This window comes from Callospermophilus lateralis, unplaced genomic scaffold (genome assembly GCF_048772815.1).
Source record: "Callospermophilus lateralis isolate mCalLat2 unplaced genomic scaffold, mCalLat2.hap1 Scaffold_98, whole genome shotgun sequence".
In the NCBI taxonomy this organism is placed as follows: Eukaryota; Metazoa; Chordata; class Mammalia; order Rodentia; family Sciuridae; genus Callospermophilus; species Callospermophilus lateralis.
Window position 1 is genome coordinate 1008192 of NW_027517992.1, and position 144179 is coordinate 1152370.

Here is a 144179-nt window from a genome sequence, read left to right on the forward strand (position 1 = left end):
TCCAAAACTTCCATACTAATTCACAACCACTAAGATACAAAGGGAATCTGTAACTGTAATCATTATTCATCTGCTTCCAAAGGTCATATGTGTAGGACTCTCATCAACAAGTGATGAAAATATATTTTAATTGTGCTGATAATGTGAACATAGATATAAAAAATGGCATTTTTTCCTGGAACTTGGATATTTCCCTGTTTGAAAGGCATTCCTTATTATGTAGATCACTATTTCTTAACTGTAGGCTACGACATTTCAGGTTACATACTTTTCTTGTTGTGGTCAACTATCCTGTAACATGTGCGATATTTAGCAGAATCCTTTACTTTCATTCACAAAATACCAATAAAAAGTTACTCTCCCATACCCAATCATGACAACCAAAATTTTCTCCAGATATTGTCAAATGAACCCTGGATAATAAATTTGCCCAGAGGACTAGATTGATTCAGAATCAGTTAAAGACTGTTACTGGTAATGAAATGTGGTTTTGACTTTCTTTAAATCTTCCAAATAATTTTGCATATCTTTCTTTTGACAATATTCTAAAATTACTTTTTAAAATACTTCTTTAATAATTGTGTGAATAAACACACAAAATAGAAGCTCACCTGTTTGATCCTAATAATAGTAAACTAGTTTATGGGATGACTAAGTTATATACTAGGGTCTAATTTTATCAAGATAACATGGTGGCAGGGATAATCCCACCCTCCACTTCACAGACATTTCTGCCATCATTTGATACATTCAAAATGCAAGTCCCAGAGTGATCCCCCTCATTCAAAAAGCTAAAGGGATGCTCAAATCCATACAAACCACAGACACAGTCCCTAGGCAGGTAGCTCTTAAGGATATACATTTATGAAATTCATTTGTTTTAACAAAGTTTGAGAAAAACAACACCACCAACATAAAAAAAGCATAGCTATACAAGCATGGAATTTTTTATGCTATTTTAAAAATATCATGTTTAGGGGCTGGGAATGTGGCTCAAGTGGTAGCACGCTTGCCTGGCATGTGTGCGGCCCGGGTTCGATCCTCAGCACCACATACATACAGGGATGTTGTGTCTGCTAATAACTAAAAAATAAATATTAAAAAAACTCTCTCTCTCTCTCTCTCTCTTTCCCTCTCTCTCTTTAAAAATAATATCATGGTTAACTATTTTTATATGGGACATGTAAATGAGAAGATACTATTTATCAACAATTTCTTATATGTATTTTGACATTAAAAACTTTCTTATATATGTTTTGACATCCAGTAAATTGTGCTTTTTTATTACATTAGTTTCTAATCAGAAAAACTAATTAACAGAAATAATTGGGCTACTTATATTGAAAATAGAAGTGACACAAAGAAAAAGTACTTAAATCTACAGACTTGGATTTGTAGACACAGACATCCCATTTTCATTACCAGTTTCTTCTAGTTTTTTTTTTTTTTTTACTTTATGAATTATGTCCTTTTATAAGAGATCTGCAAGGTCACAAAATGAAAAGATAAAAAGTCTACTTCTCTGAAATCAGCTCAGAAATTTCACAAAAAGCCTTAAAGTAATCAATCATGACTCAGAGAATGTCAGAAAGTTGAAGTACTATTCACCTCATTTGAAAGTACATCCTGTTCATTCTGAGAAGTTATAACAGAGCTTTCACTTCTGGCTTGAACTCGACTATTTTTGTCCTCCATTTCCTGGTATAGATGTTATACAGCAGTTTAATTCTGTTCCTCTTCTTTCTACTCTAACAGCAAACTCTTTTAATATTAATCTGCTAAATATTAAAAGCAGTCAATAACTATATTTTAGGGTTAAAAATAGCATGGCCCTATGTTTACAAAAATTTATCCAAAGCAAATAAAACTGATAATTATAGCTTCAATGCCTGAAGAAAAGAGTTCACTACATTTTTGCCATTGTTATATTTTGAATATATAAGCTGATTTTTTTAAAAAAAATATGTCCTTAACAAGCTTTTAAAAGTATATTTGATTGAGTTTAGTTACTTCCAATATATCTTCTTTGTCTTATTTAGCATTTTACATAAAACCTACATTTCAGCCAGGTGTGGTGGTCCATGTTTGTAATCCCAGCAGCTCTAGAAGCTGAGGCAGGAGAATCTCGAATTCAAAGCGAGCTGCTCCCCAACTCAGTGAGACCCTGTCTCTAAGTAAAATACAAAATAGGATGTGACTCAGTGGTGGATTGCTCCTGAGTTCAATCATTAGACTTCCTGCCCCCCACCCAAAAAAAAAAAAAATACCTGCATTTCACCTAGCTATCTATACAATAAAGAAAGTCTGGTTCCAAAGAGGACTCAGTAAATTTAAGTCAATCTTTTGAGACAGGAATGTCTTTGAAGAAAGCATAACATTTTTGCTTCTTGTTCATTTACGACCTAAATGAGGAGCAAGACATTTAAATGCAAAATATATTTAAGGAAGAGTACAAGGGAAAATAAAAATAAAATAAAATTGAACTGGTCTAAGGATGATTTTAACATTTTATCAGGAATAGTAATGTTTTAGTAGTAAGAGACTTGTGTATGGGAGAAGTGGGTGTATATGGGTGGGGGGATAGTGCAGGGGTAGGGAATAAGATGAAATAATGTTTAAAAATAGAGAGGGGAAAATAATTCTAGGATGCCCAACTATTTCAGTCATTGGGAACATTTATTGGCATTTTGTGGATGAATGTGTATACAGAAGAGAATTGCAAAGTTTCAGAACCTATTCATTTTTGCTTTGTGAAAAACACGGTAGGAGAAGCATATTGACATAGAAGATGTTTGGTTGGTTTTTTTTAGATTTTTTTATATCTTGGAATTAGATAGCAGTGAAACATTTGCTCATGAGCTAATGAATGGTTGCAGATAAAGAAGGAAAACAATTCTATAAAAAGTTTGTTATATTCACACAGATATTATAAGGCATAAATGAATCTATTATAGGAAAGAAATACCTCTTAGCCCTGCTTCTCTGTCAACCATAAGAGAAAATTAAATAAATCTTTGTTTCTTTTTTTTTTTTTTTTTAGGAGTGGAAAGAATAGAAATCATAGATGCATGACCAATACCATCTTCTGGCATCTCTTAAGTCATGTTTTAAAGTAGAGGTCTTTGCTTTTAATTTTTTAATATATTATTGAGTATGTTCAAAATCAGACACTTCATCAGTTAGGGAAGTTATTTTAATGAAGCTACAACCTACATATAAATGTGAATTACACGTTGCTCCAAGTTTGAGGTACATACTGTATACTTCTTTTTATTTTATTTCTTCTTTTAAGATATATAGTAGAGTGTATTTTGACATATTGTAAATACAATGAGTAAAATATATGCTAATTAGGTTCACATTCTTGTGGTTGTACATGATATGGAGTTTCACTGGTGGTGTATCACCTATGAAAATAGGAAACTTATGTCTGATTCACTCCATGATTTTTCCTATTCTTATCCCTACTCCCTTCCCTTCATTCCCCTTTGTCAAATTCACTAAACTTCTATCCCCACATCATGTTGTGTGTTAGTATCCAAATATCAGAGCGAACATTCAACCTTTGGGATTTGGGGGATCGGCTGTTTTCATTTAACATGATAGTCTCCAGATTCCATTTTTCTTTATGGCTGAGTAATATCACATTGTGTATAGTACCACATTTTCCTTATTCATTCATCTGTTGAAGGGCACCTAAATTGTTTACATAGTTTTGCTATTGTGAATTGAGCTGCTGTAAACACTGATGTGGCTGATATATGCTGTTTTAAAATACTTTGGGTATATACCAGCAAGTGAGATAACTGAGCCAAATGTTGGTTCCATTCCTAGTTTTCTGAGGAATGTCCACACTGCTTTCCAGCAACGTTGTACCAATTTACAGTCCCACCAGCAATGTATGAGTGTAACTTTTTCACCACATCCTCACCAACATTTATTGTTCCTTGTATTCTTGATAATTGCCATTCTGACTGGAGTGAGATGAAATCTCAGTGTAGATTTAATTTACATTTCTCTAATTGCTAAAGATGTTGAACATTTTTTAATGTATTTATTGACCATGTATATTTCTTCTGTGAAGTGTCTGTTCAGTTTTTTGCCCATTTATTGGTTGGGTTATTTGGTGTGTGTGTGTGTGTGTGTGTGTGTGTGTGTGTGTGTGTGTGTGTTAAGTTTTTGTTATTGTTGTTTTTGAGATTTTGTACATCCTGGAGATTGATGCTTTATCTGAGGTGCATGTGGTAAAGATTTTCTCCCATTCTTCTGTAGGCTCTCTATCCACTTCTTGATATTTTCTTTGCTGTGAAGAAGCTTTTTAGTTTTATATCAAAACATTTATTGATTCTTAATTTTACTTGTTGCACTTTAGGAGTCTTATTGAGGAATTTGTTCCTTAGCTGATATGATATAGATTTAGACCAACCTTTTCCTCTAGTAGGCACAGCGTCTCTGGTCTAATACATAGGTCCTTGATCCACTTTGAACTGAGTTTTGTGCAGGATGAGAGATAGGGATTTAATTTTATTCTGCTACATACAGATTTCCAGAATTCCCAGGACCATTTATTGAAGAGGCTCTCTTTTCACCAATGTGTGTCTGGGGTGCCTTTGTCTAGTATGAGATAGTTGTATTTATGTGGGTTTTTCTCTGTGTCTTCTATTCTGTACCAATGGTCTTCAGTTTGTTTTGGTGCCAATACCATTCCATTTTTGTTTGTATAGATCTGTAGTATAATTTAAAGTCTGGGATTTATTTGCTAAGGATTGTTTTGGCTATTTTAGGTCTCTTATTTTTCCAAATGAATTTCATGACTGCTTTATCTATTTCTATGAAAAACATCATTTGGAATTTTAATAGGAATTTATTAAATCTGTAAAGTGCTTTTGGTAGTATGGCCATTTTGACAATATTACTTTTTCCTATCCAGTAACATGGTAGATTTATCCATCTTCTAAGGCCTTCTTCAATTTCTTTTTGTGTTCTGTAGTTTTCAGTGTAGAAGTCTTTCATATCTTTTGTCAGATTGATACCCACATACTTTTTTTCAAGGCTATTACAAATGAGATAGTTTTCCTAATTTCACTTTCATTTGGTTCATTCATGACATATAGGAATGCAATTAATTTATGAGTGTCATCAGGATATATCCTGATACTTTGCTGAATTCCTTTTTGAGTTCTAGAATTCTTCTGGTGAAGAATCATGTTGTGGGCAAATAGGGATAGTTGGAGTTTTTCTTTTCATATTTTTTCCCTTTAATTTCTTTTTTCTAAGTGCTCCCACTAGAGTTTCAAGGACTATGTTAAATAGAAGTGGTGAAACAGGGCATCTTTGTCTTTTTTCAGTTTTTAGAGGGAATGCTTTCATTTTTTCTTCATTTACAATGATGTTGCTTTAAGTTAAAAATAGGTAGCATTTACAATGTTGAAGTATGTTTCCACTGTCCCTAGTTTTTCTAGTGTTTTGAACATGTATGGGTGCTGTATTTTGTCAAATGCTTCTTCTGCATCTATTGAGACAATAATGACATTCTTGTCCTTAAGTCTATTTTTGTGTTGAATTGTGTTTATTGATTTCTGTATATTGAATCATCCTTGCATCCCTGGAATGAGTCCCACTCATTCATGGTGCACTATCTTTTAAGTATGGTTTTGAATGCAATTTGTGAGAAATTTTGCATCTATATTCATCAGGGATATCCGTCTGCAGTTTTCTTTCCAGGATATGTCTTTGTCTGTTTTTTTTTTTGTTGTTGTTGTTGTTGTTTTGATTTTGGGTACTGGGGATTGAACTCGGGGGCACTCCAACACTGAGCCACAGCCTCAGCCCTATTTTGTATTTTATTTGGAGAGAGGGTCTCTCTGAGTTGCCTAGAACGTCTCTTTTGCTGAGGCTGTCTTTGAATTCACAATCTTCCTGTCTCAGCCTCCCCAGCCACTAGAATTGCAGGCGTGTGCCAAAGTGCCCAGCCATTTGTTTGTTTGGTTTTTTATCTTTTTTTTTATTCGTTGTTCAAAACATTACAAAGCTCTTGACATATCATATTTCATACATTAGATTCAAGTGGGTTATGAACTCCCATTTTTACCCCAAATACAGATTGCAGAATCACATCGGTTACACATCCACATTTTTACATAATGCCCTATTAGTAACTGTTTTATTCTGCTACCTTTCCTATCCTCTACTGTACCCCCTCCCCTCCCCTCCCATCTTCTCCCTCTACCCCATCTACTGTAATTCATTTCACACCTTGTTTATTTTCCCATTCCCCTCACAACCTCTTATATGTAATTTTGTATAACAATGAGGGTCTCCCTCCATTTCCATGCAATTTCCCTTTTCTCTCCCTTTCCCTCCACCTCATGTCTCTGTTTAATATTAATCTTTTCTTCCTGCTCTTCCTCCCTGCTCTGTTCTTAGTTGCTCTCATTATATCAAAGAAGACATTTGGTATTTGTTTTTAGGGATTGGCTAGCTTCACTAAGCATAATCTGCTCTAGTGCCATCCATTTCCCTGCAAATTCCATGATTTTGTCATTTTTAGGGCTGCGTAATACTCCATGGTGTATAAATGCCACATTTTTTTTTTATCCATTCATCTATTGAAGGGCATCTGGGTTGGTTCCACAGTCTAGCTATTGTGAATTGTGCTTCTATGAACATCGTTGTGGCAGTATCCCTGTAGTATGCTCTTTTAAGTTCTTCAGGGAATAGTCTGAGAAGGGCAATAGCTGGGTCGAATGGTGGTTCTATTCCCAGCTTTCCCAGGGATCTCCATACTGCTTTCCAAATTGGCCGCACCAATTTGCAGTCCCACCAGCAATGTACAAGAGTACCCTTTCCCCCACATTCTCACCAGCACTTGTTGTTGTTTGACTTCATAATGGCTGCCAATCTTACTGGAGTGAGATGGTATCTTAGGATGGTTTCGACTTGCATTTCTCTGACTGCTAGAGATGGTGAGCATTTTTTCATGTACTTGTTGATTGATTGTATGTCCTCCTCTGAGAAGTGTCTGTTCAGGTCCTTGGCCCATTTTTTGATTGGGTTATTTGTTATCTTATTGTTTAATTTTTTGAGTTCTTTGTATACTCTGGATATTAGGGCTCTATCTGAAGTGTGAGGAGTAAAAATTTGTTCCCAGGATATAGGTTCCCTATTTACCTCTCTTATTGTTTCTCTTGCTGAGAAAAAACTTTTTAGTTTAAGTAAGTCCCATTTGTTGATTCTTGTTTTTAACGCTTGTGCTATGGGTGTCCTATTAAGGAATTTGGAGCCCAACCCCACAATATGTAGATCGGAGCCGACTTTTTCTTCTATCAGATGCTGAGTCTCTGATTTGATATCAAGCTCCTTGATCCATTTTGAGTTAACTTTTGTGCATGGCGAGAGGAGGGGATTCAGTTTTATTTTATTGCATATGGATTTCCAGTTTTCCCAGAAACATTTGTTGAAGATGCTGTCCTTCCTCCATTGCATGCTTTTAGCCCCTTTATCAAATATAAGATAGTTGTAACTTTGTGGATTAGTCTCTGTGTCTTCTATTCTGTATCATTGGTCCACCTGCCTGTGTTGGTACCAGTACCATGCTGTTTTTGTTACTATTGCTCTGTATTATAGTTTGAAATCTGGTATCGCTATACCACCTGATTCACACTTCCTGCTTAGAATTGTTTTTGCTATTCTGGGTCTTTTAATATCAGGGTGATACTAGCTTCATAAAATGAGTTTGGAACAGGTTTCTTTCTTTCTTATTTTATGAAATAATTTGAGGAGGATTGATTTTAGTTCTTCTTTGAAGGTTTGGTAGAACTCCATCTTGGCTTAAACTTTTCTTTGTTTGTAGGCTTTTGATATATCTTCAATTTTATTGCTTGCCTGAAATTGACCTGCTTAAATTTTCTATGTCTTCCTGATTCAATTTAGGTATGTCATATCTCTAAAAAATTGTTGATGTCTTTAACATTTTCTATTTTATAGGAGCAAAAATTTTCAAAATAGATTCTGATTGTCTTCTTTATTCAGTAGTGTCCATTATGACACTCCTTTTTTAACTTTTTAATATATATTTATTTTAATTGTAAATGGACCTTTATTTTATTTATATATGGTGCTGAGACTCAAACCCAGGGCCTCCCACATGCTAGGCAAGTGCTCTACTACTGAGCCACAACCTCAGCCCTGATATTACCTTTTTCATTATAGATTTTAGTAATTTGACAATATTATCTCTTTCTCTTTTTTTGCTTATCTAAGGTTTATCAATTTTATTTTATTTTTTCTAAAGAACCAACTTTTTGTTCTGTTGAGTTTTTTTGTATTTTTTAAAAATTCATTGATTTCATCTCTGATTTTAATTATTTCCTGGCTCCTACTTTTTTAGTGTTGATTTGTTCTTTTTCTAGGGCCATGAGATGTAAGGTAAGGTTATTTTCTTGGTGACTTTCTATCCTTTTAATGAATTATTTCAATGCAATGAACTTTTCTCTCAGAATGGCTTTCATACCGTCTCAAAGACTTTGATATGTCGGATTGCTATTCTAATTAACATCTAAGTATGTTTTTGTTTCATCCCTAATTTCTTCTTCTATCCATTGGTCAATAGTGCATTATTTAGTATAATACACAATTAAAGTAGCTTCTATTTTTTATTTTATTATTGATTTCTAATTTCATTCCATTATGACCTGATAAGATGCAAGTTATTATCTCTATTTCTTTTTTTTTTTTTGGTATTTGCTATGTTTCTTTGTGGCCTAGAATACGGTCTATTTTAGAGAATAATATGTGTGCTCTTGAGAAAAAGGAATATTCATTCATTGATGGATAAAATATTTTATATATGTCTGTTAAGTCTCAATTATTATTTTTTAATTCTATACCTTCTTTATTTAGTTTTTGATTGCAGTATCTATCCAGTGGTGAGAGAGGTGTGTTAAATTCACCCAGTTTTATTGTGTGTGGTCTATTTGATTCTTGAAATTGAGAAGGGTTTGTTTGATTCACATAGATGTTCATTATTTGTGGCATAAATACTTATGATTGTTATGTCTTGTTAATTTATAATTTCCTTGAGCAGTATGAGATGTTCCTCTTTGTCCCTTCTGATTAACTTTGTCTTGAAATCCACTTTATCTAATATGAAGACAGAAACCCCTGCTTACTTATGAGATCCATGTGAATGATATGATTTTTTCCCATCCTTTCACCTCCAGTCTGTGGCAGTCTTTGACTATGAGGTGAGTCCCTTGAAGGCAGTGTATTGTTGGGTCTTGATTTTTAATCTAATATGCCCATCTGTATCTTTCGATTGATGAGCTAGGCCATTTACTTTCAACATTATTATTGAGAAATGATTTCTATTCAATGAAATTTTGGTTTATTTCTGGCTTTTAATTCAAATCAGTTTCTTTTGTGATTGATTATTCTTCTAGTGCAGTTTCTCCGTTTACTGGTTTTCACTTTTATTTTTTGTTTCTACTTCATAAAATATTTTATTGAATATGTTTTAGTAGTACAGGCTTTCTAGTTATGAATTCTTTTAACTTTTATCATGGAAGGTTTCTATTTCATTGTTAATTCAAAAGATTAATTTTACTGGGTATAGTATTCTTGGCTGTCACTCATGTCTTTCAGAATTTGGTACATATTGTTCCAAGTCTTCCTAGCTTTGACGGTCTGAGTTAAGAAATCAACTGACATCTGGATTGATCTTCCTCTAAAAGTGACCTGCTGGTTTTCCTTGGCAGCCTTTAAAATTGTATCCTTATTTTTTATATTAGGCATTTTCATAATGATGTACCTGGTGTGTAGGTCTGTGTAATTTTTTGTACTTGGGGTCTCATAAGTCTCCTGTATCTGATTTTCCATTTTATTCTTTAGGTTTGAGAAATTTAATAATATTATTTCATTGAAAAGATGGACCATTCCTTTGATTTGTATCTCTGTGCCTTCATCTATTCCAATAAATTATAAATTTGGCCTCTTTAGTGTAACCCATAGTTATTAGAAGTTCTGTTCATGGTCTCTTAACATCTTTTCTCCATGCTCAACTTTATTTCTTTCAGATCATATATTTTGTCTTCATTCCTTAAAATTCTATCTTCCAAGTGCTCTTGTCTGCTGGTGGTGCTTTCCATTAAATTTTTAATTTGGTTTATTGATTCTTTAATTTCAAGAATTTCTGCTTGATTTTTTTTCAAAATCTCTATCTCATTATTGAAGTGATCTTTAACATTCTGTATTTTCTCTCTGATTTTACTCCTTACATTGTCCTTTACCTCACAGTTTAGTTTAACTATGCACATTCTAAACTACTTCTCTGACATTTCTTTCACCGTGGTGTTGATGAATTCTGTTTTTGTTTGTTTGGGGTAATTTTTCTCTTGATTTTTCATGTTTGTGTATCTACCCATATAACAGTATGGATCTGATCCAGTAGAGTTTTTACACTATATACACTATAAACTTATAGTGTCCCTAAGTGTTCCAGTACCTCATCATTTGGGGGAGACAAATAATAACAACAACAATAGTAAAAAATATACAGCATTAAAGCAAATAATTTCTGCTTTATGACATCTACAATATTAATTATCACAATAAAAAGAAATTATATGATCAGTTATTGCCTACAACTAAAATAGTAAATTTGCAAAAGGGTTTACAATTTTGAATGGTGGAAATGAAGAGAATAGAAGTGACATAGCATGTGATGATTGTGAGGAAGGAAGAGAGAAGGTTAAAGTAAAGAATGAAAGGAACAAAAGAGAATTTTTAATAATTAAGAGAAAAAATAAAAGTACAAGAATAGACAAAACTCAAATATGCTAATCAAACACCCTAGTCCTCAAAAACTGATCCATGAAAATAACTCACTTCAAAAATGCTAGAAATGAGAAGAAATTTGAGTGTGTATAAATGTTCATGAACCATCAAGGAAATGATTAAACAGAGAAAATAAAGAAAAAAAGAAAAAAAAAACAATGATATCAGATGTTAAAGAATCATTTTCATTGGAGTTCAAAAGATTTTCAGCTTTATTCTCAGCAGTGTAAGGTGGTTTTTTATTTTTTATTTTTTGGATTTTAATGCTTGCTCCACCTTCAGGGATGGGTTGATGGAGTGAGAGAGTTAATCCCACAAGTGGAGGCAGGGTTTAATCTTACAGTTGGCTCCAGGCTCTTTACTTAATACTGATTGGTCTGCAGATTTTAAATCAGTGCACATCTAGGGCCCCAAAATTGTAGGTCCATACTGTAAGACTGCACCACAGGGATATCCCCTGTGTTTCACTTACAGGGGAGGAGCCAATTCTTAGTTTTTCAGTTTCAAATTTAGTCTCCAAACTCAATCTCTCCCATTCCCACTCTTTTGAATTCCCAGCCCATCCTGCAAGGAGCCAGATTGGAGGACAAGGGGGAAAGCAGGGTGAATTTCCACAACCTGTGGTCACCTGTGTATACCTCTCTCTAAGTTTGATTTTTTCCTGGTCACTCAGGCACACAGTATATTGTGCAGTGTGGGTTTTCCAGGCCTGTATTTTGGGCCAAACACAGGTTTCCATGTATTGGATCTCCTAGCTGCTGGCCCCTGGGCTGTAGCTGAAAATTGATTCCTTCCTCTGTCCTCTTCACACAGCCAGGAGCGATTCTGCTTCTTTCCCAGACAAGGATAATGTGAAGCATGCCTTTCTTTTTACTCAGGCAGTGATTTTGACCTTTAAGCTCTCTATACATAGACACACCTCAGGCCTCCTAAAATGTGAGTTTCTCTAATTCCCTTATCCCTCCACTTTGCTCCCAGAGGGATCGCTCTGGTTTGTGTCTCTACCCATGTCAGCAGCCTATGGCACTGGGGATTTATTCCTTATTTTATTATATCTAACCTCCTGGATCCTCATTCTGCTTTGAGTGTCCCCAATGTTAAATTCCAGTAAACTCTCCCCCTACTTTTTTTGCTCACCCATCATGCTGAGAAGGTGCCAATCTGCTTTCTTTGTTTCATGCCATAAAGGAGCAGCCAGGAAAGTGGCCTTCTCTATTCTGCCATCTTGATAACCTTTGTAAAAATACTTTTTTTTAGAAATATTTTGTTCAAATTCTGTTAAGCATGCCTCAAAGTGTTTCATTAGTTTGTATTATATCCCTAATCCCTTTGCACCAAATGTTATCGCCATTTTCAGTAATTGTGTTTATCAACCTGCTTTCAAAGTCCACGTCTCATTGACGTGGATATTTTACAAATGACAAATCCAGAGAGGGAAAACTGGTAGACAGAGGACTTTTCTCCACTGATAGGTAGCAGGATATTAATGATATGTTATAAGTAGGTTTCTTTTCTTGTGTTGAAAGAGGTGGTTTTATTATAGGTGCACTGCCCCAGTATGCTCTTGTGTATTGAGAATAAATGATAATTTAACTTGTCATTTGTCTAGCTGGGGTTAGACAATAAGAAACTGCAAAAGTATAAAACTAAAAGAGATACACAATCACCTTGACTTTCAGAACACCTCATAAAATGGATGTTTTAGGTTCTATTTCTCCTGAGAGAATTTGAGTGCATTTTGGACAGCAAAAGGGCATTTTCTGTTTTTACAAGAAAAATAATATGTATGGGCTTTGGGCAATTTAAGAAGAGGGCCATACTAAATACATATCTATCTTTAATAGCAAAAATTTTCTATTTATTCCAATAAAATAGCTAGGTTTTACTTTGGGGAGCTTTCTGTTTTCCATGTTTCTGCCACATCATTTGAAATGGTTTGAACTTTAGCAGCCGATAGCCTGGTACAGATAAATTTGGCTAAAGGAATGTATAGTTTAAACCAATTGGACACAATAGAATAAGAGAAAATATATGCTGTGGCATCTGGAATAAAAGAATCACCCTCTATTTGATTATTTTTTAGAACCTAGTAGGAATAACTACTTCATTTGATTTGAACTGCATACATTTGAAGACCGGTCAGGGAGAGGTTTAACAACTGTGGAGAGAAAAATCACATGGATTGTTTAAGAAAACCTCTCAAAGCAGAACATGAAAATGGAAAGAAACTAGGCTTTTGGTACCCTGCAGGATCCCCTAAATCAAGACACATTTTAAATCCAATTTATTTCTGAGATTTAATTATAGGAGAAAACAGGTCTTCATTTATAACAAATTATTTTGAATTTCGTTTTGGTTATTTGAAACTAAAAAAAAAATAGCAATTGATTTAAGCTGCTCTTGGATCCTCCAAGGATAGGAAGAGTAGACATGTGTGGCAGAAGCAGAACTGTCAACATTCTTGGACACACCCTGACTTTCAGTGAGAGTAATGTTCAGGCCACTTGGCTCTTCCCTCCTCCTTTAGCTTGGGCTTAGTCAATAGGTGCTGATGGGTTTAGACTGCTTCCTACTCTCTGTCACCCCTCCCTGTTCCTGATGCAAAGAACCTAACTTGTGTAAAAAAAAAAAAAAGTAATGGTGAGTGTTGTGGGAGGGTGGCTAGTGGACAGTGTCAGTAGAAGTGGCTTAAAACCCCATAACTTCTGATTGGTAAAGCAGTTCTGTTTTTATATCTTCATATGTTACCTCTTCCATTACGTTCAGTTGAAATTCAGTTACTGAAAAAAAAATTTAAAATTAAACATTTTCAATCTGCAACATCCAAATTCCACAACTCGGAAATATTTATTTTTCTGCTAAAGACACAAATCTAAATGTGTGAAAGTTATAAAACCAAAAAATCAAAGATGAACTGAGACAATGATTTCTTTGAACATATAGGGATATGGATGGACCTGCAACATTGCATAAGAGTAAGCTCTGGATCTAGTGATAGAGTATCCACATACTGTTTTCATTGTCTCATTATTTGGAATAGATTTGACTTAACAACTTTCTCTTAAGAAAATTTTTCTCCTGCATGTAAATAATCCCTTGAGATCCAACTTGAGGCCACTTTCTGGGCCACTGCTGCTAATAAAATTTAATAGGGCAGGGCACAGACTGCTCTTCACAATTAGCTTTTCTACAGTTCCTTTCATTTAATCTTTGTCTACTGGAATAAACCCAATAATTGCCAATGAGTTTGATTTCAGTGCCTCCGATTTTATTTGAATGCTTAATAATGAAGTATCCTATTATTAAAAAGGTACTCATCTGATCCAGAGTGCAATTACATGTTTATAAATAAACCATTTCTAGTAAAGAGATGTTTCTCTAATAATTTTAATGGGTACTTTCATTCAGGCAATATTAGAGTAAGGAATTGCTCATTTTATTCTAGAGGGTATGGAAACAAGTAAATTCTACTTATAAATCTAATTCCCTTCTCCTAGGTTTTCTCATTTCTCCTTTGTCATGTTTCACAACATGATGCACTTATCACCACTCTCATTATTTTTTAAACTCATTTAGGCCACATCCTGTAGCCTCTCAACACTGAATTTGTCATTTTTAACTATTCTATGAAAATGGACACAAGTCCCTTACATATTTTTTCTTTGCCATTTGGCACTGAGCTCTGCTGAAGGGTCCATTGAGAAAAAAATTCTGCCTACTGGTTTCAGAATGCTCACTTGGTTGTGGTGCCAAGCTGCCAGAAGCATCCAGAGGCCAGTGGATTTCTCCATCAGGGGAGTCATCTGAAGATTTTTATATTACATTACCTCTGATGAAAGAGATTTTTTATATTAAATTACCTCTGCAGCCCAGAGGGCAGATTTTCAGGAATTCCAAAGTCAACTTCTAACAAATTCCCCCAGCAAGGCATCACAGAAAATTTACCTGTCACCCAGAGAGCCTAAGTGGGGCTTTCTCCATCAGTGTCTGAATTTTCTGCCTAGAGGAAGAAGTATAACTTACTTGAGTGTTCTATCTCATCTCTAAGATTAGTGCATAGTGTTTTGTTATGTTTGCTGTGTTAATGTTATCTTATGTTATGATGCATTGTGATGCACTGCATCATAGTTATGGGCTCAATATTGTCCCTCCAAAATTCAAACATTGAATTAGTAATCCTGGTACCTCTGGATGTGACTGTATTGGAAGAAAGAGTCTTTAAAATAAAGTGATTAAATTGAAAATAGGTCATTAAGGTGGCCCCTAATCCAATCTGACTAGTGTCTTTTAAGAGGAGATTTGGACACACAAAGAGACACAGAGAATAGCCAAACAACAGGAAAGGCCAAGTGAAGATCATACTTAGAAAGTTATATAATCTTGGAAGAGAAAGTAGAGGCAATAGATAAAATAAAATCTGCCACAGTTGATAATTACAAAAGTTAGGTGATAGGACTACGGAGATTTCAAAAATACGTATATTTGAAATTCTCCAGAATAAAAAGCTTATATATAGAAAAGAAAAGAAAATCTACTAGCCAAGGAGAAAGACTTCAAGAGAAACTGAACCTGTCCTGATATTGGACTTCTATTCTCCAGAACTGTAAGGAAATACAAAATTTTGTAAAAGTCACTTTACTATGGTAGCCCTAGCAAACTAGCACCTATATTATCTTCTAGTACATATCTGCTACTGCTATATTCTTCAGTGGTCTTGTTATTTCTTGCTAGCCGATTACTCTTGCCTCCAATATACTGTTATAGTTTTAATAATTCTTTAAACTTTCTTTGCTCTAATTACTGTGTGGTTTCTTTCTCTTAATTAGACCTAGTCAGGTAAAATGTTTTATTAAATATAATTTTCCACTTTCTCTAAATCTCCAATGCTCAACAGAAAAGAATGAAAAGCTTTTCAAAATTCCTAAAATTATTTTCATAATTAGACTGAGACTCTTCAACATGAGTGAAAATTTTTTGTTATCACAATGTATCACAGTTGGTATTTACATAACTCCTATTTTTTTTCAATTTTCACATGTGCTCCTTTATCATAATTTTTCTGTCGTTACAAAAATGTTCATTCTTTGGTCTACAAAAATCTCACTTTCATCTTTTTTTCATCATCTCTCTCCAAATTATTAGAGACATTAAATACTCTGAGGAAAGCAAGACCAATTTTATTAGCAATATTGTTCTTATGAATTTAGGTGTTAGTAACTTATTGATGCCCTTTCTTTCATGATTGATCCTTTATTAAGTTTGTAATATTGCCCTGAGTAGAAATGGGTATAAGTAATGAATAATGTATAGTGTTCTCATTAAAGCTAACATTTAAATAACTTATGATACAAAAAAAATGATGTTCTATCAAGAAAAGAGAATGGTGAGATTAGACCACCTTGTTGTGCTTTGGTAATGGCAGCTTCACAGCAGAGGTGGCATATGCATTAACTCCTAAACTTTAAGTAATAATTTACCTAATTAGTAAATCCTAAGCAAAAGAAAATTTGCAAATGAATAATGTAAAATAATTTGGCAAATTCTATTACTAATGAAGAAGCAAGTATAACTAGAGCAACTTATTTGCATACTAGAAGAGAATGTTTTTGATAATAAAATATAAAAGTACTGGAGAATATAGGCTTTTTGCTTCAATAATATTAAAGTAGAAAAAGGTTTTATCAATCTTTGCTCATATAATATTTAAGCATGTGGTTTTAGCTAAATTACCACATTCTCAAGGTTGTAAGGGGATACAAAATATACATGAAAGAGAAATTTGGGGTATGGACAAAGGGCTCCTGCTTGTCTGGTCAATCAATTTCCAAGGCTCTGCTAGTCCTTTGGATCATCCTTGTTTTGTTTATTTTGTTTTAGGTGATAAAATTTAATAAAGTATCTTGTTCACATGGACTTTAGCTATTGAGATATAAACGTTAATGAGATAAAATGGTTCTATCCTTATGAAGTTTATAATCTAGAAGAAAAAGAAAGGCATTTCACATAAAATTATAAATTACTAGTATTATTAAGAAATATTAAATGTTAAGCAGCATATAGAGTGTTAAAACTTATATTCTTAGTTTCTTTATTTCTTGATGAATAATTTAATCACAATCTCTAAAAGTCATTAAATAAGCATTCAACTTCTGGCCAGCTTGAAGTATAAGAAAATATTCCACTCATTTTCCTGCAGAATTTGCCATATTCTAGATTTTATTCACTACATTTCTGTGATGTGAATACTTTTCTCTTACCTCTGTAATTTATTTCAATGAAAGTTAGATGTAGAAGCTAATAGTTTATTTAATTGTCTATTAATTTGAAGGATATTTTACAAAAGTTATTGAATATTTTTTGTATCATATTCAAAGGCCCATAAGTATTTGTTGTTTTTTTATTTTATATAATGATTAATAAGTGTATTTTAGTGTAAAGTTCCCCATCAGATTTTCATAAAAATTTCTCTCAGCCATTGATGATTGTGTCTAAACACATGGTTTTATTCCACATTATAAAATGGTAGCATTCTAGTCACATGTAGTGGCACATTCCTGTAATCCTAGTGGCTTGGGAGCTGAGGCAGGAGGATGGCAAATTCAAAACCAGCCTTAGCACAAAGCAAGGCACTGGGGCTTGGGTTGTGTCTCAGTTGTAGAACACTTGCCTAGCATTCATGAGGCACTGGGTTTGTTCCCCAGCACCACATTAAAAAAAATACTAAATAAAGGTATTGTGTCCATCTGCAACTAAAAGCAAACAAACAAACAAAAAAAACCAGCAATGCAAGTAACAATTGAATGAGACCCTGTTTCTAAAGAAAATATAAAAAAGGGCTGGGGAATGTGGCTCAGTGATAAAGTGCTCCTGAGTTCAATCCCCAGTACCCTCCCCCCAAAAAGGTGGCATTCTACCATTTTTCTTCATTGATTAGCTGGCATTCTTTTGCTAAATACTTTACAATATCTATAGTTTAAATACACTCAAATACTATTTTATAGTATTACATGGTAAACATTTCATACTTTCCCTCCATTGACTATTTTTCAGTATAATAGTCTATGTCCATATCAATCACCAAGAGCAACCAATAAGGGTTACTTTTAATATCATTTTTTTAGTCTCTCCCATCATATTACCTCCAAAAATGGTTTTGGATTTTATATTCTTGAAGTACTGTGAAATCTCATGCCACTTCTTCTGACTTATAAGCTTTGTGCTGGGAAATGTGCTGAGAGACATCAAAGGCAATCCCAGTATCTTCACAGCCAAAATTTCTTTAAGATCTTCCCCAGAGGAGAGAAGAAGATGATAGAATGGAGGCACCCAGCAGTGGTCTGTTATTTCATGGGATAGAGACAAAGCAGCAGGTATATATCTGATTTAGGAGATGAGTAGCCATGGGTAACCACTGGAAATTGTTAGCAAAGAAAACAAAACCTGGTGAAAGCCAGAGACTAGGGGAAAATAACAAAGCAAGAAACAGAATACTCAGTACCTGTTGCTCAGCACCTCAGTCAGGGGAAAGAGACTCCCTTTTCTGAGGAGTCAAATGCAAAAGACAAGAATAATAGCATGATGCAGAAATCTGTACACTGCACGCAAACCACTTACATAAGTAAGAGACCTAGAGTCTGCATAACAAGTTAGATTTAAAGTTTGATTTCAATGTATCTCTCAGCAAGCTTTCTTTTCTGGGACCATGCATTTCTATGAATCAAAACATCTGCATAATCATATTTCAGGGTCCCCATACGACCCTGCTCATTGACTATGCAGGAAGCAGATATAGGAGACACTCTTGGCTTTTGTGTATCAGTGGTGGGGTGTCTCTGATACAAACCTTCTAAGAATTTTCTGCCAGGGAACGTGAGTAGTGAAAGGGAGAATGGAAAGGTGAGGGTGCTGCCTTCTGAAATCAGTGGTTTTAGGAATTGTCCTGGTCACTGCAAGTGACACCAGTCTCGTGTGGTTCCACACCAGGCTCAGATCTCTGGGCAACAGGCAGCTTGATTATGTCAGCATACCCCTCCAGCACATCACTTGTTCTTTCTGCAGCTCCAGAGGCTTTGGCATTTGCCACGTCACTGTATACAAAAATATAAAATCTGCAGACCCAGTGTAAGATGGATTGTGTAAGATTCATCCATCAAGAAGATCTCACCCATCATGATCCCAGAATTTGTAATTTCCCCAGGTGTGCAGACTAAATACCACTGGAGAAATATACCTCTGATGTGGTTAATATTTTGCCTTAACCTAGTGGATGAAAAGTGCCTACAGAAGTCAGAACTCCTCACCCAACTGGCTTATTGATAACAGAGAGGAATTTAAATAAGCTATAGTTATGACCTACAATCCCTGTCCCACCATACCTGGTAGATCCCAACATTAGAAAACCCGAGGAAAGATTAGATCAGCAGAGACACATCAGCTGCCCTCACTTGTTTTTCCCAGCACCTTGGTTAGGAGAATTTTTAATTTGATTTTTCTTCATCTGTCCTTTTATAATTATTTTTTCTTTGTTAATTTTTTTAGGTTATGATTTTTAATTTTTTACTTTTATTTCTTAAATTTGTTTTATTTTTTATCCTTTCAAATTCTTATTTCCTTTTTTTTCTTTTATCTTTCACTCTCTTGATTCTTTGCTATTTTATTGTTTATTTATTTTTAATTTTCTTTCACTTTTTTTTTTCCTGGTGCCAGGGTTTATTCCCAGGGCCTCAAGCACATTGGGCAGCCTTTGAGCTACATTTCCAGCTCAGCTGAGAGGGATTAAGCTCAATGATACCACCACTCAGATCTGCTCATTCCCTATTGGATAATTCTAGTTAGTGAGAATGGGGAATATCAGCTAGCTGTGGACCTGTCCTGAGGCATGCAAAGCTGTGGGGTGGCTGATTTCCTTTCTGGAGCAGATACCCCCAGAGTATCTACAGAAAGTAAAAACACAATAGTTGTTTACATGGTATCTATGTTAGTAGCCTATTTCAATCATAACTGTACCTGATCTTCTGATCTTATCACTTGGGCTGATAAATCTGAAAGTGAGGGAAATTTCTCAGCCAAAAATCTGAAGGCTAGGAGGACATGGGATAATGTATTTTCAGTCCTAAGGAAATAACTAACAACCAAGATTACTATACCCATCAATGTTATCCTTCAGAATTAAAGAAGAAACAGACTTTCCAAGATAAGCTAAAATTAAGGGGAATTCATGACCACTTGAACATCATTAAAAAATGTTTAAGAGAATCTTATGCAAGAGGAGGAAGAAAAATAAAAAGAATCATGAAGGGATATGAAATAACAAATACCTATAAAAGTAGATATGCAAATGAGAAACATGAAGGAATCAAATGTTACCAATAAAATAAATCATCAAACTTCTAAGAAGAATGAAGAGCAAAAAAATATATGTTTAATAGTCAAAACAAACAAGAAAATCAACAAAACAACTGAGACAAGTAGATAGCTCTCAATACCCTGTCTATTAACTGTCAAATTAAGAGACATAGAATGGATTATAAAGCAAGACCCAATAGTATGCTGTATACAAGAAATTCCTTTAGTCCACAAATGTGGATTTAAAGACAAGTCCACAAATTGACTAAAATTGAAAGGGTGAATATATTTCACATAAATGGAATATGAAAGCAAGTAGAAGTAGCCATACTTATACTAACAAACAGACTTTAAAACAAAATAATTTAAAAGACAAAATAGTTTCGACATATTGATTCCGGGAACAATATATAAAGAAGATAAACAATTATAAATATATGTATCAAATGCTTGAACACCCTGTTTTATAAAACAATGCAAACAATGCTCTTAGACATAAAGGGAGAGATAGGACCCAATACAAAAACAGTGGGCAAGTTTAATACTCCATTCTCATCAATAGATAGACAATTGTCAAAAAAATCAACAAAGAAGCATCAAAGATAAATTAAAACTAAAAATCAAATGAAATTAACAGATATGTACACAACATTTCACTTAATAGCTTCAGAATATGCACGTGGAACTTTCCCCAAATAGACCATGGCCACAATGTAAGTCTTAGTAAAAGTTAAAAAATTAAAATAATTGTTTACATTTTATTTGGTCACAATAGAATGAAACTAGAAATGAAATACCAAGAGTAATGGCTGAGATTATACAAACACTTGGAGACTGCATAATATGATTTAGTGAACAATAAGTGTTGGCAAGGATGTGAGAAATCACATTGTTTGTGTTCTTGATAGCTGTCATTCTGATTGGAGTGAGATGAAATCTTAGAGAAGTTTTGATTTGCATTTCTCTAATTACTAGAGATATTGAACATACTTTTCGTACATTTGGTTATTGAAGAAATCAAACAGAAAACTTAAACATTTATTAAATGGAAATGGAAACATTCCAAAATCTTGAGTGTACCAAGAAGACTACTAAAAAGCAAAATTTACAATAAGTGCATATATATATAAAAAGAGATCTTAAATTAACAACCTAATGATGAATCTCAATGTTTTAGAAAACAAAAATATAACCAATCCAAAATCATCAGAAGGAAAAAATAAAAACAGATAATAGCAGATTAAAATAGAGACTAAACAAACTGTACAAAGGATGAATTAAACTAAGAGAGCATTGAAAAGATAAACAAAAATTCTAAAAATTTATCGATTGAGATAATCATGTGATTCTCTAAGTCTATTCATGTGGTGAATTGCATTTATTGATTTACATACATTGAACTAACCTTGCATCCCACTTGATGAATCCCACTTGATTATTATGCACTATCGTTTTTTGTTGTTTTTACAGTGAGTTTAATTTTATTAAGGAATGGCACAAAAATTCCATCTCATATGTAAACTATTCCATTAGTTTGTAATGAAAACTTGGAATTTTTGGGAAAGATTTTGTGGCCAAATATGTACTCAGAAAGAGAAAGTACCAGCAATGGTTGGTAATGTCTGCCAAGGGTATAGGAAAAGATAGTACAAATGTTAGGTATTTTCCATCCTAAGTTCTATCAAAATATCATTTTTCAATGTGGTTGCCTAGATTAACTTTATTGTCATACAGAGTTTGATAATTACCCATGTGAATCAGAATAAACATAAGAGGACATCTCGGCTAACTGGAGATTGGGCCTAGTTAATTCAAGAAAATTTTCTGGAGAATGTAGGTCATGAGAATTCTTTATTTTGTGCATACAGTTAATGAATTTTATTCTCTCCCTTATTTGTTATTCACAAATGTAAATGGGAATGAACTTCAAAACAACAGCTGACCAATTAAGGATTTTTCCCTACCATAAAAAAAAAAAATCCTGAGACTGAAGTGTTTACATTCCACAAAGGAAGTTAAAATTTTTAAAGTGTTTCTCTTTTTTATTAAATTTTGATTTATTCTAATTTGTTATACATGATAGCAGAATACAATTTATTTCATATTACACATATAGAGCACAATTTCTCAAGTCACTGTTTGTACAGAAAGTATTTTCACACCGTTTGTGTCTTCATAAATGTACATAGAGTAATGATGTCTAACTCATTTCACCATCATTTCTACTCCCTTGCCCCCTCCTTTCCCCTTCCTCCTCTTTGTCCTATCTAACTTTAGTTCCTCCATTCCTCCCATGGTCTGCCTCCATGTCACTATGAGTCAGCATCCTTATATCAAAGAAAACATTTGACCTTTTGTTTTTGGGGATTGGCTTTCTTCACTTAGCATTATATTCTCCAACTTCATCCATTAACCTAAAAATGCCATGTGTGTGTGTGTGTGTGTGTGTGTGTGTGTGTGTGTGTATAAAATTATATATATATATATATATATATATATATATATATATATATATATATATATATATATATATTTCCCTATCCATTCATCTCCTGAAGGACATCTAGGTTGGTTCCACTGTTTAGCCATTGTGAATTGTGCTACTATAAACATTGATGTGGCTGTGAACTTGTAGTATGCTGTTTTTAAGTCCTTTTGGTATAAACTGAGGAGTTGGGATAGATGGGTCATATGGTGGTTTCATTCCAAGTTTCCAAGGAATCCCCATACTGCTTTCCCGATTGGCTGCACCAATTTACAGTCCCACCAGCAATGTATGAGTGTGCCTTTTTTCTCACATCCTTGCCAACACTTATTGTTGTTTGTGTTCTTGATAGCTGTCATTCTTACTGGAGTGAGATGAAATCTTAGAGAAGTTTTGATTTGCATTTCTGTAATTACTAGAGATATTGAACATACTTTTCGTATGTTTGTTGATTGATTGTATATTTTTTTCTGAGAAATGTCTGTTTGTTCCTTGTTCCATTTATTGATTGGGTTATTTGTTTTTTTTTTTTTTTGGTGTTAGGGTTTGATGTGTTTTTCTATGCAGGTTGCCAATATTTTACTAAGAATTTTTGCATCTATTTTCATCAAGTTTATTGGTTTTGGTATCAGGGTGATACTGTCTTTGTAGAATGAATTTTGCATTCCCTCCTTTTCTATTTCATGGATTAATTTGAGGAGAATTGATTTTAGTTCTTCTTTAAATGTTTGGTTGAACTCAGCTGAAAATCCATCCAGTCCCTAGCTTTTCTTTATTTGTAGGCTTTTGATAGCTGCTTCAATCTCATTTACATAAATTGATCTGCTTCAGTTTTCTATGTTCTCCTATTGCAATTTGTGCAGGTCATATGTCTCTAGGAATTTTCTCATATCTTCAAGATTTTCTAGCTTTCTTGGAGTATAAATTTTCAAAGTAGTTCTGATGACCCTTGGATTTCAGTGGTTTCTATAGTGATATTTCCTGTTTCATCACAGATTTTGATAATTTGAGGTTTTCTCTCTTTCTTTTAATTAGTTTGGTTAAGGGTTTATCAGTTTTGTTTATTCTTTAAAAAAACCAACTCTTTGTTGCATTAATCTTTTGAATTTTTTTTAATCTCAATTTCCTTATTTTGGCTCTAATTTTAATTATTTCCTGTCTTTTACTGATTTTTGTGTTGATTTGCTTTTCTTTTTTTAGGGCCTTAAGCTGTTCTGTCAGGTTATTTATTTGGTATCTCTCCATTCTTTTAATGTACAAGCTCAGTGCTACAGACAAACTTCTTAGAACTGCCTTCATACCCAGAGATTTTGTATCCCTTTTCTCATTTACCTGTAAGTGCTTTTCCATTTATCCCCTGATTTTTTCTGCTATCCATTCATTATTCAAGAGTATTAATTCATCTCCAGATGTTAGAGTGGTTTCTATTTTTTTATCTTATTATTGCTTAGGAAAAAAACTGAATTCAGTCATTGATGGATGAAATATTCTAAAAATGTGTTTTAGGTCCAAAGTATTGATTGTAGTGTTTTTGATTCTATTGAATCTTTACTTAGTTTTTATTTACATGATCAATCCAGTGGTGAGAGAGATTTATTAAAGTCACCCAGTATTATTGTATTGTAGTCTATTCAACTATTAATAGAGAAGGGTTTATTTGATGTACATATACTCCATTATTTAGGGCATAAATATCTATGATTATTGTACCTTGTTGATGTATAAAATGTCCTTTTTGGCTTTCATTTTAAATTTTGACATGAAGTCAAAATTATGAGATGAGACTGTAACTATTGCCTTTTATGAGATCCATGTTAGTGGTATTTTTCCCCCCATTTCACCTTCAGACTATGGATGTCTTTGTCTGTGAGGTGGGTATCTGGTATACAGCATTATGTTGGGTCTAGTTTTTTGATCCAGTAAGTCATCCTATGTCTTTTGATTGAAGAGTTTAGACCATGTACATTCAATATTATTATTGGGAGATGATATTTATTTCCTACAATTTTGATTTCTTTCTGATGTTTAGATTTGATTTGATTCCCCCTTGATTGACTATTCTTCTAGTGTTATGCTTCCCTAAAGAAAAATCTTTAGCTAAAGAAAAGTCTTTTAGCTAATCTAACCAAAAGGAATACAGAGAAGACCCAAATAAATAAACTTAGAGATGAAAAAGGAGAAATTACAATAGATATCACTAAAATTCAAAAGATAATAGGGAAATATTTTCTAAAACTATATATCCATGAATTGAAAAAATCTAGAAAAAATGAACATAAATAACCTACCAAAATCTAACCAAGAGTTTATAAAAAATCTAGATGGATATATAATATATAATGAGACTATAGCCATAATAAAATCTCCCAACAATAAAAAGTCAAGAACTGAATGGATTCCCTGCTGAATGTTATCAATATTTTAAAGACAAACTAAAGTCAATGCTCTCTTGAACTTTTCTATAAAATATAGAGGGAAAGACCCCTTCTAAACTTAATCTATTATGCCAGTATTACCATGCTGCTAAAACCTGAAAGAATACATCCATAAACAAGAAAACAAATGAAAAAGCAATAAAAAATAAAAAAATAAAAGAAAAACTACAGATCATTATCACTGAAAACATGTAAGCAAAAATCCTCAACAAAATACTAACAAATTGAATTTAATAATACTTCAAAAAGATAATACACCATGATCAAGTTGCTTCATTTTATGTTAGGAAAGTAAGGATGGTTTAACATATATAAGTCAATAAATGTAATACAGCACACAAATAGAGTCAAGTATAAAAATTACATGATCAACTGAATTGATGCAGAAAAATCCTTTGATAAAACATTCCTTCATGTTAAATACCCTGAGTGAATCAGGAATAGAAAGATCATACCTTAAGACAAAAAAAAGGTTATCTATGACAAACCCATAACTCCCATTATACTGAATGGAAAAGTTGGAATCATTTCTTCTAAGATCAAAAAGCAGTCAAGGGTTTCCTCTGTCATCATTCCTACTCAGTATACAATTAGAAATTCTGACTAGAAAAATCAGGCTACAGAAATAAATAAAAGGTATATGAAAGAGGTAAGGAGAAAATAAAATAATCTGTCTTTGAAGATGATCTTATTTTATATGAAGACAATCCTAAAGACTCTACCAGAAGAATTTTAGAATTGAGAAATAAATTCAGTAGAATAGTAGGCTACAAAACCATCAAACAAATATCAGTAACTTTCATATACACCAATAATGAACTCACTGAGAAATAAATTAGAAAAGAAATTCCATTAACAACAGTTGCCCCCAACACACACACACACACACACACACACACACACACACACAAACACACACACACACACACACACACACACAAATAAGTTACCTAGGAATAACAAAACATTGAAGAAAATAATTGAAGATGACATTGGAAGGTGGAAAGACCTTTTTCATGTTCATAGATTGGCAGAATTTATGTTACTGAAATGGCTGTGCTAATCAAAGAATCTTTGGATACAAAGGATATTTTTCATAGAACTAGTAAAAATTTTTAAATTCATATGGAAACAAAAATGACTCCAAATAGCCAAAGCAATCCTGAGCAAAAACAATGCTGAATACATCATAATACCTGATTACATAATGCAACAGAGCCATAGTAACAAAAACAGCATGTAGTGGCATAAAAGCAAAGACTTAGAACAATGAAACACAATAGAGGACACAGAAATAATTTCAGAAATCTTGAGTCATTTGAAATGTGTCAAGAACATGAACTGCATAAAACACAGCCTGTTCAACAAATGTTTCTGGGAAAATTAAATATTTATGTGTAGAAGACTGAAACACCCTATACAACAATTAAGCCAAAATGAGTCAAATACCTGGATGTAAGATCTGAAGCTTTGAAACTGTTAGAAAAGCATATGGAAAACACTTCCAGATATTGACATACGCAATGATTTCATAAGTAAGGTTTGAATAGTCTAAGGAACAAAAGCATAAATTGTCAAGATACAATCAGATTAATAAATTTTTTACACAGTAAAGGAAACAAGAGTGAAGAGAAAATCTGCAGAATTAGACAAAATCTTGGCAACTCTTCAACTGACAGAGAACTAATCCAAAATACAGAGCCTTAACAACAACAAAAACAGGTAATTCAATAACAAATTGGTATGTTATCAAAATGGACCACTTAAAATGGAAGCACAATGACCAATAAATCCTCTAAAAAATAGTCAATATTTTTAACCATGAGGAAAATGCAAATCCAAACTACATGGGGCCTGGCACAAGGGATCAAACCTGAAATTCCAATATATTTGCTAGAATCACAAATTCAAAGCCAGCCTCAGGAATTTAGTGAAGCCCTAAGCAACTTAGCAAGACCCTGTCCCAAAATAAAAGCTAAAAAGTACTGGGGGTGTGGCTCAGTGATTAAACTTCCTCAGGGTTCCCCAGTACTGAAAAAATGAAAAGAAAAAGAAAACTACATTGAAATTTCTTCCCACCAGAGTTACCAGGGCCATTTTTAAGCAAACAAACAAAAAACAACAAATGCTAGCAATGTTGTATAGGAAAAAAATTTATGCACTATTTGTCAAAATGAGAAATAGTATAGCCACTACAAAAATAAAAACATTAATGGAGGTTCCTCAATTAACTAAAAATAAATCTACCATATTATCCAGCTTGTAACTCCTGGGCATATATCCATATATCCGAAAGAAATGATGTCATCATACAAAAGAGTTGCCTGTGTACACCTTTATTGCAGCACTTTTCAATACAGACAAGATATGGAATCAGCTTATGTGGTGATCAGCAGATGACTGGATAAAGAAAATATTATATATATATATATATATATATATATATATATATATATATATATATATATATATATATAATACACACACACACACACACACACACACACACACACACTGGAATATATATTCAGTCATATAGATTGAATCCTTGTATTTGTGAGAAATTGGCTGGAACTGAAGAACATCATGTCAAGTGAAACAAGCCATACACAGAAAGACAACTATCACATTTCTTTCTCATATGTGGAAACTAAACAAAACAAAGATGACCTGAAAATATAAGAGGGTCTGTTATTAATTGGGAGAGAATATCGTGAGAAGGTGAAATGGTCAGGAGCAGGTAGGAGAAGTGAGGGGTAATATTATCAAAGTTAAAGGTCTGTAGTTTTCTTGATACTGCTACAACGATGTTCATAGCAGCACAATTCACAATAGCTAGACTGTAGAACCAACCTAGATGCCCTTCAATAGATGAATGGAAAAAAAAATGTGGCATTTATACACAATGGAGTACTACTCAGCACTAAAAAAATGACAAAATCATGGCATTTGCAGGAAAATGGATGGCACTAGAGCAGATTATGCTAAGTGAAGCTAGCCAATCCCTAAAAAACAAATGCCAAATGTCATCTTTGATATAAGGAGAGCAACTAAGAACAGAGCAGGGAGGAAGAGCATGAGAAGATCACCATTAAACAGGGACTAGATGGGGGAGGGAAAGGGAGAGAGAAGGGAAATTGCATGGTAAAGTAAGGAGACCCTCATTGTTATACAAAATTGCATATAAGAGGAAGTCAGGGGAAAGTGGAAAAAAACAAGAGAGAGAAATAAATTACAGTAGATGGGGTAGAGAGAGTAGATGGGAGGGGAGGGGAAGGAAGGGGAGGGGAGGGGAGGGGGGATAGTAGAGGATAGGAAAGGCATCAGAATACAACATACACTAGTATGGCAGTATGTAAAAAAGTGGATGTGTAACCGATGTGATTCTGCAATATGTAGACGGGGTAAAAATGGGAGTTCATAATCCGCTTGAATCAAATGTATGAAACATGATATTTCAAGAGCTTTGTAATGTTTTGAACAACTAATAATTAAAAAAATTAAAAAATAAATAAAATAAAATTATAAAAGTTAAAATATAAAAAAGTTAAAGGAAATATTGTATATTTTTTGTTTCTTTTTTTTCTTTCTTTTTCCTTTTTTTATTGGTTGTTCAAAACATTACAAAGCTCTAAACATATCATATTTCATACATTTGATTCAAGTGGGTTATGAACTCCCATTTTTACCCCAAATACAGATTGCAGAATCACATCGGTTACACATCCACATTTTTACATAATGCCATATTAGTAGTGAAAACTATTAACTTGTACAATTAGTATGTTCTAAGTATAATAAAAATATTTTCCAGAGAAAAGAAATACCTTGACACCCTTACACAAAAGCACATCAAACTTATGGTATAAATCTGAACATTTTTGAATGTTTCAATCCATTTCAGTTATTTTTAATTTTATGCTCAACTTTCCAATTTTGGCTACAATCAACCTCATATTTGGTTTCAATCTTTTTTATATAACTCCAAAAATCTTTGATAGTTTCTTTGCTTCTGATGCAAAAAGAAGTTCTACTTTCAGTTTGAACACTTATTATTTTAGATGGATAATAATTTATTTTGGTTAATGATAGTGATTCTTTCAGGAAAAGTTGGTTAGATACCAGAATCTAGAACCAAAGGGCTTGTGATACTGATATGGTAAATGCTCTTACATCTTTACACTGATTTAAAATAGGAAATATTATCCAAAAAATACATTAAGCAATCATATTGATTTTCAATTTAAATTTAGCAGTATAGGGTTTTACATAGGTTTTGATATTATATTTGACATTTATTCTTTTTATGTGTTTTATTTGTTGTTTTTGCTGAAATTTTTGTTCTGAGTTAAATTTACATAAATGTTTATTTTACCTATCACTGTATGATAGTTTCAAAATCAATGTAACAATGGTATTGGTAAAAATATATTTGCTAAAATCAGGTTAAAATTTATTTGCAGTTTTTTTTTTGTCTTGGCATAAATAGAATCATTTCTTACTATGCATAAGAAACACCCATAGAAAAACATTTTTAATGTGTTGGTTAGGATTCCTTTGATTATTGAAATGTACACACACATAAACATGCACACCTTCTTTCTTTGATAACATTTTTATATGCTACACACAGTTGTCATGTTTCTTTTGTATAGTTATATGCCCTGTCTTTCAACTGCTGTTCCTCTATATAATTTTACCATTGCACGCTATAGTTCATACAAGCAAACACATATCAATAGAATCAAGGTGAAGTAATTTTTTTAATAAATAAAATATTATAAACCAGCTATTTTAATATAAAACATCTCTTCTCGCCTTCTGATTGTTTACCATCAACTTATGTTATTTATAAGTAAATTTCTATTTCTTGAGCATGCTCTAGTCTTTTTAAATACCTCTAGATCAAACCCCCTTCTTGTTTTCTATTTCCAAGATGTGCTATATACAAACCATTATATAGGATTCACCATGCTCCACTTTCTGATCTGCACTTTTTGTATGTCTCTGCCAATTGATTATGAGAACTTGGAGTTTAGAAAACTTATCTTTATACCCTCACTGTCAACTTGGGTATCTGGTCAGATTGTTAAAAACAAAGATAACAAGTCAACTTAAAAATGCTAATAAAATACAGTATATCATCTGAAAAAGTTGAGTTCATATAAACATATATTAAATTAGGGAGTTTGGAGAGATGTTGGTAAAAGGACATAAAATTTTAGATAAAGTAATAAGTTCAAAAGGGCTATTGTACATCATGGTGACTATAGTTTTAACAACATATTATATACTTGAAAATTGCTAAGAAAATAGATTTTATGTGTACCTGACACACAAAAATGATAGGTATGTGAGCTAATATACATTAATTAGCTTGATTTAGTATTCCTATGTGTATACATGTATCAAAATATTAAGGTATACAAATATATATATATATATATATATATATATATATATATATGTAATTTTTTTCAATTAAATAAATGAAGTATTTCCTATATCCACTTTAAACTAAGAGGTAGGTTTTTCTTTTATACAGGGTTGATTAGTATTCCATCACATGTGTATATTTTCACAAGAACATGTTCTCAATTTAGCATTACTTGTTTCAAATACACAAATATTTATAAATATATTTGGTATCATTGCAGCACAAATTAAACATTTTCAAGTATAAAGATTAGCATATTTTTTCCCATTGTTAAATGATGTTGCTTATACCTGAGTGATCTCCTACTCTCAACAATGTCTAACCTCTTTCCCAAATATGTGTGTGTTTGTTTTTCAAACTAATATTTTAAAAGCTTATGACAGAAAACCACTTTTACACTTTCAATGGGCACTGTAGAAAGATGCTAAGACATGTTCATGCATTCTTAAAATTCTCAATATTATATTCAGTTGCACCCATGTGAACAGAAATCTCTTTTTGTTAATTAAGATAAAACTACATGTAAAATCTTAGTCAATAGAATGTACTTGGTGAGCTTAAGGTTATATCCTCTTGTTGTTATCAGAGAATGAGTGTCAAATCCTTTGTAGTTATAACTTTAGAAAAAAAAAAGTTTGAAAGTGTGACTTCTAAGCTATGTCATGGTTTCAATTTGAGTCTCTTAGCTTTAAGGTTAACATAATACTTTTTCAACTTCTTTCCCTAATCTTCAAATCTTTCTCTCTTACCTGACATACACATGGTGCTGAGCTGCAATATTTCCCACTTAGAATTAAAAAAAAAAATTCCACTTAGAGTATTTTCTAAAGCTTTTCAAAAATGTCTCAAATGAGTTTCATTTTCCCTTGTCCCTAGTATCTGGCTACATCCATTCTACTCAACTAATTATTTCTGTGAGTGCTATATTTCACTTAGTAAAATGTCCTTTAAGTTTATCCATGTTATTGCACATGGCAGGCTTTTCTTTTATACAAGGTTGATTAGTATTCCATCACGTGTATAATTTCACTAGAACATGTTCTCAATTTAGCATTACTTGTTTCAGATACACAAATATTTATAAATATATTTGGTATCATTATAGCATAAATTAAACATTTTCAAAGTTCCAAAATTAGCATGCATTTTCCCATTGTTAAATGATGTTGCTTGCACCTGAGTGACCTCCTATTCTCAACAATGTCTAAGCTCTTTCCCAAATGTGTGTTTGTTTGTTTGCTTGATAGGAAAGTAACATATTGTTATTATGAAAATATTAGAAACATAATTTTAATTTTAAAAAATCATAGTATTTAATTTGAAGAATCCTAATATTGATTTAAGCAGGATATGCTTTTGTTCTTAGAAAGCAGAGAATAACTGATTTATCTTGAATATACAAAGGAAATTTTGTTGTAACTATTTTAATGAGTGAGTTTGTCTTCTTTTGGAATTCTTGTTTCACCTTTGATCATCAATGGTTTCCAGAAAGTGTTGGGTCCTACAGTTCCAAAACTGAATCAAGTTACCTTAGAGATGCCTCAGAAAATGTTCAGTTTTTGAGGAAAGTACAGATATATTCAATTTGTTAGACACCACATATATTAATAGCCAAAAACAGATCATAGTCTCTTCAATAGATTGTTCTCATTCTTTCCAATGGTGTCAGGTATTTTTGGAGCTGGATTCTAAACAGTTGTTGTGATAAAGAACAATTACTTCCAAATGTGCTTTTTTAAAAGAATTAAATGTCAGGTAAATCACACATTGTGTTGTTTTATTACAAGGAGATAACAAAGTCAGAATCTTTAATGGAAGAATATAAATCATATATATCAAATGAATGGTGTGTAAGTTCTGGTAGAACTGCTTTTAAAATTATTAGCAAATAATGCTTAACTAAGTTATGAAAAATCAACTGTTAGAAGAAAATTTGATTCTTGCCACTAGAAATAATAGGAATACTTATGGATTATTAAAAAATTACTTTTAAAAGGGATGCAAATTTTTAATTTGATAGTCTTAACACACAGAGAAATGCATTAAATACCTTTATATTAGCAATATAACATTCATGAAGGTCCTAGCTGAGTAGACTGTAAGGTATTTAAGACATATTAATATGTACACTTCACATTGAGTTCGTTCAGCAGGCCACTTATACTAAGGGAGGAGTTTAATACTAATAATACATTGATTAAAATAAACATTTGCTAGTTAATGTGAGTAGTATTCATGAATTAATATAATATCTTAACACAAAACTCTAGTCATAAAAGTTAAACTATTTTAGAATAATTTTGACACAATATTTTTTCTCATTTATCAATTCACTTAAAATATTTTTAATTGCTAAATAACACATCATATATATTAGAGTATATTTCAAGACACATGTAATGATTAGATCAGGGTCAGTGGTATAAACATCACTTCAAATAGCTATCATTTTTCTGTGTTGGAGATATTAAAAATCCTCTATTCTACCCCTTTTAAATTATACAATTAACTGTCTATTGTCAACAATAGTTACCCAATTATGCTGTTTAGAATATTAGGAGCTATTTCTCCCAACTGCATGCTTATACTCATTCAGCCTCCTCTCTCCAGACACCCCCATCCACTTCCCAGCCTCTGATAGCCACTATTCTATTCTCTATTTCTATGAGATTGAATTATAGCTTCCACATCTAAATGAAAAGATATAAAATTTATCTTTCTGCAGCTGAGTTGTTTCACTTAACATAATGTCCTCTAATTCCATCCATGTTGCTACAAATGATGGGATTGCATTATTTTTATGGCTGAATAATATTCCATTATTAATGCATACCTCTTTTTCTTTATCCATTCACTGATGGATAAAGACACCTAGGCTGTCTCTGTTTCTTGGCTATAGTGCATAGTGTTGCAATAAACATGAAATGTGTATGTTACTTCAATATATTGGTTTCATTTCCCTTAGACATATACCCAGTACTGGAATAACTTATTCATATAATAGTCTGATTTCTAGTTTTTTGACAAATATTCATACTGTTTTCCAAAATGGCTATACAAATTTATATTTTTCATCAACAGTATAGGAAATTTTCCTGTTTTGAATATTCATTGACATTTTTTCTTTTTAATAATAGTCATTATTATTGGTGTGAAATGCTATCTCTTTATGGTTCTAATTCCTATTTCACCAATGTTGAAGGCTTTTTTACCATATTAATTGTTGGCCATTTGAATAATATCATAATTATAATCATGTATATTAACAATTATAAATAATACTTTATTGAAGGAATAATCTCAATTTAAGAGCACATAAGTAAATCTCAATATATAGCAGAATTCTTGATAAAATATGAAAACTTTTTAAACTGACTATGTATTTCATTTATGCATTTAGTGAGCTTGATTTCAATCAGTGATTATATGAAGGAGATTTTTATAGTTATTTTGTTCACTTTTACAGGACACAAATATAATTAAATTTTAATGAACACATTATAAATATAACAAAACCAAAGTATTTTGAAGAATATAGAGAAAGTAGGGACATAAAAACATTCATACAAGTGAAAATGTTAATGTTAAAAAGAAAATTCATCAAACAAAATGTAGAATATTGAAGAAATTGACCCCTCAGATGTTAAGAACAAAATTAAATACTGTTTTTTGCATATAAATTGAGAGGAGGGAGCTAGGGACATTAATCAGGAGAAAATTTGACTTTTAGCTTTATTAAATTCATCATTTTTACTTCATATTCTTTATATGTAAATCCATAAATCTGAGCTACCTGGCCCATACAGAGAGAAGCGTATACCAGTTCAAATGTATAAAATTAGTAGGTAGCTCCTAACTTGTAGTTATTTCTTGGTTCAATTTAAGAAACAGGCTTGTCCCTCTCATTGCAAACTTTTCTTGACATTTTCATTGCTTTTCCATCAACAAGTTGGACTTGATACATTAACATAAATAACCAATTAGTGTGCTAGATATTTGGGTAATCTGGAATCTTTGTGGAATACACATAACATTGTCTAAATAGGTAATTCAAGAAAAGTCTATTAAAGCTAAGCCACTTTTGACAAAAAAAAATATGGACTGGTATCAAAGACACCAGCACAATAATTGTAAACTAGTGAAAAAAGTCCTGTGTGTGCAAGGGTAGTTTTGCCTACTGAAATGCCCTCAAAGTTGGCTATATGGAGAGGGACACTTGACAGAAGCTGTGACCATCAATAAAGTGATACAGATAAACCACAACCAATTATGAGGGAAGAAACATGAGGAACAAATATCCCAACCTTAATCCCACACTTGGATCCCTATAAATGTTTTCCATCAGCCAAACCCCACCTGAGGCAAAGGAACTTACGGGAAGACCAATCAGATTCCTGCCTACTAGGTAGGAAGAAAGGGAGTAGAAAGTGTCCAGTAAAGACAAATGAAAGGTGTGCAGCATGATACATGATACTCTCATTTATAATTTAAATACATAACCAAATTTATCTCCCAATAAGGAAACATCACTTGGTTATACCCATATTTATTTAATTTTATACAAAAATATAATACTGTGTATCTTTTCTGATTTATTATTATTGTGTATATACTTAACACCTTTTATTGCAAAATATATTTTAATTGTTGATTTTTTATTATCTTTTTGCCTTTACTACATGAGGGACACAATTTTTCTCTTTCATTCAGTGCTATGTTCTCAGCACCTAGAACTCTGCTTAACTTCCATTAGGCACTGAGATAGTTTCAAATGAATGGTTTAAAGAATATAAAGATATTCTAATGCAAAAAAAATTATAATTTAGTAAAAACAAATATGTTAAAATAAGCTCTGATCATATAAAGGATACACATACAAAGTATTGGTTAGAGTTTCATTCATGTTAATAAAGTATATCTCAAAAAGAAGCAAAAATAAGGGATTTCTTTACACTTACTCTTCCTCTTAAAACTAATTTTGCATATGGAAGGAATTTAGTAAGTGTGTGAACTATTACATGGCAATAAACTCGACTTGTTAAGTGCCACATCTTACATCATTTGTTTTTCAATAATTAGTCTTGCAGTGACTTTAAATACAAGAGAAATTATTAAAAATCTAGGACTTTGTTTTCTAAAGAATTAAAATAGTATAATTATCATATATTAAAGTGATCAAGAAGATAATTATATGGATAGGCCTAGGAACCCCAAAATACATGTCTTTTAGTAAATGCATTAAAATAAAAGATGGCATGATATTTTCTCTTTTTGGATTTATCTTTTGTTATCCAGCAAATCCCTGAGTGTATTTATAAAGGAGAGAGAAAAGATGTGAAAATTGGGAGGCCTCATGTTAAAGACTCTAGCACTCAGAGCTTTTCTATCACCTGCCATCCATCTAACTTTAAAAGTTGTTCCACTTCCTTTAGACCTCAGTTTTAAAGTCTGTACCTAAAGATTAATAATATGCTTTTCTCTGAGTATGCAGACTGTGAAATGAGATATATAAATGATGGTGGTTCTCAAAGTCATTTGTGTTTTGTCAAGGCATTTTGGGGGGCCTACAATCTTCTGAGTTTCTTTCCTGATTTAATAATCATAAGCAAAATGGTAAAAAACTCCAAGTTCTTAAATAACTAACATCAAATTAAAATAAACCACTGCTAATTTTCAATTATCCCATATGAAGTTGGTCATCTTTCCATGGAACAAGTTAGAGTCAATGTAGTAGAAACACTCTTACATCATCTGCTGCAATCTCTAGGAACCCTTGTATTGAGAGACTTTGGTATATAAAGTATATAAACTAGATACATAGTACAACATTTCTCTTTTCTGTATCCCTTGCCATCTTCACCCTATTTTTTCCCTGAAAATATGAAGTTGATAGTGAAATCATGACAAGTTTTAATTTACTATTTATTAGTTCTTTATTATTCCATTCTAACTAGCAGGTCCTCCATTACATTCCTGTCAATAAATGAGGGATTAAGTCCATGTAATTAGAATTCCTTATTTGATCCACCATCTTGAAATATTCTGTCTAACCGTATTTGTACCCAGTTATGATTTTAGACCATAGAAACTTATATATTGGAACTCTTGGGTTTTGTAAAGCAAGATTTTTCAAAGCTATGTGATTTACTCATAATTTATTATATGAACTCTTCTCTATTTATATAAAGATAAAATATATACAGAAAATTATGAACAGATGTTGATGCTGCTTAATGTAACCTTCATTTGTTGAACATTTATTTGGTTTCTAATATACAAATAAGAAACTATTCTTGATGCTTGGTGTATATTAGTAACCAAAATTCATGAAAATCTGTACCTGCCTGAAAATTATAATCTAGTAAAAGTTGGAGGACTGTGTATTTCTATTAAGGAATAAATACCTATCTTTATTAGACAAAGATGTAGCCGAACACTGTAGACTTCTGTTTTTATATAAATAAAAGCATTTGATATTTATCGTACTACAAATTTTTATCCAAATTTTCTTAGCCATGTCTAAGAAAGATTAGGTCCTAAAAATCTAGACTAGGAATTTCTCATGGAGATGAATAGAATTTGTGACACTGTTGTATTGAATTGTAGCCAAAATTCTTGCAGAAGAAAAAGGAAAGAAAGAAATAAATACAAATGTTTAAAAAAAGTTTTGAAGGTGACTTCTAAATTTGGAAACAAGAATATAAAATATTTGAGGAACTAGACAAGAGAAGAATCATTCTTACAAAATGTGCTCTACAAGTCTGGAGTGATTTCTAAACATATCATTATATTTTGTTCACTGTTAAGACCTGGTAGGTAAAGGATGGGTTGAATAAAGAGAGACTTGTACAGAAACACAAAATTTACTCTATGATTATATCAGTTATCATTTAATACTCATTGTATCTAGATGCAGCAGATGCAATCCAGAGCCAAAATGCACTTTAACCACAAGGCAGAAAGGATGCCACAGAACAATTGAATAATTCTGCCAGATCTTTCTTTCTTTCCAATTATAGCTATGAAAATTTTTTTTGCATTTTATTCCTCTATTTCATCATTCATTTCACTTCAATAAACATAAGTTCATCAAATCAGTCACAAATTTATGTAAATTTAAATTCCTGCAGGATATATAGATGCTAGAATTTGTGAATACCTGCTACTCTTATATTACTTGGGATCCTTCATCTTTCCCTGTTTTAACCTGTTAGGACGTTATATTTTGGAAAATGTATAATTTTCTCTTGAAAATAAACAACTGAATAAAGAGAATTAATCCCTAAAAGGAAAGAAAACTAATTAAAGGAATCTCTTTTATTTCAACAACCTCTACCAACAGCTAGAAATAACAGAACCTCTATCACAGAATTGATGTGTTTTTAAACTAAAGAAAGTAAAATGTCAATATTATGCCATAAAAATTTCTCTTTTACCACTTGAGAAACAATAGGGGATCCTTGTAGCTGTGAATCCAAAACTAAAAATGAAAATAAATAAATAAATAAAAACTATGACTAACCTTTCTAAAACAATTGTCTCTCCTAAGGGTTTGGTTCTGACTCTGTGATTGTATAATTTTCATGTTATTTTATGCATTCCCTATGGCTCAATCTTCTACAGTATCATTGCATATTAAAATTTCAACACAGAAATCCACATTTAAATTCTGTGCTTAATATAAAAGTCAAGAAGAGACTGAAGGCAAGTTGAAGAAACAACTGAGTTTAATAAAGAGATCGATATAGCTGAACAGACATATTGCAGCCCTATTCTCCAAAGCTTATCTCTATCTCACACACACACACCCAAAAATAAAACAACTCACTTTCTTCAGAAAACTTTTAGTGGGAGATTGGACCTTCTTATGAAACAGTAAAAACATTATAGTTCTTATTATAGCTGTTATTTTTCAAATAATTTTAATCTAAATCTCATTTTCAGCAAAACATCCGTAAATTCTTGAAAGTAGGAAATATACCATACATAAATATATAACCAGTATTTTTTTATCATTAATACATGCATTCATATACATTTCTTTTTTTTCTTTTTGATTGGTTCTTTTTAGTTATACATAACATTAAGATTCATTTTGACATAATTTTAAAAGTATACAATATAATTTGGTCTAACTTACTCCCAGCACTGGAATTTTTCCTTCCCTCCTCCTTCCTCCCTCCCCCTATATATTTCCTATTTCCTTCCCTCTACTGATTTTTCTGCTACTTACTTAGAGTTGTTTTTTAATTTCTAGTAAAATAAATCACTATCATCACTATCTCTAAAATTTATTTTTGTGAAAATGAACATTTGAAAAAATAAAAATATTAATATACCGTATTCAAGTATTCATACATATAAAACGTTAACCCATTCTCAGAAGTTATAGAAAACATTAAACAGCTAGTCTGTTCTAGAATAAATATGGATCCAAACGATGACTTTGATTTATTTTTTCAGCAGTCATTTTTTAGGGAAGAAGTTTCTATTTAACACATTTTAGCTTAACTTTAAGTAGATATCTGTTTATGAATGAAGGGAATATTTCACTTAGGAGCTTCCATAGGTATAATAGGTTTAAATAAAACAGTGAAATTAATTTTGTACTTTTAGGCCTCTGATGAACTGCTGGTACTTATATATTTCCATTGATTCAGACTTACCATAAGAGACCTTTTTGCTCGTATTCACATTCCCCCAAAGAGGCATTTTTTTTAACCATGAAGGTAGCATCATAATGCCATCAGTACATAGAAACCATCTTAAATGTATAATGAGGCTAGGTCAAGGCAAAGACAAAGATATTAAAGTAATTTTTCTGATTATAATTCGATTATATAAAAATAGCTAAAAGAACTTAAAGATTTTACAATTAGGGTGTATTAAGATCAGTCCTTCTCTAGGAATTTAAATATAATCCATTTTTCCTTGGATCTTGCAAAAATCAAAATATGCTACAAAAAAAGTAGTATTGTTTTTAAAAAGGCCTTACAATAGATGACCACTGCATTTTTTTATATTTCACCAGTTTTTATAGTATGATTACAGCTATCATAAGTATATATTCTCATAAGTAAATAAAATAGTTATTTATAAAAATATTCATTTTAAAGTTTATAGTATAAAAGCATTGAAAGAAACATTCATGAATAATAATAACAAATTTGTTAACTACTTCATGACTAGATTGCATATAGGATGGGAAAAAGTATTTACCATGATTTTTATGAAAAACTTTTAATAACAGAAAAATTATGTGATAATGTTAAGAAAATATCACATGGGTATTAGGAGTATAACTCCATGGTAAGTACTTTACTTGTCTAGTATGCACAAGGCCCAGGAGTCAGTCCCTAGCACCCCTTTATCCCCCTACACACACAATAAATAACAATAAGGAAAGAAAAACATATCATATATGCTTTTTAAACAAACAAATCTCAATTGGTTTCATTTTCTCATCTTCTCACCACATGCTCACACATGCACACGTGCGTGCGTGCGTGCACACACACACACACACACACACCATTGTAGTAGTTTAAGATAACATAAAATCTTATTTTATATACTTTGAGATTGTTTAATAATGAATTTATTTTATTAAAATTTAAAAAAAAAAACAAATAGGCAGCTTTTGATATAATGACTCCTAAATGACAAGAGCTTAGTTATCATACTCAATAAATGGTTCTTTCAGATTACAAGATCCAAGAAAATCTTGGATGTTTGTAAAAGTCCTTTGTTAAAAGGAGAATGAATGTTCTAAGTGTTTTACTCTCAGTTTTACTTAAACCTTAAATTGTGCATATCTTAAAACAATCTTTTAAAAGGAATAAATATTTATCTTGGTCTATTGTTTTTTGTATTAAAGTGAATAATTCTGGGTTTGAGGGAGAAAAATATTCCATCCAGAGATAAATTATCTAGAACCACATAAGTTCCCTCTCATATGAAAAAGCTATAGAGAAAAATATATTTTTAAAAGGCGACCTCATGGAAATAGAAGAGACACTAGTAGAATTGAGAAAGGGATAGGGAGTAGGAAGAGAGGAGGAAAGGGAGGTCCTGGGAATGAGATTGATAGAATTATGTTATGTATGTCACCATGAATCTCACTATTATGTGTAATAATAATGCACCAATATAAAGGAAATAGTGATTAAGAAACTAAATATTTTACTGAATAACTTGCTAGATTTTTTGAAACAATAATTTTATATTTACAACTGTTCTTTCATAGATTAGTATAAAAAGAAAATATTCTATCAGAACAATTGGACCTCAAAGAATATACCTACAGAATATCTATTGAAAACATTGAATTGCAAACCTAAAAATTAATATAGATAAAATATTTCAATAAAACAAATCATTATCAAAAAATTCTCTGTGTTTACTATTGATAACTTTTTTCTGAAGATATAATCAAAATGAGAATTTTAATCTATAAATGTTTTCTATAAATCTCTATTTTCCAGACTATGTCTACTGGCTGATTTAGACTACCCACTAAAAACAACTCTTTATAATGGAGCTAGCAGGCCAATCGTGTTTCAATAACAAGAAAAATAATATTTACATATTCATAATAATACTTGTTTATAGCCTTTGGCAATTTTACAAGTATTTATTTTTTCTCAATAATGCAGAACTTACAGCATGCAAAATATTTCTCATAAATAGCCAGATGTTCTTTACAATTTGAAGTGATACTTTCATTCCTATATATAATTTTCACTTGCTTGAATTATCAAGATAATTGAAGTCAAAGGTCATTTTTGGTTTCAATATCCAGACAATTTATGCATGGATTCAACCTCTGTTAATTTATAGTAGAGAAATAAAATGTGTTCCTTAAAATGTGTAATGACATCTGAGATTCTATCTGTGGCTGCACATGAATCTTAGTGCATTTCCCATACTATGATGCACACCCTGATAATCATCAACTGGAGGTCTCACGAACCTGCCATACATGCACCACATTTTTGTTATATTGTAGAATAGAAGATTTTTTTTTCAACAGCACAAGAATAACATGTATATGTAACCATTATGTACACACAGAAATGTATTTATTTAAATTTATAGCTAAGCCTACTGTAATTGTCTAATTTCTGTTCTCCTGTGCTTAAACTACATGGAGATGATTTGTTATATAAAAACCTTCACACTGTGTTTTTTATTTAAAACTATGCTCAAAAGATATTTGACATAGCTTTAAGAACTAGACTACTAATTCTTTTTTACAATGCATTGCTGTCAGCAGCAATATCAGAGCAGAGCTACAGAGAAAATGATTCAACCTCCACAAGCTGCCAGTATGAATACCACACACCACATTCATAAATATGAAGACTGAAAGTATCATTATTCAATGTCTTAAAGAAAATGAAAACACGAGATTTTCTAGGATTCATCCTTTATGTGCAATAATTTAATTTAATTTCATCATATAGATTATTTTATCTTAGCAAAGAACTATTTAAAATCTTTTGAATCCATAAAATAATCAAATACTAAATAAGCATGTAAAAGCATTCATTTATAAATTTTATGTTTGCTTTTTTGCATTCCCATAAAAGCATTTATGATATGGTGTGGAAAACAGAGGGCTATAACTTTAACTCCAATTATTATCACAATTTGATAATTTTATGTTTTAAAGTCTTAAAAATTAATTAAGAATATTTTTACAAAAGAAGTCATTGATCTGTATGACAAATTGGGTAATTCATTTTCTATGAAGAAATACTACAGATGTATGTATATAATAATAACAACAGGACACATAGAAGTCAAAGGTCATTATTTTTCTGAAAATTACATATTCTCATGCAAAATCTGATAGTCTTTATTGATGGACAATATCATAAAGGCATCACTGTGTTTATAGACATTTAATTGAAGACAGCATAAAACGATAAACTAAGAAACATGCATGGTTGACTCCTCCAATTCAAACCATAAATCATACTGATGTTCAGACAAGTCGCCCAGACACAAATTCTGATGATAGATGAACCATTTTACTTTGATTTTTGAAAGCAATGAGCTTGCTAGCAATACCTCACACTTACTAATACCACATATGGTCATATAAGAACTCATCAAAAATCCATTTTCCCTTGTGTGGATGCTAAAATTATCTTCTAAATGATTATTATTAAAAGTATGCAGTGTGTAACATCTTTCTAATGTGCATAGCTGGATTCAATGTCTACTTGCTTCAGTAAGCAATGATTTTATCACCAATTCTCTGTCTTAAAAATTCTTAAAAATAAAGAGAAGAGTGGGTAAAAATAATAAATGAAAGATAGTATAAGCAAGTTAATTAAAATGTGGAGATGAATAAAAACATTAATTTTCTTAGCATGCTGCATAGTCTTCTGTGTTCACATCTTCCAGGTAAACAAAAATTTACATATAGTAACGTATCATCACAGAAATCCGTAATTCATTAGAAAAAATAAAACATCCCCTCTTGTAGCCATTTCTAATTACCAAATTTCTATTGAAGAAAATGTAAGTCAATAAGATGGCCCTAATTATTTCAGCAATCTATATATTTAAAAGTTTCACTAATTTTTATATAACTTATATCATCCCTTAACAATGAAGATTTTATCTGACTTCTAAAATGTTGACATTATACATCTTTAATTTAAAAAAAAAATCATTATAATATATTTTAAATTATATTTCTGTAAACAATGTTAGATGGTATATAAATAAAATTTGAGAGTTTTATTACACAAGTGTTCTCTCTTTAAAATTAAACATGTCATTTAGCAATTTATGCTTCCATGTCATAAGAAAGCAAAGTGAAGTAGCACATGAGGAAAATACTTGAACATTATTAACAAAATATCATCTTGCTAAATAATTAGAAATTACCTAATTTCATCTGAATTGCACCCTGTAGTCCTATGAAATAATAATAAATAGTACTCTAGAACTACAAATTTATTTTAACTCACATGAGATATTTCATAATGATTTCATTGTCAATAATAATAAATATAATTTTTAAAGTATGAAAAATATTCTTACAAATTGGTATGCACAATTAAAGCCTAATTCTAACTTATAAATTATAAAAAGACAATATTTCACTATGGATACTTTAATCTCCAGCTAGTGGCTCTCTCCAACTAACCCAAGATGGGTATATGCAATGGAGTCAATATTTTCATTCAGGGCTAAAGGAGCAGGAATTTCCTGTGGGACTTGTTTAACTGTGCAGCACAATGTCAAGTTTGGGGTCTTGTTAGTAAGCAGTGTTTGGAATTCTTAAAAATGTATTAATATAACCTGTATTATTTTTCCTCTCTCTTACATAAATGCTTTCTGCGAAACTTAACGGCGTTTTCTTATTGACCTGGTTAAAGATTTTAAATTAAACAAGTATACTCTAAAAGCAAGAATTTTAAGATAAAATCTGAGAATGTAAATATAATAACTTCCTTTAAAAGCAATAAAACATCTCCAATTTCTATTGAAACAATTTTAAGTATAGCACTCTCTCAGAGCAATGCTTATTCAAATGATGTTCTTATGTGTTCTCTTATTTCAGCTCCTGCTTAATCATATTTTTTCATGACTAGGACAAGATCAGAATGTACCCCTTTTGCTGTTTTTGTGGTACATACAGTAGTAATAAATGAAAGAGCGGTGATATTTAGATGGATGAGTCATGTGCCAGGAAGAGAAAACTACCAAACAAGGACCTAAAGTGATCCCCTGTCTTCACATGCTTGATTTCATTCCTTAATTAGAGCCATTAATCAATAGGTATGAGATATGAGGCTTTAGAAAGGCTTGGTGACACGACACCTTGCCACCTGTCAAAATTACAGCTTTCTGTTCATGCACCATCCCTCAAATAGTTATTTTCTGCAAGCCTGGCTGCATCCCACAATTCATTATTTACTGTATAGTTTTATCCCAGTGCGATGTCAGAAGATAACCCATTTATGATAACTGATTTTTTACATTGAATAGTTAATACTCATGTGTATCTGTGTATCTCTCTCTCTCTCTCTCTCTCTCTCTCTCTCTCTCTCTCTCACACACACACACACACACACACACACACATGTCTATGCTTTGTACTTAAATTTTCAAACATGATCATTGTGGTCAGCACATTGCACTTACATTAAAATAATACTCTGATATTTGGTAAACATGTTTTTAAGTGTGTCATGATATTCTATGCTAAAGAGGAGGCAACCTTTCTATTTACATAAGAAAACAAATCTAATAACATTCATTATAGCAAATTTTACATATTATTATATAACCTTATTAAAATATGTAAAAAACCTAAAAAGGAAAATTCTCAGGGGGACCTAAAAAATGCAAAAGTATTCAATAATAATTCAGTGAAAACAATATATGCATGAACATTTTTTTTTTCTTGGAAATATAGTTTTGAAAAACAGGTCAATGTGTAAAGCCCATTACAGTTTTCTCTAAAACATAATATCCATTAATGCAGCTACAAAACAGACTATTTCAGACAAGCTTTCCCAGAATCTTTTCTAGAGATACAGAAGGTCCAGCTCTGCTTTTTACTCAGAATAAAATAGTGACCCTCAAATAATTCTTCCTGGAGAATAGCGACAACCATCAGATAGCTCTCAATCAAATATGACCTTGGCATAATTTCAAACATTGAATGAAAGAGTAGAAAAAGACTATATTTCAGTACCATTCCTTGGGTCACCCAATCTCATATGCTATTTAATATGTCTGCATTTCTGTTTGATACTATTACAATTATACCTAGCCTTTGAGTGTCATGACAGGGGCTGTTCTAATTGATAACTGTCTGAAATAAAAACCTTCCTCATCTTAGCCCTATTAAAATATCCATGAATTTAATTTACACTTGGAAATTTGGACAAGTTAATTTAAATCTGATCTTTTCTAAAGAATTTTTCATAGTAAACAACTAATTCTTCAAATGAAAGTAACTTCATATTCTCTACAAAGAAAATCATCCCCATAAATATTTACCAGCTGCATTCTGTCTTCTGCCATGTTGCAGGGCTCTCCAATGTTTCAAGACTGTTTCTGAGATTTACTGAAGGGACATACTTTGAATTATAACAGAAGAAACAAATGTAGAAGCCAAAGAGATAGGAGATGGAAATAGTGAATTAGTAAATTATTTGCACTTACTATCGATGACAAGTGGCAAATAAAAGTGTCTTAACTTTGTTTTGCTAGTAGAACTAGGCTCAGTCATTGCTGATATAAGAAATGAAATTATCTATTGTGCTCACTTGAATTTCCCTTTAACTATATTAATGTATCTGATGCATAAAATATTCTTTGGGGTAATTTGGGAAGCAGTGGACAAAGATGCCAAATATTGTACATAAAAATTTGAGAGTGAAAGTTCTTCTATTGGTTACTAGTATGTTTCAAGATAAATGTATCCTATTAACCACCCACCCTCTGCAATTTTGATATAAAATTTTTAAGATTTTTTTATGAGTAGAAATGAATTCAAACAGGTTTAGAAATTGACATGTGGTATATTTTGCATATGTCAATATATTTATTATGCATTTACTCTGAATCAATGATACACAGCCTTCTCTTTTACATATATAACTATCTGGAGATGAATATCTATCTGGTCAGCAAGGTAATAGGATATATGAATTCCACCTTGAAATTTAGTGTTTTGCCTTGTTAATGGCTTATGAGTTTTTTATCATGAGTAATTTGAGCTTGTTGGTATTATATGAATATAATATTTATTTTTCTAAACTTTTAGCAAGTTTGAGATCACAATATGATAGTTAACATGTTGTTGAATTGATATCAACATGACAATTTGAAATAATTTCATCTTCCAAATTGATGATCATTAACTATCATATTCTAGGAAAACCTACTGTACAATAGCATTCTCAAAATTATGTTTCATAGTACAGCAATCTCAAAATATTCCATTAAAAATAAAAGTTCATGCAATCATAGAAATTTGGACCTCATTATACAAGACACTAAACTTTTCTTGTTATTATTTTATGTTTGGATATAAAATGTTCAGATTAGTATTAAAGCTAACAAATAAAATCAAATTAAATTTTGGCCATTGTTTAGACAAATATTTTGCTTTATATGTTAGTTTTTAGAAAATTATCTTTCCACATTCTTTGGAACTAGTTTTTAATAAGACTCTTTGGGAAACACTAAATTTCAAGAACTAATGAAAAACAATAAGTAGACATTAGGGACAGGAAAATTGTCCCATTTGTCTATCTGGTCAAGAATTTGGATAAATCAAATTGTCTTCATGCTGATATTAATTCTGTAACTTATTAATGACTGAAGAAATGTGTTAGCCTCTCTGAAGCTCAGTATCTTAATCTGTAGTAATAACCATTCTTAACCTCTTGGCTTATCATTACAGTTGAGCACCAAATCCTTACTGAGGACTCCTGTTAGAAAAATGATTATTAAAAAGTTGCTGAATATCAAGTATCAATAAATGAGATACATTCAAACTAAAAAAAGTTTTTCTCAACAAAGGAAACAATCAAAAACATGAAGAGAGAGCTTACAGAATGGGAGAAAATCTTTACCACACACACCTCAGATAGAGCACTATCTCCAGGATATATAAAGAACTCAAAAAAACTTAACACCAAAAAAAAAAAAACTCAATAAATAAATGGGCTAAGGAACTGAACAGACATTTCACAGAAGAAGAAATACAATCAATTGACAAACATATGAAAAAATGTTCATCATCTCTAGCTATTAGAGAAATGCAAATCAATATTTTATCTCATTTCAGTCGGAATGGCAATTATCAAGAATACAAGCAATAATAAGTGTTGGCAAAGATGTGAGGGAAAAGGCACCCTCATACATTGCTACAACCACTGTGAAAAGTAGTATGGAGATTCCTCAGAAAACTTACAATGGAACCACCATTTGACCCAGTCATTCCACTCCTAGGTTTACACTCAAAAGACTTAAAGTCACCATACTACAGTGACACAGCCACATCAATGTTTATAGCAGCTCAATTCATAATAACTAAACTATGGAACAGACCTAGATGCCCTTCAACAGGTGAATAAATAAAGAAAATGCAGTACATATACACAAAGAAATATTACTCAGCTTTAAAAATAGAATGAAATTATGGCATTTGCAGGTAAAAGAATGGGACTAGAGAATATAAATGAAATAAACCAATCCCCCCAAAACAAAGTTCAAATGTTTTCTCTGATGGTGATCCAGTGTGTGTGTGTGTGTGGTGCGGGGGTGGGATAGGGATGAATGAAGAAACTTTGGATTGTGTAGAAGAGAGTGAGGAGAGTGGTGGGACTGTGGGGATGGGAAGGACGATAGAATGAGACAGACATTATCATCCTATATACAAGTATGATTATACTAAATGTGCGACTCTGCACCATATACAACCAGAGGAATGAGAAGTTGTGCTCCATTTGCATACAATGTGTCAAAAATGCATTCTACTGTCATGTAAAACTAATTAAAGCAAATTTTTAAAGCAGCTGTAAATTTTCCTTTATTTTCTCTTTTCAGCAATGCAGTTCAAATGCCTGCTTGAATATTAGGTTATATACTAACATTTGGAAGACCCTAGGACTATGTAAACTGTGCAGCCACCAACCATACCATGACCAATTTCTTGTTTCCATTCCCGCTACCTTGCTAAATCAGAGTAGGTGATAATCTTTAAAAACTCCTAGACCTGGAGTCACAGTTAAGCAATGTTGACATTTTCTCAGTTCCAAAGCATACCTCAAGACACTCAGACTAGAGCTAGACACAAATGGAACATCACATCATTTAATGTCAGGATCATGATCATTCATCCCATATTTTCTTTTAGAGATCCAATCAGTTTTGCCTTCCAGAATTTGTGGGTTTTATGTCACTGAAGTGATCTTAAAGGGGCATTTATCCTGTATTCTGCTGTAGTTTAAGCATAATTATATCATTTAGCAATAAATAAGAATTGATCTGTTTATAGAAGCATTATTTCTGAACAACATGCCACACAATTGGAATTGTTTATATTCAGCCTTTTTAAGAAAATAAGATTTTTTTCACCCAAAGTTCTGTGTGTGTGCTTAATATAAGTTTCTGGGCTGTGAGAAAAAAGAAAAGTGTAATATTAGAGCCTGGCAGAAGGTGGAAGAGGCCCCAAGAGTTAAATACTTCATTCCTTTTACTTAATACTTTTAAGTTGCTCTACTAATAAAAATATTTATTCATCTTGTTTATTGTCTCTCTAATGCTTCAGGAATATAAGCTCAGAGAAAGCAACATTTTCATTTTTTCTCACTGTTATACCTCTAAGACTTAAAATAATACCTACACATCATAGGGGCTACATAAATATTTGTTAAATAATTTAATTCCGAGGGTCATAAATGAGAGGGAATGTCCAATGCAAATATTTGTAAAGACCGAGAGAAAGCAAATCAATGCATTACCTATAAATAATTTCTGTGCTAAATAGGGTAATAAATTATTGCAAACTACATTTTGGGAAATCAAAATAAATGTATGTAGGTTGTATTCATTTCTTGGGATTTAAACTTGTGCTAAAATAACTTCATAGAAAAATATTTATAAAATTTTCCTGTCATTTTCAAAAATGTGTCTCATTATAAAACCCAATGTTTAAATGGAAAAAAAAGCTGATTTTAAACTTATGGAAATTTTTTTTGTAGGATAAAGAAAAGTTAATAACAAAAAGGCACTATTGGATAGTTGAAAAAATCATGAGTAATAGAAGATATTGTATTTTACACAATAAGAAATAACTATAAAGATAACACTTCTTCTCCAATAATGATGAGAAAAAGATACATGAATTGAAGTATGTATAAATAGAGTTATCAAAAAGATTTATCAATGACCGTTAAAATCAATCATGATGTATAGCAATTAAACTGCAATCGGTGAAAGATGTGAACAAGGAGCCCAACATCATCCATTTATTTGAATTCTGTGAACAATAACGTGGAAAAGTTCACGTTTCAAGGGTCTCACCCCAAGTATAAATTCCCAGGCTTCTATATCCCTGTGCTAAATATGAGCATTATCACAGATATAAAATAATCCCCATCTGTGTTCATGCCAGTAAACCAGCTAGTCTGGCAAGGGATTACATTCTTTAAACACTACATGTAAAATTTTTCAAAAGAGTGCAGATAAAATTATCCCCTAATGTACAGTAGTATATATTAATTCAGTATTTTTTATTCATTTCCTCATTCAATTAAAAATGTTGTGGGCATCCAGGTATTATGCTAGTTACTGGGGATAGAGATATGAATAAAATATGTTTATTTGACCCAAAAGACTCATAATTCAGAAATACGACTATGCAACCAAAAAACTAACATTACAATCAGATAAATGTTATGGCCTTAACAAATTATTTTTCATTACACATAGACTGAAGCTCAAAACACAATAATAAAAAAATATTATTCCTGTTTTAGATATTTTTACATTCCCTATGAAATTCTCTTTAGTAAAATCTGGTTAACCCAGCAGTCACGTAAAATATACTTCATAAATACACTTTTTAACAACAAATGCTAGCTTATTTTATTGTCAAAATATTATTATTAGGACACAAAACATTTTAAGTTCATAAATACATTTAATTTAGATAGCACAATCAGTTACAGTTGAATATCTTCAAAGTCTTTTATATTGCTCCAAATAAAACATAAAGTTCCTCTCCTCAATTCAACAGGAAAAGGCCTATTTCTGAGAAAGCATCTGAGTATATATTTTATTTGCATAACAGACTTATTCAGGTTTTTATGCCTAGGTAAATCTACAGAACTTTTTGCTATAAAAAGTTATGCAGGAAATCTATCCCCCTGATATTTCCTAAGGGAAAGACTTCAAAAGCATTACTTTCACATAAGAATAGAATTTCCAAAGTTCTTCATATCCATGATTTTAAGCTAGACTTCTTCAGGAAGAGAAAAATATGAATTTGTTGGGAAACAAGTAAAAACAAATTTTGTACTTGATGAGTAATGCTTAATCCGAAGCATAGAAGCCTATCAGAGACAAGCCATCTGCAACAGTAAAAATAATTTAACTTTCCATAGCACCTTCTGAAGAATATAGTTAGCACTATACTTGGAAATACTAAGGCAAGTAATATTATCCTTAAAACAAAAATGAAAAGAGGAAAATAAAACTGGTGTTATCTGCCTAACAAAACAATAGACCACCTTAAGTCATAGGTTAAATCAATCAAGCAGAAAATTTTACTGATTTAATTCAAGGAATTGACATATGCTTGACATAAACGAATCAACAAGCTTTCGATATTATCCATATAGCCCACCAGACATTTCTGATAAAGATTAAGTAAAGTGTGAGAACATTTATTGAAAACTTAAGTATTTTAAAAACGTTTTTCTGAAGGTTTAAGTTATAAAAAAGAAATCTTTTAATAGTAGTCTGCTCCAGATATGAAAATCATTATTTAAAAGTAAAATGTACCCCAAAGTTTAAAAGGACAATCATCATATCAGAAGCAGTAATATGAATCATTATCACTAAAATTTTAAACTGATAGTGATTAGACCTCATTTTTTAATATATCCATCATATTTTATTGTCTTCTTTGTGTCAAGAAAGATATTGGCCATGAGGAATACCATGGTGGACCAACCACCCCACAAAAAAGATTCTTCCTTTAACAGAGCCTTGTATAGAGATGACTTTACTCTTTGTACAATTTGTAGCTTGAAGACTCAATTGATTAATTCAAATTTAAATATGAAATTTCAGAAGAAATAATATTGGCAAAGTTTGTTTTAGTGTTTCTTTTTCTTAAAAGCCCATAACTCTAGCTTTCAAAAGCTCTTTAATAATATACCTACATATATATGCATATATAGAATATATGACTTTATAGATATATATCTTAAAAATGCATTATATATATATATATATATATATATATATATATATATATATATATATTATATGTACACACACACACACACACAAAAAAAAAAACCACATTGCAATATCCAAAGAAATACAGAAGTGGCCCAGAAAAGCCTGTGAAATATATGTAATCTTGTGAATATATGCCACCAAATGGGGTACTGTCTTAGCACAGATCCTCTTGAAAGCAGAATCTGATACAAAAATTAAAATGTTGATTCTGTTTTAAAAAAATATTTTATTGATGAATTATTATCAGTATCAGGCTTCACTTTGATACATTTGTACCTGCAAAAGCCTAATTTAGTCTATTTCATTCCTCCATATAATCACCTTTCCTCCCTTCGTCCCTCTGCCTAGTCCTCATCCTCTGTTGTACTGAGTTTGTTCTATTTCTTTGAGATGATTTGGAAGGGATCACACATCATTTTTCCTTTTTGTCTCTATAACTTCCAAATATGACAGAGAACACAGGACACTTGACTTTCTGATTCTGACTTATTTTATGTAACATCACAATGTCATTTTTACAGTAGCACAGTTCATAATAGTCAAGTTATGGAACCAGCCTAGATATTCCATCAACAGAAGAATGGATTTAAAAATGTAGTATATATACACAATGGAGTTTTACTCAACCATAAAAAAGCATAAAAATGTTCTTCTTATTGTTTTAATATAAGGTGTCCCCCAAAAGCTTATGTGTGCGAAAATGCAGGAATGTTCAGAGATGATATGATTAGATTATGAGAGTTGTAGTCTAATCAGTGGATTAATCCATTTGAAAGGTTAGTAATTTTAATGGACTAATGAATGGTAACTGTAGGCAAGTAGGACATAGCTAGAGGAGGCAGATTTATGGAGGTTTATGTTATCTCCTTGGAAAACAGAAACCTCTCTTTGCTTTCAGAGGCAGAGCAGCTCTCTATTTCACACCCTTCAGTCTTGATATTTTGCCTCATCTTGGGCTCCGAGCTATGGAATCAGCCAACCATGGACTGAATCTTTGAAACTGAGCTAAAAGAAGCTTCTCTCCCTCTAAGTTGTTCTGGTCAGGTATTTTGGTCAAAGAATAACACACAACTAACATAGTCCTTTATTTGAGAACAGCAAGCCAAGGACAATGAGAGTGGAAACTCAAACAAAGTATAATAGATGCAATGCAAAGATACAAAATCTTTTTGTGGTAATGGTTGATTTTAGGTTTTGTCTTGACTGAATTAAGGATACTTAGAAAATTGATAAACCAATATTTCCTCGTATATGTGTGAGGGGGTTTCTTTAAAAGGCAAGCATTTGACTCAGTGATCTAGGGAGATCCACCCTCACCCACTGTGAGTGGGCACCATCCAATCTACTGAGGAAACAAAATGATGGCAGAGGAAAGGTGATTTTTACTCTCGTCTGAATGTAGGACACCCTCTCTCTTCTACCTTACATATAATAACTTCAGATTTACCTGAATTTGGACACAGGGGATTATACAAGTGGCCCTCCAAATTCTGAGACCTTTTGCTTCAGATTCATTGTTACACAATTAACTTCCCTGCTGTCGAGGCCAGCAGACTTAGACTGAGCCATGATACCATCCTCGCTGTTATATTGGCTGGCAAATAGTCCACTGTAGGACTTCCAAACATTCATAATCATAGGAGCCAATTTCTGTAATAAATCCCTTCTCGTTCATCTGTCTGCCTGCCTATCTATTCATCCATCCATCTATCCTACACATTATCTCTCTTTATTGAAAAAAAAAATGAATAAAATCACTGCATATTATGTCACTATCACTTCACAAAGTGGCATTAAGAGACAGGACAGTTGTTTAGAATTGTTACAACATGATATTTTTAAATTTTAATGTTATCTCAGAGCTATAGAGATAAAGAATCAAAGTGTAACATAAGCATATATTGGGTTTTTCTAAAGCCTGCTTTGTAAAACTAGGAAAAACAAAGTATTTGAGCCATTTATTAGGTACCTAGATAATACTTATAACTATGCTTATTACTAAGCATTAAAATCATATATTTAGAAAAACTCAGAGTATATATTAGTTAGTTTGTCATGAACTCCTTTATTTTTTTTACATTCCACAATAAGAAATGTTTCTGTGCTATACGAAAGCATTTGCAGTTACTATTTTTCTTAGTATTGTTATCATTCTGCTTTTCTAGAGTTTTTATTTCCTCAAAAATGGATTTTTTTCTATTCAGTGAACACTCTCTGATTTCTTGAAAAACTGAGTAGGCTTAAACATTTCGATTGGGTAGACTAATCTCATTTATCTTATCTCCTAAAATACTTCAGTCTTTAGCAAGGCAAATGTTAGAAATAAGTTCTTAATTTACATTCATTGAAAAGACAAGCATTTCCTACTTTTTTTCCGTATTATATTTTTAAAACTGAGAATGGGAGAATGTAATACTGACAACCCAGCTGAGTAGAAAAATAGTCTTATCATTTTGTATTTATTAAAGTTTTTATCAGCAAGTATAATAGCTACTATAAACCCACGTATATTTAGGTTGATTAAGTAATGCTGTTATGTAGTAGTAAAGTCCAACTTCCTTTTAAAAATAAACAGACATGCTCTAAGAAAAATCATTTTTACTAAAAGAGGTAGTAGTAGGCCGGGAATTTATAATGGTTCTTAAAGCAATTTCCACTATTTAGAATTTGAAAATACAGTTGGATTTGATAGTAACATACTTGAGATAGACTTGGGTCTATATATGGCCAACTATTTTAGTTGGATCTCTCCAAAGAAATTAAATTTCCAGGGTATATAGAAAGTAAACATAGAGAAGAAAAATAAGGTTTTTATTAGGTGAATTGGTTAAAGGGATTATGGAGGCTTAGAAGTCTATGATAGGCTGTCTGACAATTAGAGAATCAGAGAAGATGGTATTGAAGCCAGAATTACACAGGCAGTCAGTTTAGATGGGTAAATTGAGTCAGGTCAGATCAAGGAAGTTGGAGAGGGATAGAAATGCTGATGCCTTCAGAGCCCTTTCTCCATCTTTACCCAGATACCTGCTCCTGTTCCAACCTGTTGCTAAGGTAACCTGACCCAGAGATTGTCTCCCTATGAAGAGTTGTTAATTATGCCTTCTTCCTGCCTAGATCACTGTTGGGGTTCAAGTGTGCAGAGTTTAGCTCCCTCAGGCCTGACACTTTGCAAGAGCTGTGGCTGTGATTTAGGTCAGCTGAGGCAAACCTCAGTTAGGAGGAGGAAACGTTCTCTTCCCCTTATCGCAAGTCACAAGTTCTGCATGGTTTGGCCAAGAGGAAGAAGCTTCCTGCATACTTGTCCTAGGAACAGTACATTCTGAAGAGATAAATGCCTGCTCAGTGGAGTAGACAATGTCTACAAAGAACTTTAGGAGGGTACTTATCAAATAAGCAGGAACGATCTGAAGTTAGCTCTGTGTATCCACTGAGGCATGTTATCTGGGCAATGTGGGCAAAGTGTTATTGAAGAATTGCTTGCTTTGTTAGAAGAAGAATATAAAAGGAATTTGCAAATAAACCTCAGTATGCAGTTGCAATTGCTGCCTTTGCTCTGTATCCCCTGTGTCCTGGTTATTTCGTGACCCTTACCCAGGGACCCGAAGGCACTAGACGTTTACAATTGGCGCCGGAATAGGGACCCTGCTGGATTGTCAGGAAGGGTAAGTTTTTTTTCTTTATATTACAGGGTGATGGGACAATCTTCATCTTCTCCCTTTTTATGTATTCTTAGGCATTCACTTGCCATCTATGGTATTAACATTTCTCATTCTGATATAGAGATGTGTCTTAAGGTGGTCAGGGAATGGAATCCCTGGTTCCCGGAGGAAGGATCTATGGATGTAGATAATTGGAAATGGGTCCGTCACAATGTTGAAAGGGCTATGAGACAAGGTGAAAAAATTCCGATTCGGTTTTGGTCTATCTGGTCTATTTTATATACAATGTTTAAAGCTATGGAGAAAGAAAGGTTGATTGGCAATTTACAAAAGGAGCTAGCTCCCTCTATTCTAGATCTCTCTCTGGATATTAGTGAAAAAGAAGAGGTAGTTAAAGATACGCAACAATTGACTCATAAATCTTCACAAAATTCTGCTGATTTAATTGGTAATGATAAGGAAAAGAAAACGAAAGTAAAAACGATGATTGAGGATCGCTCCATTTCGGAGCAATTCAAGCTTGTTATGGAGGAGGTTCTGGGACGTCTTAATAAATTAGAAGCTAAAATGGACCAGGCCCTCTGCCCCTCCGGCCATTAACCCTTTTTTGGCAGCTTCTTTAAAGGCTGTCCAGGAAATGGACTCAGAGCCTTCTGACGATGAGGATGACACTCCCTTCTTTGCTTTTCCTATAATCAGGCCTGATCCAGCTAATGGAATGGCACATCCACCTCGGTATGAGGGGATTGATATTGATCATATTGGTAGATTAAAAAAGGCAGTGACAATGTATGGACCTCAATCCCATTATGTAAAAGAATTGCTTAATGCTTTTGCTACTCATTACAATAACTTTGCTCCTGAGGATTGGAAGATTGTGGGCCGTGCTCTTTTACGGAATCTAAATATCTTCAATGGCACATGTGGTTTTAGAAAGATGTGCCACTAAGGCTAGAGAAAATGGTAATAGTCAAAACCCTGTTATTCGTGCCATAGGATACCCTATGTTATCTGGCACTGGTATGTATGATGACATTCAACATCAAATTAATATTCCTCCTGAGATTCATGAGCAATTGAAGGAAATAGCTTTAGAAGCTTGGGACAAAATTAAACCTACTGGAAAATATTATGACAAATGGATGTTACACATGTCCCCTTGTTTGGACGTTATTCTTGTGTTCATGTTACTATTGACACATACTTTAAATTTTTGTGGGCTACCACTCAAATTGGAGAAACCACCCGTCATGTTATTCAACACTTAATGGAAACATTTGGTATTATGGGAATTCCCGCTATGATTAAAACTGATAATGGTCCGGCTTATACTAGTAAAAATTTTAAAGATTTTTGCAAATTATATGATATTGTTCATCTAACCGGAATAGAATATAATCCACAAGGACAAGCTTTAGTAAAACGTGTACATGCTATGCTTAAAACACAAATTAAAAAATTAAAAAGGAGGAAAATGACAGATTTAAATATGCACTTGTTTAGACATTTACAAAATCAACCTAAAGCATTGTTACATCAAGCGTTATTTATTTTAAATTTCCTTAATCTTCCACAAGGAGAAATATTGACAAGAGCAGAATGACATTTTGAGCAAAAAACCTTAGAAATAGTTCATGAACCAATTTGGATAAAAATTGCGGCAGATGCTGAATGGCAGACAGGGATTTTACTTTGTAGGGGAAAGGGCTATGCTTATGTTTCAACAGAAAATGGACACCGGCAGTGGCTCCCAGGGCGGTGGATCCAGACCCATCACAATCAGAACAGCACCAAGGGGGGCACCCTATCCACTACCCCAGTCGAGGAATCAAGATCCTGAACTTGATGTTCCGGTGGCAGCAATGGCGGAATTGCTGACCCACACTTGGCTTCAGTGTGCAGTACCCTCATCATTTACAAACACATTTATGGAAAATTGCTGCTGCAACTAAACCTGTAATTTTGTCTAATGGCTCTTTCTCTGGGACTAGTCAATCTGCTGCTTCTTATAATTTTACTGTATTTAAAGAATATAATATAACTACATGTGCACCCATGCCATACCTGTTCTTAATTGGAAATGTTACTTTTGATAAGGGAATTTTATGCTTTAATTGTAAATTGTATACCTGTATTAATACATCTGTTTCTATTCCTTCTGGTTATTCCATTGTGCTGTTACAACAGTGCTCTCACATTTGGCTTCCTGTGAACTTACAACGACCATGGTCCCAAGATCCTGTAAATACTTTGGTTCTGGAATTTTTTAGACAATTGTTAAAACGTACTAAACGGTTTGTGGGAGTTGTTCTTGCTGTAATTCTAAGTCTTATTGCAGTGGCTACAGTTGCTACAGTTTCAGGGATAGCTTTACATACTTCTTTACAAACAAAACATTTTGTTGAGGAATGGCATAAAGATTCGCATGAGTTATGGCTATCCCAGGCTCAAATTGATTCTAGACTTCAAACTCAAATAGATATTTTAAAACAAACAGTTAATTGGTTAGGAAAAAAGATACTCACCTTAGAATAAGAAATTAGATTAAAATGTGACTGGAATTCAACTTCTTTCTGTATAACTAATATACAATATAATCAAAGCTTACACGAATGGAGTATCATACAAAATTATCTTGATGGTAATGAAACAGCTCAACTAATGATTGATTCTTTACAAAAGGATATATTTGAAATTTTTGGAAAAGGGTTTCAACATGATGATGCTGCACAAATAGCTGAATTGTTTTTAAAACAGTTAGAGGGATTAGATACCAAAGGAATTGCTCAAAATCTTACCCATACGGCAGGAGGAGTGGGAATAGTGTTATGCTTAGTTATTATCCTGTTTGTAATTATATATTGTATGTGCATAAGACCATCTCAAGACTCAATATTAACTTTGTGGAAAACTGTTTTAGAAAAACAAAAGAAAAAGGAAGGAATTGTTGGGGTTCAAGTGTGCAGAGTTTAGCTCTCTCAGGCCTGACACTTTGCAAGAGCTGTGGCTGTGATTTAGGTCAGCTGAGGCAAACCTCAGTTAGGAGGAGGAAACGTTCTCTTCCCCTTATCACAAGTCACAAGTTCTGCATGGTTTGGCCAAGAGGAAGAAGCTTCCTGCATACTTGTCCTAGGAACAGTACATTCTGAAGAGATAAATGCCTGCTCAGGGGAGTAGACAATGTCTACAAAGAACTTTAGGAGGGTACTTATCAAATAAGCAGGAACGATCTGAAGTTAGCTCTGTGTATCCGCTGAGGCATGTTATCTGGGCAATGTGGGCAAAGTGTTATTGAAGAATTGCTTGCTTTGTTAGAAGAAGAATATAAAAGGAACTTGCAAATAAACCTCAGCATGCAGTTGCAATTGCTGCCTTTGCTCTGCATCCCCTGTGTCCCGGTTATTTCGTGACCCTTACCCAGGGACCCGAACACACTAGACGTTCACAGATCACTCCAACTTGTTTCCTCCAATCCATTTGCTTCCCACCTTTTGGTCATATTATTGAGCATCTCCTGGGCATAGTCACTTACACAGGAAGGAGAAACATAAGGGGAAGAGAGAAGGGGGAAAAAGGAAGCTGAGGACATGTAAAACAGGCAGAACACCTCACTTCTTGGGATACCAGAATACCAGCTCTGCCCCCTTCTTTCTGCCAGGGCAAGTCTGTCACCCCTTTTAAAATAAACTCTGCTTTATATGCTTGCCTCTGCATGCTCCTCGAATGGTATACTTCAACATGTGAGGGAGCAGAACTCTTCACTAGGTAACCTGTGGTATCAGTATCATGAATCAGTCTAAGTCTGAAGGCCTTAAAAGACATTTGCCACAGTAAGAAAAACTCACTAACAAAATATTCAAGGATCAAGAAGGACCACTCAATATGATTAATGTCAAAAGTGCCTTTACCTCACTCAGTACCAGGAACAGTACCTTTATATACTATTCAGCTTTTTAAAGAATCTCATTATTTATGGAGCACTGGGTATAGTACAAGAATGGTCTCATATCTGTTTGAGGAAAGTAATCAACCATGCACTGTGCTTTTTTTTTTTCATTTCCATTTAAAAATAATAATAATTCTTGAAAACATCAAAACTCTTCTAGTAATTTAAGTGCATCCTGGAACAAGGCTCAAAAATATTTACAGAAATACAAATGTATCCAACACTCAATAAAGTTAAAATCTCCAGTTTCTATCATACAACCAAAAGTTAAAGTCATACAATGAAATAGAAGACATATCCCCCAAATTAAGAATAAAATTTAATTAAAGTCAACTTAGAATTAACACAATGTGAGAATTAATAGGACAAAGACATTTAAGCTATCATTATAACTATATTACATATATTTAAAACTTTAAATACAGAAACAGAAGATGTGAAAATTATGACACAAGTTGTATATTTCAAGATAGTATTTGTACTTTATGAGATGAAAAAGACTGATGAGATGAGTGGAAGATTAGATGTTGCACAGAAAGAAAGCATAATTAGTGAATGTGAATATAAATCTATTGAAATAGAAACACAGAGAGAAAAGATAATTTGAAAACTAATAAACAGAGCACCAGGGATATGAGGAATGACTTAAAATGCCCTAATGTTGATGTAACTAAAGAACTTAGTTATCAGAAGAAAGCAATGTAGATAGAAAAATGTACTTAAATAAACAATGAAGAAAAACTTTCAAATATGATAAAATACATAAACCCACACATTAAATAAGTTTAATTAACTCCAAGACCACAAAAATGGAGCATAATCAAAACACTCAATATCAATAAGGTTAAATCTTAGATGCAATCACTAAAAAATGAGAGAGAAACCAAATGTAAAATAATAATACTTTTAACCTAAGACTCAGATCAACTGCATGTAATTCCCACATTGTAGCACCCTGAAACACATACTGTTTTTAACACAAATTTGAAATATATAAAGAACGCTGAAAGACACAAAAAGAAGCAAGAACATGGCCCAGGAAAGAAATGTTCTGTAAAAGTTGACACAGAGATGGTCCTAATGCTGAGTTATTCTACAGGAACTTTGAAATAACTATGTAAAATGTGCTGGAGTTTACAACATAACATAAGGAAAAGAACTCCACATATGGGTCAGGATCCATTGTAGAAGGAAGACAAAAAGATTATGCTATTTTTTAAATGATTCTTTAAAGCTCAGCTCCATATGTTTTCAGAGCAATTCCTCCCATGTAGCACTTCCTACATCAGTTTGCTTAACTGTATCTTCAAGTATTCTACAATTCCTGAAGACAAGAGGACCTTATTCTAGGCTATATCTTCATAGTCATCATAGTGTTCAATACAGAGAAGATGCTAAATAAAAATATTTTGAATAAGTATTGAGTAACAAATGAAAAGGTTAATGGTAACTGCACTGGAATCAAAATATAGAAAAGAAAGAGAAAATTCACTGAAAAAAAAATAAACAACATGTTCAGAATACCAAGAGTACTAGGATATATTCCTAAATTGTACTGAGGAATTACTAAAAATACTACAAAGAGCCCAATTAAGTTGTGTCTATAAAATATATACATTGTAAATAAGAATACTGAATTATTTACATAATTCTATTTCTGGAACAATTTGACCTCAACTCTGAACACTTGTTTAAATTAATTTTTTAGTAAAAATTCCCAAACTCCACAATTTAACAATTCATCATTTTTGTGTGCAGTAAGAATCAGATTAAATACCCATGCATGTTAACTCTATTGCAGTCACTTTTATAGTATCACAATCTGAAGAAGGCAAAACACAAACATCTGGATAGACATTGAATGCTCTTCAAGGAAATTAGTGTACTGGACTGCATAGTGAGGAAGAACTCGGGGAATTCCTAGACTTATCAGGACTGAAGGCTGTGGAAGACATAGAAAATGGAGAAACAGCCCTTCAAATTGTCCGTAAATTTTTTACCAGCTTGAGCTCCTGCATATAAGATCCACGTTAGAAACTTTCAAACCATGTTTCCGTTAAAAATAGAGTGGAGCCAGGCATGGTGGCCATACCTGTAATCCCAGAGGCTCTGGAGGCTGAGGCAGGAGGATCACAAGTTGAAAGCTAGCCTCAGCAATTTAGCGAGGCCCTAAGAAACTTAGGGAGAACCTGTCTCAAGAGGTAAATCTCTTTGAGCATTAAAAAAGTACAAATTAATAGAGCAATGAAGACTCAAATATGGATGAATAGCATGTGTTAAAATACAGGGCACCCTGTGATCTGACAGGCGGTTGACTTCATGGCGAAAAGAATTTTGTACATACTTCATTCTATCATCTGACATATATACATACATACATACATATATATACATACATATATATATATATATATATATATATATATATATATACACACACATATAGATATAAAGAACAAATTTAAAAATATAAAAATAAAAGATAAAATGGGCTGGGGATGTGAATCAGTGGTTAAGCACCCCTGGGTTCAATCACTTGTACGAAAAAAAAAAAAAAAAAGGAATTCACATAGCACATATGGGGGCAGAAAAGGCAAGAGGGAGAACAAATTAATGAAAGAAAATTTGCTTCCCTTCACATGAGATCTTCATTGTAATAAGCAAATTTCTTTATGAACTCTGTTTTGCGGAAGTCTGCAGTGATTATTTTTTCTTTGTTGGCAATGCTTGACTTAGTATAAACTCAGTAAAAAAAGGGAAAAAAAAGGAGAAAAGTGAAAGTAATAAAGAAAAACAAAAGTGGAACATCCAGACGAAATCCCAAAGGAGCCTGTGTGTAGGAAATAAAATAGACAATAAGACAGAGGATGCTGTTTTAGCAGGCAAGTCCACGCATTAATTTTGGTCTCCTTTTTATATTTTATACCATATCTATGATATAACAAAAAGATAAACTTTACAGCTAACTAATATCATATTTTATTTACAGCTAAATATAATATTTATGGCATGGGCATATTCTGGGGAGTTTTAACACTTCTTGCACATTCCCTTTAAAAATAGAATATTATTTGCTAATTCAAATGTTATGTTGGGGCTTAGGATTCAAAAGTCAAGTATTGTATCTGTTTCTCAGAATTATGAAATATTCTTTTATCTTGTGTCTCCAAAATACATAGCAACTATTAGTAGATGATATTATTTTTATTTGAACTACAAATGTTATTTGTTTAAGAATTAGAATCCAAATTGGAGGAAATAGATGGATGGTAAGGATTTTATCTTTCAAAAAAGCAAATATTGTGTATTTTTTTAAGAAAAAGAATCTTTATATGCCCCTTTGAATATTTTATCTTTTTAAGTAGGAAAATAAATGATATATCTCATAAAGTATGATTTAAAATTACACAAAATCAAGAAAATAGTAGTTTATAAATTTTAATAACTCCTACTGCAACCTCTTTTGTAAGAATAAATAATATAAATATGAATTGAGTTTGATAATCTTGAGAAAAATTGATTCATCTCTAGACAGACTCAGTATTAAGAGTTTTTTTCCTGATAGCTATGAGTCTTAATTTTTTTTTTCAAAAATCAATACGTCTGGTCTCATTTGTAGGAAATAAATTCAGTTACCTTTAAAAACAATTTTATATTGCTTTTTGAGTGTCTAATATAACTTAAAAAAACATTTGAACAAGTCATGTTAATACTTTAGGACATTTTTTACCCATTTCTATGAATTCTAATTGAAGAATCATTAGGGCGTCATGCCAGCAAATTAATCCTGGAGCAGGCACATTTGTAATTGTCCTTAAAAGAAGCCTGGTACTGATGGACAATTAATTTAAGTCAGAAAAAGAGAAAGACAGATGGACATGCAGAGAAAAGGGAGGAAAAAGAGAGAAAGGAACAGATAATAGAAGGAAGCATGGTCAAAATTATTTTCACCATGATGCCAACCTGCTGTCAGATCACAGGGTGTCTTGCATTTTGACACATGATATTCATCCATATATGAATCTTCATTGCTCTATTAGTTTGTTCCATTTTAATGGATCAAACAGATATTCTCACATTTATATTTTATAAACACTTTGGAAATTAACATGTCTAAGTAGGAATGTCAAGTAAAATTCATTTGTAAATATGAATTGTTAATCATAAGAGATGTTCAAGACACATATTCCTTTTAGAAAGTACATTTCTTTTGCATCTATGTCATTGGAGAGTTTTTACTTTTTAGGTTTTTCAGTTTCCACCACTCATCTTTGAATGTGTTTAAACATGTTTTTCAAATCCCCCTCTATTGTGCAACTATTCTCTGTGGCAGTCTCTTGTCTGCAAAGGTCATTTACTATCAAGTTTACTGTATATGCCTAATTTTATATTGTGCAATAAATCTTCCACAGCCCCTACATGTGACAAGTCTGGAGGTTCAATCAGAGGTTGGATGTATCAATGTTTAATGCATTTCTCAATAAAAAATTAGCACACGTCTTCAACTAAAATAAATGTTCTTGCTTTATGTGCTCTGTTTTACAAGACTATTAAAATGGTTTTTTATTATAGTTTTAGCATTCGGATAGGGATGGTATCAAATTGAACTGCTAGGTTAACAAAGTAAAATAAACTGTGAAACATGACTACATAAAATCTGAAAAAATCTAGAAAACACAGGTATTTAGGCAAATGAAGACAAATGACCTTAAACAAAATATATTTTATCCCTATAAATAATTAAGTATTTCATATTTGAGAAAACATTGGCTCATGTGTTAAAAATAAAAAAATTAAACTTGTATTATTTTTCCTTCAGAGATAAAAATTATTCAAAATATTTTAACTGGAATAATGATAATTATATGAACAATGATGATAGCAAAATCATTTAATTATTTTCCAAATTATCAGTAACTGAAAACGTTTTCCAGGATGTAAGTAATATTTAGTAATAATGTTTTCCTGATTTTAATTGTGGTTTAGCCTAAAAGTTAAATTAAATGAAATAAACGCTTTAAAGTATTCTAATAACTACACTAAAAAGTAGTTTATTCACATTTATGTACATATATATAAATATATATAGGACCTAAAATTTAAATTAAGTATTTAGATATATTTATTGTTTTCAAAGCAGAGCACTTTGCACCATAAAACCATATTAATTCTTCCATAAATTATTTCAATATGGAGATTTTTAGAAGCCAAAACCATGTTACAGATCTGAAATAGAAGCCAACACAGCAACATATGCACATTAAAATTGATGTAATTTAAAGATTCTCCATGGTTATTTGGAGGGAAAATATAAACCAGTCTGCTGATAAAATCAGGGGGCTCTTATATTCAGTCATTTAAACCAATGCAATTTCTAATGGTTTTACTTGTGCTGTGGTGAATTTACTATAAATCCCACCAGTGTGACAGATTCAATCAGTCCATTCGTTGGAATGACAGGTCATATTTGCAGCAGAATGATCCAGCACCAAATATTTCAAAATCACTAAAGATATTAAAAATGACAAAGAATGCAAAGAGCAAGAAAATAACAGTCAGTACAACACAATTTCAGAAATAAAAAGCCACTTATATAACTGCAAAATTACTTGTAACTTGCTGCCAAAAACAAATTGCTATCAAATTTTACATTAAGAATATTTTGCACTTTCGTTAGCTTCTGCTAATCTTGACAATATTCCCATTGGTACATATTTTCTGTATTATAATTTTCATTGAGAAGCAGTGAAGCATGCTGGAAAAAACAACACTAGGTACTTAGAAGATCTGGGTCCTAGATCCAGCTCTGTGACCTTGAGCAAATATCTTAACTCCTGGGAGCCCTGATTCCCTCATTTGGAACATGTAAAATAATCTGCAATCCCTTTATCTCACAGTTGGAGGATTTGAAAACAAATTACAAGAAGTCAAAATATGAATAGGTTATAAAAACTCTAAAGCAATAGACAGTTTTATGATGCTATTACTACTTTCACAATTTTCGTGTTAAGAAATTTAACTCAAAATTTCTCTGATTAATCTTTAAAAATTATCTAATTACAGTTTTGAAAATTATATCTTGTTTTTTTCACAGAAATTAGTGTTATTTTCATAAAGATGCTTTTCTTCATTATTTGTTACCTGTCCCATTTTTATATTAATATATATATGATAGTTAAATAGAAGAAAGACATAATTCTGCACTATAAACTAATTTACTAAAGCTGAGTTCTAACTTCTTTTTTAAGAGCACAATAACACTAATTAAACTAAACCTTATGACAAAGATACAGAAAATAAAATGCAGTTATAACTGAGATATAGGAAAGAGACAAAAGGCTTAATTTGAAGCCTGAAATGTTCTCTTTGAAATATCTGGAAGTCCCATAGGATTAAAATGCAGACAAAGAAACCCTTTTCTTTTGGAGGTCTGAAGTCTTACTAATCCACATACCTTGGTCAAAGTAATTTAATATGTTTCCTTTAGGGAATTAATTCCTAAACATCCTATGTTTGTCTGTCTGTTTCTCTCCCATTAATTACCCATGTCCTTGGGTAAATTATTTAATCCCTTTATTTATTGGAACTCCAATGTTCTTCTTTGTACAAGGAAATAATAATAGTACCTGATTGACAAAAGTGTAATGATTAAATATGACAACATCTATAATACAAGTGGGACAGTGACCTGCCTTATCATAAACATTTGGTAAATGTTGTGCATGTGTATTATTGTTGCAACTATATTTGTCATTACTACTCTATAACTAAGTTTCTATGTAACTGCACATTGTAAAACTTCAAAATCAAGATATGTAAGCTTATATCATGCTAAGGGACTACACATGGCTCTTATATATACATATAATAAATATTATTTTATATGTATCATATATATATCATGCTAAATGGTTGCACATAGTTTATATATATATATATATGTGTGTGTGTGTGTGTGTGTGTGTGTGTGTGTGTGTATATTTATGTCAAGTTCTGTTATTTAAAAAAAAAGACTGTAGTGAACATTCTTAAACATATGTTTTGTCATAGTCCTGCAAATGGGAGCTATTGTTAAAAACTTATTTCAAAAGTGACTTGTATTTAATCTAGGACATGTTGTTAGTTTAATTATATTGTCATTTTAAGATATGAGCATAAATCATTAATACATGGGCCATTGATACAATTCTATACATAATTACTTTCTAATTAGAAAGTATAGTACTACATCTAATTACCATCTAAATTGACAATTTTAGAGTTTATTACTTTCTTATATAGTTTTAATCTTTAACAACATATTATGGAAGTTACACTTGGATATCTAACTGATTTATAATTGTGTTGAGCTTAATTTTAGGATTTATGAATAAAATATTTTAGCTTAGGTAGTTAGAAATAAAATTTGCCCTTCAACCAAACATAGAATTTTAATTTTATATAAAACATTTAAAATATATTTAATGTCACTTCGTTTTTGTGTTATGCTTAGGAAAAAAAATACTTGCATAAGATGAAACTACTTCCACAAATTTTAGAAAATTTCATGAAATTAAATAACTGAATATCTTGTGCTCTATATTTTAGCCAATTAGTATATTTCTATTTTCAGTAATTAAAGATTTTTGAGAAAGTTTGATAGCTGATATGAGTCATTTTTAAAAAAGTTATAGACACTAGAGAAAATATGGACTAAAAGGAATCCCACTAAAGAAATAGCTCAGATAAAGAGGATGGAGGGAATGACCAGTGAGATATTGGCCAGAACCAGCAGAGAGGAGATTGTGTTGACGTTTTGTGAAAAGGAGAAGTGTTGATTTACCGAGAAATTCAATAAAAAAGTTTCTGTGTAAACTCAGGAAAACAGGTGAAGGGGCAACCAAACCTCATGTCAGTTTACTATCAATGATCAAGAAATCATATCAACTATTCTTTACCTTCTTTCCAAGCTGGTCTACTAATAAGGTAGGTATCTGGCTTGGTTTGCTCTCAGAAGCAAAAGCTTGTAAAACATCCAGAAGGGTGGGGCTCAGAGAATTAAAGGGATTGTGTTCTTCTCAATTCACTAAAAAAGGTATTTGGTCCTGAAAATTCCAACACACAATTGGTTAGATATAAGCTTGGGATTGGATCCTAGGTGTCTTTTTTCTTTTATATGAGAGATATGTCACCATATTTTCTATACCCTATACATTTTTACACATACACCCTATACTCTAATCTAGTATTTGACTTATTTTTTTATTTTTATACCAAATTCCACAATTCACATTTCCCAGGATAATCTTTGGCTTCTTTTATGTGCACTTGAAACATTACTCATAGTATTATACAAAAATGACTTCATAGAACATTTAATCCAGCCATATCTTTACATTCATCAGATAATTTATACATGTGAAATTAAGTGTCTTTTGAAATCCAATCCAAATTGTAGAAGAAGATAAAACTATTTTCAATGTATCTTTGATCCCAACATGAAGATTTTTATTTGGGGGCTGAGGATGTGGCTCAAGCGGTAGCGCGCTCGCCTGGCATACGTGTGGCCTGGGTTCGATCCTCAACACCACATACAAACAAAGATGTTGTGTCCACCGAAAACTAAAAAATGAATATTAAAATTCTCTCTCTCTCTCTCTCTCTCTCTCCCCCCTCTAAAAAAATTTTTATTTAAACCCCATAGCACCAGTTAAGGAGAGCTGACCCTACTTTCTCTGGTTATCTCCTGGAAAGAGGTTTTGGCTTCTCCTTTGCCTGGTACTGGCTCACATCTCTCATTTCTCCTTGTGCAATTGTAAAATTTAGTCGAATTGTGTTTGGACAATGTGATTCACATTGTACATATAACTTATTATTTTGATATAAAAATGAATTAATATACACATGTAGAGATACATAGCACAGATGAACAATAAGGGATATGCATCTCATATCTAAAAATTGCAAGGTTTCAAGTCTGGCTAGGCAGGCATTCAGCAAATACCTTGAGAACTTATGATATGTCTAATTTCTGATTTCCTTAAGGCTCGTTTCACTTTCAGGAAAACTCTTTTAATAAACCCTCAAAACTCTAAATTCAGTTGAAAAAATAAATAAAACAAATTCCTCTTTTTCATCAGTTTGAGCAAAGCTCTGGATTTGCATCTCTGGCTCTGACTGACGTGGTTTAATCATGAGCCTGTGTCCTTCCCTGAATAAATCACCATGGTATGAAGAATGGAAGCTCTAAAAGGCTAATCCTGGGTCACAAATCCATCTTTGGGTACGAATGGAGTGACTTTTGCCACATGGAATAAGAACTAAACAGAAGAGTTCTCCAAGGAAAAGTGAGAGAGTATTGTAAAACTTTCATGTAGAACTTGAAATGTTCACTACTTATACACATATATTATTATGTTATTTTTATGGTAATTTACTTTTAAAACAGTTCTTCAATAAAATACTGTAATGACTCCATCTATATCCAAGATAAATCTTATCTGAAATACACATTAGAATGCATACCAGACAATATTCCAGAAAATGATTACTTATATCTCTTAACTATTGTTATACACACTTACACTGGAGAATTTTAATTAGGATAAGAGATATTAGAAAAAAAGTTTCACTGTTGAAATCTATGAACAAGACAAAGGGTGAAATCTATGTACAAAACAAAGACAGAAATTCTTTCAGTTTCCTTGCAGAGTATATGTACATAAGCTATAAGACTTTCTGGAACATCAGAGCCTAGCCACTTCAGTGTAACTCCAGATCTAAGATCCCTGTGTTTCATATTCTCATGTTTTTGGCAATGGATAATTGACTGAAAAAATAAAATACTGTTTCCTCTGTACATGTAAGTCTTTCATACAAGATAATAATAGCAAAAAAAGAGGCTATTATTATCTTGTAATTATCTGGGTGAATAAAGCACTACTGAATATTATTTAGGTATTCACAGCAGTTTTATTTGTGTGTGATGGTCTGCAATACTTAGCAAAATGGTACCTTATTTTTTAGAATAGCCAATAGAATTGTCCAGGAAATAATTGTTTCTTTCTCAATTAAAACTTTGAAAAAGATGATAACCAAATATATTAACTCAGCCACCTAATTGCACTATCAAGAGCAATAATAGACCATACCATTATAATTTTATGCTAAAAATCCTGAGGAGTAAGATTTTTTCTTGTTTTCATCATAATATAAATCTAATTTTCAACAGATGGTATTTAATATTTATATCCAGAAGTTTATAGCAGTTGAAAAATCATGTGACCTTAATTCAATTGAAATATTAAAATATAAAACAGCTGAAAAATTCTCAGGTTATCTTCCTTCAAATTGAGTAGAAATGGTTCTATTAATTTGAATGGGGGAAATGGTATTATTGTTAATTATTTGATGATATCAAACACACCATCTATAAAGAGTAATCACTGGGCTCTAAACTATTTTATTAAAAGTGTTAAAATTAGTATTTATTTTATTATAACATCAAAAGAGAAGAATTACAAAACACAAAAGGAGTAAAAGGGTAAAAATAAATAAAAATAATTTCTATATTTTTATAGGAGGCCTACTACTTTACATTTTATGCTCTCTAAAGGAAAAAGGACATAACCCTAATTATTACATAGTATGAAATAATTGTCTACTTTGTAACCACAAGTAAACAACAAAACCTTGTATTTATGTGATCATCTATTCATTCACTTACTATTTCTACAAATAGTACCTGAAAAAAAATAGGACACAAGGCAGGCCTAAGGATATTTATTCATTTACTCATTTAACAAATATTTATTGAGTGCTTTTATTACATCATGTTTGTTTCCAGTAACCAAAACTGGTCAATTCCCAAAGAATATTGATGAAAAAGTAGTTTCCAATTTACCTGATATTAAATTTAATCCTCAGAAATATACTGATATTGGTTTTCGCCATTTTCTTATTCCTGCTGGTAGGGAGCCCAAGACAGAGTCTGCAGACAGTTAGGAAAAGCTAAGAGATAATTATTATTAACAAAAACAATCAAAACAAAAAACAGCTCAGTGTGGCAAATGACCAAGCTATATACTTATTACCCCCTCTCTAAGTCCATGGCAGGCTTAAAAACTAATTGCCTACAACCAAAGTAAAAACCAGCACCCTGGCAGCCATTGATAAGGAAGGATGGATTGGAAGCTTTTTAAAAGCTTTATTCCCCGAGAATTATCATTCTTACACCTGTCAGATGGTTGCCTAGAAGATGCCAGTTCCAAGGCTATCTTTATTTGACTTGACTCAGAGCTCACACATCTTCAAATGACTTTTCCCTAAGGGCATTTGTTGAAACTATTTGGACAAATATTTAGGTGGGCAGGTGATAGAAAACAATTGGGGTGGGAAATAGACCATTAAACACCTGGAAAAGGAGATGTCCACAGAAACTTTGAAAACTTTATTTTTGGAAATCTCAATTAGAAAGGCTGAGAAGGCCCTCAATTCTTATCTGTGACTAATCTTGATCTTCTACACAAGCAGAAAGTAAAGACTGAGGCAGACTCATAAAGCATTAAATCAAATTATTTTAAATATTTTCAGAGACCAAAGGAGTCCCTTCCAACCAACTACAATATGAGAATGATGTCAAAGAGAGAATATTAATAAAGAATCAGAAATTAGCAGATACTATCAAATGGAAATTCTATCATTGAGAAGTAGGATAGAAGAAATATAAAAATCATCAGGAGGTCTCAGTAGCATATTTACACAGAAGAAAGAAGAGCTGAAGTTAAAGGTAGTTTAATGGAGATCATTCAATCCAAAGAACATAGGAAAAAAAGAATGAAGAAACTTAACTGATCCTCAAAAACTTATGAGATACCATCAGACATACCAACATATGCATATGAAAGTTACAGAGAAGAGGAAATAGAGAAACGGACAACAGAAGATTTGAAAAAATAAAGGCATGTAACCTCTTAAATTTGATGAAAAGCATTAATCAACACATCTAAGAAGCTTAATGAATATGAAATAAAATTAGCTCAAAGAAATACACAAGAATCAAATTGTTAAGACAAAGAAAAAGAAAACATTGACAGCATCAGAAAGAAAGGGCATCTTTAGGAGGGATCCTCATTTACGTTGAAAATAGATTTCTCACCAGAAACCTTGGAGGGAATGCAGTAGGATAAATATTCAACATACTGAAAGAAAAAGACGGCAAGTTATTAATTATGTGCTCAGCAAAAATATGCTTCAAAAGTAACACTGAAATTAAGACTTTCTCAGATAAAAATTGAGAGAATTCATTGCTCATAAAGGTTTCCTATAAGAAATACTAAAAAAAATCATTGAGGTTGAAATTTAAAAATATGCTTGAATTCACATGAAGAAGTAAAGAATATCAATTTAAGACACAGCATAAGAAGATATGAGAGAGTGTACCATTTTAATTTTTTGTTATTAACTATTTCTTCTACTTAATTTGAAACTCAGCATCATATATATATATGTATATATATAAAATTACAGTTTATGGATCCACATGTAAGGGACTTGGAATTTGCCACTCCTTTCTTTTTATTTTTTTCAAATCTTCTTTTTGTTCATTTCTCTATTTCCTCTTCGGCTGAGAAGTTTTTAACTCTGCTTAGGTCTTACGGGAAGTAAGATCACAAGAAGAGCTACAGTACCCAAACATGGAGAAACAGACTGGAGGATAAAGACAATGACACGTCCTGAAGCAGAGACCTTTGTGGGAACTCATGCTAGGGTAGAAAATCTTGAATTAACATGAAATTTTCTGGAAAGTGTATGTGGACAAATCTAAAAGTTACAACTTCAGGCATGTATTCATAAATGGGTTCTCATTCTTTTGTGAATTTTTCCTCCAGTACCTTAACCAGATCCCCAGAGTAAATATCAGAGAAAAAAAATGTCTCAAGCACCCTACAGTGCAAGGAAAAGAGAGAGATAATAAAATCATATAAAATGCTAAATTAAAACCACAAAAAAGAAAAAAAGGAGTGGGAGATAAAAACAAGAATAAAAATAAGTAGACAAATAGATAACAGTAATAAATTTGATAATATTTATCCAATTATACTACTATTCACTTTGAATGTCAATGGCCTAAACGTGCCAATTAAAAAAGTTTATTAGTGTATATCAAAAAACAAGACACAACTACATGTTGTTTATAAGAAACCCTCTTTCTTTGTTTGTTTGGTTTTTTTTCTTTCTTTCTTCCTTCCTTCCTTCCTTCCTTCCTTTCTTTCTTTCTTTCTTTCTTTCATTGCAGGTGATCAAATCTAGGGACTTGTACATATTATGTAGGTTGATTACCGACTAAGACACAATCCAAGCCCAGAGAAACTGATTTTTTAACTATAAAGGTGCATATAGAATAAAAGGAAATAGAGAAAGACATGATATGCAAATGCTAACCAAAAGAAGGCAGAGAGAGTTGTAATAATTTCTGGGAGATGGATACTTCACAGCAATGAAGTTTTTAGGTTTAAAGAAGGGAATTACATAATGATAAAGTGATCAATTCTCCAAGAAGACATAATCTCAAGGTTTATGTGTCTAACAATAAAACATCAAAATATATGAGGCAAAAACTGATAAAACTGCAAGGACAAATAAATGAATCCACTATTAGAGTTGGAGACTTCAACAGTTCTCTATCAGAAATGGACAGATCCAGCAGACAGAAAATCAGTAAGGACATAGTTGAAGTCAACAGCACCATCAATCAACTAGATATAATTGACATCTATACACTACTTTAACCACAACAGCACAATAAAATTTTTTCTCAAACTTACATGGAACATTTACCAAGAAAGACTTCACTTATGGCCATAAAATAGACCTTAACTAATGTAAAAGAGTTGAAACCATACAATATTAATGGGATTAAACTAGAAATACTGAAAATCCAAATATATGTGATAATTAAATATACACATATAAATGCACAGGTCAAATAAGAAATATCAAGAAAAATTTTAAAATGTTTTAAACTAAGATAAAATAGAAAAACAATTTGTATTATTTATGTGTAAAGTGGGTTATTGGGGCTAAGATTATGGAAGAGTGGGAAAAGTACCTGCATAGCATGCCAAAGGCCTTAGGTTTAATCTACATTAACTGTATGTGTCAGGAAAGTAGATCTAAAGTTAATCATGTCACCTTCCACTTAAAGAAATGAGAAAAAGAAAAGCAAATTATATCCTAAGGAAAAATAAAGAAATAATAAAAATCAGTGTAGAAGTAATGAAATTGACAACAGGAACTCACTAGAAAAAGTCAACAAAATCCAAAGCTGGTTCTAAGAAAATACCCATAAAATCAATAAGCCTACATCCATGCTAACTGAAAAGAAAAAGAGAAAGAACACAAATTTGTAATATTAGAAATGAAACTAAGGTTGTCATTGGAGATTTGATGAATAGGAAAAGGGAAACTATGCATATCTTTATTCCCACAAATTTGATAACATAGTTGACACAGGCAAATTACTCAATAAGCATGATCTGTTGAATTTCATAGAATAAGAAACAACAAATATGAATATTCCTGTATCCATTAAATAAATTGAATTAGTAATTAATAGCCAACCAGAAAAGAAAAGACAAGGGTCCAGATGGGTTCATTGGTGAATTCTACTAGATATTTAGAAAATAATATTTTTCTCTTTATATTTTTTTTTCAGAAGTTAGGAATACATCCTAACTCATTTTATTAGGCCAGCATTGCTCTAATTTCCACAACCAGACAAAAGAAATGTAAATGTGAAAAAAGTTTGCAGATCAATATCTCTCATGAACAGCTAACATCACACTTAATGGTAAGAAACCACCTTTTCCGCAAAGATCAGGAACAAGGCAACAATGTCCCCTCTCACTACTCCTTTTCAACATCTTATTAATGTGGTAAGACATGAAAATAAAACTTATATAGTTTGAGAAGAAGAAACAAAAATCTTTGATCATAGACTATATGGTTATCTATGAATAAAGTCTGAAAAAAATAACAAAAATATTTCCTGAATCTAATAAATAATTATATAAGATTGCATGATACAAGGTTAATATTCAAAAGTAATTTACTTTCTTATATACCAGCAAAGAATGTGTGAATTTTGAAATTAAAAACCCAATGCAATTTGCATTAACACACTAAAGAAAGACACTTACTTTGAATTAAAAAAATATATATGATGGAAACTACAAAACTCTAATGAGAGAAATAAAATAAATCGCTTAATAAGTGAGTATATATTCCACATCTTGGATAGAAAGAATTAAAATTATCAAGATGTACATTTTTTTCAACTTTATATATTAAGTGTAATCCGAATAAAAATCTCATATCAATGAACTGACTGTAAAATTTGCATGACAGGGAGAAACCCAGAATAACTAGCATAATATTAAATTGGAAATATAATACAATACAACTTCAGGACTTCCAATAAAACTACAATTATAAAGACAGTGTGATATTGACAAAGGACAAGAAAAAGAGAACAGAATAGAGAGTTCAGAAAGAGACACATGTAAATGTTGTCAACTAATGTTTGACAAAGGAACAAAGATACAATGTAATGGATAAAAAATAGTCTTTTCAAAAAATGGTATTGGAACAATTCAACATTCACAAACACACAAAAATCTTGACAAAAACTTTATGTACATCACAGAAATTAACTTAAAAGGATTACAGACTTAACTGAAATACAACCACAATGGTAGAAGATAATATAGGAGGAAATTTTAAAAACTTTATATTTGATGGTGACGTTTTAAATTAGTTTTTACTCATTATATTTTATTGAAACTGTAACGTTTGGCCAGTCTCGGTAGCACATGCTTGTAATCCCAGGAGCTCTTGAGGCTGAGGCAGGGGATCACAAGTTCAAAGCCAGCCTCAGCAACATGGAGGCATTAAGTAACTCAGTGAGACCCTGTCTTTAAATATAATACAAAATAGGGCTGGGGATGTGGTTCCGTGGGCAAGTACACCTGAGTTCAATCCCCGTTACCCACCTCCCACAAAAAAAGAAACTCTAAGGTTTACATAATGATGTTTTGATATACTTCATTAATTTAGATATTACAATCAAGCAAATTAGCATGTTTATCTCTTTACAAGATACTTATCTTGTGCATGTGTGGAGAGAGCACTTAAGATCTATTCCCAACTTATTTCAAGTACAAAACACAGTACTCTTAAGCATAGAAAAATGCTCTATATTGAGAGACAAATGAATCTTTGTATTCTTTGATATCTCCAAATTTCCCTCTCACAACCCACTACTAAGCAACTACTGATGTATTCACTACTTTATTAATTTAAATTTTTAGATTCCAAATAAAAGTGAGATTGTGCAGTATTTTGTTTGAGTCTAACTTATTTCACTTAGTGGTATCATTTCTTTTTCTTCATTAAGATATTTTTTTGTGTAAATTCTTTGTCTTTCTCTTTATACTTTTATCTGTTGCTGGACACTTAGGCTCACATCTTGGATGTATACTGAATAATGCTGCAAAAACAAAGCATTGGTGGATGGAATTTTTAAAAAATAGTGATTTAATTTCCTTTGTTTATATATTCAAGAAGAGAGTTGATCTACACATATTTTCTCATGCCAGTATCATACTACTTTTTTAACCACATTGCTTTAATTATTATACTTTTTTATATTTGCTTTTATTTATTATACATGACAGCAGAATCTATTTTGATATATTTTTACAAGCATGGAATCATGGAATATATTTTATTCTAATTAGGATCCCAGTCATGTGAATGTACACAATGTTGAGATTCACTGTGCTGTATTTATATAAGTATATAGAAAAGTTATGGCAGATTCATTTCACTGTCTTTCCTATCCTGCCCCCCATCCCTTCCTTTCATTATAGTTTTGTAGTATAATTTTAAACCAAGAAGTGAGATGCCTCCAACTTTGTTCTTATTATGATTTCTCTTGCTATTTGGGGACTTTTGTTGTTTCATACTGTAATGGTTAATTTGAATTGCCAACTTAATAGGATTAAGAGGTGCTGAATATTCAAGGGCTTCCGGGTAAGTCAATGAGAGTGTATCTAGGAATGATTGGCATGTGGATAATGAACTGGAGACCCTCTCTAAGAGTGGGCAGCGCCATTCGGTAGGATGTTGGCTTAGATAGATTAAATGTTGGAAGAACAAGGAAGCAGCAGCAGATGCAAACTTGATTTTTCCTGAATGGATTCTTGATTGTTGCTGCAATCACCTGAGGATATCAGACTCTAGCTCCTTCATACCTCAAAGTGGACTCTTCCAGTGATTCTCCAGGGAATTTCCAGAAGCCTTCTGTCTCTGACTGGGGTAGCACCATTGATCCCTTTTGTTCTGAGGCTTCAGCCTCTTATACTGCGCAGCTAATGATTCCTCCATCTCTCCAGCCTGCAGATGGCCATTGTGGACTATCCAGCTTCTGGTCCTAAAGCCAGTCTAATACAATCTCTTTTTTATAATCATTCTTCCTGTTGATTCTGTTCCTCTAGAGAACCCTGACTAATACACATAAGAACTGTAGTGTTTTTTTTTTTTCTTTTCTATTTGCCAATAGAAATTTTCACAGGGCTTGTATTGAATCTGTAGAAAACTTTAGGTAGAATGGATATTTTTAACAATATTAATTATTCCAGTCTATAAACATAGGATATCTTTTCTTTTTTTACATACTTTATTCAGTTTCTTTCATAAATACTTCATAACTTTCAGTTTTCATCCCCAAGTATTTTGATCTTTTTAATGTCATTGTAAATATGAGTATTCATTTCTTTTTTTCAATATTACATTGTTGGTGTAAATAAATGCTACTGATTCTGGTATGCTGATTTTGTATCCTGTGACTTTGTTAAATTTGTTTATTAGTGCTAAAAATGGTTTATTTTTGTTTTCGGTTTTGTGAAGTCTCTTGGGATTTCGACATGAGGATCATGTCTTCTGTAAAGAGACGATTTTATTGATTTATTTCTAATTTTAGTAAACTTATTACTTTGTCTTGTCTAATTGCTCCAACAAGGACTCTATGCTGAAGAGAAGTGGGAAAAGAGTGCCTCTTCACTTGCACTGTGCTTTAAGAGAAAGAGCTTTCAGTTATTCCTGTATTAATGACCATATTAGTGGGGAACTTTCCACAAATGGCCTTTATTGTGTGCAGGTAAATTGCTTTCATACCTATATCCATTCTGTTTTGAGTTTTTATTGTAAATGAATTTTGATCTTTGTCACATGCTTTTCCTCTATCTATTGAGATCATGTGTTTATCCTTCATTCTGTCAATGTAGCATATACCCTATGTTAATGTGCACATATTGAAGTGAAATTGCATTCTAGGGACAAACACCATTTGGTCATTCAGTATTACCATTATGAATGCTCTTATGAATTTCACTTAACTTGCATTTTGCTGAAAATTTTGCCCATGAAAGTTTATTTTAAATATTAGCCAATAATTTTTTTCTGATAGTGTCTTTCTTTAACTGGTTGTGTGGTGATGGTTTAAAAGTGGTTTTTTCTTTCTTGAAAGAGTTTTTTTAAAAAAAATGATTGAATGTCTGATAGAATAAAATAATCAGATACTAAGATTTTCTTCATTAGAGATTTTTGATTACTGCTTCAATCTGTTTGTTATTGGTCTATTAGGCTTGCCTTGTTTTTCTTCAGTTTCCTTTGCTAGGTTGCATGTTTCTGGGAATTTATCCATTTCTTCTGCGCTCTCCATTTTTCTGGCATATCATTGTTTATAATAGATTCTTATGAATCCTTTTTATATCTCAAGAATCCATTGTAATGTCGCCTTGTTCATTTCTTATTTAATTTACTTGAGTCTTCATTTTTTTCTTACGTAGCTGAGAGTTTGTCAATTTTGTTTCTATTCAATAATCTACCTCTTCGTTTTGTTGAGTTTTACTTTTGTTTTCATATTCTCTATTTGATTTATTTATTCACTGGCTTTCATGTCTTCCTATCTGTTAACTTGGACTTAGTTTGTTCTTCTTTTTCTACTTTGTTAATATGTAACATAAGACGGTTGCTTTGGATCATTCTTCTATTTTAATATAGGCACTTGCTGTTTTAAGTTTTCCTTTTAATCCAGCTTTTGCTGCACCTGGTAAATTTTACTATATTTATTTTTATTTTTGCTTCTTTCAAAACATTTTTGGGGAGATACTGGGGACTTTACATGGGACTGCATACATACCAGGTAAGACTCTATCACTGAGCTATACATGGAGTCTTCTCACAATATGTTTTAAACTCCCTTTTGATTTTTTTTCTTTGAATTAAAGGCTGTCCCAGACTGTGTTGTTTCCATATATTTATAAATGTATATTTTATTTGCGTTATTTATTTCAGTTTTATCCCATTGTGAACTGAAATTATAGATGTTATAATTCTAATTTTATTAAATTTGTCAAGACTTGGTTTTTGAGCTAACATATGACCCACCATGGAGAATATTTCATGTATACTTTAGGTGTGTTTTCCTGTCATCAGGTAGAAACTTCTCTGTATTTCAATATTGTTGTTCAAGTACACTGATTCCTAATTGATTTTTTGTCTTGATGTTCTGCCTATTATTAAAACTGAGATATTTTGGGGGCAAAGTGGCATGTGCCTGTAAAAGACTGGGGAGGCTGAAACAGGAAGATAGCAAGTTCAAGTTTAGCCTTGCCTCAAAATAAAAAATAAAAATAAAATAACTGTTGCTTATTGAAAAAATGTCTTTAGGTTCAAACCCCAGTACCAAAAAAAAAGTATTGAAAACTTATACTATTATTTTAAACTGTCGTTTTCTCCTATTAATATTTGATTTTTATAATAAAAGACTCTAAGAATAAATGCATATATATTTGTATTTGTATTTTTTATATCTTCCTTTTTAACTGAGACTGTTATGATTATATTTTGGCTTTCTTAGTTTTCACAGTGTTGATGAATTTCCGTTTTTTTTTTTTTTTTGCTTTTTTTTGTCTGAGAAAGTCTTTATCTATGCCTCATTTTAAAAGAATAGGTTTACTGGCTACTGGCTATAGTATTTTTAGTTTACAGTTTTCTCACAGGGGCACTTAACCACCAAGCCACATCCCCAGCGCTATTTTGTATTTTATTTAGAGACAAGGTCTCACTGAGTTGCTTAGCACTTAGCTTCTGCTGAGGCTGGCTTTGAACTTGCAATCCTCCTGTCTCAGCCTCCTTAACTGCTGGGATTATAGGCATGCGCCACCACACCTGACCTCTATAATGTCTTTAATATGTCTTCCCAAACCCTAGTTTGCCTGCTGAAAAACCTCTGATTTCTTGTGAGAGTTCCCATCTTGTTAACAAGTTGCCCTTTTCTCAATGCTTTCAAAATTCTCTCTATGCCTTTAATTTTTATACTTAACTATATTTTAATAGAGGTGTCTTTGGAGCAGTGTTATTTGGAGTTCTTTGAGTTTTCTTGATTGGGATGTATATTTCTTTCTTGAGGCTTGTGAGAATTTCACAGTCATGATTTTGTTAAGTAATCTTTCTCTTTATTTTCCTCTTTTTCTTCTGTAAATTCCATGTGCAGATAATCCACTTGATGGTGTCCCATAAATTCCTTACATTGTTCTTTTTTCTGTTATGTTCCTATTTTCTTTTTGTTTCTCTGACTGTATTATTTTCAATGACCTGTTTCCAAGTTGGCTAATCTTATTTTCTGCTTGTACCCAGTCTGTTGTTGTAATACCCCTTGACTAAATTTTTTATTATGTTACGTTATTTTTCAATTCTATGATTTCTCTTTGGTACTTTTAAAAATCATTTTCTCTTTGTTGAAATTTTCAGTCTGTTCATGCATTGCTCTCCTCCCCCTCATTTAGCATCTTAGGACATTATTTTGAATTCTATCTGGTTAATCATAAATCTTTATTTTAATAGGTTTGTTTTTTGTGGTTTTATCTTTTTCTTTTTTTGGGAATATATTTTACAATTTCATCACTTCCCTTGAATCTCTGTTTTGGTTTCTGAGTATTAGATAAAACAATCGCCTTTCCTAGTCTTTACAGACAAACCTCACATCAGTTTGCCTCAATGTATATAATTGAGTTAATTGGGATAAACACTTACTTGATATTCTAGGTCACAACTGTAATCCACTAGATGAAATCACAAATTGATATCAGACTTTTTAGCACATAATACTCTGGTTCCTGATAATGAAATGGTGATACTTAACAAATTAGGGAGGGAGTAGTTCAAGAGAGTTTTTCTGATTTACCTTAAACAATAGTTAAAATTGATATATACTTCTTAAAAAAGACAATGTATAATATTTTCTATTTTTCAATTTTAACTTTTTGTCCTGACCATACATCTTTGTGTGAACATTGATTTTCTAAGTATTTCTTATTATTGAGAAATGAGAAGTGGTATGTAATAAAAGGGAAAGTGACAAAATTAGGCATGATGTATAATAAATGATTTACTCTGGGGTTTTGATTTTTTGCAATTGTAGTGGCTGATAATAGAGTATTCATCTACTTTTTATTCTCCATTTTCCACTGAGGGTGAAGATACAAGATATCAGTTGAGGTTTGACAAATGGGCAAGAAGGAGAGATGAGACATGACAACTGAAAGCGGGGTCTATAACACATGGGAAAGGATATTAGCCTATTCACATCTCTAAGTTGCCAATCTCTTTTTTTGTTGAAAAAAAGCTGTCACTCTAGTCAAAAAATTGAACTTGACCCTGACTCAGAGATGAGACGTTGATAGAGGACCTCCAATAAGAGATAAATTCCTATGCTAGGCTGTTGCCTGTGCCAGCAAAGTAGTAAATATAGCTGCAGAAACTTCCCATGAGCTGAAAAACAGCCAATCCTCACCAACCTTCCCAAAGTAAATAAACTACCTGACACAACATGAGATACATGAATTTCTGTGTTATCTTCACATTGTAAGTCTTAGACATATGTTTGTTATAGACTTAACTGCTTTAATGTGTGTTTTATGAATCAAGTCTCCATGCTACAAAATAGAATAGGAGCTTCCACTGGCAAATGTAGTAAAAGGAGCTTTTTAAAGTGAGAAAAACAGGAAAGAGAACCCCACCACTACCATAGGTTGTTGGTTAACATCAGGTTACTTGAGGTAATTATTTACTAAGAGTTAAATCAGAGGGAACTTAATTATTTGGCTCAGAATGGAATCTTCTCTTTCTAGGATAAAGCTGATCTGTTTGAAGATAAGTGCTTCCTTAAAATTTGTCAGTTTAATTACATTGCATTTAGCAATCATGAGTCCATTTAGGTTGGCCTTGTTGGTTTTGCATTGGACCTCAGTCCAGTTCTCTATAGTTATTATTTAGCATGACCCAATCAGAGAAAAAGCATAGCAGGAAAATTCTAGTTCTAACTAAACTAGTTCAATTTAGTTAGGTTAACACATTCAAAACCATTATAGGTTACTCCTCATCAGGTAATCAACAAAACACCTCTCTTTTTACCATCATTAACTTTCAAATAAAGAGAATGGAAAAAATCATGCTTTGATCTACTATGTACACCAAATTGCATGTAAGCAAAGGCATACTACCCTTCTTGCATAAAAAAAAATGGTATTATTCTATCCCTTTTTAATTAATGTTCTTTCTTCTTGATAAGTCACAGTCTCCCATTTGATATTCTATGACTTAAATATTGAAACAATAAATTAGCTAATACTAATAAATCTGGTGTTGACACAACTATAAGATTCTGAAAGATTAATGTCTTCAAAAAATTTAAAAAAATACACAGGGCTGATATAATTTTCATTTCTACATCTGATAACATGATTGTTACTGATATATAACTGTTTTCTTTCTCCATCCATTCCATATCTCCTGGTACCTTATCAGCTGATCAAAGACCCTTGCCTACTTGGGTGACTCAAACTTTATATACTTTCTGAATTAAGTTGTTGCATTGTCCAGTCCTATTTGAATTGGATTGTTGTAGATTTGTATTGACTTGAATGACAAGATGGGGAGTAGTAAGAGGCATTCCAAGGAATCTTCCACATTACAAACATAATCCTCTTTTCCTTAACTTTGCATATAGCAGATACTTCCCTCTGGAAATTCACAATCATCCAACCAGTAAAAATTAATTACTTTGCCAATAACTTACTAACATCAGAAACCCAAAATAGCCAGGTGGACATCTAAAGTTTTAGTTTAAGGTAACCCTTTGTGTGTTCCATGGTGCAAAAGCTTTATCTTTGAAGACTAAGACCAGTAGACCAACAAAGCACAAAGTTGTGGGAACAGGAAGCATCATTTTGCTAGCGGACCAATAGCATTGAAAAAAGTTACTGCCACAACACATCTTCCTTGATCTTTGAGCCCATGAAAATAGGCTGTGTGGGAAAAACAAAACAAAACACCACATACTTTAAATTGTAGGAAACTACCCCAACTTTGCAATTTAAGGCACAAGGAGATTGGGTTTTCTTATATAAACTATAGGAGAGGTAATTAGTAGGTGTTATTTTTGCTTTCATTAAAGAGTGGTAAGTTTCAAAAACACACTTTTTTGAGATTTATATATCTAAATATGCTTTTTTTTCTTTTTTCTTTTTATTTGTTCTAATCAATTTTACATGACAGTAATATGCACTGTGACACATGATACATAAATGGAGTATAATTTATCATTCTTATGGTTGTACAAAATGTAGAATCACACCCGTCATGTAGTCATATATGTACGTAAGGTAATAATGTCTGATTCATTTTCTTATCCCCTTCCTACCTCCATATCCTCTTCCCTCCCTCCATTTCCCTCTAGCTGATCCAAAATAACTATTCTTCCCTAACCTCCCTCTCCTTATTGTGAATTAGCATCCACATGTTAGAGAAAATCTTCTGCCTTTGGTTTGGGGGGATTGTTTTATATGTTTTTTTTTAATTTTAAATTTTGTAATTTTCATCCTAACAATATACCATTTATGTATGAATATTTATTTCTTAAGCAATACTGCTTTTGAGAAATGAGCCCTAGTATACTAGAATGGAATCAGCATGGCATGTAAAGGGTTTACGTCTTGGGTTTCTCATGCACTAGGAGTAATCTTCAGAGAGTGAGCTAATGTCTATGCATCTAAACCTTCTCATCTTTAATAGGTATAATAATAACCTTGTACTGTTTTGTGAGAGTTATATAAAAAATATATAAATCAGATAATAATAGACATATAATAAACATTATTATTCTAATTTCATTTTTAAATAGTAAAATGTATATTTTTAAATAAACCAAATTAAAATACTACAAAATAATGGAAAAATCACAAATAAAATTATTTTATTTTAAAATACTTCTTAGAAGTCTCATTTTGCTATGTAGCCTATATAACAAATACTAGAACAATGTAAGAATTCTTGTTTTTACATGCCTTGATGACCATTGGATGAATTTAATTGCATGTATTTAAGAGCATACGATAAAAGAGGAATGTTTATCAGATATAAAATATTCAATATGGGTTTATTTGATTTCTTTATAATAGTTACATTTGCAAATCTGACAGAAATTCTTGTGTTTCATATTGTATTAGGTAGTTTATTTTCCATTATAGTTTAGTCTGCATCAATAACATTTAGTCAAATCTCTGTTATATTATAACTAAAATAAATGAATTTACATAGAAATTCTAGAAGTGGGATTTATAAATGATACCTAATTCAAACTTTTTATTAAACTATCCATCAAGTTGTGATCAGGTATGCTTTATTATTTTTATTTATTTATTATTTTTATTTATTTATTTATTTATTTATTTATTTATTTTTGATATGAAGGAGTAAATATACCAGAATTTGGTCAAGATTTGACAATTAGTGTTTTGAGTCTTCCATTCAGTTTTTATTTTAGTTTCAAAGCATCTTAAATCACTCCCCAAAATAAGTCAAAAGTGTTTATTTTTATTTATTTTGCACGATCTCTAATCTTATTTATATACTCACATCTAGTTAAAACATGTCATTATGAATTCCTAAAATAAATTTTCCTCTTTATAATACATGTTCAAATTATTTCCCTATTCATTCACAGTGTTCATATTATGAAGACACCTATTTGTTCTATTCTTTGTTAACTTTTACATGGATGAGCCATCAACCCTTTATCAAGAATTCTTTAGAAAGAATGTAAAAATAATAATAACTGTAGGATCATTCTGAGCTTTTAGTTGCATATTAATGGAAGACAAAAGAAGTTATGATGGGAATTATGCAAACAAATGTAGAAAATTAGCTTGGCTCTCTACTTATCTCAGGAATCATTTCAAGAGCAAAACACTAACACAAGATTAGAGGTGAGCAAGTTTAAAACACTCCCCTTGACATCAATGGCTTCCATTCTTTTGATCATCTAGTGGACAATACTCACCTTTTTTTAAAAATTTTTACTGACTTGTGTATTTTCTTCTGTAGTGCATATTTATTGAGTTCAAATTATAGTGTTTCAAGAATTGATGATATACAAACTTTTAAAAAGGCAAGAATTTTCACATATAATGGATAAGTAATAAATAGTTTTTAAAAACACAAAAACTTTTGGAAATTAAAGAATAGTCTATTATAAACAGTTAACTATTCCTCCTAAATTTGTCTCTTTCTATAATATTTTCCAGTGGATCAGTGTCCATTTTGATTAAATTAATTTTAACTTATTTTAATGTCATGATTTCATTACCAAAAATTCTGAGAATTAACTGAACATGACAAACACAAGAAATAAGGCTCATATATTTGTGGGTGATGTGCAAGAGAGAGCACAGGTACAAGTCTGAAATCTTTCTGAACATAATACATCTGTGTAAAGTCATGTAACTGTTCACTATGCCTCTATTGATAGCTTTACCATCACCAACACAGGTTTAAATCCATTTTGAATATGACAGTGGGTTCTTCTAAATTTTGGATTCTATGAAGAATAAGAAAAAAATCTTGTCTTCAAGAGCCTTACAATCTAAATTGTGTAAATAATGAGAATATTAGCACTCCAGTGTAGTGAAATGCTCCAAATATTAAAAAATATGAGTGATTATTAAGAGATAAAGTTTAAAGAACGTGGTTTGTGAAAGATAATGTGAATAACTGCTTAATAAATATAACTTGTTCACTAGGCACTCCTTAGATGTGTAAAGAGTATGTTCTAATTGAATTTCACAGCAACATTACAGTGTAAGTAGTATTATTTCCCCAAGCAAACGGAGAAAATGGGGCTCAATCAAATTGCTACAAGTAACATAACAAAATGCCACAATCTTCATCTCATCTTTTATGAAATAATCTGAATAAAGGGTAGGAAAGCATGCTACTGTATCTAGGGAGGGAATTTTAGAAGACAATTGTAAGAAAATATAAGTGCACAAAACCCTGACACAGGAATCACTATGGATCACATTTCTGAAAATGACAAAATGATTTTATTTAGTTCTTGAGTTTTTGTATATAAAAATGATAAATTTTTCTCGCTGGTTTGCAGAAACAGATTCTCTCCCAACAATATTAATTTATATTTCTAAAGATTTGTAAAGGCCTAGACCACTGAATGCTCTGCTGAACACTGGAATAAATATTTTAAATCCACATGCCCAGGCTACATGTTTTGTGGCACAGCACTACAGCTTAAATAAGATCAGAGAAGCTTCCAAAATCATAAAAAATTTTTGTCTTTGTTTCCAGTTTTACCTATAGCTGCAGAAGTACTCTTAAATAATATATATTTAAGTTTATATTTTTATATTTCTAAATAGTCAATCTGAATAACTCTTACAGAAAAATGATTCACATGATTTTTTTTAAGATTTAGGTCTAGAGAGAAATTTAGATTTAGTTTTCAGATATAAAGAGAGAGGAAATCTTTTTAAACTAAGCCAATTTATTTTTTTGCATATATTAGAAAATTCTATAGATTTTTTAAATATTATTTGTAATAGTTGGAATTAAGCAGTTTTTAAATGTTTATTCATATTATTTTAATATAAAATTTATAAACATAAGCAAGGAACTTATTTTAATTTTGGAATATATAACCTTAGAATCTTTAGAAATATGTGACCAGAATTGTGGGGGGGAAATTGAGAAAAATGTATTACCAGGTCATACAATTATGTTAGGTTGAAAAAATAGACAATACAGCAAAAAACAAAATCTCAGGAATTAGATAATATAATTTTTGCATAGATCTTATAAGTTAACAATATAAAATATACACAAAAGTATAAGGCTTTTTTTCTGATATATTAGTAATCCAGTTCTCTGGAAAAGAAATTCTGCTCTGATGTGTTTGCCAATTTCCAAGGTACAAACACTCCTACAACATTATTTTTAAGTTATCAACATAATATAACTGAACATCTATCTAGAAGCAGAAATAAATGTCCATATTCTGCTTTTGTGATCCAGTGAGAACTGACTTCAGCACATCTCTGGTGTTGCTTTTTTTCCATCTCCATGAAAAGAAGTTCTCTGCAAGCACAGATTGAATTTCCTTTCTCCCCTATAAGACAATGAGTATGACACATTTAAACTGGAGCTGAGCTGTCAAATCAATTTTCACTTAACTAATATTATAGCCACCCACATTTCAATCCCATGCAAATTCATGATCATCTTTGACCCCAAGTTAATACTCTTCACAGGGGCAGTGAAACAAAATGCCCCAGTTCTGACTGCATGGATACAATGCAAATGGTTAAATGGCAAGGATCAAAGGATGCAGTCTAGTGGGTAGATCTGTGTCATCCAAGAAAATATTCCCATGTAAGTGGTTAAATATGTTATTTCATATCTATATTTTGAACAGGTACATACATTGGAAATTAATAATAAAATTTCTGATATGACAAATTAACATACCTGTGTTATGCAGTAGAGTCAAGAAATAATCTAAGACACTTGTTAGAGTTTTAAATGTAACCAACAGAAGGTCTTAGTCTTTTAATTATTCCCAAAGACGAAGTAGTACGAGAGCTTTACTGAGCACCACTTATTACCTGTTTTATATAAATTATGGTTATAAAGGCTCTACCACTCTTCTTATTTACCTCTCCTAGGAAGTATTATATATTAAACCTATAATAAGTAAATCCAACTTAAAGACTTTAATCAACATTCTTGAACTAGACTGGGTAAAACCCATCTCAGCAGCATGTTCTTACAGACTTTAATAGGACTTGTTTTTGCTTGGGTGAAATACATTTATCTATGTTACATGAATCATTTGGCTTCAAGATTTAGAGTTCTGTTAATTGCAGACAGAAAAAATCTCTTATCTGGGGATAGGAAGACATAGCAATAAGCTAGGAAATCCAGGATGAGAACTCGATCCTAGGCAGAAGAGATAGAGCAAAACAGAAGAAAATATGTACACAAATAAAGCTGTTATGATTCTTTTGCTGCAAGTACTTCTGAGATTCAGCACAGAGTGGCATGAAATAGACTGAAAGATCATCAAGAAGAAGCTCTGTAGGCTTTTGGTTTTTCTCACAAGGTTTTTCACTGTATCTAGCAGATCAATTCATTTAAAACTTCTATTTAGAAGAGGAGAACCATTCTGTTATGAATAGGATTATTCATTCACAGTTTTTCCTGCCACTTGTATCTCTTCCATGGTTTCACACAGGTTTTACTGTAGTTCTTAATTATGTGAGATCACAGGAGTGTCTTTGAACAGATAGGACATGAGCAAGTTTTGAAGTGTGGGTGCGTTATTTAACCTGTGTATGGAGCAAATGCATGCTTCCTAAGGACAGCAAGCCACCAAAGGCCAATCAAACCAGGAAAAAAATAATGTAAATAAAACCTGAACACTTACTATAAGCCATCTCAAAGACTTATACAAGAAAAGGAAAGGTTTGTTACTGAAAACAAATTGGTATTTGGGAGATGTCCATTAGCCAATATTATTACAATAAAAGGATTGTAATTAGAGGAGTGAACAGTCAAATTTCTGTGTGCATCAATGTGCCTGATTTAAGGCCAGTCTAGTCACATGAAAATGAAAAGGAATTTGATATCTTATGGGCAAGACAGTGACACTGAAGATTTGAACTAGTGATGGAGAAAACATTTAAATAATAATAATGACAATAAAAATAATAAAAAATAAAAATTTAAGACATTTAACAGGGTGCTTGGCAGAACTGAAAGATAACTGGAAAAATAACTGAGGAAGGGTCTTCCTACCCTGATATTAATTAATATCATTAAAGTACAAAGATCTAACATTTCCACATTATCATAAGTCTATTTTAAATAATCTGTGACAGAATAATTAAAAAGCTATTTGAGCATTTGCTATGTATCACACAGCAATACATGAATACTATAGCAGAAGAAAGATGTTTTCCTCACCCATTGCCATATTCATTACTGAGGCCCCTATAGTAAAAGACTAACAAGAGTGAAGGATATCAATTTATTTAACTATTATCTGATATAGGGGGCTTCATAAAGAAAAGAGACCCACAGAAACTGGTAAACCCGTATACTATGTATGCTAATGTAGATGAAGTAGATAGTCATGGAGCAGTATGATAGGGAAAAGGGGGGCTTGATATAATGATGATAAACTGGAGAGACAAGGTAAGACCTGTTGTTCAGATGATTCTCTGGGTCACTGTATTCTTGGGAGCAGGGAAATCCTTTGCTCTAGATATAGGGAGGGTATACTTATCAAATGAAGGTCTTAGAGCCAGAAGACAAAGAAAAGGTGAGAATGACCTTCCAACTCCTCAAATGCCATGTTTCCTCAAATGCCAGGATTCCACATTTGGGGGTAAGTCTGGGATGTAACCTGGAGGCAGAGCACTTGACTAGCATGAGTGAGGCCCTGGGTTAGATCCCCATGCCAAAAACAAGCAAACAAACATATTTTAGCATACCATATACTCAAATCATAAGCACATAATCTAACTTGGTATATGAAGAAAGTTGGATAAAATAACATAAACCTAATATGCACACAGTGTTAATAAATTATATGTCATTTTGTTTTCCTATTGTTTAAGTCTCAATTGGATATGAATAAGGATAGTTATGATGGCAATGGTGATTGATGATGATGATGATGACGACGATGGTTTTTAAATCATAATTTTTCTAAGAGAAGCTACTACAAAACCATCAGCCTGGTAGATTGAAATGAGTAATGACCATAGGATTCTTTTAAATAAAGAAGAAAACATGGGTTCTGACATTAACTGAAATGGCAGCCATAAAGAAGATGATATGCACTTGTACAGACCTTTTGCTTTACCTGACCTATGAAACAATCAGACTCTACACATGTCAGTCTCTCAGGAACAGTGTGTTTGTCAAGTGAGAATCCTGAGCAGTGGCCGCCATATGGAAACAATGCAAGGTCAAAAGAGGAATCGGAGACAAGTGCTCCTGCACAGGAAGATCGCAGTGGAGGCCAAAGGATGTAATCGTCTGGTTCCCTAATTTTATCTTCTCATAACAGCACCTTTAGATCTTGATGCTGAATCAGAGCACTAAGCATCACTTCAAGAAAGTAAGTGCTTAGCCGAGGATCACAGGGCAGGTCTGCTTTGATGCTTGGGGTTTGCAGACTGGTGAATTGGAAGCATGAAGTTTCCACATTGAAGGAAACAACTTTGATATAAGCCTTGGGCCTGAAATATCAAGAAAAGGCTTCTAAGAATCAATCGATGATGAAAGCCCTATCCTGTTTTAACTTACTTTTGTGCGTGTGAAAAGAATGGTACCAATTATTCTGTTTGCTAGGCTGGTTGCTTGTTCCTGTGGGAGGATGCCCATATTTGGTAGTAAAGGGATGCGAACCCAAAGAGACACATCAATACAATCTTTAATGAGGTGAAAAAATATCAAGAACCTTAGAACCTTTTGTAAAGGCCATTACTTCAGTAAAATTAAATGGAATAGGAAGTACAAATATTTACCTACTTAGGTAAATGTGTAAATTGTGAGGTTAGAGGTTCTCTCATATTGAATAGGATGAACTAGTGTAAATGGTTGCAAACAATGAGAATGTTCCAAATAAAGCACACTGGGCTTAAAACTCAGAAGAATTGTATTTGAGAGTTTTAGAATGAATTTTCCAAGGCTAAAAGGGGTGAAAATCAAAGTTTGTCCAAATATCAATGATTATACAAACTATTTGCTCAGGTTCATATTACTCAGCATTTTCCTAAAAGCCTATGAACTTTAAAATTATATATTATATTTTTGTACTGTACACATTCAATATTCTTTAAAAATTATCTGCCCCCACAGCATGAACTTTAACATGCTAGTGTTATATTAATCAACACATTTAAAGATATACTGTATCTGCAAGAGAGCATTTTCACCTCTGATCTCATTTTGATGGTTTGTAAAATAAAAATTTGATTAAATGGTTTTAAGTTTTTTCCTATACTGAAACTACAGGATATTGAATACCAAATGGCTGAAATTGTATCATTACATTATGTAAAAAATATCAAAAATTTCAATTTGATAGATTATATCCCAATTTTTCATGCTTATAGAAGGATTGTCTTTTATAAATGCAGAATATGCTAACACTCTGGCTAAAACTCATCTTAAAAATAGAAAAAAACTTAGAAATTTAACAAGTGGTTGTAGTAAATTTTTTCTAGTTAAATGGAATATGGAAATTTACCAGGAAAAATGTTACATGTGAGAAATTTTAAATTCTAAGTTTACCTCACTATGAAAATTGTAGGTGAAGTTTTATAGAAGGTGATTACAGTAATTTAATGTATCTCTACTTGAGAATTACAACTACTACAGCATCAATTTAATCACAAATTCTAAATAATTATTTCAGGGAGAAAGAAAATAAAAATGTTAACTTTTATAGTTAGCAACTGTGATAAACTAATAGAAAGTACATCCCATAGATGATAGTCTGAAGCAAGTCTAAAAAAATTAAGACTTTTGTTAAACATTTCAAACATATGTTTAAAAAGTCAAAGATTCTAAATTCATAAAATTTCCTATCTAATATAAATTTTCTCCTGTGCTGATCCTCATCATTAGTAAAAACATTTACCCACTAATACACTAAAACTGTAAATTTTCATATCCCATGTTGACAAATCCCAAATTCACCTCTCCAATTCAAAACTTCACCATGAGCATTTCAGTCTGATGTAAACACATACAAACACACACACTCACAAGGCCCATATAAATATCTCTATTTTGTTGTCCAGTAGAAATCTCTTATATAATAAAACTTAAAGTGAGCTTCTAAAACAGTTCCCAAAACATAATCATTTTATATTTTACTGCATTCCTATAGAAATCTGTTTTTTCAAAGAATAGTAGTCATTTGAAACTTCCAAATCTTTTGTGTATCACCTAATTCACAAATTCTGTAGTATCATATAAAATTCAGAAGAATATGACTGAAAGCTTAAGTAGGTCAGCCAAATTCTTAACAGGAGTTACTGGAAAAGTAAAATGGAAAACAATGACTCTTTGAATGTGGCTGCAAAATTACTCTTCTGACACTGGGATATGTGCACAGAACATCAGACTCAAACTTATAGATGCACTCATTACTACAACTCTTTATGGGCTTTAGGGGTTATTGGCAAATAGCACAAATGCTAAATCCTTATATAACCCCCAGCTTCTAGGGTATTAATTAAATTCTGATACAAACTTAACAAGGATTATCAACTATAAAATTACTCATGTATGTCTTGTAGGAGCAATTAAATCTTTAATCCATCCCTGACTATTTCAATTAACAGAAAAATTTTTCTCTTCTGAACTTCAAAAAAAAGTAAAGTAAATTTATGCCACATGTATGTAAATATATGAGAGTTCTTGGATATCTCAAGAGACCAAAATCAAAGTCCCACTATTAACTATATTCTTGATGAAAATGTTGAGATTCAGAGACATAGGTGATTTACCAAGCAAGGTGACATAGTATCTTTGTATTTTATTTTGTTTCATATTTTGACTGACACTATTACATTAAGTATCACTAGTAAATAGTTTTAAATATTTATAGTCCCTAAAATCAGAAAATCAGAATACCAGCATCTGATAAAGCATTTCAATGTGAAGATGCTGAGAACATAAAAAAAATGCATTAAAATCCTTTTGATTAGTGAACTGTAAAAGGTATATAATTAAAGGCAACATGGTAAAGTAGATAACCATCAAAAACATATATATATATATATATATATATATATATATATATATAAAGTCAAAATTTGAAGAATAAATTTTTGTCTGAAAGTACTCTCATAAGAAATTGATAGTGGTAATTTATGCTTTAGCCTACTTAAAGTAGAATTCTTAAATAAGTTTCTAGAGAAAAAAACTTTAAAATCTAAATGTTTGTATAAGAAATTTCTTCTCAGAAATGTACATTAATAGCAATTTTAGTAAAAAATAATTTCCAGAAATTTAGTTAAAGGAAGGTATCGAAATGAATGTGAGATCACTTTAGAAGATTATTACAAAGATTATTTAATAGCATCATGTATCATGGTATTCTAACAAGAAGAATAAGTGTGCATATTTATTCTTTCCAGAAACCAAATTTTATGTAACAATGCAAATACGCACACACACACACACACACACACACACACACACACAATCACATCAAGCTAAGCATTTTCGGCAAAATAATAACAATTACTTAAGATGAAGTTTTAAACATACACCCACTGTACATAGAAACACACCGTAAGTCATAGATGTAAATGGATATTTTTTTCCTCAACAATCACAGGCAAGAGAAGAACTAATTGAAAACCAATAAATAAAGTACAGTGCAGCAAGTGGGCTCTAGCTCACTCGACCTACACATCAATAGGTCATTCCCAGTTAATTAAGTGAAGGCATAATCAGCTTAATTTATGTAGTTCACGGAAGTTAACGCTATCATAGTACATTACCTGACATCCAGCCTGTCTATATAACTTGTTTTATATGTTAAACTCATTCTGTTGCTCAAAATTGGTACTTTTATTTCTGTAACTCAGTTCCAATGCTTACCTTCTTCGTAAAGATGATGGGACATTTGACCTAAAAAGGAAAATAAAAGATCAAACAAAAAGCTATTTTTATAATGGCCTGATGTTTCAATGAATAACATGACATGACATAAACTGCAGCAATAGGCATAAAGATTTTTTTAAAAAAATAAAACAAATATTGAAACAAGATTGATATAAATGCATATAATATGCATAGAGTTATTAAGAAGAAAAGGCAGTTAAAAAAACAAAACATAAATTGTATGATCATTAGACATATCAGCACAAATTTGGTATATTTGTAAGTTTGCAGCATTTCAATGTGAGATTTTATACCTGCTAGAGGATGATCCTTCTTTCTCAGGGAAAGAGTTTCTTTCCACTGTCTGTGTAGCTCATCTTCCCTTCTCTCAAGCTGCAAGTTTACACACAAAGACAAACCACAATGTCAACCAATTGGACCTCACTTAAGGAACCTAGGAGATTGATTTGTAAAGCAAAGAATGAACAGGACCCTATTTCTTAAGTACGTTCCTCAAACTGCTCTTTCATTAAAAGATGCTCTTTCTTATTGATTTTGGCTTAAGTAATGAGAAAGCTTATCCAAAAATCTTTAGCATTTGGGCTCAAGTTAAAGAAAACAATACAGTCATTTCCCATTTGAACTGCATATGTGAGTTTTATGTACGAGAGACAAGACAAAGCCAAATTCAGATAAATCAATAGCACTGTCAATAGAACATGATGCTGACAAATGGCGTTTTTCAGCAATTAAAGTGAGCTGTAAACATACAAAGACTAATCAATTACAATGTTTTGTCATTAACAGTTTTTAATTTGTACAAAGGTTATATGTGAATGTGACTCTCCAGAAATAAAGACTAAAGAATCTACTTTGGCATCACATGGGATCATTTTACTAATGTTTTATGAATGCACAGATAATTTTATACCTTTCAAAGTAAATTAGGAGGACAATTAGGCAGAATGTATTTGAATATTAAATAATCTATATAAGCTAGTAAAATAGTTTATAAATGTTGTATGAATACACATACTGATCTTTTTAGAATGTCCTATTTTAAACAAATTTTCAAAGGTTTTAAAACACTTTGTACCTATGAACTAAAAATTAAAATAATTTATAATTAAATAAAAATTCTATCACATTTTTTAATATGAGGAATTAAAGCACAAGTTAAAACATGGTAGTAGTCTTTAATATATTTTTTAAAGTACCTTTGGTCACACATAAAGAATTCTAGCATTTATTCAAAGACTTTTGAAAAATGTTTCATATCACTAATAATCTGTAATAAAAACTGAACCATTATGATTTGCCATTATCCTGAAGTATTCAGGAAAATTGCTAAAAAGGTAGCCAAATATAATTCATAATATGCTGTTAGGCATATCATTAAAATGCAGATAAAACCTTTGTTTTTAATAAAAAAATGATATAACAAAAGTAAAAGGTTAATTGAAAAGCAAAATAAACTACTGAGTTTAGTAAGGCACATTACCTAGATTAACAGAAATCAATGAAATCATTAAAACAATTAATAACTTAGAGCTTCATTCAGACTAAGATAAACTCTGTGGCTATTAGAATGCAGATACAAGGCTACAGAGACGTATCTCTTCTGACTGGGTAATTTCCTCTCCTCTGTAGCAGTTCAGTAATATATGCAACTGGCATTATAGAGCTACCCATTTCTTCTTGTGAGTCAAGAGATCATCCAGGCTTTTTACTTTCTATGCTAAGTGAATCATGAGAACCATAGTTTTTATGGAAGGGAACTTATTTCCCCCCAGCATTTAGGATATAAAATATGCCATTAAAGCATTATGGTATTAATCAAACCCTCATAATTGTTCGATTTTTTTCCTGGTCAGAAAATGTTCAGAGTTCTACCCATCCTCCAATCATAACAAGGATATAAATACAGCAAAAGCAGGCACAGAACCTTGTCAATGACTATAACGGGACACCTAAAGCCATCAGATACTTATCTGAAGATCACATTCTGGGAAGAAACTGAGCAAACTCTTACAATTTATTGAATTATGTAAGAGGAACAAAATTTATAATTATAGGTATTTTCTTTTTGATTGACATTTTTACAAAAAGTGAAACTAGAAATAGAGCAGAAATGTAAGGTAAGGAAATGAAATAGAAAGGGTTGCTTGGGATTTAGTCAAGGCTGCATTGGTCAACATTCTCAAATGCCAAGATTCAATGATCATACACTCTTTTGGTCTTTTTTCAGACTAAAACCAGAATTTTAGTGGTGCTCCCCTAGAGCTATATAACTCTAGAATAATTCATTATTTTATATAAAAATTGTATATAATAAGGGACACTGAGCTCATTAAATAAAAGAAAATTCTATTTATAATTTTAATCTCAAATTGAGAAAATGCAAAGTGCTAGTAAATGTCTACTAAATAAAATGAAAGCAGCCAAAACCAGAGCGCTTAAGTTTTTGAAAGGAATTCTAATGAATGATACTATAGAAGAATGTTATTGTTTAAGTATCTATGAAAGTACATGAACACTTCTTATTAGGTTGTTATGAGGATTTGATCAATGAACAAATGTTTTACCTGGTTTAGTACCTTATACATAATAGAGTTGGTCTACAGTGTTTCTTGATTAAGTGAATTAATTTATTGATTAATAAAAATTAGTCTTTTAATAATGCAAAATGTGAAAAAAAACAGAAATATCAAAATGTATTACTAATGAAGTCACTTGAATATAAGTTTCAAATAAAAAAATTTTATTGTGTATGCAAATAAGTATGTGGAATAACCCTACCATCCAGGAGTCAGATAAATATGAAGTCATGCAATCATTCATTCATTCAACAAACTCATATTAAACATCATGCAGAAGACACAAATATTTTTAAGCCAATATCAAGTAGAATTTAACAGTCATTCTTCAGCCAAGTCATTTTGAAAGAAAATGAGAAACCTTACATTCAAAACAAAAATGATAGATGCAAAAATGATATTTCACTAAGCATCATTACCCTAAGAAGGAACATCTGCTGACAGTTACTTCTGGGTTTGTTTCTGTTTTGGCTCAGAGGTCAACAGAAGTTAAGCATAAAAAGAATCAAGGCTAAATTTTCACTTTTATAAAAAGGTATATCACCACCAACCAGTCTTTAAAATCAGATTTAGTGTCCTCATCTATAAATTACATAAAATAATATTTTCTCTCTCTTGTTGGAGATTTGGTTGAGAATTCAAGACATATAATACATAAACATATGCACATACCCTATAAACCCGAGAGAATTCAAGATATATAACACATGAACATATGCAGATACCCTATAAACCTGACAGAACTATGCCAGTATGTTATTATTTTTCACAGATTATATTAGTAGCATTCCATATTTTTATGTCTCAAGCCGTACTGAATACATCACACATTGCTGAAGAACTCTCTCTCTTCTCTATTCTTTGCATGGCTGTAGCTCCTCGATCTGCTTCTAAACTCTCGTGCCTCAAGACATATCAGACAGGTCTTGTTTTAGGAAGCCTTCTTCTCTACTACTATTGATTTAAATTCCATTTCTGTTTGTTGATGAAATTCCCTGCCATTCTGCAATAAAAGCACATTGACTGTTCATTGCTCTTCTTCATTATTGTAGTGAAAGTTTTTGGGGACAGAAACCACATCTTATGTGTTTTTGCATATCTGACTTAGCAAATGTTTAAATAAAGTTAGTTGGTTGCACTAGTAAATAAATTAATATTATGTTTGGAAGCAAAGTTTTTAGTCATTACTATATACTCTACAGTCTGTGAAGCACTTTATATAAATTACCTCATTTATTCTCTAAAAGAACTCACTCAGATAATATGTGTGATTACTACTGCAATAATACACATGAGAGAAACAAGAGTGGCCAAGATTACTCAGGTGTTAAATCTAAGATTCATGATTTTCCAGCTTTTATCCAAATGTCTCCATCCATCCACCTTCTCATTTTCCAAGGTTCAGAAATTATTTTATCAATATTCCAAAACATATCAGGTACTAGTTTTATTGCTGCAATATAATTAATCTCATTAGTCACTAAACCATATGGCAGAATCCTATTTTATTAACTTCTAATAATGTTTAAAATGCTAAGTAGGCTAGAATATTGTTTTTTGTTTCATGATCTCACATTTAAGGGGCTATATAAGATATTAAATTTGTTCATTCATTCAAGAAATATTATTGAGAACTTATAGTGGGTGCTGGAAATAAAATAGTAATCTTAATTGCAAAAATACACACACACTTTTATGGAATTTTTATCCTAGATAACTCTTATTTGGCATTTATTATATCCCAGACAGTGTTCTAAGCACTTTAGATGACAATCATAACAACTCTATGAAATTTTGCTATTATTATACTAATTTTGTAGATAGGGACTCTGAGGCATAGGGAGGTTAAATAACTTGATTAAATGTACCGGTTTTTAGAGTTAAACTTAACTCTGAAGCACGATTTCTGAACAAGGAACTTGAAAACCAGGCCCGGGAACCATGTCAGTGAATCACATTGCACATCCCAGTAGCAGGATGCTCCAGAGTCAAGGCTGCCATGAGTCCTAGAGCATAGGCTCCTTTCACCCAGGGCATCTTTTCCCCTGGGTTATGCTGCAGAGCACTGATGCAGATCAACTTGTCATTCATCTTTTATATTCATCCATCAAAAGTACCATTACATCATACCTTGAAAAGTCCGATATAATCAAGTCAGATACATATTCTTCATGTGAGTTGCTGATCAAAATTGAGAGACAGTCCACTCACATGTCACCTGGGATGGAAGATCTATTTTATACTTTGTTTTAAAACTTTAGATCATTCTTAGTATTATACCATTAGGATAATAGGAGATGTCAGTCCTTGTATATGGATACTAGACCCAGAAATAAGCTTTCTTATTCCTAAACCAGTCATAGTACTGAATTCTGTTTTTAGAAATCAATATGCGCATGGCTACCACATGGTATAATCAAAGACAAAGAAATTTTCTTTCCACAGATTTTTCATTGAGTAATAATTTCATTGAGTAATAATTTTAAAAATAATTTATAATGTAAAAATTTAATAGAATTATTTACATTTTATTTTACATAATGTATTTAAATACTATATCACCAGTTATGGGTATGCTGCATTCTAAAATAAAATGGCACCATCTTGTTTTTCAGCACTCCTGAAAAGTATGCAAGAGGCCATAATATATTTGACTTGAAAAGTTTAAATGTAAATTTTCAGTAGCATTTAAAATTAGCTACAAACAAAAACTGATTAAAGATATCTCCTTCAGATATTTCATAAGTGTCTACATAAGTTTCTCTTTTTTTATGGGGGTGGAGTTTGCTCGCTGTGTTTCTTCTCCTTTTTTTTTTCCTTAGCATATGCTAGCTCCATTCAATTTCCTTCTCAGAACTCCACTAACACTTCCTTTTAGTTCCAACTTAATCTCCTATCTTCTTTTTCATTAACCTTTAATATACACACTTGCTCTCTCCTCTTTACTTCCTATCCAGCTCATTCATCTTTAATTTCTTTCCTAATATAATAGAAGTGAGAAAGGAAAACTCAGTACTCTGTGAAACAAACACAAAAATTAAGGTCTCAAACATTAGAAAATAATATAACTCGGTTGCAACACTTGAATACAAACATACTTAACATATCATCTTTTTCTCAAACAGTATTTCAAGGGAACAAAAAGACATGTACTAATTTTTAATCCTGCTCTGTTCCATCAACTGCAATTTCTCTAAACTGCATTTGAAATTACCTGTTCAAAGGATTTAAGTGTACCTGGAATGCATCTTGGTATTTCTGCTAAAGAGCAGAGCAGAGTGACTGCCAGAGTGAGCCTTCATTGAGTGTTTGATGAGCAGAATTGAAATGAATACACTTAATACTTGAAAAGAAAATAAATAGTTAAATTAAAGGAGAAACTACTGCTCACCAATCCCCAGGCAGGGACTGTAGTAGAGCTAAATGAGGGCTGGCAGTCAGGACTCACCACTTTATCCTGAGGTTCAACCATTCCCAGGCATCCCTGATTGTCTTTTTCCCAGCTCTCCAAAGCCATTTATTTCAAGACTCAAGCACCTTTTTAAGAGTTATGTTGGGGTCATACTTAGAGGCTTAAAGAAACAGTGCCATAATGACTTGTTTATAATTGATCCTTGTGTAAATGTTAAACCAAACCTAAAAGTGGGATAAAATAAAACCCCAGATATAAAATTTCCATTAATAATCTTTCATTCCTATTTTCCTATTTTCCTGAATCACTTTTTTATTTTCTTACCAGGTATTGAATCCAGGGGCACTTAACTACTGAGCCACATGCCTAGCCCTTATATTTTTATATTTTATATTTTCAGATAGGATCTCACTAAGTTGCTTAGGGCCTCCCAGTGTCACTGAGGCTGGCTTTGAACTTGTGAAATGTCCTTCCTCAGCCTCCCACACAACTGAGATTACAGGCATGCGCCACCATACCTGGCCATGTTTCATGTTTTAAGACATATTATCTGCATATATTAAATCCTCACATACACCTCATGCAATTGGATGCAGGGAATATTACAAGTGCAAGTTAGCTTTCAGGTCATTTTGAAAAATTCAAAATGAACTCTTTTCAGGGATCCTTTCAGGGTTTTGAGTTTTCTACCCCTTTCCTACACTTTAATTACAGACAATCTTGTTTTCTTTAAACATTTGACCTTGGCATATGTTTCTATTTGGAGAAGGGCATCTGTTGCTGTTCACATGTTGACATCAACTGTCCTAACCCAATTCTATCATTTAAAAATGAATGCAGCCATAAGTAGGAAAGTCCCTAAGAAACATGTTAAAAATAAGCTGGTAGCAGAACCAGAATTGAAAACACTAACTTTACTATTAATGGTTTTAACCTGTCAGGAATGATTTTTCTCTGGTTTGTTATATTTGAGAGTTTGGGATATCTGATGGGCAAAACTTAATAGGAAACATAATAAACAATTGCTTTACTATAAATTTTTGTGTTATTCAAAATGACTCTCATCTCAAACTTAATTTCATAGATTCTGGAATAAGGACATTAAGATTATAATGTATTTATTTATTTAAATAAACGAAAGAATTTCATACTAGAAAATGGGAGCCTGTGTGATGAAAGGTATCAACCAAATCATAATACAGGTGAATGATTAGAGTCTGAGAAGATTGTTAAGGACAGGTGGAGAGAGACAGCTTAGTGCTCAGAGTTCACTCTGGTCAAGTCTGAGATAGAGTGCAGCATTCCAATGGGAAATACTTAAGCCAAAGAGATAGTTTTTCTATGTGTTCATAAACAAAAATAGCTCTGAGTTGCAGATGATCTGTACACCTTTAGCATGAATAAGACCTTCAACACTGCAGGATTCATAGACACTCTAGGTGCCTTATTCTTTTGATGCCTACCCAACTGTCCTTACTCCTGTCGTTCTGCTTTACTGCCTAAAACAGGCCTAGTTATTTGTGAGTACAGCACATCCAAGCAGGTGTGGTGGTGCAGGCCTACAATTCCCCTCACTGTGGAGGATAAGACAAATGGATCACAAGTTCGAAGACAGCCTAAAAACTTAGTAAGGGCCTCAGCAACTTAGTGAGACCCTGTTTCAAAATTAAAAACATAAAAAGTTCTGGGGCTGTAGTTCAGTGTTAAAGCACCCCTTGGTTGAATATCAAAAGAAAGAGAGAGAGATTGATTCATCAATAAAAAGATTTCATCCCAAAGTTTGCAACGTATTTACATGTCAATTATAGCCACATTATTTCAAGTTTTCTCAAATTTCATGATGTGAGAATTTAATCAATCAGATTTCAAAACATTCTCTATTTGTGTTCATGAATTGTTATTTTCTGTTTTCGTTTGTCTGTCTTTGCTATTTCATGCCTTTTCTGGAGAAATTTTTATTTTTATCAGAATCAAAAGAGCTATATATTTATTATATTTTAAAAAGACCAAAATTCAGGATAAGAAGTACTCAATACTTAATTGTAAGATTGAGACTACCTAATATTGTACAACACAGGGAGGATAAAGCAATGTGAGCTGCAACACAAAACTTAAAAACATTAAATGTCATTGTCACTCCATTAATGAGGTATGTATCCAATATATTTTATTCAAAGGATATAGAAAACTCCAAGAAATGCATATTCCTTTATTTTCTCTCTCTCTTTCTCTCTCTCTCTCTCTCTCTCTCTCTCTCTCTCTCTCTCTATATATATATATATATATATATATATATATATATATATAGATACTTGCATTAACTCTGATTTTGGTGTTTTGGTGTTCAGAAGGCAAATCAGGAAGAAGTATATCAAATAGCACATTTATAATGGAAACACAGAATACTCCAGTAATAGGTCAGCATTGAATGAACAGCAAATAAGTAGAAAAAATTCATTGGGGTTTGCAAAGCTAATAGACTAGATAACCAGAATCTATCTCAGTTTCTAATTTTGCCAATGCCCTTTTTTTTAAGATCTCTACTATCCCTAGAAAATATTTTCACATTACCAAGTTATTTCTTTTGTACATTCCTTGCCAAATAAAAGCTATGGCTTCCACTTAAATTTTCTGTTTAAACTTCCTCAATTCTTCCTCCTAATACCAAATTAGGCTTACATATTGATAAAATCTGTCTTCTAAGGAAAAGTCTCAAGTAAAACAGAAGAATAATGACCGTTAATATCTAAGCCATGCTGATTAAATTTGAACTGCAATAACTCTTTTTGTTACTTCTCCTACATCATTGAAAGGAAGATATTCTTGAATTAGTAAGAAATTCATAATTGATTAGATGTAGTCTGAAAAAGGAAATGTTTAGGGTGATTCTCAAATGTCTGTCCTGAATAATTGGGTGAATGTAATTTCTGTCATGAATAAAGACCAATGACATTCTTATTTGATTTCCATTCTGGAAAAGTCAAAGCATTAGGGACAGAGAACAGATCAGTGGTTGTCAGAGGTTAGGTGTGGCAGCAAGAGGTTTCATACAAAGGGCAGCCAAAGGGAATTTGAAGGATGATGGAATTCTTCTGTGTATCAATGGCAATGGTGTTTATATGTTTCTAAAAAACACATAAAACTCAAATAGCTGTATAACAAAAAAGAGTATATTTTACTATATATAAGATATAAATGAAATAAAAAAATAAAAATAAACTATATAAAATAAATAATCAGGGTTTAATGATGAATTATTTTAAATGAAGATATATCCTAAGAATTAGAAGAATGTCAGAATGGTTACTGGGGAAAATAAATGAAATTATTGGAGCACTGAATTGAAAATTAGAGTAGAGCAAGGAAAATAAGATTATCACAGGGTAGAAACAAGGAGCAAGTAAGAATATTAAATTAAAAATGAGAGTCAGATGATAAGGATGATGCCACCTACCACTTTCCCAGGTGTCTAGTGTTAGGAAATTATTTCTGCCTTTTTACTTCTACATTCCATAAGAAAGTCATTTTCTTGAGAGTGATGAGCCTCCATCAGCCTTGTTCTGATCATCTGGTTTCCATAATTTCTGCTGTTTAATATAGAAAAAGTTAACACATCCACATTTTTACATAATGCCATATTAGTAACCGATGTCATTCTGCAATCTGTATTTGGGGTAAAAATGGGAGTTCATAACCCACTTGAATCTAATGTATGAAATATGATATATCAAGAGCTTTGTAATGTTTTGAACAACCAATAAAAAAAAAGAAAAAAAATATATAGAAAAGGATTGATAAGCAATATAAGACTAGCAGCTCAGACAAATTTGCTAGTTTACATAGTAAGAGAAACAATAAAAAATAATTTCCAAGAACTGCCTTTGCTCCACTTATGAATGTATTCTGAATACTCAAAGTTAAGGCAATCCCTTCATAGATGCCCCCAAAATTAATTCCAGTAATTTGCTATTCTTTCTTCTGCATTCCCATCATTTCCCCTTCCATTGAATCATCCCATCAACATGCAACACATTGTTGTGTTTTAAAACACAATTTTTTAAAAACAAAACAAGCTATTACTTTAAAAAAAAAGTCTAGATCCTACTTCTCCATTTAGGTTAATCATTTCTTGTCTTTGGTTTTATAGCAAAACTCTTTGAAAATCCTTACGCACAGTGATTTTCTATTTCTTCCTTCCTGTTCTCTTGAATTTACTAAATTAAATTCCACAATTACTATGGTAAAGGAGTCATTAGCAACTTCAGCAATGGCCTACATTTTGATGAATCATAGAGTCATTCTTCACACCTCATCCTACTTCATCAATCTGAATGATTTGACACAGTTAATCATTGTCTCCTAAAATTTTTGCCTTTTTAAATTTTTATTTCCAAAACATCACACTTATGTGGGTTTTCTTCTACCTTTATTGCCACAGCACCATAGTCTTTTGCTGTTTTCTTTTCATCTCTGACCTCTAAAGTTTGGAATTTTCCTGGCATCAATTTAATCCAACATTATAAAATAAAATGGTCAAGAATGAACGGCATTCTCTATTCAGTCATTATATTGATGATGCCACCCAGGTTATGTCTCCAAATATCCTATACTGACACCTCCTAAAACTGTAACTTCTCCCTGGACTCCCCCATGAATTAATGATCTGTATATTCAAGAGACTTGACATATCTACTTTGTTGTTTAATAGGCACCTCAATCCTAATACTTTCAAAATGAATCTATGATATTCCCTAGAACTGTTCCTTCAATAGTCTGTCCTATCTCTGTTAATGGCTACTGCATTCATCCAAGTCATTTGAGTTAAAACTTTGTTGTCATTGTTGGCCAGTATTTCGCTCAGTCCCATATCTCATCTGATAGCAAATCTTATGGTCCTGAGTACCAAAATATATTTAGAAATCTATCATTTCTTCACTCCATCACTGTTACCAGTTTGGTTCAAGCTACCAGCAGCATCTCCCATCTGTATGTCAATGACCCTTCTCTAGGCTTTCCTGTTTCCGTGCTATCATACTTCAGTCTACTCTCCACAGAGCTCCAGGTTGACCTTATAAAAATCTCATTCATATCATGTCATTTCCAGGCTCAAAATTTCTAATGGGCCCCCATCTACCATCAAAGCCAAATTTCTTAAAATGTCTCCAAGGCCCTAAATGACCTGGGCTCTCCTTCCCTCCCTGATTCTCTCAACTCCCACCCTGTCTTTCTTGCACAGCATCCCAGTTGCATTACTTTTCTGATGCTTTTTGTGTACCCTGGACATGCTCCCCACTTTGCTCACAATTTCCTCTAACCTGAAGCTTTCCCTCAGTCTACCTGGCATAGGTCCTTGCTGCCTCTAGATCTTTATTCAAACGTAACTGTTTCAGTGAGGGATTCCTGGAGCACTTTTCTCTGCTTTATTTTTCCTCCTTAGCATCTAAATTTGACCTAGTACTATTGCTCATTGTCTATTTCCTAGAGTTGAATTTAATATTCATGAGCACAGATTTTTTTTGTCTTGTTTTAGTTCATCACTCTTTTACCAGGACTCAAAGAGAGTTTGTGACACATATTAAAACACTTAACAAGCACTTGCTAGATGAAATAAATAAATGCACTTTATATCCAAGATTATAAAATAAAATGGTCATGAATGACACTGCATTCTAATAGTGATTTTAAACAAGTTTTCTCAAAAAATCACTATTATTGACATCTTTTAAATAGTTACTATATGTGGTAAATAAGAAACAGAATTTAGAAAGAGAGTTAGACAATAGGGATGTAGAATATCATGAAAAAAAAATCCCAAATAGCTGAACACATCAGAAACTTATTTTTCACTTATGTAAATCCAGTGTGAGTTAGAAAGGAGTTGTCCCACATCCACTAGCTTGTGAATACAGGCCCCTTTAATCGTTTCAACAAGAAGTGTTCATGGCTCTTAGACCCCAGAAGAGGTAACATAGTTTTTTGTTTTTTGTTTTTTTTGTTTTGTTTTGTTTTTTAACTGTTCTTTACCTTTCTAAATGTTTTGGATTGACATATAATGATTTTACATATGTTGGTGTACAGAGTGATGTTTCAATGCACATATTCATTTTGCAATGAACAAACCAATCATTAGCATATCCACCACCTTAAAATTTTACTATTTCTTCTTTACAGTAAGTACACTCAAAATCCTGTCTTATAGAGATTTTGAAATATATAGTTTTATAGCTCAGTAATGCTCCATTATGTACATACATATCACATTTTCTACATCCACTAGACCATTGATGGGTATTTAGGTTAATTTCTACAACTTTGTGAAAAAAAAGTTTAGAGGTTTCTTAAAAAACTAAAAATTAAATTACCATATTAGATCAGGAATAACACTAGTGTTTGTGTGTGTGTATATATATATATTCCCAAAGGAAATGAAATTAAGGAGGCACTTGCACTTCTATGCTTATTGTAGCATTGTTCATAATAGCTTGACTGTGGAACCAACCTAATCAGTTCTTAAATTTCTCAACCCATGTATAGCAAATATCACATTTCGTTGGTCATAAAGTCTGGCTTTGCAGAGAGGATGGGTATAGTTGTTAGTAACAATATGTTCATGAATCAAATTATATGTAATTTTCATAGCATATGTTCAGGAAAAGATCCATTTGTTAAAAAAAAAGAAATGTTATCTATCCCAGGGATAGTAAAAAAAAAAAAAAAAAAAAAACAGTGAACTTAAAAGCACATTTTAAAAGCATAATTTCTTTGGTGAATCAACAAAAGAGTTGATTTTAAACATATGACTGTAGCTTTATAATCTTTAAAATGTAGATAGATCCAAGTTTCTCTAATATCTGGAAACTCTTTATAAGAGAGTCTTTAAAAACATACATAAAATGTGCAATTATTGGCAATAATGTCTAAAAACTGGAAATTTTTATGAGGAAAACAATTTAGCTATTATAATAACAACAATACAAATATTATGTGAAATTTAGCTAGTACATAATAATTTTATTCCATATAAAAAGTTTATTGCCTAATTGTTATATAAAGTCATTAAAGTTACTTAAATTGAATCCAACTGGTAAATCTGAAGCAACATTTTCCACTGTATTACATGAAGCTAAATTATCAGTATACTAAGCTATAATGAATGAGGATACATCATAGAGCACATTTAGATATTTCATTATGTCAGTCTCACTTCTAACATGATTCTATGGCAAATCAAAATAATAGACTTCGAGAAATGTGCAGTGAGACATTGCAAAGAGAACTATATAACCTTTCATCTCCTTTTATTTATTTATTTTTTTATTGTTCATTTTTTGAGTACTGAGGATTGAACCCAGATATAGTTACCACTGAGCCACATACCCAGCCCTATTTTTTATTTTATTTAGACAGGAGCTCACTGAGTTGCTTAGTGCCTTGTTTTTGCTGAGGCTGGATTTGAACTTGTGAACCTTCTGCCTTAGCCTCCGGAGTCACTGGAATTCAGGCATTCACAAAGGCACCTGACCTCTCCTTTTGTTTTTAACTTTTTTTCTCAAGTATTAAATGTCACTTTCCTCTTGATTGAATACTGTGAGTTAAGATTTTAATATGATTCTTAAATCGTAGGGAAGGAACCTATTATCCTATTCCACACATTTCCACAAATGGAAGAAATTTTTCTGCTTCACTTTCCAGAAGAGAAAATTTTATTTACCTGGTTCTTGTTCTTGCACATATATTTATCTTGTTTTATCTAGAGTTAGGATTAGACCTGAAACTAGACTTAAGGGATAGATATCTGTCAGGTTTCTATTTCTAGATACAATTCTAGATTGTCTTTAAATCTTATTCATAGGCTGGGGTTGTGGCTCAGAGGTAGAGCACTTGCCTTGCATGCATGGAATATTGGGTATGATCATCAGCACCACATAAATAAATAAAAGAAAGGTATAATGAGAAACTACAACTATAAATTTAAAAAATATTTACAGAAACTTCAAGCTTGAAGTTTCTATACATATGCTCAAAGTAAAGTTATAGTATTGACATCAATTACTAATATGTGAATAAAGCTATTTATTAAGAGTTTTAAATAGTAATTAAAATATTCCCATAAATATTCCTTTATTATCCTCTTTTAACATTGCAAATTTTTGTTTTCATTAGCTTTAGTACCATAAAATCATATATATATATATCCTTTACCCCTGAGAAATATATATAGGTAAATTATTCTCTTGCCTGAAGGAAAAAAAGTCCTCTAATCATGTTTATGAAAGATGGTGTTAGTTATTTATTCCAGGAAAAAATAGGTTAGACTATCTTTTAACCTTATCAGAATAAGTATCTGAGAAACAGAGTTCAGAGAAAAAAGTGAACATTCTAACTTATCTTTCTACTGATTAACCTATAAAATATTTGACCAAATGTTAGGCATACATTAGTGTTATTTTGAAGAAAAACAAAAACCATATTCAGTATCATAGATACTCTTTTAGTAAATTTAATATGTAAGATAAATTATATTCTTTGGTGACTCAAGATTAAGTCTGCTGGTATTTATTTCAATGACATCATATAATCATATCCAAAATTAGAGTCCTAGAATCATGCATTCATGTAAGTTATTTTTTACTTGTCTCTCTTTCCTCCAAATGAAATTAGTAACAAAGTTCTTTTGCTTTTCCTTTAATGATCTCTTTGATTTACCTCTCCTTTTATTTTCTAGTTGAAACACCAATCCCTTCTTGCTTGGAACACTCTATAACTGGTAAAATAGACCTTTGATTTTTCTAAGTGTGATAATCTTCTCAAAACATCAGTTACATCCTTTAACTCTTATGTTCAATAGCCTTTAATGGCTCCTCATTGCCTTCATTGCTGAAAGCAGGAAGGTTTCTCAGTTTTTGAGGTTGGTCTAATTTTGAATCTCCTAAGTCTCTAGAAAGCTAAAAGACTCATTATAAGTCCTTCAATGTAGGAAGATATTTGACATTAAGGGCTTAAGACATGTAAGGAACTAAGGAAAAGAAAGATTATTTTCTGAATTAAATAATTTAATTTACCTGGGTAGAAAATAGAAAGAAATCAAGGAAAAAATTTGGTAGAAATAAGAATGAATGTATCCTCTGGTTGTAGTACTTAGCTTAGTTTTAAGGAAAGAAAGAGATTCCCCAATGTATCTAAACTTTCCTCAAACTTCTATGTTCTATGATATAGTATTTGTGTGAATGTTATATTTTAATTAGGTAGACCTAAATTTCTGTAATTCAAATGATATGTTAAAATAAAAAAGTAATACAAAGCATCCTAAATTTAACAACTTCAAAAAGTTTGCAATCTTCTCCAATGTATATGCAGTAGTGAAGGAACAATTGAAGATAGAACAAAATCAAGACCTACCCTGTGTGGAAGATTACCCTTGGAGCTCAGAGTAGGCAGAACTGTGCAGCTGACATCCATTGAGAAGTGGAACCTAACTTGCTCCTAGAAGAATGCTTACACTACAAAAAAGTTGGAGGAAAATGAACTGAATCTGTGACACTTGGAAGAACCAAAGACCCAATTTTATAATTGTCATTAGGAAACAAGACAAATCCCAGAGTACTCACACTTCAGTCTAGTGGATAATAAATTTCAGCGCTGTGATGACTAATTTTAAGGGAAGTACTTGGATGAGTCATGGGATGTCCAGGTATTTGGTAAACATTGGTTCTGAGGGCTGGGGATGTGGCTCAAGTGGTGGCGCACTCGCCTGGCATGCGTGTGACCCGGGTTCGATCCTCAGCACCACATACAAGGATGTTGTGTCCGCCGATAACTAAAATAAAATAAATATTAAAAAATTCTTTCTCTCTCTCACTCTCACTCTCACTCTCAACTCTCTCTTTAAAAAAAAAAAAAAACATTGGTTCTGAGTATGTGAGTGAGAGAGTTTCTGGATAAGATTAGCATTTGAATTGGTTAGACTGAGTCAAGCAGATTCCCCACACACACTCCAGTCCTCAACAAGTATGGTCCTCAGCCAATCCACTGGGGCTTTGCACAGAACAAGATGTAGAAAAATTTACTCTCTTCTGGTTGGGTTGGAACTGAGAGGTATACCAATAGCTCTTTTGGTTACAAGGTCTTTGAACTCAGATCATTATGTGTACCATCAGCTCCTCTGAGTCTCTAGCTGGCTGTCTACAGACTATGGGATTTCTCAGCCTTCATAATGTGAAACAATTGTTTACAATAGCTAAATAGTGTGTGATGCTATTGGTTCTGTTTCTCTGGACCATCCTGATACAGACAGGAAAGTGAAGCTAAGACTGATGTGAATGATTCAAATGAGAAGAATAGTATGAGGATGCATGTGCTAGAACCAGAGTAAGAAAGATCTTTCTGATAAGACTTTCCAAGAAAAACCAAGAGGAGTTAGAAGCATATTGGTAGTAGCAAGAATTTTGTTAAAGATCAGAGACAGATTAAATCCTTAAAAACTGTAGATATATCCATGTCAAAAGATTTGTTTAACAGAATTAGATCAACTGTATTCAGATTCAACATTTTTTCCCAATCTAATGTTATTTCAACAGACACTATAAGTTTCTTATATACATGTAGTTTTTGTGTGTGTGTGCAACCTATTCTTGCCAATATTCATCTAACTTGTGAACCTAAAATAGGACAGAGATTATAGTATTTAACCTGTAAAATGAGTAAATGAACTATTTTATGTAAATATATGAGAATTCTGAAACATGATGAAGTTTTGCAATAATTCGGGAAATGTTCTCAGAGAGTATATAGCTTTTTATTTACACAATAATGTTCAATCAGTTTAAATTTCCTGTTATTTTTCTCCTTCAAGTAAAAATAATAGGAGTGAAGGAGCAAAATAGTGAGGCTTTATAAATGCGATCTAATTGTGAGTTAGGGTGTGGGATAAAAAAAGTAGACATAAGATGACTTAAGTGGAATATATCAAATGAAAATAAAGTCTTTAAAGTTCTCAAAGATTTTTATAGGTTAAACAAATTTAACTTTGAAACAATCAGAAAAACAATTAAGATATCTATAAATGGTTTCATCTTATCTCATATAATATAATAATTTCTTGACAATAAATTAGTAAAGACGTTGTCAAAGAATAAATGAAATAAATAAAAAATCAGAATATCTGGAAGTTAATTTCCTAGAGTTTCTTTGTCTGTGCTTCCAGTTTCATTTCAAAGTTATCCAATGAGTATAAAAATCAAAGAAAGATCCTCACTTCCCAGAGCCTCCATAGATCTTCTGTTTGATCTCAAGACAAGTACAAATATTTATACTTTATATATCCCAGGAGGTGTCTTCTACAGACACTGTGGAAATGAGTAACTAATATGTTCTCATTGGGATGTAAGCATAACTTTATTACTTTTATATGCAATTACAACATTGCTCATTTAAAACTATTTTTAAAAAGAAATTAAGACAATATTCATCTGTATAACAAAAAAATTACATATTATAAATTGCAGTTGCAAGATTAAGTGATTATAATAGCAAATTTCATTTAAAAGTGTACAGTTACATGTATGTAAATCATGTATTGAAATATCTCTTCTCCACTGAACCAGAAACATTTTATTATAAACCTGAAGCTATAAACTACACTCTTTGAGATTGGGTATTTTAACTTTATATTTATTAAATGTGTGTGCAGTGACTATTATGTATTGGTACTATCAAAAACAGAAATAAGACATGTTTTAATTATGCTTATGTAACATCCTGCTTTCCCTATTATTAGTAACAGTAAGGCAAATATCTTTAAATATCACCTACCTCCTATTCTTGAAAATCTATTTCTGATAACTTTGTTATCTCACACTCTTTAAATTTTTAGATTAATATGTTTTATTACTTTTTAGTTACATAATTTTGCCTCTGTATTTTCTTCATACCATCATTATTAAAAATTACTGTTCATCTCTCTTTGCATTTGGAAATAAAGGGAAATAAATATACCAGTGGTGTTTGATAATAAAAGAGGTTCACAAGATTTTTAAAATCTCAATGTTTGTTGTTGTTGTTGTTGGACTTTTATTTTATTTATTTATTTATATGTGATGCTGAGAGTAGAACCAAGCACCTCACACATGCAAGGCAAGTGCTCTACCACTGATCCACAACCCCAGCCCCTAAATCTAAATTTTAATAATGGGAGGAAAGAGACTGGTCTGCTGACATAGAGTAAGTATAACATGAATCAGTTATATTTCTTGGGGGAGAAAACATGACAAAAAAATAAATAATGTAGAGGTTCCCAGTTTAGTGTGAGGTGCCCAGTTTAATTCACTAATTCTCACTAAACCCAGGAGCATTTAAATGTTTTCAATAATCACTGGAATGAGAGAAAATAGAACATTTGGTGGGGTGGGAGAAAAAAAAAACAACAAAATTTGCCAACTAGGACTCAGGCTGCAAATAGTTGTCTTCATTTCTTTTACTCTAAAAAAAAATTTTTTTTTGAAAGAGCCAAATTACTCAAAATCATTCTATCCACCTTAGAAATGACCAAGTAGAGGTCAATTGCTCAGACCATGTAACAATCTGAAGGAAATTTGCAAGCCATCTTTGAGCAGAGTAAAAGGAAATCACAGAGAAATACAAAAATAGACTACCTATTATATAAGCCACAGGTAATGGAGGACAACTAGTTTCAGAAAATTTCAAAAAATTACTACAGTTTCTTTGTATTTAGGTGTTTGGGTTTTTTTTTGTTTTGTTTTGTTTTGTTTTGTTTTTGGTGATCCCTGACTTCTGCTTTACCTAGCATTCTGAAGACCTAAGAAGCAAAGACAAAAAAGACACAAATATTCTGACCTTAAAAAGCCTAAAACTGAACCACAGGGCTTCATCCTCTTTTCACTGACTCATTGATTCTATACCCAGTTGTTCAAGATTCAGAAATGAAGGAAGATCTATTTTAAGGTTTCACTGTGAGAAGATTCAATTAGTAAGAGTTCTCTGAGGATAAAAAGATAGATAAAAGAAAATATTAGAGAGAAGAAAGTATGCTAGTGGTCTATAGAAAGCACAGTGAGAAGTTCTGAATGTTGGGGGAGGAATGATCAATTAAAATGCCAAATTTAGTAAGATAGCAAGGAAAGAATGGGAATGTTTAAGCACCAGGAGTTTGAAGCTCCAAAATACTATACCAATTACTGGCTCTCTTAAATCTGGAATCAGTGTAAAAATATAAACAAGCCTCACTAAGCAATATTTTAAGGAACAGAAAATAAAATAATACTATGTTGTAAATTTCCAATTTTTAGCTGCACAGAAAATGTTATTTCAATGTCATGTGTTTATTTATAAATCCTCCAAAAAGACAATAAAATATATAAAAGGATAAATTCAAAGAGATGATAGAATAAACTCAAATAAAATCCTGACACCATTATGAGTTTAATTAACAAAAATTCCTGAAGGAACTAAACAATGTGAGGGGACAATAAGGGATTAAGAGCAATGGATTGTTGCCCCCTCCTCCCATCCCACTATTAAAGGGCAAGAGGAGGGAATGTTGTCTCTGGAGCTTGAATAGAACTAGAGATGTAAAGCAGACCATTTGGAGTCAAGCTGTGGTCATAATGAAATGCAACCACTGCAAGGATCCCAACTAGGCAGGGAGATCTCTCAACCTGACTCATCTCTTTCTAGTTCCTCATACCAGTGCATTCCACTGGCCAAACCCCAACCAGAAACTGGAATGCAGAGGAGTTTGCATGATGCAATGCATAGAGGTCATCCTCTTGTGTTGTAGAAACAGCACAGGAAGATGGGGGCTGGGAGCCATTAGCCATGTAGGTATGACAATTTCCTTGCCAGCGTACCCCCATGTTGCTTAGTGGAAGGTGACCTTGCTCAAGGACCAGGGCGGATCTGTGTTTAGAGTGTCCCGGTTTAGAATAATCCGAGTTTAGGGTGTTCCCAGTTTAGGAACATTATTCCTGCCGGGAATAGGGCGTATCCTGCTGCCTGAGTTCCTCTTGAGTTCTTAGGGATTCAGACAGTATTTTGGGGACAAAATGGGTCACCATTTCAAAAAACAGTAAGTTCTTGTTTTGATTTATTTTGTTTTTATTTCAAGTTGCCTGTTCCTAGAACTTTCTAAGGCAAACTGGGGAAAATGATTGTCTCAAAGTTTGAAGTTATTTGCCTCCGAGGAAGAGATATTGTTAGAGGAAGGAGGCATCCCAGTAAGACAAAGAACAGTTAGGACATATGTTGATATAATACAAAAATGTAGCCCATGGCTTTTTAAAAATGAGTTATAAAGTATTTCAATGGGACCATCATGGTATCCTGTAGAAGGATTTTTCTTCAACAAGATAGAGATGGCTAGTTCTGTTTACTACATTTTTCTGAGATCTTGGTTTTTACAGATATCTGATTAATTTACAAAGCTAAAGTATTAAAATATCAACCACTAAATATAAAATCAAGTACTCTTTACTTATTAACTTCCATAAGGTAATATATTTAAACATTATGTGTGCTTTCATAAATTGAGAAATAGAAAAAAGTTTGATATTGCTTTGGTCTGTGTCTTTGCTAAAACAAGGTTACTAAGTGTTAAGATTCTATCAGGTGTAATTTATATACAAAGAGTATAAAAAGTTTCAGTTGGGTTTCAATTATAGTATTATAGTACCATAAAAAAACATGAACGTATTTCATCTTATTAAAGTGGAGTAATTTATCTAAATCAAAAATTTTATAAGAGTTGTTTCAGAATGTGAATTTATAAAAAGGGTTAAGGGCTAGAAAAGAGATATTAAAAGATTGAAGATGTGAAAAAATATTTTAATATGGAAGGTTAAAAGAAAAAGAAATGTTTCTAGATGAGATAATCTCTGTGTGGTAAAGTAAAAAAGTTGTAAAATGCCATTTAAAAAGATTTTGAGGAAACTAGACTTACTTTAAAAGCGTGAGAAAGAAAGAAAGAAAGAATGAATGAATGAAAGAAAGAAAGAAAGAAAGAAAGGTATTTGTACATGGCAGATTGAGACAAAGCTTCTTAATGGAGTAAAAAAGGCCTTTGGTTGAAGGGCAGCCATGTAAACTAACATTAAGCAATTTAAACAGAGTCTAAGCCTTGTTTAAAAGAGTGAAGCTGTAGGTGGTGAAAAAGTACATTTAAATACAGTATAGATGATAATTGTGAGGCTTTAAAAGGTTAAATTGAAGGTGGTTAAGATGCCTTCATGATGGAGAAAAGATTGCATCATTCGAAGCCTAGTTATTCTTAAAAGCATTACTTAAAAAAAAAAACATGAAAATGGGAAGATAATAGGATAAAAGATATTTAGATAAAGAAGATTAAAAATTTGAAGTGAAAAACTTTAAAGACAGAAGTATAGAAAGTTAAAAAGAAAAAAGTAAAGAAGATGTAAAATGATAGAGAAGAAGTAGGAAGATAGAGAAGATGTAGGAAGACAAAAATTTTAAACCCACAAAATAGGAAACAAAAGAAAACTAGGAGAAGAAAAAGCAACTAAGGGTGAATGTACAAACCTTAGAAAAAAAAACTAGAAGATAAAATTAAGATAGAAATGGTTAAAAATGTAAAGTAAAGGTATTTCAGATAGAAAATACAAAAAGCTAAGACAACTATTAGATACAGACATTGAAGACAAAAAAAAGGTAGAAGAGAGAAGTTTAAAGTCAAATATTGGATAAAATAGAAGATTTAAATGTACTTATTAAAGCAAAAGAAGGGAATTGGTAAGGGGTATATATCCCCCAAAGATAAACTTAAAATAACCCTTTTTACTCTAAACTTTTTAAATTTGGATTCATCAGGACTTAGTGCTGCGGAAAGGCATATGTATCCAAAAAATGTACATAAGCCTAAAGTGCCTTGGAAAAATATTCTAACAGGACAAGGGAAAGGTCCTGACCCAGTGATTGTCTGGAGTCAGGGCTCTGTTTGTGTGTTTTTCCACAGGGAGAACAGCAACCGATTTGGATTCCAGAAAGACTAACTAAAGCAATTTCTACAGATCAAAAAGAAGATGATTTGACTCAAATCCATAACAGCTGATATCCAGAACTCCAGCTTGGCCATTCTTACATCTGCGACAGTGATTAACAAAGATGTTTTTTTCAATATCTATTTTATTATTGCATTTTTCCACATCATAAGGTTCTATTTTTATTTTTGAGCTCATACAAACCTAGGTAAATGTTTTTCTGATCAGTTTTATTTTTTGACTGGAGTTTTTAAACATTGCAATGGAGATTTCACCTAGGTAAAGCTACAAGGCTTTTATTATTGTCTTATGTGCTGTACTCTTGTGTTTTGTGTTGTATGTCTGTGTGTGCGTATGTCCATATTTCATATATGAGGAGTGCTCATGAAAAATGGATCCAAATTATTATTTTTTTTTCTATTCACATGATTTAAATGGCTTAATTTGAATTAGGTAAACAGCTGTTAAGGATTGTTTTTAAAGGTGGTTAACAGATCTGTTTGTTTACTAATTGAAATCAGGTAAACAGCTGTTAAAGATTGTTTTTAAAGGATGTTAACAGATCTGTTTGTTTACTTTCACCTTTCCTTCTCATTATATTTAATAATTCTTTTCAGGATAATGTCTCTTTAGCATCTTCATCCCAGTGCCAGTGAAGACAAAGATAAAACCAAACTACAGCTTCTATGATAGCTATCACAGTAAACTGTATAAACTGATGCATCAGTGAATATAACTCAACAAGTAATGCTCAATCAAGGAGTCAACTTACTTTGGGAGGAAACGGACTTTGGGAGGAGATGGACATTTTGATAGATTCCTCCACTTTAAACTGCTTGCAGAACTTGCCTGGACTATGTAACTATCATTTGGTGCAACGAATTGTGGTAGTGCTGGCATATCTTTGCTGATGGTGTCACCAGTGATGCAATTTTTCCAAAGGAGCTGTCAATTGGCTTGGTGTCATGGCATTTCTGTATCCTCCTCCCTTCTGCTAGTGATGGTCTAAAATTTGGGGGCCAATGGCTATATGCTGGACAGGTAGTCAGTGACGGGTATGATTCAATTGCAGTGGTATCAACCTAAGACAGGAGGCTGATGCCTAAAGGTCAGTTTTCTGATGATAAGTAAAAAACATATGTTGAATTGGACAACCTACCAGGTACAGTCCTTAAGCCACATTAACCTCACTCCCCCACTGGCACCAAGGCCAAATTTGGGGGCCAACAGAGGTGAGGCAAAGAACCTCACCCCCCCCCCCACTGGTGCATAGACCTATCCACAAGTATGGCTGTATGCTGGACCGGTAGTCAGTGACGGGTATGATCCAGTTGCAGTGGTATCAACCTAAGACAGGAGGCTGACGCCTAAAGGTCAGTTTTCCCATGACAGGTAAGAACCATATGTTGAATTGGACAACCTACCAGGCACAGTCCTTAAGCCACATTACTTGTTGTTTAACTAATCAGAATGGGGGAGATGCTGGGAGCCATTAGCCAAGTAGGTATGACAATTTCCTTGCCAGCGTACCTCCATGTTTCTTAGTGGAAGGTGACCTTGCTCAAGGACCAGGGCGGATCCATGTTTAGGGTGTTCCCGGTTTTGGATAATCTGAGTTTAGGGCGTTCCCGGTTTAGGAAGATTATTCCTGCTGGTAATAGGGAGTATCCTGCTGCCTGAGTTCCTCTTGAGTTCTTAGGGATTCAGACAGTATTTTTGGGACACAGAAGCCCAGTGGAGATGTGGATTTGGGCAGAGAACGTGGATTTCCCCAGAACGTGTTTGTAGAAGGCTGGTGTGAGATCGGGAATAAAGAATTGCTGTTTGAATCTACAAAGCTGTGAGTGGCTCGTGATTTGTGTCCAGCCAGACTGCGGTACATGGGAAAAAAAAAAAAGATCTAAGAATTCAGAAAATGACAAAAACTAACCAGGACACAAGGATGAACAGACTTCATCTTCAGTGTTACTTTACCTACTGTTAGTGGATTAGTAATCTATCAGATTGACTAGTCTGACCTGAATTTCTAAGAATTCTTTTTCTTATGTGTTTCTGGTTAGGGCAAGGCAAAAGCGAATCTCTGTGGTATCTGGAGAGCAGAGGTGAAGTAGCCACCATTTTGTAGCTCACAATGTTATTGCCCATCTTCTGTGTCACCTGAGAGGAGTTCAGGACTGTAATTCTTTGTGCTAGTGGTCATGTGCCCTGCTAGCACTTAAAAATTATAAAACCAAAAATGAAATGGAGAAGGCGTATTAGGGAGATAACTGAAATTTTGCTAGTTTCCTTGCTGAGTCATTTGCTATCTGTACAAAACCCCTTTTCAAGAGAGGAAATTCCTAAATTCAATACTATTGATGTATACAGAACACAGTCCAATATCTGTGTGAAATACAATATGCTTGCCATTAGGTCTAGATATGAATACTTATGAGTCAATGACCTATAAATAGAAGACAAATTAACAGTCCATATGCCCATTATACAGGGTACTATAGAAATAAAATTGTTGAAATTACACTTCCTATTTGAAAATAGAAGAATAAGGTATCTCACAACAATTTTATTTCCCATTGAATAGGAATCACAGAAACAATATTCTTTATCAGTAAAGAAAGTTCCTGATGTTAGTTATCAGATAACAACAAATAATTAAATAAATAAATAAATAAAAAGAAAGTTCCTAATGTTAGTCTATTGGCAAATTGACTGTGGTTAGCACTGCAGACAGATGCTCTGATTTTATTTTACCCTATACTTCTGCAATTAGGGATTCTCAAGAGGTGATTTGATCACACTTCTGTAAATCAAACTAGTAGATTTTCTGGTAATCTAACTGCCTCAAAAACTTAATGGAAATTCAGCCACTCTGTTTCTGATCAATGTTGAAGTAAATGCAAACTATATTTGCTCTACACTTACTCTAATCTGGGTCTACACTCATGTTTGTGAAACAATAGATTTGGATGAGAAGTTGTAAGACCTTTAAACTGTGTTGGCACCTATCACTGAGAAATTTACTTGCTTCAATTAGTAAAGCACAATCAATTGGCTTTTGTTTACTTTTGACATTTGAGATTCCAAACGATGCAAGTCAGTCAACAGAGAGATCATTTTAAATAGGCTAAACTCTATTCACGTTTCTCTCTATAAAAATATTTTAAAATAATCACAAAATTCTTAATAACATAGATATGCCTCTCTACCACACCTACAACAAAATATCATTCATTCCAAAATGTCAATAATTCCAAGGTTGAAAAACTCTTGTTGAGAATACTGTATATAAGAGACTAAACCTATAAATATAAGGAATAAAAGTGACACTCCTGACCTGCACATTCATGAAGCAGATGGTCAACACCTCAGGAAAGCAAAGTTTAACATAAGGTATGATTCTGGTAATAGAATTCTTAGCTCTGCTATATTGTGTAAAGAAATTTATATTGCAGGCTATCTAAAAACCCTGTGGACATGACAGCTGATACTGGTTCCAGACATCTCTCTCAACATGGGTATATTAATTGGACTGACTAGGTGAGGGCCACTGAATTAGCAATAAAATCCCATCAGCTGACTAAGAAAAATGCATATGCTCTACCAGTGGTAGGTCACTTACTTACTAGAGACTGATTATTAAAGTAATGAAGAGGAAGAAAAACAATTATTATGATGGATAGATGAACTCCAGAGTATATATACTAATTTAGTTATTTAATTTTCATTACACTTATAAAAAACTAGAATTTAATACTATGCATATTTCTTTGGGGAGTTTCATTTTTAATTAGATATGACTTGGGCTTTCTCTTTTTCCCACTGCTGAAATAATATACAAACTGAGTATGAGTGTGTGTGTATGTGTGTGTGTGTATGTGCACATTCACATAAAGTAGGCTATTGCAACTGTATGTATAATTTTTACTTCTGCACACATACACCAGGATAGGTCTTCAGCAGAATACAATTAAATTATAACAAAGAGCCATAGAAATTATTGCAATTGAGCTTATCTTAAATTAAATATTTCTCCTTTACTTCTAGAGTTTGGCTTCAGTTTTGTTTGCATAAACCTTCTCTTATATGAAATAACACTCATTTTGATTTAGAGTTTAAAAATCAAGGTACAGATAATAGTCCTAAAATAAGCTATTGTTCCTACAGTACTTTTTCAGATACTAAGAAAAACTTCTAAAAAAACAATTGTTTTACTAGAATCCTGTCATGATGTTAAATGGCCAACTAAAATTATTTTACTAACAGGGTATTAAGAATTTTAGACCCAAATACAGTCTCCCAGATTTAAAAGCAAAGAAAAAAATTATTTAAAAGAAATATAAAATAAAATTAAAAGAAATAACATGTTTGTGTAAACCTCAAAACAATTTAATAAGGCAACTTAAAATTTTTACATAATGAAAAATAATTTATAAATGCTATAAAAAGCAAAACAATATTATGCCCTTGGAGACACACAACATATACACACACACACCACTCACAGACACACAAAATATTTTAAGAATTGGAAGGCTGCACACCAAATTAATGATCAAATATGAATGCCAATGAGGAAGGAAGAAATAGGGAGGGAGTCAGAATCGGAAGTTCAGTGGGGAAAATGGAATAGCATTTTTATTTGTAATATTTTATTGTGTTTATTAAAATAAAATAAACAAATTATGATGAAATATTGGCAATAGCTAATTCTGGGTGAAGTATGCAAAGATGTTTGCCATACTGCCTTTTGAATTCATTGTGCCTTTGGTTTTTCACAAAAGAAAAATTATAGTTAATAAAGAAATAGGAGAAAAGTGTCCTGATGCTCAGATGTAAATATTCAGAGACCGAACAATAAGAGATCATAGAATAGATCATAAATCATAGTTGAGGATCTAGAAATAGTAGTGGGTGAAGTATGAAGTATGCAAGAGAGAAAGGCAAGAATTAAAGTAAGAGATACAAGAAAAATAGTTCATAAAAAGTAACTCTTAAAAACTTGCAAAAAATTTGAAATATTTTCCTGAAGAAGACACGCACGCACATGCACACGTGTGCACACATACACACATACACACACACACACACACACTCACACAAATTCAATAATAGTAAAATTGCCAGAATTGTGTAATAAAAAGTTTACACGGGAAATAGTATAGAAGAGGTTTTGAAGAAAATTAAGAGCTGAGGATACTACAAGTGGCTACTGCAAGAGTTCAGCAAGGAAAAATGAAGTGCTTAAATAAAAGATATATGGTGGAATAGAAAGGAAGAAATTTGGGAGATTTAACTAACAAGAAATGGTGGATATTTACATGGTAAGCAAGGCAAAATCATCCAGGATGCCTTTTGTTTCAGGGTAAGACAGCTTGGTAAACATCAGAATAAGGAATACAAAATACTGAATTGATTTGGTGGGAAAGTATTTTTTTTTTTGAGGGGGAGAGCCCTAATTCTTTTCCCCTCAAGGACTCTTTTATTAGTTCATCCTTTTCATCTTCATAGTTCCCTTTTATAAAGCTGTAAATCAATCAGGTGCATGTTTCAGCCCATTCTATTAAATTCTGTGAGTTTTGACTTCCAAACCTACCAAGACTATTGGCACACCATGATCATGTTAATTTTAGTAAAAATGCCCCATTTTATTCACTCAAGGCTGAGTCAATAGTACATGGGTAGTCCCAGAAGAGCAAAAGACTTTAAACATAACACATTTGTAAAACTAAAATAAGAACAGTAGAGCTTGTGTAGACATCTTGGGGAAATGACACTGGAAAACGAGATTGAGTTTGTGTTCAGAAATCCCATGATGTTTCCTAAGGATGGCTGGAAACTATTGAAGCTAATAAGTGAGCAAGTAACATGAATGAATATGTAGTAACAAAGATTAGCCTAATAAAGTAGGTTAATCAATGGCCTACTTTTAGTATGCAGCATTCTTAGGAAAATATAAATATTACATACATAGAAGACAGAAAAAGGAAATACAACATGTGCATATTGGATATCTCTGAATAAGAAAATACAAACAATTTAAAATATTTGTTTAAACATATACCAGAATACATTTTCCTGAAATGAAGAAATATTTAAATCTATACTTGGAAGGAGTGAATCATACATAGAAATAAATCATACAGGATAATCTCATGAAGGCATATCTTTTTAAAGTCATTGAATTTCAGGAATAAAGGCTTCCAGTTGAAGTGGTGTAGGTCAAAAATCTCAGACTTGGAAGGCTGAGGCAAGAGGAAGGCAAGTTCTAGGCTGTGCAATTTAGGGAGACCCTGTCCCAAAACAGAAATAAAAAGCACTGGGAACGTATCTCAGTGAGGTAAATCACCCGTGGGTTCAAGCCCCAGTATAGAAATAAATGAAGAAATTAAAGAATAAAGACTTACCCAGGCATTGGACAATAAGAGAATTCCTAGGAAGGAAAGATGAATCAGTGTCAGATGTCTCCACTGCAATATCAAGGGAATGCCATGAATAATGTGCCCAATATCCAAGAGCATCTACAACATTCTGGAGGAAAGTGTGAACAAAGAATTTCATGCTTTGCTATGTTATCCTGCCATTCAAAAAGCAATGGACATTTTCCAATATGAAATAACTGAGAGCCCAAGCAATAGACTACACATAGTATTTTTTAAAGAAAAAATAAAGCTCGTAGAAGATAAAAGAGATGACTCATAAAAAGACCATGTGGTAGTAAATTTCACCTTCAAGTACATTTATGAAGAAACAATTTTAAAAGTGATGAATAAATAAAGTGAAGATCACTGGAGTAGAGGAAGGGGAATAGGTGGAGGGAAAAATCAGGGAAAGAGGAAACACTGGGGACTGTAATTACACAGGTTAAACTTCATGCAGGTATGATTATGTCAACTGAACCCCACTATTATGTATAACTATAATGCACAATAAAAGCATAAAAACAGACCACGTGATGAACATGGAATCCAATTATTATTTTATTGAATAGAGTGTTAATTCCTTTGGTTTGGACCTTGATTCATTTCTCAATTCCTATAACTATTAGATTTGGTCTTTTTATGCTATTCCATAGTTTTTGAGTATTCTGCTCGTGGTTTCTTAGCATTTTTGCTGTGTGGTCTGTGTTCTTTTCAAGATCATTTATTTGATCTTCATTGTCTGATATCCTATGTTCTAAGTGGTTCACTCTGTTGGTGATGCTTTTATTTGAGTTTTTAATTTGGTTTATTATTTCTTTAATTTCATCGATTTCTATCTTTTTTTTTTGTATAACCTCTATCTCTCTTTTCAGGTGACCTTTTAATACTTGGATTTGTTTATGTAGCTCATTGTCAAAGTGATCTTTTACTGTCTGTATTTGTTCTCTTCTGTCTTCTTTGAGATCCCAAAACATTTTAACCATGTGTATCCTGAAAATTTTATTTCTCATTTTTTTTCTACTGTAGCTGCCAATTCTTCTAATGATGTGTTATCTTGGTTTGTTTGTGGTAATTTCTTCTCTTGTCTTTTAATGTTGCTCATGTGTCTTCCTTTCCTGCTCTGTGGATCTGGTGTATTATTGTTTTATCCTATAGATTTGTAGTGATTTTCTAGGGTTCCAAGATCTCCCTTTGTGGAAAAGGACAATGTAAATAGATCCCAATATCAACAATACATCACCGATAGACAAATTTTTCCTATTAAGACATTTATAGTTTCCTCTCAATGTCCAGAAATGTTGGAATCAATTATTATTTAAAATATAATCAGTAGTTTTATAAAAAGGTTTATGGTTTCCAGTGGTGGAAAATGAACTGGGGGTCAGGTGTAGGATGATATGTTGAAGGGAGTAGATGTGAGAGTATATAGTTAATATTTTTTTAGAAAATGTGAAGGAGAAATCTACTGAAGAGGGTTAGTAGCAGAAGAATAGATATGAAGTAGTTTGGGGTAGACAATTTTGTGTGAAGACAGTAGAATATATAAGACAAACACGTGTGTTTTTAGAAAAGTACAGGATATTAAAATAGTATAATTTGGAGGGTAATGGAAAAAGAATGAGAAACAAAGGAAAAAAAGAAAGAGAAAAGAGAAAAGAAAAAATGAGGAACAAAGAAAAGAGAAGAAAAATGGAAAAAAGAGAGAAAGGGGGAGCTTATGCAAATACTCTATATTATATTTTTCAGGTGATTCAAATCCTGAAAGCCTTATTTCATACAAAATTTTTGGTTTTTCAAATGTTGTGGATGTGAGGACCAGAGGAGAAAAGGGTGTAAGAGAAAGAAGAGAAAAAACAATACTCTTAAGAGATCCATTTCTTTCTCTTCTCATCTCTGCCAGTAGGTGTCTCTGCCCTCAGGATGGTGTAGGTAACCAGAGTGTGAAGACTGGACATGGTGTGGAGTGTTTGGAAGCAGGGAGTTCTGCCCACCAGTACCAGAAGGGAAATAGCACCTCATGTGTCTTTTTTTTTTTTTTTTTGTTACCACTTTTCTTACTTGAGCCCAGGTATCATCTCCCTCTCTTGCCTGGACATTTCCCAAATCCTGATCTCTCTGCTATGCTCCAGACTTTAGTCTCCTTCCCTCTTTGATATTTCAGGTCCTAACTGTCACCCCCAGGCTTATACCATGTGGGTGGCACCCTGTTAACACTGCACTCCTATCCAACTGAGAGCTGTTCTTGTGTTAGGTGGTCACTGTGCCAAGTTAATGTTGTGGAGAATGGGGGAGGAATTGTAAATAAAGCACTTGCTCAAATGAAGATCCGCTCTGACAGCCATACCCACCAGAAAATGGCAAAAATTTTTTTCAAGTTGAAATCGGGCTGCTTCCAACACCAGAATGCCTGTGCTGTGGATAGGTAGAGCCAAGTGACCTGTGTGGGAGCAGTGTGCAGTCTGGATTTCTGCAGAGGTGCTGATAGATGTTTCTGCCAAGCCACTTATGAGCTGTGCATGAGCTAGAACTTCAGGCCTTGGGTCCGGAGTCCGAAGACTTACTGGAGCCCAGAGGGTCTTATTTATGCATGGATGTTTCAGCACTGGTGATTTCTGTGAAAATCCACGGGTCTCTGTAGATCTGATATGGAAACTGCCTGACTTAATATGGCTAGAATGTTGAGCCAAGATGGTGGCAGTCTGCTTTCAGTGCCTGCATGTCTGGTTAAGTGGAGGGAGCTCGGCAATGGCATTGTGCTGTTGGTAGGTAGCAACTGAGTGACCTGCATGGTAGTGGAGCCAAGTCTTGTTGGTCTGTAGATGTGTTGATAGGTGATTATACCAAGGGGCTCTTGCATGAGCTAGAATTTCAGGCTTTGGGTCCTGCTCAAACACTGAGGCCCAGAACCCTGCCGGGGTCACAGCACTGGGGATTTCTCAGTAATTGTTCTTGAAGGTGTTGTATAACAGAGTTGAGAACTCATCTGGTCTTGCCTTTTCTTGGTTGGTAGGCTTTTGATGGTGTCTTCTGTTTCATTGCTTGAAATTGAGAGTTTAAAGTGTGTATGTCCTTTCAATTCAGTTTGGGAAAACCATATTTCTCTATAAATTTGTCAGTGCCTTTAAGATTTTCTATTTTACTGAAGTATAAATTTTCAAAATAATTTTTAAATATGTGTTATATTTCAATAGTATCTGTTGTAATATTTCCTTTTTCATCATTAATTTTATTCATTTACGTTTTCTCTCTCATTTTTGTTAGGGTAAATAGGGGTTTATCTATTTTACTTATTTATTCAAAGAACCATCTTTTTGATTTGTCAATTGTTTCTTTTCTTTCAATCTCATTGATATCAGCCCTGGTTTTAATTTTTTCCTGTCTTCTATTTTTTATGCTGATTCTTATTTTTATAGAACTTTGAGGTGCAATGTCTGGTCATTTATTAGCTGATTTTTCTTCCTCCTTTTAATAAATGAGCTCAATGCAATTAACTTTCCTCTTAGCAGTGCCTTCATAGTGTCCATGTGATTTTGGTATATTGTATCGAATTTCTTATTTACCTCTAAGAAGTGCTTTTTTCTATTCTCTTCATTGACATCTTCGGCTATTCATTAATTATTCAATTGTGTATTATACAGTCTCTGGATGTTGGAGTAACTTCTATTTTTTTTTTATTGTATCATCAACTTCTAATTTTATTCCATTATGGTCTGATAGAATATAAGGTAGTATCACTTTTTCTTTGTATTTGCTATTTGGGGCATAACGTGGTTCATTTTAGAGAAGAATCCATGTGCTGCTGAAAAAAAAGTGTGTTCACTCACTGATGGATGAAATATTTTATATATGTCTATTAAGTCTAACTTTTTTATTGTAGAATTGAGTTCTATAGTTTCTTTTTTTAGTTTTGGTTTGGAAAATCTATCCAGTGGTGACAGAGTTGTGTTAAAATCTTCCATATTGTTGTGTTGCAGTGTGTTTAATTCTCGAAATTTATTTTTTTTCTTTTTGTTTTTAATATACATAGATATTCCATGGTTTGGGGCATAAATATTAACAATTTTTATGTCTTGTTGATGAATGATTTTCTCAAGCAATATAGAATATCCTTCTTTATTCCTTCAGACTAACTTTGGCTTGAAGTCCACTTTACCTGATATCAAGTTAGAAATCCCTGCTTGTTCATGCTGAACATGTGAGTGGTATAATTTTTTCTTTTTTTGCATTATTTCTCCTTCAGTCTGTGGATGTCTTTTCCAATCAAATGAGTCTCTTGAAGGCAGCACATTATTTGGTCTCTTTTCTTAATTTAATCTTCCAGTCTATGTCTTTTAATTCATGAGTTTTGGCCATTAACATTCAGGGTAATTACTGAAATAATGTTTTATTATCAGTAATCTTTTTTTTACTTGACTTGATTTCTCTTTTGATTGTTTTTCCTCTTAGTGTAGTTTTTCCCTTTGCTGAATTTCATTGTTGTTTTTCATTTCCTTCCCATGCAATATTTTGCTGTGTATGTATAGAAGAGCAGTCCTTGAGTAATAACAGAATTCATATGTGAATGTTCATGTAAGATAAATTAAGCCCACACTCATGGAATAATATGGTGACTACATCATGATAATTGACATGTTTCCCAACCTGGTTCCCAAATATGTAAATCCAGGCATTGGTAGCAGAATGACATAAGGTTTGGAAACATGGACAGATTTCTTAAAAAGTGACTCAAAGGCCTGGGTGCCTACTTCCAAGACATCAGGTGTTTTGAGACCAGAATTAATATGCTATCAAAAGTATCTTAGCTAAAGAATGATGGTATCATCCCCAAAGTAGCCATGTATCTGAGAAGACTTCTAATTGTTCTTAAGTTTATTTGGAGGTACACTCTTTTTTACTTATTGGTAATAATTATGCCAGCTGCAATGTGACTCATTGAATTGAGAGGGCCTCCTTGCAACACCTGAGTCATAGGTTTAAAAGACTTTATATCTCTTGAAAATGAAGGTTTCATTGGTTATATTAAGAGTGAATTTGTAACTGATTCCCCTCTTATACCAGGCAAGAGAACTGATAACATTCTTTATTAAAATTCCACATTTTTCTCTTCTATAAAAGCATATCAGGGCTTTACATTTGCATTTCCATTTGTTTTCTGTATTGTACTAATGACAGAACTCCTTCTCCAGCTCCTAATGATACACCACTGTCTTCTCTTCTCCTACTTTACAAAACATGCAAACACCTTGACATAGTAAATATCTGAAAAAACAATAAAGACATTTAGCTTGACCATTTATTGGTTTCAGTTTTATAATCGAAAAGTTGTTGAATTTAAAAAATATACTTTCTCACAGAACTCCTTGTTTTGCTAAGCACAGCAAAACTTATCTGTTTGCGTGCATGAGCACACAATATTCCATCAGTCTTACAAATTCTCTTGAGATCCAGAAATAAATCATAATCACTTTCACATGTTGTACAGGTCAATATGAAAGAAATTGAGGAAAAGTCCTGGATTTCAGCCATTGTCCCCTTGTTCAACATGATTTTTACCCATGTTTCTGAAGAACTCTAGATACATATAAGAAATTAAGGTGACATGAGGACATAGTTTCTACTTGTGAGCAGATGAATATCTTTTTTAAGAGAGAGAGAGAGAGAGAGAGAGAGACAGAGACAGAGAGAGAGAGAGAGATTTAATATTTATTTTTTAGTTTTTGGTGGATACATCTTTTTTTTATTTTTATGTGGTGCTGCGGATCGAACCCAGCATCCCTCGCATGCCAGTTAAGTGCACTCCCACTTGAGCCACATTCCCAGCCCAGATAAATATCTTTTAGAATATGACTGAATACCTTGTAAAAAACATGTATTTAAAAATGTCCTAGTACATTCTGACAGAGGATCTATATTATCTAATACACAGTTCTGAATAAAATAAAAACTTAGGGATTTTATACTACTGATAATTATAGTAACCTACCACATTTCCTCACTAAATGGACTCTGAAAGTGGAAATATCTAAAGATATTTTGTAGGAAAAAATTGAAAACTTTTAAAACTAGAATACTCTTACCAAAAATGTTACCAAAGGAGACCACTGTTATAGTAGTCTATTGCTGCTATGAAATCTTTAATGTATTACGTAAAACCTCCCAAGTCAAAGCTAGGTAGTAATAAATAATGTACAAGTAGTTAGCACTATTGTAGTATTTCATATATGCAAAGCATTTTCTTTTCCTGTGGGTAATGTTTTTTTCATAATAGTATTGAAGTACTGTTAGTAACTGAGACAAAAACTGAATCATTACATTTTTTAACAAATTTTTTTAACAGATCAAATGTTCTCTTTCCTATCACAGGTGATAATCACTGTTTGCTAATTTACATCCTCTTCCAAGAAATTGCAGTAACAATTATGTGTAGAACTTTAAATTAAAAAAAAATGATTTCACAATTTAAACGTTTTAAATGCTTATATAAATTTACAAGCTTACTCCAATGATGCTATTTATTCATGATTTTAAGTGATTCAAAAGCAGATAACTGAGTTTACAAGGTAGCAAGTGATAGGACCTAGGTTAGACAAAGGCCATGGTTGTCTAGAATAGATATTACTAAATTTTTACCATTCTTAACATCCATAAATGTACCATGAGTATGTGCCCATTGACATAGTTTACGTGGAAGATTTCTTACACTATTCTGAATTTGACATCAATATACTTTGTGAAGAATTTTTATCCCATCATCCGTGATTCAGATAATGCAGACCCAAAGACAAATCAGATGGCATCTCTACTCTTGAGAAATCAGCAGGGAATTCTAAAAAGTAAATAAATCTTTCCATTAAATAATGCTATTTGTGGTCTACAAGAAAGCATAGTAGATACCACAGACTCACAGAGAAAGATGTGATAAGGGCATATCCACATAGTAAATAAGAGATACTCAAAATCATGCTATACACATTGAAGTAATGGTTGAGACTCAACATCATGTAAAAAATGCTTCTCCCATGGGAACACTCCACCTCTGTACCCATCAACAGTGGCTTAGCTTGGTATGTTTGGTAATACAAATTGGCAATTCTTAATAAATGTAAAATTGTTCTCTCTGCAGTCCCCACTTTCCTTGGGAAATGTACACTAACTACAAAAAATGATGTTCATTTAAATGATACTAACCATTCTTCAACTTGCACTCCACTAAGTGACCCAATTCCCCTCATCCTGTGACTCTAAATCACATGATGTTTGCTTATGGTTTTGAATTATAGCAACAACCATTTATGATTAATATGTTTTTGACTATAAAAGGAGTACTCAAATCCTGGGAAGGGGGGCGGTCTAAGGATGTTGACTTGCAGTCTGTCCCTTGACTCATCAGCTGGTGGATTCAGATCACTGGCTGGTGAATAAAGTTTCTGTCTCTCACTTTAAGATATACTTCGTGAATTATTGCAATATTTTCATAACATTTTGGAGTTCTCAGCAAGATGATCACTGGAGTTTAGGCTGTGACTCTCTTGCAACCTTTGAAGCAGAGAGATGTGCCCTCTCTTTCTAGTTGTGAGAACTCTATGCTTTGCAAGGGTCTGGACCTCCTGTAATGACAAACTGGAGTCTTCCCATGAAAGCTTTAGTGTAGCTCACATCTGTAAATTGAGACTTTGAAGGAAGATGGAAATGCATGTGCTGAGACATATCTCATTGTCTCTCTCCTTTTGACTTGATTGAAAAATCCTTAGAGGTTCCAAATGCCTGATGGTGAATCTTTTGACGTGTATCAGTGGTTCTGCTCTGGGGGTGTTTGGATCACTTTATTGTAAATCTTTCCAAGTGTCTCAAGTGCTTGATTGTAAAGCTCAAATGTGTATCAGGTGACATTGAGCCTGATGATACCTTGGTCAAGACTCAGCCAAGCTCCAGTAAACCTGCAGATTCTGATGACAGTCAGGAGCTGAAATTATATGGAGGAAAGAGTGTCTTTCTTGTGTTTTGCTCCTGTTTGTTGTTATTGTCTGCCCAATTTTTGTTTGTATTAATTTCTACCTCAGTTTGTTTCCAACATTATTTTCACTGTTTTCCCCAGTGAGACACTCTATTTTATTTTAACAGACCTAACCTGTCAGCATCTTGCTGGCCCACCATGTTCAGACTCATGTAACACTAACTGCATTGTTAAATTCTTGTCTTTTGCTTTCCTTTTATTTTTATTGTTTTGTTAGCCTTGCCATGGGAAATCCATTACAAACCTGACCTGATTACTAACCTGGAAAAAAAATGGTTAATTTTTTTTAACTGTACTCACTAAAGCTTGCATTAAAATTTAAAAGGCTGACAACATGACTAAAAAAAATGTCAAAAGTGAAAACTAAAATAGAAAAGCACTTTAGAGTTTGCCTTCACTTAGTACCAGGCCAGGTGGCAACAGAGTAGACAATATCGATTTCTAAAGAGAGCAGGTAAAAACTGGAGAGTTTTATAAGATTACCATTTCTAAAATGTGTAAAAAACATCATTTTGTCTAGGAAATTTTGCTTTTGTCTCTCAGACAGTCAAGGTACTTGTATAAAACTCCAAAAATATAAAGGTTTTATAGAATATTTCTCAACTACTGGAAGTGACCCAGAAGTATTTTTAACTGTGATAGTCCAATTCATAAACATTTTTTAAAACACTAGGCTAAGATTTTAGTGGCCAATATCTAAGAGACCAGACAAACAGGTTTATAACAGGACCACAATCTGAGGGGGCTCTTACCAGGAGACCAATGGAAGCCATCTTCATTGCTACCTCTTCAGGAAATTCTTTCAGGATAGAATCCCTTTGACTCTTTTTACTTCTGATGAATGGGTCCAAATCAGGATAAAGGCCAGGAAGCCTTTTAAATTCTACATTTTTTTGAGTTTATGATTTTTTGTTTGTTTGTTTGTTTGTTTTTGATCAGACTTATTTCATTCAACTAAAAGATTTTTTCTTTACATCTTTTTTATTTATTCAAAGGCAAAATTATGAGGTTTAGCTCTCAATGTAATAAGTTCAAAAAAATAAGCTACAAGACCCTTTTTGTTTATTTTGTGTATAAAAGAAAGAAAGGTCAGATTCTGACAAAACTTATTTATTTTTTTATTCTAAGTCGAAAAATTTTACCTACTTCACAGAATTTGTTCTCTGATAAATGTTGTTAGGATTCCAAACATTCTGTCATACTGAGTTAATTTGCCTGTCTGGTAAGAACTTAGTGAATAATTTTACCGAATAACAACATAATTATTTTCATTTACAAGCTTATGAAAATAAAACTGAATTTCTTTAGGTTGTTTTTGTTTTGTATCTCAAATCTCCATTCTGAGATTATTTTCTTTCTTCATGCTTTATGTTTCCTGATAATGTTGTCAATAAAATTCTATTAGAGGTAAATTGTTCTTTTTGCCTAAAAATATCAATATCGCATGCTTTGTTAAAAGATAGAATATTAGTTAGGCATGGTGGTACCTGTGTATCATCTCAGACACTTGGGAATATGAAGCAGGAAGGTCAAAACTTTGAGGTCAGCCTTGTGAGACCCATCTCAATACAAAAATAAAATGGACTATTGGATTTAGTTCAGTTCTTGTCTACCCTGGACTCATCCCCTGTGCTAAAAGGGGATAAATAAATAAACATAAGACACCATTCTACACCCACTAGGATGGCCAAAATATAGGGAAGGGTGTAAAGAAAATGAAACTCCATTCATTTCTGGAAGAATTTGAAAATGATGCAGCAAGTACAGAAAACTGCTAATTTGTTAATATGTGAAGCAGGATTTTCATAGGACCTACAAATTCCAATTGAGAATTGAAGACAGATTCACATGCAATTACATATGAATGTTTATAGCAGCATCACTCATTCTAGAAAAAAAAAGGTAAGAATGACACAAATGCTCAAAAATATATGAGAATATTATTCTGCCATAAAAAGGAATGAGATGCTGATGCCAAAATATGGATAGATCCCAAAATTATTAATCTAAGTAAATGGAATTCAAATGCCCAACCATTATATTTTGTGTTTTATTCATGTGAAATATCCAGAATATATAAGCTCCTGGATAGACACTGGAATGGTGGTTGGAAGTCTGGGAGGACAAGAGAAGGGGTGATAGCTTAATGGAAACATAGTTTTTTTATTGTGGTTAAAATATTATAACAAGATGAAGGTGATTATGACACAAATTGGATATGTCACTAAATTACACATTCTTAAATGGTCACTATTATAAAAGTTAACCTAAAATAAAAACACACTGAAATCAAGAGAAGTCTTTACAATTTCTGTGGATAACAATCTAGCTGATAGATTTTCATGTGAGCTAATTTCCTTCTGCCACTCTTCCACCACAATGTTTTTCTTTACCTTGAGCCCCAAGCGATGGAACCAGCTGTCTATGGACTGAGACCTCTGAAACCAAGAGACCTTAAATAAACTATTCCTTCTCTACATTGTCTTGGTCAGCTCTTTTAGTTACACTAGTGAAAAATCTGACTAAGACAGAAATTGATACCAAGAGTTCAGTAGTTGCTGTGACTAACCTGACCATGTAGTTCAGAAGCTTTTTGAGCTTTTTGAAGTTGATTGGAAGAATTTTGAGATGTTTAGCAGTGCAAGATGGAAATGCTTTAGGTTCTTGTAAGCAGAGCTTAATGACCAATTTTGGTGGGAGCTCAGAAGACCAGAATGCCAATAGGACTGTGGACCAGAAGGACAGTGCTCAAGGGGGTTTAGACCAAATGGAGGACACTACATTTTAAATGGAAGCCATTGCTATAATGCTCTGGTGAAGAAATTGTAATGATTGTGTGTTTTGGATTGAGGTCTCTAATGACTTCATGTCTGGAATGCTTGGTGGCTGTGAATGTTTCTGTACAAAGAAACAGGGTACCTAGCTGCTGAAAAAGTTTCTGTCCAAAGACACAGTATGCCAAGCTGCTGTAGCAATGCATTCAATGAGGAGACTCTATGCTAGAGTCTTATCAGCCTTGACCTTGATCTCAGACATTCAGCTCCTGAGAATAAATACACTTTCTTGTTAGAAAACCACAATGTTGGAGCTGAGGATGTGGCTCAAGCTGTAGCATGCTCGCCAGGCATGTGTGGGCCACTGGGTTCAATCTTCAGCACCACATAAAAAGATGTTCTGTCCATCGAAAAATAAAAAATAAATATTAAAAAATTCTCTCTCTCTCTCTCTCTCTCTCTCTCTCAAAAAGAAAACCACAATGTTTCACCAACCTCTGCTGTGCCTGAATTTGTCCATACAGTAGTAACTTTGAAGGCCCTGTCTCAAAATAAAAGATAAAAATGCTAGGATGTAACTCAGACTCAGTGGTAAAGAACTCCTTGGTGAAATCTCTAGTACCCAAAAAAGAACATAGTATTCATTCTTATGAAATCACAGGATACTTTTGGCACACTTACAGCTTTTTTTTACCCTTTTTATAAAGCTACAAGAAACTTTGAGCCGTCCAATTTCCCGCCCATTGAATAAAGTAATATTAGAGCTCCCTATAGCCCCACCAGTATCCATGGAGCTGCCTGGATCTTTATTCAACCTGCCTGGGATAGAGGCTGCATAGCACACAGAATCTTTTTTCCTTGCTATTTTTTTTGGGGGGAGGGGTGCTACTGGGGCTTGAACTCAGTGGTGCTCTGCAACTGAGTCCCATCCCCAACCCCATTTGGCATTTTATTTAGAGACAGGATCTCACTGAGTTTCTTAGCACTTTGCTAAGTTGCTGAAGCTGGCATTGAACTTGTGATACTCAACCTCATCCTCTCGAGCCACTGGGATGACAGGTGGGCACCACTGTGCCCAAATTTTCTTTTTGGCTTTACAGCCACACATGATGACATACACTCTCCACATTCCATCTTTCTTCTCTTTCTGCCCACCTCCACACTCCATGGCTTATCCCACCTAGTCTCATTGTTACTCTGCCTCTTATCTCAATGGAGGCTGATCATGCTTTATTCTTGGAGTCAAGCAAACAAATAAAAATCTTCCTATATTTGTGCCCCCAAACAAGTTACCATGAGCAACCTTTGAAGAAACTTGAGTTAATCAGTCCCTTAAGGATGATTAAAAGTTTTCAAGAATTTTCTGGATCCCTGAGGCCAGAGCCCTTACCACATGATATCCCTGGAGTGTAAGGGTTGGGATATTACAAAGGGATTAACATTTGGAGTGTAACATGAGCTCTGGAATGGCAGTAGCCTTTGGAGACCAAGAAAGCTCAGTCCCCAGAAAAGACCTCAAAGACCCTGTATGTTTTTCTCTCTGTGCTTACTCAGGGTTTCTCTGGCCTCTTGTGTTTTCCCTTATTTTTCTGGATTTATCAGTTCTTCTAATGTCAGCATCTTGCTATGATGTGGCTCTCTGGCTCTTCCATGCTGGGTCTGCACCTTTTCAACTGCCTCTCATTTATCCAGTTCTCTAATTTTTCTGTCATACTCTTTACTTTCTGTGTGTCTGTCTGACCTGCTGTGTGTGTTTTCTCTCTGAAGGCCTCTCTGTGTCTCTGTTGCTTGAACTGGTTTACTTAATGACCTGCTCCTTTGGTCCATTTCACACCATATTCTTCTCTGGAAAAAAATTCTAGAATGACAACATGGATCCTGCCTGAGAAAAGATACTGTATCAATTCCAGGTAAGGTCCCTGCTGTTACCTGGGCTGCATTCATGCCATTCTTCAGGAGCTGGGGGCTGAGCAGGAGAGAGGCACTGAAGGTGGAGGAGGAGCTGAGTTTGAGAACCCTCTTTGAGCCAAGTAGGATGAGAATGGAGCCAGATGGAGAGAGGTGGGTGGCAACTCCTCTTCTGAAATTTTGAGAGCTTCCTCAGGTGTACTGTTCTGAGGAGGTGGGAGGCAATTGTGTTTCCTGCAAGCCCAAGGTCACAACAAAGCCATAGAAGATACACATTTAGCTGGAAAAAAACAGGCTGGAGGGAACTGTGGCAATGTTACCAAAAGCTAGGTCTTTGTTCCCAGTATCAATCCAGTAACCAAGATATAGTTTTGAAAAATGAAAAAAGAATGTTTTTTGATTTTCTAGAAAAGGAGAAACCCAAGAGACTCCTGTTCCAGAGTCTGTGATTCTGCCCATTAACAGGCTTTTAAAGAGGTGACTCAAAGGCTACATCATCCCCTGTTCTGTGTTAGAGTTGAAATTGTTTTGTTAATTTTATTTTTTTATTGGTTATTCAAAACATTACAAAGATTGCAGAATCACATCAGTTACACATCCACATTTTTACATAATACCATAATAGTAACTGTTGTATTCTGCTACCTTTCCTATAACCAATAAAAAAATAAAATTAAAAAAAAGAAATTGTTTTGTTAATTTAGGAGATAGTCTTTTATGAGATCTTCTTGTGCCATGTCCAAAGGCTAGATGACTTGGTTCCTATATTGGGTGTGTACTCAGGGAAAGATCAGTCTATCTAGGATGGAGAAGTAAGAGAATAAATACTGTTTCCCCTGAGATTAGGGAAGGGGAAAGATTAGAGAGGAGCAGAAAGAGAGGAAGAGAAAGAAACATGTCCATTTTTAAAATGAATTGCAATAGTAGAGCTTCATGGGTATATTCAAAGCATAAAGTGGGCCACTGATACACAGGGATAAAATGATTTCACACCATGGTACCATGTGTGTCTTTGAGCACACTGGTGGAAACACCAGAACAGGTATTAGTCTTCTCTTAGAGTGGACCTCAAAGGCACAGATGAGAAAAATCTCTTCACAGCCCTATACCTAATGCATAACCAAGCCAAGATTCAAATCCAGATCTGAAAAGTTCAGTGCCATGGCTCATACCTGTAATCCCAGGAATTTGGGAAGCTGAATCAGGAGGACTGAAAGTTAGAGACCAGCCTTAGCAACTTAGAAAGCCCTAAGCAACTCAGCAAGATTCTGTCTCTAAATAAAGTATAAAAAAGGTCTGGGTATGTGGCTTAGGGGTTAAACACCCCTGGGTTAAATCCCTAGTTCCAAGAAAAAAATTAAAAACTTTGTGGCTCTCTAGTTCTGGAGAGAGGAGGATTTCTCTATGGATATGCTACACCATAGACCAATTCAGTTTTGAATGAATTTTCACTGCAGGTAATGAGGTCAACTCCTACCAAGAATTCTGGGGAATTCAGGGTGTCAGAGCCCAGCAGATTTATCCCTCAGTGTTCCCAGACTTCACAGTTTCTCTTTAGCTTTATTTCATTTATTACCCTATTCAATGATTTATGTTTTCATATTCATTATTTATTTGATTTTTATTCATTATTCAGGTGAGTCATTACCAACTTGTTTAATAATTATCACTTATTGACTGAGAAGTTGTGATTCTCTGGCTCAGTTGTTATCAGGAACAGAACTATGAGTTGGTAAGTCTTGAACTACTGTGACAATAAGGTTATGTGTGTATGGTGTGTGTAGGCATATTCACACATCAATATGCTTATACAACATTAGGTGACATCTGTGTGCATATGCTTGTGATAGTTTAGGATAGATGTATATAACACACATACATATATTTATTTATACACACATATGCATTTAATACAAAGTGATATGAATTTTCTTTGTGAGTTGGAAGCATATTTTACGTAGAACACAGATAGTGTGACATATGATTGTAAGAGTATAGGGTTAAATTCACATCAAAAATTTAGCTTACCTGGACAGTTGAATGACTGTTTATCAAATTATTCTTGTTTCCTTATATATATATTTTTTTGTACTGGGATTAACCTTAGCCACATCCCAAGCCCATTTTTATTTGGAGTCAGGGTCATAATAAGTTGATTTTGTCCTCACTAAGTTGCTGAGGCTGGACTCAAACTTGTGATTTTCATTCTCCAGCCTCCTCAGCTACTTGGGATTGTAGGCATGTGCCACTCCACCTATCTAATTCTTCATACTTCAAAGGAGAAAAAAATGTATGTTTGAAATTCAAGCTTCAGCATGAGAAGATGTTACATTACTATTAGGTCAACAGTTACAATTGCCTCACCAATGTTTTCTAATTTGGGTGGGGTGGTTACCGGGGATTGAACTCAGGGGCACTCAACCACTGAGCCAATTTCCCAGCTCTATTTTGTATTCTATTTAGAGACAGGGTCTCACTGAATTGTTCAGCACCTCACTGTTGCTGAAGCTGGCTTTGAATTGAGAATCCTCCTGCCTCAGCCTCCCGAGCCATTGGGATTATAGACATTTTCTAATTTTTTTCCTAATGTGAGTAAAACCAGCTGGGGACAAAACACACCTGAGATCTCAGTAGCACAAGAGGTTTGGGCAAGAGGATCCTGAGTTCAAAGCCTGCTTCAGTAACTTAGTAAAATCCCAAGTAACTCAGCAAGAACCTGCCTCTAAATAAAATATAAAAAAGTGCAACTGAGCTTAATGCCTTGTTAAGAAATAAAGAATTCTGAGAAGTTGTCAGAAGTTTTATTTTATCAACAAATGTTTTTCAAAGTTCTTATTTAAGATATAAGAAATTTGATTCTATTATTTCAGGAAAGTTCTGTTTGATTTATATGGTAATCATATGAATTTAGGTTTATACCTCACTACACAAAGGCAACTTACCATTTTTGTCTAACATATTTACCATCTCATTTTGAACTCCTATTTATTATTTAATAGGGACAAAGCCAACTTTTAAGTATAAATGCTTTTTATTTTAGAAGACATTTGAGAATGATCTGAGAATAGAATTATGAACTCAGAAATTTCTTCCTGAAAATTAAATTTTTAGCTATAGCCAGCATGGTGGCACATGTCTATAACGCCAGCTACTAGGGAGGATAAGGTAAATTCAAGGCAAATTTCAACTTCCTATTGAAATTCTCTCTCAAAATAAAATAAAACACCAGGTGCAGTAGCACACATCTGTAATACCAGTGGCCCAGGAGGCTGAGGCAGGAGTATCACGAGTTCAAAGCCAGCCTCAACAAAAGTGAGACCCTAAGCAACTCAGTGAGACACTGACTCTAAATAAAATACAAAATAGAGCTGGAAACTTAGCTCAGTTGTCAGGCACCACTGTGTTCAATGTGGCATGCAGAGTTTCCTATCCTCCACTGTCTCTTCCTTTCAGGGAGCAGGGAATATGGTTTTTCACTCCTCATCAACCAGCCTCAACTGGCTTCTACTGGCTTTCTGATTCCAGTCCAGGTTTCTTAGCTGGCTGGTACAGAATGAGGTCAAGCTCTTTTCTGTTTCCTGGCTCTCTCCCCAGGACCAATTACACAATTGCCTATGCAGTGGTCCTTGCAATGACTCACTCAGGTAGAGAAGAATGGACACATGGTTTAGATAGAGGCAAGTGAACTTGCTTAGAAGTGCAATAGAACACAGGTGATCCAGGTGGTGGAGAAGAGGTGATGAATTGTAGAGATCAGCTAGGGCCCCATCAAAAAGGGCTCTGAATGCCAAGCTGAGAAGATGAGACTTGATTATCAGGGAGATGGGAAGCCATGCAAGATCTTTGAGCACAGTAGCGAGTCACCTCTGAGTATTAGGGAGATCTCAGAGAGCTGAGATTGATGCGAAAGTTGAAATGGACTAAGTGAGCAGAGGGATGGAGAAATGGGCCATACCTTGGCTATTCAATATGGTGGCCATGAGGCACATGTCCTGTTGAGATCTGAACTATAGCTCATGAAAAGTGAGGTGTGCTCTGAATGTAAACCCCCACCATACTTGAGCAATCACTCTCACTAGAGTAAGAGGTGACTCTTTTTCTCTCCCCACCCCCAGCACTAAAAAATGAACCCAAAGTTTTTCTCATATTAAGCTACACCTCTGAATATTTTTATTTATTTATTTATGAATTTATTTTTTATTTTGAGACAGGTCTCGCTAAGGTTCTGAAGGCCTTAAACTTATGATCTTCCTGACTTAGCCTCCCAAGTTCCTGGGATGACAGGAGCTTGCTCTGGCCCCTGACTTTCCTGTTTCTTTCAATGTGAATACTCAAAATGCTCAAGTATGTATATGTCTCCTGTTTGTGTCCCAAATTATCTCTCTCTTTTTTTGTGGTTGTTGTTGTTGTTTTTTTTTTTTTTTTTGCAGGGGGTTGCTGTGAATTGAATTCAGTAGCACTCAATGACTGAACCCCATCCCCGGCCCTATTATGTATTTTATTTAGAAACAGGGTCTCACTGAGTTGATTACTGCCTTGCTTTTGCTGAAGCTGTCTTTGAACTGGTGATCCTCCTGCCTTAGCTTCCTGACTCACTGGGATGACAGGTATGCACCACACCAAGTTTTTACTCATCAGATAGCAGTCTTCTTGGAGGAAGCAGGTGCTAAGTCTCATGATGAAAATAAGTATTACTTCCTGAAGTGATGTCACTGTGGGCTACACTGGCCAGAATTCCTGTGCTGTCACCACCATGACCAGCACTGTAATAAATGTCACTTGTCTCATCTCCACAGACCAGCAGGGATTCTCCAGAGAGATCCTTACCAGTCATGCTAATTTTTGAGTTTTCTGAAATGCTTGGCATGCCCTTCAGCAATCCAGTCCATGGACATGTCACAGAGCTTGAATGTGGTACACATCTTGGACACAAAACCACGAACATCTTCAGAGAGTGGCCAAAATTCAGGAAGAATACAGGAACTTAGGATGCATATTCATATGGGAGATGATGTGTATTTTGAATTAAATTTTCATGCAAAATTGTTACATTCTTATTTCTTCAGTATATATACATCATAAGATGTATCATTTCATCCACAATTCACAAATTGATATGCTTATGATTCACTTTCATTCACTCCCTGTATCAGATCCCATGTATTTCTCCATGTTGCTTTACTTGCTTTTTCATGAGATTTCTTTTATATCACATAACTTTTGATTTCCATCATCATTTTCGAAGCAAAACTCAAACACAGTGTTTTATAATTAGTAACCCTAATATTACCACTACATGTATAACTACTTGGATTGAATGTTTGTATGTGAATACCAGATTTCATGTATTTTTAAAAATATCAATTCGATCCATTATTTAAAATAGTAACCTGTTATATTTTTTTATTCACCATATGGTCTATTCATGCATCATCTCTATATACATAAACCCAGGGTACACCTATTTTTATCCCCAAACTCTAAATGATAGGGTTTCAAAACATGCTCCCAGAAATGGTAGAAGAAATATGCATGTCACCTGCTCTATGTATCACTTTCATCACATCATCTTCTGAACACAAAATGCAAAACTCACACTTATCTTATTCTTCTATCAAAGCCTCATTTTAATGAGAGCATGGATTACTAAAATCATCTACGTCTGCATTGCCTATTGATTTCAAATCTCAGTCCTATGGTGAGTATACACTTGTTTCTTTTGAGGATAGTGTGTTCAACCACCCCCCTGTTGAAAATATCCCTGATCTTTTTTTTTAATTAATTTTTATTGTAGGTTGTTCAAAACATTACATAGTTCTTGATATATCATATTTCACACTTTGATTCAAGTGGTATATGTACTCCCATTTTTACCCCGTATACAGATTGCAGAATCACATCAGCTGCACAATGATTGATTTACATATTGCCATTCTGGTGTCTGTTGTGTTCTGCTGCCATTCCTATCCTCTACTATCCCCCCTCCCCCCTCCCCTCTTCTCTTCTCTCTCTACCCCCTCTACTGTAACTCATTTCTCCCCCTTATATTTTTCCCCCTTTCCCCTCACTTCCTCTTGTATGTAATTTTGTATACCCCTGAGGGTCTCCTTCCATTTACATGCAATTTCCCTTCTCTCTCCCTTTCCCTCCCACCTCTCATCCCTGTTTAATGTTCATCTTCTTCTCATGCTCTTCATCCCTACTCTGTTCTTAGATACTCTCCTTGCATCAAAGAAGACATTTGGCATTTGTTTTTAAGGGATTGGCTACCTTCACTTAGCATAATCTGCTCTAATGCCATCCATTTCCCTCCAAATTCTATGATATTGTCATTTTTTAATGCAGAGTAATACTCCATTGTGTATAAATGCCACATTTTTTTTTATCCATTCGTCTATTGAAGGGCATCTAGGTTGGTTCCACAGTCTTGCTATTGTGAATTTTGCTGCTATGGATGTAGCAGTGTCCCTATAGTGTGCTCTTTTTAAGTCTTTAGGGAATAGACCTAGTAGGGGAATAGCTGGATCAAATGGTGGTTCCATTCCGAGCTTTCCAAGAAATCTCCATACTGCTTTCCAAATTGGCCGCACTAATTTGCAGTCCCACCAGCAATGTACAAGAGTACCCTTTTTCCCACATCCTCGCCAGCACTTGTTGTTGTTTGACATCCTAATGGCTACCAATCTTACTGGAGTGAGATGGTATCTTAGGGTAGTTTTGATTTGCATTTCTCTGACTGCTAGAGATGGTGAGCATTTTTTTATATACTTGTTGATTGATTGTATGTCCTCCTCTGAGAAATGTCTGTTCAGGTCCTTGGCCCATTTGTTGATTGGGTTATTTGTTATCTTATTGTCTAATTGTTTTAGTTCTTTGTATATTCTGGATATTAGGGCTCTGTCTGAAGTGTGAGGAGTAAAGATTTGTTCCCAGGACATAGGCTCCCTATTTACCTCTCTTATTATTTCTTTTGCTGAGAAAAAACTTTTTAGTTTGAGTAAGTCCCATTTGTGGATTCTAGTTATTAACACTTGTGCTATGGGTGTCCTATTGAGGAATTTGGAGCCCGACCCCACAGTATGTAGATCATAACCAACTTTTTCTTCTATCAGACGCCATGTCTCTGATTTGATATCAAGTTCCTTGATCCACTTTGAGTTAACTTTTGTGCATGGCGAGAGAAAGGGATTCAGTTTCATTTTGTTGCATATGGATTTCCAGTTTTCCCAACACCATTTGTTGAAGATGCTATCCTTCCTCCATTGCATGCTTTTAGCCCCTTTATCAAATATAAGATAGTTGTAATTTTGTGGATTGGTTTCTGTGTCCTCTATTCTGTACCATTGATCCACCCGCCTGTTTTGGTACCAGTACCATGCTGTTTTGTTACTATTGCTCTGTAGTATAGTTTGAAGTCTGGTACAGCTATACCGCCTGATTCACACATCCTGCTTAGCATTGTTTTTGCTATTCTAGGTCTTTTATTTTTCCATATGAATTTCATGATTGCTTTCTCTATTTCTACAAGAAATGCCTTTGGGATTTTGATTGGCATTCCATTAAACCTATAGAGAACTTTTGGTAACATCGCCATTTTGATGATGTTAGTTCTACCTATCCATGAACAGGGTATATTTTTGCATCTTCTAAGATCTTCTTCTATTTCTCTCTTTAGGGTTCTGTAGTTTTTATTGTATAAGTCTTTCACCTCTTTTGTTAGGTTGATTCCCAAGTATTTTATTTATTTTTTTTTTTGAGGATATTGTGAATGGGGTGGTTGTCCTCATTTCCATTTCAGAGGATTTGTCGCTGATATACAGAAATGCCTTTGATTTATGCATGTTGACTTTATATCCTGCCACTTTGTTGAATTCATTTATTAGCTCTAATAGTTTCTTTGTAGACCCTTTTGGGTCTGCTAGGTATAGAATCATGTCATCTGCAAATAGTGATAATTTGAGTTCTTGTTTTCCTATTTTTATGTCTTTAATTTCTTTCGTCTGTCTAATTGCTCTGGCCAGTGATTCGAGAACTATGTTGAACAGAAGTGGTGAGAGAGGGCATCCCTGTCTTGTTCCAGATTTTAGAGGGAATGCCTTCAGTTTTTCTCCATTCAGAATGATGCTAGCCTGAGGCTTAGCATAGATTGCTTTTACAATATTGAGGTATGTTCCTGTTATCCCTAGTTTTTCTTGAGTTTTGAACATAAAGGGATGCTGTACTTTGTCGAATGCTTTTTCCGCATCTATCGAGATGATCATATGGTTCTTATTTTTAAGCCTATTGATGTGGTGAATAACATTTATTGATTTCCGTATATTGAACAAACCTTGCATCCCAGGGATAAATCCTACCTGATCATGGTGCACAATTTTTTTGATATGTTTTTGTATCCAGTTCGCCAGAAGCTTATTGAGGATTTTTGCATCAAGGTTCATTAGAGATATTGGTCTGTAGTTTTCTTTCTTTGAAGTGTCTTTGTCTGCTTTAGGAATCAGGGTGATGTTGGCCTCATAGAATTTGGAAGTTCTCCCTGTTTTTCTATTTCCTGAAATAGCTTGAAAAGTAATGGTATTAATTCCTCTTTAAAGGTTTTGTAGAACTCTGCTGTATACCCATCCAGTCCTGGGCTTTTCTTAGTTGGTAGTCTTTTGATGGTTTCTTCTATTTCCTCAATTGATATTGGTCTGTTTAGGTTGTCAATATCCTCCTGACTCAATCTGGGCAGATCATATTACTTAAGAAATTTATCGATGCCTTCACTATCTTCTATTTTATTGGAGTATAAGGATTCAAAATAATTTCTGATGATCTTCTGTATTTCTGACGTGTCTGTTGTGATATTGCCTTTTTCATCCCGTATGCTAGTAATTTGAGTTCTCTCTCTTCTTCTCTTCGTTAGTGTGGCTAAGGGTCTGTCGATTTTATTTATTTTTTCAAAGAACCAACTTTTAGTTTTGTCAATTTTTTTCAATTGTTTCTTTTGTTTCGATTTCATTAATTTCAGCTCTGATTTTAATTATTTCTTGTCTTCTACTTCTTTTGCTGTTGTTTTGCTCTTCTTTTTCTAGGATTTTGAGTTGAAGTATTAGATCATTTATTTGTTGGTTTTTTCTTTTCTTAAGGAATGAACTCCAAGCAATAAATTTTCCTCTTAGAACTGCTTTCAATGTGTCCCATAGATTCTGATATGTTGTGTCTGTGTTTTCATTTATCTCTAAGAATTTTTTAATTTTCTCCTTGATGTCTTCTATAACCCATTGATCATTCAGTAACCTATTGTTCATTCTACAAGTGATGCATGATTTTTCCTTACTTCTTTTATCGTTGATTGTCAATTTCATTCGTTTATTATCAGATAAGATGCATGGTATTATCTCTACTCCTTTATATTGTCTAAGAGTTGCCCTGTGACATAATATATGATCTATTTTTGAGAAGGATCCATGTGCTGCTGAGAAAAAAGTGTAACTGCTTGATCTTGGGTGGTATATTCTATATATGTCAATTAAGTCTAGGTTATTAATTATGTTATTGAGTTCTATAGTTTCCTTATTCAACTTTTGTTTGGAAGATCTGTCCAGTGGTGAGAGAGGTGTGTTGAAGTCTCCCATGATTATTGTATGGTGGTCTATTAGACTCTTGAACTCGAGAAGAGTTTGTTTGATGAACATAGCTGCACCATTGTTTGGGGGATATATATTTATAATTGTTATGTCTTGTTGGTGTATGGTTCCCTTGAGCAGTATGTAGTGTCCCTCTTTATCCCTTTTGATTAACTTTGGCTTAAAATCTGTTTTATTTGAT